Genomic DNA, 121,896 nt, shown 5'->3' with positions numbered 1-121,896 from the left:
ATTTAAAATTTGAGTACCTAAGTCATTAGAATATTACAAATTGTTATAGTACTCCTAACATTTTTTAAGCCATTTTTTTAAATTGTTTTGCATAGAATAAAATATTTTTTTGTGGTATAATTTAAATAAATTTATTAAAAAATATTCATGAGCAATCAAGAATGGACAGAAGAGTATTGTATGGAATTCGAATTGATAGCTCATAAATATTTTAATTTTTAATTTTAATTCCTAATTTTTAATTTTTAATTTTATTGTCAAATAATAAAAAATATAATTTTAATATATATATATATATATATATATATATAATATTTTTAGAAAAATAAAATTATACAGTAAATATCTTTTGTATCAACTATAAGATATATATCCAACTATCCAAGTAAGAATGTGAAAAAAAAAATTGATATATATCCAACTAACGTAGCATTATATAGGCAACTCACTAGTAATTCGAATCAACTTAATTCGAACTACCTAGTGTCACCAACATTGAATAATTCGAATCAATATGATTCGAACTCCATAGAGTCACATGAGCCTACTAATTCGAATCGAGTCAATTCGATTTACCCTTCTCTAATTCGAATCTACTTGATTCGAATTACATGCATATTCTTTCAAACGGTAATTCGAAGCAAGTTGTTTCGAATTACATATATTTGTAGTTCAAATCATATTGATTCAAATTCTATATAAATGGCCATTGATGGATTGCTGAAATAATTTTTATTTTGGCTGATTTGAGTAATAAATTTTTCAGCTTGGTTTATTTGGGTTTTTTACCCAATATATTTTTCTTTGATTTCTCATGGATGCCTCCGGTTAAATAAACCATGACTCATATCTATCATATCTAGAATAAATTAATAGTAATGATCCATATTTTTTAAATATTCTACATTTATAACAGAGCAATGCTACATGAATCTCATATTTGACATAAAAAAATTATTTTCTAAAATGTTTAAAATATTTTATTGTTATCTTCAATAGATCCAAAAATTTTAAGTAGCGAAGACAAATATGTAGCATATAAAAATAACAAAAAAATTATTAAACATATAAAAGCATATAAAAAATAAATAACATAAAAATATTAAATAAATTTTTATTTATTTATTATTAATATTGATATATTAATAAGTAATAATATGGTCATTAATTCACTTTTTCATAAATTAAATAATAATAATAATAATAATAATAATAATAATAATAATAATAATAATAATAATAAATAAGATTAATTAAGATGATAAATAAATTATCTTCTAATAAATAATAAAAGTAAAAAATATTTTTTTATGAATTATGTACAAAAAAAATATTTTAGGAAAAAAATTATACACCAAATCTCTCATTATATATTTTATATATTACTTATAATTATACAATCATTTAATAAAAAATTAATTTCAAATAATAATAATAATAATAATAATAATAATAATAATAATAATAATAATAATAATAATAATAGAGATAATTACTTAGATAGATAAAAAATATTTTTAATTTACCAACAAATATTAAGGTTGAGTTAAAAAAATTCAAAGAGATAAACTTTAACTAAATAAATTTATTAATTAAATAATACTATAAGAATATTTTATATTTTATTAAATTGATTTAATACATATTTTTATTTTATACTTTTAGATACAAATTATAGTTTAATTTTTAACAATATAAAATATTTTACATATTTATCTAATTATATATGATCTATACTAACAATCTCCGCTTCAGTAACTTTGACCGAGCATATCTAACAGCTAAAGAATCTTCGGAATATCACTAACAGCTAAGATTCTCGCCTCAACAAACCATAGCAGAACTCTCCCAAAATCCAATCAATAGCTCAACGTAACGGCAAAAAGCCAAGACTCTTTCGACTATATAAACACATCGGCTAATCCTTGTCAGGGGGATATCCAGAAAATACCACTAGCACTGAGAAAATACACACGGCTCTCTCACTTTAATATATTGCTCGTTTATTCATCTTTTCTTAAGAAGCATCACTGACTTGAGCGTCGGAGTCCCCTTTGCAGGTTCCACACCAAGCTCGTCCCTGTTCCGAGGATAACCTTCCAAGCCGGCGGAGATTCACAGAGGAAGTACGCATCCGAGCTATAATCTGAAAGAGTATCCTTTGCCAGAACATTTAGCGCCCACCGTGGGCCCACTTATTTGACCCACACTCCTCTCTCTGCCATTTTTTCTCTTTTCTTTCAGGCCCACCACACATGGCAGACAACGGAATTCAACAGTCCACACTAGCTGAACTGATGACGATGATGGTAGAACTTCAGGCCGAGGTTCGAAAAATAGCTGAACAATCAACCAAGAACCGCGGCGTTGACGACCCCAAGAACCCTGGAGGGAGTAATACCCATGCTCGAGAAATAGAGCCACAAGAGATTACTTTGTCGAGGCAGCTAATAAGGTCATCCTCAACGCACTAAGGAAAAAACTCGGCGCTGCGAAGGACGAATGGACCGAACTCATCCCTAAAATTTTGTGGAGTTACAACACCACAAAGCAAACAACAATGCAAGAAACCCCATTCAGGTTGGTCTATGGAGCAGACGCAATGATTCCAGTGGAGATTTCAATATTCTCAACACGAACCAAACAAACATCAACGAGTGAAAATGACAACATCAGAAGAGCAGAGCTTGATATAGTAGACGAAGACAGAAATAAGGCTGAAATAAGACAAAAAGCAATGCCGATAATAAAAAAGAAGTACAACAAAAGGGTACAACCAAGGTCCTTTACCGAACAAGACCTCATCCTCAGACGAACAGAAGATGCAAGAATACCTCACGCCCATGGCAAGCTAGCAGCAACATGGGAAGGGCCTTACCGAGTTATACAAGTACTCGGTAAAGGCGTATACAAACTTCAGACACTACAAGGTGTAGACATCTCCTGTATTTGGAATGTTTCATCTTTGAAAACTTACTTTACTTAAAAATGATGTGGACAAGGGGAGACACTCTTTTTCCTACTCACAAATTTTTATCTCACCATGGATTTTTATTGGAGAGGTTTTAATGAGGTACCCCACCCCATATCATTTACATGTACAAACTATATTCATTATCAAAAGTACAAAATTCCAACTTTGTGCAATTCAATTTTCCATCAAAAGCAAGTCACAAACAATCCTTATAAGGGACAAAATACAAACAACAGTTCAAGTCTATCAAATAGTTTCGTGAAACATTTCAATCATAACCCATCCCACAAACTTAAATACAAAACAAAAGTCAAACAAACAGACAATGTCAATCCACTTTCTCCATTGAAATGCTTTCGTCCTCTTTCTCAGGAAGAGTCTCATCATCCATCAGTTCACCATTGCTGACAATCTTCGTTACATCCAATTTACTAACGTTGGCACCCGGGGCAACGACACCTATCTGCGCAATGACTCGGTCAAACCCAAGTGTAAAGGCGGCCAAAACTTCCTTTTCCAATTCTGGAATCCGCGCTTTGGACTTTTCAGCTTCAACGACCATAGACTCAAGGTCAACCCTGACCTTCTGCAGCTCAGTCTCGGAGTTTTTAAGCTTTTCCTCCAAGCTCCTAACTTCACCCTTAAGCTTTTCCACTTTCAAATCCCTCTCCTCCATATACTCTTTCAGTTTCTTTATGGCAGTAACGTTGTCACCTTCCAAAATAGCATCTAGCTCAGACGTTCGAACGATAGACAGAAGCCTTCCCCCAATAACCTGGAAACACAATCAATAAATTATCAAAAAGAAAAACAAACACAATCAGAGAAAACAATAAGCAGCCTTGCCTGCAAGTAGCGGGCAACCCCAACCTTCCCAGCATCATGGATTATCTTCACGTTAGAATCCACCTGGATGACCTCATCAGCAACAGCCATAAACGGGTACCCAAAGGACCAAAGGGAGTTTCGGGGGCCTTCTTTGTAAGTTGTAACCATGGAGCACCACTTGGCTCTCATGTGTCGCACTAATCTCCTTGGCGGTGAAAACCTCAGATTTCTCCCTCAATTCAGATAAATCAATCACCTTCGACGATACCTCTCCCCTTTTCCTTTTAAAAACCATATCCTGTCTCACCTCGCCTCCCTCACCGACTTTACCAACATTCGTAGATGACCCTTCCTTCTTTTTCGTTTTAACCTTAGAAACAAATTCTTTCAGGTTCGCAGAGAGTAGGAGCTTTTTCACCTACAACATACATAAAAAACCACATAAGACCAAACACACCACATGAAATACAAGACATACAACATACAGGACCTTTATTACCTAGATACTCCTCCATAGCTTCCTTATCCCCTTCAAGCTACAGTAAACTAGATATAGACAGCAACTTAGACGAGGACATCACAGAGATAAAAAAAATTCAGAATACACTCTTCACTTTCTACCCTATTTTCACAATCTAAAATTTGCTTAGGCTCTGAAGACCAAAAGACTGGAAACCTCTCCTCAAGCAACGAATCCAATAAGAATGGATAAAACTCCTCACCAATCTGAACCTTAACAAATATTTCTTTGAAATCTTTGAAGGATTATTTGTATAAGTTAAAAATGCTACGACCCGAATGGCTGCTAAGATTAACCCATCCACCCTTCTAGACACCTTTCGCTTGAAACAACAAAAAAATAAACCGAGAGAAGGATAGCATTCAAGGTGTTCCATCAAGCATTCAAATGCTCGTACGAACACCCATGAATTCGGGTGTAACTGCGTTGGAGCACAGTTCAACTGAGCCAACACCCTACATTCAAAATCAGTAAAACAGAACCTCATGCCAAGTTCAGTCAACATGCAGGTATATATATAAAAATAACTCCAGTCAGACTTTCGCTCGCAAACCCTGTCACTATCATCACAATGTAAAATCCTAACTTCCAAATGTACACCATTCCTCACCCACCTAGCTTAATTTAACTGAGTCACCAACTCTACACTACTAAAAATTGAAATGCGGCCCTTCACATCCCCATCAACCCAACTATACACATCCTTTTCATCCACCATAGCACGCTCCTTTTTCCCCATTACAAGACAGAAAGCAAAAACTAGGTGAAAAGGTACAAGACAAAAGTAAACTAACCTTTCTTACTCATGCTTTTTTCCATGGGTACACGTACAACCTTTGGAAGATATCCAGAAAATATACGAAGGCAAAAAAATCAAAGCCCAAAAAAAAAAAACATGTTGACCTTGGGGGCTCTTACGATGCATCCCTTCTGTACAAAGAGCTCCTGAAGCCGAAAATATAGAAGCTCAATCTATTTTTACAGGCCAAGCTTGGGGGGCTGTGATCCATACTAACAACCTCAACTTCAGTAATTTTGACCGAGCATATCTAACGGCTAAAGAATCTTCGTAATATCACTAACAACCGAGATTCTCGCCTCAACAAACCACAGCAGAACTCCCCCAAAATCCGATCATTAGCTCAGCGTAACGGCAAAAAGCCAAGACTCTTTCGACTATATAAACACATCGGCTAACCTTCGTCAGGGGGATATCCAGAAAATATCACTAGCATTGAGAAAATACACACGGCTCTCTCACTTTAATATTGCTTGTTTATTCATCTTTTTTTTAAGAAGCATCACTAACTTAAGCGTCGGAGTCCCTTTTAATTTGCAGGTTCTATGCCAAGCTCGTCCCTGTTCCGAGGATAACCTTCCAAGCCGGCGGAGATTCGCAGAGAAAGTGCGCATCCGAGCTATAATCCGGAAGAGTATCCTTTACCAGAACAACATCTATTCTTTTGGATCATCATTCATGCGAATGTAATCATGTAAAAGATAGTTATTTTTTATGATAAAATATTATGTAATTATAAATATAGGTGTAAAATTACTTATACTAATAATGCATTAAAATTTAATTTTAAAAATTAAAAAATATATATAAAATAAATATTTTGGCACAAAATTTAATAGATATTTTTTAATATGAGAGCAAATATAATTTTTTAATAATATATATATATATATATATATATATATATATATATATATATAATATTTTAGTGGGACACTTACTCCACAACTTATAGCATTTGTCAGTTTTAATTTGGAAGATAAAATTAATTATTAATATAAAATATATATTAAAATTAATGTAAATAGTATTTTTTATTTTAAAAAAATTATATTCTGTTAGCTATAGTGAAAAAGTTTTCAACGAATCCACTAATTCTGATCCTCCCCACAATAGAATGAGATATTACTATATTAGTAGTTTTTTGTTTGTTTGTTTTTGTTTTGGTACATGAGATATTAGTAGTTAACCAATTGATGTAGATAAAGACGATGACATGCATCCAGCTATATACAGGAAAGCAAATAGAAGTATTCAAATTGAAAACATTATTTGTACATCAAAATCAATTACTAATATATTTGTATATAAATATATGTATAGTTTAATTTATTTTTAATATATATGTATATTTTAGCATGTATTTTATATTAGTGACTGATTTTGGTAGCTGATTTTAGTGTACACCTAGTATAATCCATTTAAATTAAAGGCGCATATATATATATATATATATATATATATAAATAAAATTAAAAGTATTTTTGATCATTAAATGTAAATTTAAAAATTTATACAAATATGAAATAGAACTTCTTAAAAAATATTTTTATTAATTATGATTTCATTTTCTTAAAAGTATGGTTTGTATATGATTTTTTTAGTTGTGTTGTATTTTCTATAATTTTGTGAAATCTAATTATTTTAATTTATTTATAAGTATATTTTAATAAAAATAAAAAACAATGACTATAAATATAATAGTTAGCATAAATTTAATGACTATAATAAATGTATTACTTGTATATTAATAATTAGCTATATTTAATCTTCACTATTTAAATTAATCTAATGACTATAAATATATTTAGGGCTGCACACGGATCGGATCGGATCGGATATAGCCTAAAATTTTATCCGATTCGCACTGCACTCATCGGATTGGATCGGATATGATATTTGCATTTTTTTCAGGCGGGATCCGATCCGCAAGTATGCGGATCGGATCATATCGGATATCGAGTATATCCGCATAATTCAAAAAAACTATTTTAAGATTTTGTTTGACTGTTTTTATAAAAAAAAAAATCTAGAAAATTCATTTTTCACCTGTTTAAGCCTATTTACTTCTAAAATATTATCAATAAAAGTTCTCTTGAATAACCAAAAAAAAAAATAACACAAAATTTAAGTTTAATTATTCTAAGTTGAAGTACAACATAAAAAATTAAAAACAAGCTATCATAAAATTCATAAAATAATACACTAAAATTCATATCACATTAGGGTTTACTTTCTTAAACTATGCTATTTATATGAGATGTGCGGTTATGCGGATTTGCAGATCGAATCCGCAAATATTACTACCAAATCTGCAATCCGATCCTACCGATGTCTCTGCGGATCGGATAATATCCACAAAATTTGAATCGGATGCGGATAATTACCGCAGATATGCGGATATTATCCGATCCATGTGCAACCCTAAATATATTCTCATATTCTCGTATAAAAATCTTATTCTCGTACAATACATTTCCATATATATATATATATATATATATATATATATATATATATATATATATATATATATATATATATATATATATGTTTTGCTCAGTGTTTATGTTCCTGTTTAGTAGTTCTAATTAAGAAAGGCAGGCTTTTCTATCGTAATTGTTGTTAACTAGCTAGTAAATTTGTTCACAATATATATAACTGTACATAGGATAAAGTGACGATAAGATATTAGAGTATAAAACAACCAGTCATATATTAGAAGTTGAGATGATCAGTTCCATAATTGATTCATGAAGAGTGCATATCTATCTATATATTTTGAAACAAAATATGGTTTGAGAAATGCGTTAGCTTGCATGGTGGAAGTATGTAGCTTAGCTGCTGGGAATCTAGAATCTATATTCTATCTTCCCACCGGAAAAGTGGGTTTTCTAGCTGTGTGATTCCTATCTATTGATTGAAACTTATCGGTCAATCCCTTCAAGTGGTGAATGGATATAAATCATATTTTTATGCTTTGATGCGATTAACAGTTGATTATTTGATATCACTTGCCCGAAAAATTGGAAAGAGAAAAAAAAAAAAAAGGAGGTGGCCGGAGGGTGGGGGGTCATATAAGAGAATTTGTCCCATCGTTGCCGTTAAAGCCAAGCCAACACAACAATGTGATTTTGTTATTTGCGTATAATTAAGAATAAAGACTACGATTCTCTCTATTTTTACAAAAATATAAGGTGATTTTTGTCTAAAAATAGTTTTATTTAGAGATAATATGATCTTTTATTAAAAGTTTTGTTAAATAATAACGATAATTATTTTTATAAAAATTTTATTTGTGTTATGTCAAAAAAAAAAAGATTAATGATCAAAATGTCCTTTTTTTTTTAAAAAAAAGAATCGTTTTATTCTTAGTAAAAAATAGACAAATATAAACTTGGGTGTTTATTCTATCATTAATATAACGATGATTTACATTATATATCGTAGAGAAGAATTTTGTTGTCTCCCAGCTGAACGACATTATTTATTTATTTATATGTATTATCTCTTGGAGCACATATTCCGCTAATTTACCTCATACTATTTTTGAAAATTAGTAAGATTAATTTTAGAAAATAAATAAATAAACAATAACTAAATAAAATCAAATGTAATAAATAATTTTAGTTTATAATCTTAGAATTTTAATGATTGAAAAAGAGAAGAATTATATACCTCTAATTGATGGATGATTTATATTGATGAGACTCACTTATAAATTGAGTTTTTTTTTTTAATTCATTTAAATCAAGTCATTCAGATAGAATAATATAATATTTCTTTGAGTAGTTTTTTCCTATATATGATAGAGAGAAGTATGTTTTCCCTCTCCTTGTGATAGAGAGAAGTTGTAATTTTCAAAGAAAGTTATTCAATTGTTTTCATATTTTATACAAATTTCTAATTTTTCATCTTTATATCTTGCTGTGTCATTTGTCTGGTACCTAACAGTGGTATCAGAGCCAAAGGTTGCTAATGAATATATTTTTTTCTTTGCAAGTTATCGTCTAAAAAAAATGGCAGCAAAGTATGAAATTTTAAAATTCAGTGGAAGTAATTTTTCCGTATGAAAATTGAAGATAAAAGACATTATAAAAAAAGATAATTGCGTGAGCAATTGAAGATAGACCTACTAGAATTACAGATTCAGTGCACGACACCAATTTTAGGGACATTTTGGATTTAACTCGGAATGATGATACGTTTGATACTCCATCGTATTATATTTTATGTTCATTCAAAATAAACAAATCCAACGGACCTATTAATAGTTACTAACTTACTATGTATTTTTATGATGCCGTAGATTATCAATTTGATCATACACAAGTACACAACAAACGTAATTTAATAAGCATAAGCTTTAGCTTCATGGGAGGAGGCGTCAAAATGAAATAAAGTTTCACTTTCAAAAGGTAAAAGACAAAAACCTTTTTATTTTTAATTGGAAACATTTTAAATTTCAATGTTGCACTTAGACTCTTGCACAGTTGCACTGCTTTGTTTCAGGAGGAATATTTTAATATTAACTTTTTTTGGTAGTATAATAAGTTAATAACTATTATTGTAATGTATGATTTCACTTGAATTTTGTTCAGTCTGATTTTTTTTATGGTTTTCACTTGTCGTTTGGGTATTGAGACCTTATTTCTGGGTCACGGGTATTGAGATTTGAGACTATATTTGAGTTTACTATAAAGCAATATGAAAGGCTGAAGGTCCAAATTGGTATGTACAGAAATGTGCAGTAAATGGTTTGGGTGAATATCCATATATTTTTGTGTTTAGTACGGATCGGTTGAACCAACCCACACCACAACAACAGATCACACTTAATTGTTAATTCCAATAAGATCACAGTAACTAACTAGTAAGCAGTAACTACTCTTGCCCCGCTCGCACGTAACGCTCACTAAAGAGGACTTGGCTGCTGCTTCAAAAACAGCTAGAAACCTGCTTGAATCATCATTCATCGCTACTCTGATTGTGCAGGAATCTAGTTGACGCTGTTGTTGATTAAATTAATCGCTACTCGGCTTGAATTGAGTTGTTGAATTTGAAAAGCGAGCCCAATCCCATTAACTACACTCTTCGATGGCCCAATTTGACTTTACGCATTAGGTGCCCTACCTACTCTCTCTCTCTCTCTCTCTCTCTCTCTCTCTCTCTCTCTCTCTCGATCAATCCATGGCTGCTGGTGCTTCTAGTTTTTACTGTATTCCGCAGGCGGGTGCCAAGTCAAGCTCAAGGATGCGATTCTCGCGTGCTTGCAGAATGCAGCAGCAGGTGTCACTCAACAACGACAATAACACCAATAACAACTTGAACTTGTCTCTTACCAAATCCCAACAAGCTTTCACTGCTGCCCTGGTACTAACTATTTACATTCAATTCATACTCAATATTATTACGATGCCACTTTTTAATTAATTTGCAAAAAATAGGATTTGATGCCAGGAGGTGTGAACTCTCCAGTACGTGCCTTCAAATCTGTTGGTGGGCAACCAATTGTGATTGAGTCGGCCAAGGGATCTCGCATGCGGGACATTGATGGCAATCAATACATTGATTATGTGGGTTCTTGGGGTCCTGCAATTATTGGTCATGCACACCCTAAGGTTACCTTTCTTCTGCTCTATTGTTTCCACCACATATTATATCTGTTGACTATGTGTCCATGGAGCAGACCAAAGTCATGTTTGACTTTCATTTGTTCATCATCAGGTACTTGCAGCATTGGCTGACACAATGCAAAAAGGAACCAGCTTTGGTGCACCTTGTCTGCTTGAAAACACTTTAGCCCAAATGGTCATCGCTGCAGTTCCAAGCATAGAAATGGTTCGCTTCGTGAACTCGGGCACGGAAGCATGCATGGGGGCGCTTCGTCTCGCTCGCGCATTCACCGGGAAGCCCAAGATCATCAAGTTCGAGGGCTGCTACCATGGCCACGCCGATTCCTTGCTCGTCAAGGCAGGAAGTGGAGTGGCCACCTTAGGACTTCCAGACTCCCCTGGAGTTCCTCAGGCAGCCACTTCCGATACCCTTACTGCGCCCTACAACCACATATCAGCCGTAGAGAAACTCTTTCACCTTCACAAGGGAGATATTGCAGCAGTTATCCTAGAACCTGTTGTGGGAAACTCTGGTTTCATTCTTCCTAAACCCGATTTTCTTGCTGCCATTCGCAAGATCACCAAGGAAAACGATAGTCTCCTCATATTTGATGAAGTTATGACCGGATTCCGCTTGGCATACGGGGGAGCTCAAGAATATTTTGGCATACTTCCTGACTTGACAACTTTAGGAAAAATAATTGGCGGGGGCTTGCCGGTAGGTGCATACGGGGGGAGGAGGAATATAATGGAAATGGTGGCACCTGCTGGACCAGTGTACCAAGCTGGGACATTGAGTGGGAACCCTTTGGCTATGGCTGCAGGCAGGGACGGATCCAGGAATGTTATCATGGGGGCCAATAATATATATATAATATAAAAAAATATATGCAAATAAATTATAATGTAAGATGCATTACAAAAATATACTGATAGAGAACATATATTTAAAGTGCAAAAAAAGTGTACTTTTTACTAACGAAGTGGTACACGTCGATTCTTCATATCATAAAATTCATCGATAATAGAATCTGTGTCAAATCTTTCAGCAATCTTCTTCTCAATGTAAATCAAAAGACAATTAGCAAGCAATTCATCTTCCATTTTGTTTCTGAGTCTATTCTTCACAATATTCATAGCAGAGAAAGATCTCTCAGTTGTAGCAGTTGAAACAGGGAGAGTTAATACCAAGCGAATCAAACGATCAATCAAAGGGTATGTTAAAGACTTTCCTGTCTTCGTTAATCCTTGACATAACTCCGAAATTGTGCACAAGTTAGTTAATTCAACATGATTAGGAACATCAAGTTCATAATGTTGAGCTTGCATTCTAATGTGAAATTTCTCTTGGTCACTGAAGTCACCTGGATAAAACCGTTCTACTAATTCACATACTTTGTTGACACTGAAGAACTTATAATTATCTCTGGGATCTAAAGTTGAGCTTAAAGTAAGCAATTCCACCATATTATCATTGAATCTTCCATTAAGCTCTTGCAATTGTGTATCAATTACAGCCAGAAATAAATTAACACGGTAATGATGCTCTACTGAAATTTGATCAACAATTTTGCGAGTTCGGCCTCTTCTAGGAATATGCAATGCATTCATATCAGGAACTTCAACTTCATGTTTCTCACAAAATAATATTACTTCTTTTATGAAAGCCTCCCAACTTGATTCTCTCATTCTTTGGATTAAAGTCTTCGTAGTAGAAACCAGAGTTAAAGCATTCAATATGTCTTGATTTTTTCGTTGCAAAGCTTGACAAAGATCATGACTAACTTCCAAAATATTTCTCATCAAATGCAAAACAAAGACAAATTCAAAGGATGTGATAGCATCATAAGCAGCACTAGCATCACCACGAGTGGAGAAATTACCTTCTTCGGTGCTTTTTTCAAGAACTTCACAAGTAGCATCAAACATGCATAACAAGCTACGTACAGAATTCAAATGAGACCCCCATCTAGTATCTCCAGCTCTTTGCAAAGTACCAATTTGATTAAGTCCACTTCCTGTCACAATTTGATCATTGGCAATTAAGTTTGCAACATTATTTGCTTGAGCAACCCTTAACTGATCATGACGTTTAGGAGAAACAGTCACAACATTCACAATTAGTGTAAGTTTTGAAAAGAATTGATGAACATAACAAACTTCTTTGGCTGCAGAAACAAGTGCTAATTGTAATCGATGAGCAAAACAATGAATGTAATAAGCAAAAGGGCAATCTTTCAAAAATAGAGCTTGCAATCCATTCCATTCACCACGCATATTACTAGCTCCATCGTACCCTTGTCCCCTAATATTTTGGACATCAAGATTATGACGAGAAAGAACTGATGAAATTTCTGTTTTCAATGTCAAAGAACATGTATCAGAAACATGTATAAGATCAAAAAATCTTTCTTGAACACAACCGTGCTTGTCTACAAATCTCAAAACCACAGACATTTGTTCTCGCTTTGACTCATCTCTTGCTTCATCAATAATTATACAAAATTTAGAATCACCAATTTCTTCTCGAATTGTTGCACGCACTTTTCTAGCAAAGATATGCAATATATCTTTTTGAACACTGGGAGATATATATTGAGCATTTCCAGGAGCATTTTCAAGGACAACATTATGAACATTCTGATTACAGGAGGCTAAAAGCTTAATTAACTCAATAAAATTCCCCCTATTCAAAGATCCAGGACTTTCATCATCGCCTCTAAATGCACATGCTTGAAATGCAAGCCATCGAATAGCATTAATAGATGTCTTCAACCTTAAACGGTTATTTGCAATAGTTTCATCACTATGCCTATCAAGAACTTTGTCTATATGCTTAGATTGAGCCATTAAATCATCACAAGATTTCACACATAAATTATGGGGAGAATTAGGAATAGAACCCTCGTGACATACAAATGCACAATTTACCCCATTATTTACTTTCTTCCAGTTACTAAATCCTAACTCTGAAAATGCATTTTTTCCATCATTGCGAGCACCATAATGTTTACCAAACAAGTAGCAAGGCAAACAATAAGCAGCATCTTTTTCTGGTGAATATTCTAACCAACTTGGAAATTTCTTAAACCAAGAAGATTGAAAATATCGACGGTGATTGTTATTACCAGAAGCTGGATAGCTAATATTTGTTGGTTGGTATGGCCCAGCTATTATGTATGCTCTACGAATTTTATCACGTTCATTGACATTATACTGCCAAATTGGACGTCGCTTTCCTGGATCCCTTTCTAGTAAAGAGATATCAACATCTCTTTCTAATCTTGGTACTTTGGTTTCATGTTGATATGTATTTTGAGTAAGATTAGAGAGCTCACTTACTTGACCTTCTTGTGAAATAGGATTAGAGGGTTGACTTGTTTGAACTCCAACATTATCAATAACCTTTCTCTTAAAAATTGCATCAATTTTACTTTGCTTTTTCATCATAAAATGTTCTAATTTCTTTTTACCTGAAAAAAAAAACTCAAATAATTATATACTTACATGAATAAACAAAGTCTAAGTATATTTTATTAATTAAATATCAATAATAATAATTTTTCATTAAATCACTATCAATTTCATTAAAAATAAAATAAAAAAATAAGAGAGAATAAATCTTAAAAATAAGTCAATAATTTGCCTATGTAATGTAAATACAAAAGAATAAAATTAAATTATTTCATAATAAAACAATGTACTTTATTAATTAATAATTTTATGTAATTATATAAAAGAATTGAAAAATAAAATAAATACCTTGAGTCCTTGACTTCACTAAAGACTGGCAATGGACAATGGCAGTGTCGCAGTGATATGACCTACTAAGAACTGAGGACGGCGCGTGTTACGGTGTTAGGAAATAAAAGGATTAGAAAAGAATAGAAAAAGTGAAGAAACAGAATTAGTTTTAGGGATTTTTTTAAATTTTAATGTTTTATTTATGTTAGGTTGGGCTTCTAACTAGTGACTACTATTTTTTTTTTTTAAAAGCTGGGGGGGCACAGGCCTCTACTTGCCCCCCCATGTATCCGTCCCTGGCTGCAGGGATAGAAACTCTGAAGCTTATTAGGCAGCCGGGAAGTTATGAGTATTTGGACAAGATAACAGGCGAACTTGTTAATGGCATTCTTGAAGCTGGGAAGAGGGCAGGGCATCCCATGTGTGGTGGTCACATAAATGGCATGTTTGGTTTTTTCTTCACAGAAGGACCTGTGAACAATTTTGCAGATGCTAACAAGAGTGATACAGACAAGTTTGCTAGGTTCTACTGGGGTATGTTGGAGGAAGGTGTGTATTTTGCACCTTCTAAGTTTGAGGCTGGCTTCTCTAGCTTGGCACATACTCTTGATGACATCCAGTTCACAATAGCAGCTGCTCATAAGGTTTTGAGCAACATATGATGAATCAATAATAGTAATTATTTTTTTGTATATGCAATACTTTATGGTTACATATGCATATACTAGTTTTCAACTCCAACTTTTGCATATCAATTTATATACAAGTATCATATAGTTTTGTATTTATTTACTGTCTGTAAAACAATTTTAAAGATTTCTTATTAACTCAACTTAGCACGTGATGTTTTGACTCCACTAGGAAATTCTTGGACGGTGGTTTACTTATTATTCATTTATGCACCAATAAATAATATCTTAGTAAGTTGTAAGAAACTAAGAATCCCATAGATGCGAAGCGTAGGTTGATGGCATTCCAAAGCGTTTATATATATACCTTTTTTATGAGCGAGGTTCAATGATAGTTAGTTTGGCATAATAGCAATACTCCAACAGCAGTAGTCCAATACCAAGAGAAGAGTAATGGAATCAGTTCTCTTGCAGAAATACAAGCATAGGAGGCTTCTTAAGACTAATCCGAGGGAAGAAGGAAAGCATCCCAAAAATTATTGGTGTATTGTGTATATATAATAGGCAAAGGTCCTAAAGATTTTGAGAAAGCTAAGATACAACTGAAACTTGGTGAAATAATAATAACAACAACAATGGGACTGGGGCTGTTCAGGATGTTCAACTGCTTCAGTAGTAAGCCCCGTGAAATTCCGATTATTCTAGGGTCGGAGACGCCGCCGCGGCCAAAGCAGAGGCAGCAGAAAGAAGAGTTGGGGGGCGGGGGGCAGTCAAAGATAGGAGGAATCCTGGGGAGGCCATACGTGGACATAAATACGATGTACGAGATGAAGAAGGAGCTGGGAAGAGGGCAGTCAGGGGTGACATACCTGTGCATAGAGAGGTCGACGGGGAGGGAATACGCATGCAAGACGATTGCAAGAGGGAAGCTGGTGAGGAAGGAAGAGATAGAAGACGTGAGGAGGGAGATAATGATATTGCAGCACCTGTCAGGGCAGCCCAACATAGTGGAGTTTCGTGGGGCATACGAGGACAGGCAGAACGTGCACGTGGTGATGGAGCTTTGCAGCGGAGGGGAGCTGTTTGACAGGATCATAGACAAGGGTACCTACTCCGAGAGGGAGGCTGCCCGCTTGATGAGGCAGATTGTCACCGTCGTCCATGTTTGCCACTTCATGGGCGTCATCCACAGAGACCTTAAGCCTGAGAACTTCTTGCTTGCCTCTAAGGACCCCCTTGCTCCCCTTAAAGCTACTGATTTTGGCGTCTCCGTTTTCATTGAGCAAGGTAACTTATAACTCATCTTAACATAAAACTATTCATACAATGAGATGAATCACAAACTATGTCTAAAAATAACATATATTGAGTGATTGACCGTCTGACCAAAAGGATAGAATATAAGTATAAAAAGCGTGTACCCTACATAATATTAGGTATATAAATAGAGAATCTCTGGTAGCACTGGAAGCACGAAATCGGTCTCTGATTCTCTCTTTGTCTTTCTCTCTCTATGTGCAAAATTAAATAAAGCGGGTTGAGCGTAAAGATAAAAAAAGTGAAGGGAATGATACGATGCTTTGTTTTGGTGTGTGAGGATGGAGTGAAGTGAAGGACCATCTCATCCGTTTTTCAAAGCCAAAGCGAGAGCCAATGCAAAAAAGCACCATACTGTTGGATTGTTTAATCAGTACACACATAACCAACATAACGTAACTAATTAATCTCTGTATCCTCTCTTAGCTAGCTTCTCTTTGTTTCGTTGCCTTTTATCTATCTACTGTGCCCAATTATATAATTAAATGGGGCAGTGCTTCACTAAATCCCAAAGTAATAACAGAATCCCAATCTCATATGAACCCGATTCGCCGCCGCCGCCGCCACAGCAGCGTCATCTTCCAAACAGAAGCAAACAACCGGGGCCTGCATACCGTCCAGCAAAATCAGAGGCGGCCTCGTCGTCATCCCATCAGGAGGGATCCATGATAGGGAAGGCTTTGACGGACATAAACGAATTGTACAGGCTGGAGAGGGAGCTGGGAAGGGGGCAGTTCGGCGTGACGTACCTGTGCACGGAGAAGGCGACGGGAAGACAATACGCGTGCAAGTCGATAGCGAGAAGAAAGGTGACGCGGAAGAACGAGATGGATGACGTGAAGAGGGAGATAATGATCCTTCAGCACCTGACGGGGCAGCCCAACATCGTGGAGTTCAAGGGAGCCTACGAGGACAGGCAGCACGTGCATTTGGTGATGGAGTTGTGCCGCGGCGGCGAACTCTTCGACAGGATCATAGCCAGGGGGAGTTACTCTGAGAGGGAGGCTGCTTCCATATGCAGGCAGATCGTCAATGTGGTTCATGTTTGCCACTTCATGGGTGTCATGCATAGGGATCTCAAGCCTGAGAATTTCTTGTTGGTTAGTAGGGATCAAAATGCTCCTTTGAAAGCCACTGATTTTGGTTTGTCTGTCTTCATTGAAGAAGGTTCGTTTCTTTTGCATTCTTCTCTCCTCTCTTCTCATACTCTACCATTACTTCTTTTTCTCTATCCTTGTTGGATATTCATCATCATTCTATCTTCACATAAATCACATCATATATTTTTCTTACCCATTTTTTATTATTAATAACATCCAAAACTCAGCTTGCAGCCAGAGCATTAAGAACACAAAAACAAACATACAAAATTGATAATTTATTGGCATTGCCAAGTTTTATTTGTTAGAAATTTTTGTATGCTGAGGAAATAAGAATTTCTTTTCGAACAAGGTATAGTGAATACTTAAGAGTGACGTAAAATGTTAGCAAAAAGGGAATTCAATATTTCATATTCCAACTTCTCAATTATATTATATATATTGTTTAATGTTTAGTTTTTTTAAGAAACTTTGGTGAAAAGACTTTAAGGATGAGCATGACCAAGTCTATTATATAAAGTCCGAGTCAACCACGTAAGTAAACGACCTCCTGCATGATAACGACAAGTCAACGGGTAAACGGTTTCCCATTGCAAAAAAGAGCAACTAAAGAAAAGCAGAGAGATAGGGAGAGTGTGTTTTGTGTGTACAGGACACTCGAGTTGAACCCTACAATTTATTAGTAGACCATCATGTCTTGCCATTCAAGTTCCACTACAAGAAGATATTAAGACTTTTGGGACGTGGTTAACAGATAGTCAGATACTATATATATACACACAACAGTAGCAGCAACAAGTCCTTAATTAAAAAGTGTGTTAGCCATGCAACCATTATTAAGTGGTGACAGTAACAATTGCATAATGGCCTAATGGGAGCCAAATTAATTTTGAGGTTGATAACATAGAGATGCAACAATGCTTAACGTGTATTAATAATTGTACAGATAAAGTGTACAAAGAAATAGTTGGAAGTGCATACTATGTGGCTCCGGAGGTGCTGAAACGCAATTATGGAAAGGAGATAGATGTGTGGAGTGCTGGAGTCATTCTATACATTCTCTTAAGCGGGGTGCCCCCATTTTGGGGTGGTAAGTAATAAGTGCATACATAACCCTCCCTCTGTCGCTCTGTTTCGGACTCACTCATCACTATCATTGTTGGACAATTTCAGAAAATGAGAAGCAGATCTTTGATGCTATCTTGGAAGGGAAATTAGATCTAGAAAGCGCACCATGGCCTTCTATTTCAGCTGCTGCAAAAGATTTGATCAGGAAAATGTTAGCCTATGAACCTAAGAAACGCATCACAGCTTCTGCTGCCCTTGGTAAATTTCATTCATTTCTTGTATGAAGCTAGCTATGTATCATAATGGTTACTAAGGTTATTCACATTATGAATATGAATCAGAACACCCTTGGATGAAGGAAGGGGGGGAAGCATCTGACAAGCCTATAGACAATGCGGTTTTAAGTAGGATGAAACAATTCAGAGCAATGAACAAGATGAAGAAACTTGCTTTAAAGGTGCCTTTACAATTCCATTCTAAATGTGAAAAATCACTTGATTATAGTATATTATTTCTTGTGTGTGATATGACGAATACTTTATCTTTGGACATGGAAGGTGATAGCACAAAACCTTTCAGAGGAAGAAATCAAGGGCCTGAAACAAATGTTCAACAATATGGATACGGATCGCAGCGGCACAATCACTTTCGAAGAACTAAAATCTGGTTTGTCCAGATTGGGATCCAAGCTTTCTGAAACTGAAATAAGGCAGCTAATGGATGCTGTGAGTTAGTTCAGTCACATAAATAATATTAATGTTATGCCCTTGATCGAATACAAAGACACATAATGCTTTCAATTTTGCATTTGTATATATGTATGTCGTGCCATGCAGGCTGATGTTGATAAGAGTGGAACCATTGACTATTATGAATTCATTACTGCCACCATGCATCGGCATAAACTTGAGAAGGAAGAAAATTTGTATAAGGCTTTTCAATACTTCGACAAGGATAGCAGCGGGTCAGTACGTAATTATATACTCATTCATTTCATCCTCACATTGATATATATGTTGGTCAACACAATTTCATGACCTTGCTCCTCAGTTACATAACAAGAGATGAGCTTAGACATGCTTTGACTGAATATCAAATGGGAGATGAAGCAACTATTGATGAAGTCATTGATGACGTTGACACTGACAAGGTACGGATATTATTATATACTTCCTATCAGTGTTTCATATTATTCATCGCTGTGATGCTTCATTTTGCAGGATGGGAGGATCAACTACGAGGAGTTCGTGGCTATGATGAGGAAGGGGACATTGGATAATGAAGGGGTTATCGGCAAAGAGAGAACACGATAATCTGCTGAGTTCACTCTACTTTTATGTAAAATTTGAGAGAACTCAACATGTATTACTTTGTAAAGTTGTTTCTCGTGAATAAATTGCAACATGTACCGAAAATAAATAAAACTATGTCAAGAGTCAAGACATATGCTTCAAAGTAATTGCACCTTTGTTATTTATTTACATTCTCTTTACTAGTAATTTGCACAAAAATGATAGAAGATTCGAAAGAAGCTTGCATGAATACACATTTAACAACTCATGCTTAAGTACATTCATATTAAAATAAAAAAAAAAGTTTCACCATCCTTTTTTATGGCACTTGCTTATGGACGCCGCTAACTTCATTATAAACTTATTATATCTAAGAAGTTATCAAATATTTCACTATATTTACTCATTAAAGAAAAATTTAAGTAATCATAGCTAAGATCATGCAAAACCATCGATTTCACTTCTTTAAAGACCACTTTCATCTGCAAGAGATCTCACATGGCTAATTCTTCGACATGATCAGTTAGACTGGTTTGCGAAGAAAGAAAGGGAATGTCAAAATTTTCACATCTAAAATATTTTACTTTTAGTAGCCGATGACAGGCAAAACATTATCAAACGACCTTCAAATCAAGTTCCAAAACAGGAATTTTCAGACCATCCTTTTCGTTTTCATAGAAAAGCATGCTATGGTAATCTTCTGTTGAGATTAACCTTTCCCTCTCCCAGTTCCCACTTTAAACTCCTTATAAAGACAAACCGAATCCAAGGAGACAAAGATGAGACATTTTGGAATGGGGATGTCAAACATTGATGGGAGACGATATGCCCATTATACTTTGTAATCAAGATAACATATGAAGAATTTCACATAGAATACATGTTTGGAACTTGAAAATCCAATATTCACTTTCAAAACAAACAAAAGACTAATGGAATAAAAATAAGTTCCATCTGGTGTCATCCTTCTGTCCAACCCCTGTGACTGAATTCTCAGAGGAGTTTAGCTTTTACATACTTGTCAGTTACATATTTTTTGACTCATAACTCTTAAGGCCAACGGAATTTGGATCAATCTGAAATAAATGGTAAAACCTGTTAGAGTTTGAAGCAGAAGCAAGCGTAACCACTGCAATGAACCAAATACTGAAATACCACCACATAGAGGAGAAATAAATAAATAATAATGCAAGACATTACATTATATTATAAAATTTCTGGAAAGGGGGAGAAATTTCCTTTCATACCGGTGCATATTCACTTTGATCATCAGTGACCTTGCATATCAAGCATTTCATCGAGTCGTTTCAATCTTTCCATTCCTTCACTAATCAGGTATCGGATCCTTTGCTTGTCTTTACAATCCCGATTATTTTCCATCTCTTGTCTAATTGTCTGTCTCAGTTCATCTGTCACATTCCATTTGATCTTAAACAGTTTCATAAAACTTTAAGTGAAACAAAGTAAGGCCAGCCAAACAATGCTGACTATCCAACCTAGACATAGGATGACTAGACCAAATTACACAAACATGTCATGTCCCGTAATTTAATCAAGTTCAAATGTAAAATTATCCAAGTATACTATGCATAAATATATCATTTTATTACTAACATTAGAACCTATTACTCTATTAGGACTATCTTTATATCACAAAATCCGATAAAGAGAATGGCCCAACTCAAGATTCAATGCTTATGCTTGAGTTCCTTTACCAGCGGTCCTAATAAATCACATTACAGTACTTATGAAAACACGAAGCAAGACTACAGAGCTCAAATTTTGAGCATAATACACTTGCACTAAGATGTCATAGAAATGCTGACCTTTAGCAGCAGTAGGGGCTCGAGCAGAAATCCTCAATGCTTGCCTGTAAAGCTTCAAGACTCGAGCGCGAAGAAGGAAGTCCTGCAGATCCATGGAGATAAAACTATCCAGCACTCACCTCTTCCTACCTAAGCGCATTTATCAGAATCAGGATGCCACAAAGAAAGCATAATGCATTCGTTTGCACATTACAGCAAACAGATGGTGTGCTCGGACGTTTTCGAGAGTGTTATGCACAATTGAACAATGCCAAAGCAGAAGAGTGATGTAGATTGCAGTACCTGTGATGGTGATTGTTGAGAATATCGAAGTTGGTGTTACTGGGCTGAGAAAGATGCAGTCGGTTACAGAGAGAAATACGGCGACCAGCCAACCACGACGGCATGGAAGCGTGAAGCTCAACCACCGCGCACATAAAGGCAAATATCTGCAAACACTGAAGCCCAATAATGGTTGGCGATATTAGAGCTCTGTCCAATAATAGGCCCATCTAGACTGAATTGGGCCTAAAAAATACTAGGTGATGATGTAGTTCAAACCACTACTCCGGTCCAAAAATAAAAAACCATCTGAATTTTGGAATTTAATAAAAAACATTGATTACCAAAACAAAATTAGAATTTGATATCATTTTCCAATTGAAAAAAATGTTATATGCACTGCCTTTTTAACTATCTCTATTGGATATCGTTTGCTTTTAATATTAAAAGTGATCGATAAAAAATTAGAAAAAACAAGAGTTTTTTTTGTACCTAAAAGAAGTTGTACAAATGAGGTGCATAAAATAAGTTGTGTCACACTTATACTTATTTCTCATTTTCTTTGTGGTATATTATATGCATTTTTTATGTGCACTTATTTTGAATACTTTTGGTATTAAAAATAATGGGTAAGAGGTGAGAGAAATAAAAAAATTTGTTTTTTATATTATAAAAAGAACAAAAAAAATGTACACAAAAAATAGTACATGTATTATAACATTAATTTTGTCTCTCTCTCTCTCTCTCTAATCTCTATATATTTATACAAAAGATAAATGAGGCCTCTATCATAAGGTAGATTTGGCTGTTTCTAAAGAAGTTTGAAAATTGAAATTTACACTATTTTTTTGTTATTATATTTACATTATTTTTTAAACAAATGAATTATATCTATATATATATATATAGTTTATGGTTATTATTTTTAATTCTTCTTATTATATTTATATTACTCTTATATTAAAAAATCGATTTGTCGAATCACTTATTGAATCTTAATATTTTAATATAAAATATTTATATAATAAAATTCAAATTATTGTTAAATCTTAATAACTAATGTATAACTAGTATATACTAAAAATTTTAATATTTTAAATTTTATTAAATAAATATAGTAATTATTTTAAATATTTTAATCTTTTATTCAACAAATAATTTCATAAATTGATTTTTAAATTATTGAATTCTATCATATAAATTAAATAATAATATAAATTATAATTTAAAAAAATTTAAATTTTAAAATAATTACTATATTATTTAGTGAGATCTAAAATATTACCCTTTGTACAAATAATAGTTTATTGTTAAAAAAAACAGAAAAGAAAAGGAAAAACCCTAGTTCTGAAGTTACCTTAACCCGTTCCTATGCGATTATCCGTCCCGAGCGGGTAGGAACGGAGTGGGAATCGACGGGTTCGAATGGTATTGCCGTTACCTACCCTCACCCCACTCTAATTCTGTCTCACTCTCACAAGCGGCACACCACCCTAGCTCTGAAGCTACCCACCCCAGCCCCATCACCACCGCACGCTCGCCGCCGGCTGCTCGCGTCTCGCCGCGCCTCCCTCCGCCAGTGAGTGCTCGAGCTGTCCGTATTTGTTGCTGCTCGTCGTCCGTGGTTGTTGCTGCCTGCACTGCAGCGCCCGTGGTTGTCTCTGCTCGATTCTGCCTCTCAGTCTCACTGGAGTCTCGTCTCAGTCACATTGCTGGCATCTCGTCGTTCGTCTGTCTCGTCGCCGGCGTCTCAACGTCTCGCGGCCTTCCCTGGGCTCCTCTTCGCCGGCGGCAGAAGCAACTCGTGGGGTTGTCGCTTGCTTCGTCGCCTTCCTTGGGGTCGTCGTTGCTCGTCGTCTTCTGTTTTCGGATCCTCGCCCTCGCCGAGTCGCCGTGGACTGTGGAACGTTGGTGAGTCCCTGCATCATCGCTTACCCTGTTCTCTCTTTTCCAGATTTTCCCGTCTCCCTGTATTTTTCCATGTCGCTGAATTGCTAATCAATTAATTTGCCTTGTTGCTGATCTAAATGTTGCTGTAAATCGTGATTGAACTAGGATTTGTTGAATTTGTTGCTGAAAGAGCTAATATTTTGTTGTTGATGAAAATCATCAGAGTTGAATTTGTTGCTGACTTGCTCAAATAATCACTTAGCCAATTTTTTTGGCTGTAAATCATCTTTGGAGTTAATTTTTTTGTTGTTGAAGATTATCAATGAGCTGAATTTGTTGCCGTAAGAATAGATTTGATTCTTACATTGGCAGTATTGATTTGGTATAATTAGTTGAATTTAGTTTTTTTGAGTTTGTTAATCATTAATTTATTGATTTATATTTCTGTTTTTTTTTTTCTCAGAATTTTTATACTTAGATTGTTATTAATGTGTTTGTGAAGACATGCTTTTGAATTTTTAATTTTAAGCTTCTTTTTTTTGTAATTTTATATTTATATTTAGTTGTGAGCGGGTCAACCAGTTCAACCAATAATTCACTGGTTGACCCAGTTGTGTGATTGGGTCAATTCCCAGTTCGGTTTTGATAACTATGCTTTTAATTATTGATGATGATTGAGTTTGCTAATCCCATCAACAACCATGCATATATAAGGTCATTTTCCGAAGCAGGCAGCATTTTTTACCTGAATGTGTTGCTTGATATTTAAGAGTTTAGGTGAAATGTAAAATGGACGAAAGGGCTACACATGCTGTTTGCTATTTATATTTAGTTTATGCATGTAAGAATGAGGGTAAAGTTGGTCTGAATGATTGAATTAGGAGTGAGTGCCCTGTTTTGTAGTTTATTTATTCTTTGTGCCCTGTATGAGTGAGCATGGGATATGGAATTCCCCCATTGTAAACCAAGCTATGATCGTTGACCAAGATTTGTTATGTTGTTTTGTTGGAAACTTTTCTTTTTCGTTTTATTTTAATTTGTATGTTGGAGATTTAATGTCTATGTTATTATGTTGAATGTTGTTTTGCCACCAATATGTTTCACTGTTTAACTGCTTGTGGTTTGAAGTTTGAACATGACTATGAGTTTTGTTAGAGCAGTTCCAACTCCACAATACTGTCACACGGTTCTTCTCCAACTGTGGCCGCAAAAGCCTTCGTGTTAAAATCTCCGTTCTCAGCAACCACTTCTACAACATACATGCTCTCACTTATACGCTTCAACTTCACAACTCTGTCGATAAACCCTTGTGCCCGCATGGTTGGAGAGTTCTTCTATCATTTCCCCTGATTCTACTCCGATACCTCGATGTGAACCCTTCAAGGTTCGTTCGAATTCATATCTCCATTTGTCTGTGCTTGTTATTATTTTATTTTATTGTTCCGGGCTGTTCTGTATTTCCTTGGTGGCGAGAGTTGGGTTCTGATGGGTGTATGTTGATGTCGTTAACATGTTTAAATGGATGTATTTTTCTCGGAAGCAAACTGCACCCCGGACAGCGATGTTTATCGAGGTTGTATAATTCTGCATCCGGGGCATTGATGTTGGAAGACCAAGTGTTTGATGAAAGTCCAAAATTTGAGCCCAATGCTGTGATGGATTTTGGGGTAACCCGGTCAGTTCCCCGTGTTCCCACAACAGGGAGCGAATTGTTTCCTTTAGTGGGTAAGGTGTTTAAGTCCTTGAATTTTAGGGTTGCAAGGGAAAAAAGGTTTGGGAGTTGGGTTGAGAGCCATGGGTTTTCTCATTCAATCAACTGTTTTAGGATTATCATTCACATATTTGCTCTGGTGGGGATGCGTTTGGAGGTGTTTACTTTGCTTAGGGATATTGTTGAGTTCTGCAATGAGTCTGAGTACGACGCATTTGAATTGTTTTCGGCTTTGCTAGATTCACCCCACCATTTGGAAAGATCAGCTATCGTGTTTGATGTGCTCATGAAAGTATTTGCATCAAATTCTATGCTTGAAAATGCTTTGAAGGTGTTTGTGAATGCTAAGCATGTTGGGCTTGAAAGTGATATAATGTCTTGCAATTTCTTGCTGAAATGCTTGGTTGAAGCAAATAGAGTGGATTTTGTGAGGCCATTTTTTGAAGAATTGAAAGACTCTGGTCCATCACCAAATATCTACACCTATACAATTATGATGAACTTTTATTGTAGAGGTGGTCCTGGGTGGGATGTAAATATTAGACGGGCTACCGAGATTTTAGGAAAAATATATAGTAGTGGGCAAAGGCCAACTGTTGTGACATATAGATCTTATATTCATGGACTTTGTAAAGTTGGTTCTCTTGATGTTGCCTTCAAGTTAATTTGCAATTTGTCATATAGAAACAAGCCTCTCAATAGCCATTGTTTTAATGCTATAATTCGTGGTTTCTGTATAAGAGGTGCAGTTCAGAAAGCTTTTGAGGTTCTAGAAAAAATGAAGATCTCTGGAGTAGTGCCTGATGCTTATAGCTATAGCATTTTAATTGATGCACTCTGCAAGGAAGGCGATGTAGAGAAAAGTCTCGACTTGATGACGGAAATGGAACGCTACCAAATAAAACCATCTGTTGTTATCTACACTTCCCTCATTCATGGTCTTTGCAAAAGTGGGCTGATGGAATGTGCAATAGATTTTTTCAATCGAATTGGTGCTTCTGGTTGTGAATATGATCAAACTGTGTATAAAACTTTAATAGATGGACTTTGTATGGATGGTGATAAGAATTCAGCCACCAAGCATTTGCAGGAGATGATTATAAATAATTTGGTTCATACTACTTTTGGTTTCCGCTTTCTAATTAGAGGATTCTACAAACTGGGACACTATGATAAGGCATTTGAAGCTTTTAATATCATGCTTCGACGTGGTATCTCGCCAGATACCATCACTTGCAATTATGTTCTTAATGGATATTGTAGGGATGGACGCTTGGAAGAAGCATTAAAACTGTTGGAGGAATTATCAGATCATGGTATTACCCTGAACTCACATTCATATAATGCAATAATGTACAGGCTTTGCAAAGAAAGTTATCCAGAAAGGGCATTGGAGCTCTTGCCAAGAATGCTCAAAAGGAATACAGTTCCCGGAGTTGTTAATTATAGTACTCTTATATCAGGTTTTTTCAAACAGTTGAATTTTAGAAAGTCTGTGATGTTATTCACAAGAATGGTAAAGGTAGGGATCGCTTTCAACAACATCACATACACGATTCTTATTAACATATTTTGCCGTAGTGGTCAAATGCATCGAGCTTGTGACATTTTTCTTAAAATGAAAGAAAGAGGTTTGTGTCTGGATGTGATTACATATACATCTTTAATAGCTGGCTTTTCTGATGCTGGAGAACTGAAGGAGGCCGGGCTAATATTTGAGGAAATGTCGAGGGAGGGCTGTCGGCCAAATGTAATTACATATACTTGTTTGATTGATGGATGTTGCAAGTCAAACCAAATAGATTTGGCCTGGCAGCTGTTTAATAAAATGAACAAAGATGCAGTTAAACCCGATGTTGTAACTTATACTGTGCTGATTGCTTGGTATCGTATGCATGGACGGACAGCTGAGGCACATAGCCTATGTTGCGAAATGAAGAGAAAGGGTATTTTTCCGGATGATAAATTCATCAGGATCTGTCGATTTGATACTGAATACTGGCACAACACTTGAAAGTTAGGAGGCTGTACAAAAATTTCTATGATATCCAGCCGGTATGTGTTTTGACATAATTCTACTTGTAGTTGACATACCGAATATTAATGCCAGTTTAATAAACTTGCCTGCTAACTGCTATTTGGTGTAACCCATTTAAAATAGTACAATGATAATTACGTCTGTGTTTCCCAATAGCTGTATCTCTCTTCTAGATCCATTTTATTTTGTGGTTACTTATCATTATTGTACTGATACATCTAATTGCCCCACTTGCTCACAAATGTAATATGTATTCTTTGACACATTTCAACTACCATATGAGATATCATAACAATATCGATGGTTGGTATTTAGTACTCTCATATTCTGTAATAAAATTAATCAAATTAAGATACATTGTTTATTATATATTTGAGTACTAATGTTTACCTTTAGATAAAAAATTATAATATACCGATGTATTCCTTAATTAAACAATACATCAAATAATATAGGAGTTATAAAATTAACAATATAAAACGTCAAAATTAAAGTTTAGCGTACAATTTTTTTAGACATTATTCATCTTTAAAAAATTTATTATATAAATTAAATTTAATGGTCAAAATAATAATAATAATAATAATTTTTTAATATTCCATTTCCATCATACAATATAATATATAATGTAATATATAATATTTATATATTTATATTTATTTAATAAACAAGATTATGAATTCAATTATAAATACTTAAAAAAAATAAAATAAAAAACATTTATAAGATCAATAATAACAAATATAATAAGGAGAAAAAATATATATCTCTTGTTTCTTGTTGTGTATTTTTAAATTTAGGTGAATAGATATATTTTATAAAGTAATAACTATGAAATAAAAATAAATTTATTATTCTAACTCATAAAAAAATTTAATGGGTACTTTTCAACTCATGTTTTTATTTATTATATATTTATTACCAAAAAATATATTTATATTTTAAATTAATGTAGAGTCTGAGTTAAAGAATTAGAAATTAAAGAATATGCATTTGTATTCTTATATTAAAAAATAAATGAAATTCATTCGTACTTTAGTTTAGTTTTTTTTTTAATTTTATTTATGTTATCATATTTTAGAGTTTTGGTAATGATATATATTTTTTAAAATCTAAAAATAAAATCAGGATATATCTCACTTCAAAAAAATATTAATTACTTTTCTAATGCTTGCTTCAAAAACACATTAAATTAAACCTATTTAACTAGTTCTTATTGGTTATCCAAAGTTAGTTTCAATGTTGGGTATAACAAAAATATAAATAACTAAAGACTATGAACCGCTTGTACAATAGCAAATCTCGAAGGTATAGTCACCAAAAAAAAAAATTAAGTCACCAAAAAAAAAAATCTCGAAGGTATAATTGCAATTCGAGCATTTTCCTTTTAGTTTTTATGTTCCGAGAATGTCACACTATCTGAATTATTGAGTAAACCTCATACCATACTTATCTTTTTTGTTACTTTTTGTTGCCAAAAAAATAAAATAAAATCAAAATACTAAAAGTATAAATGGCAATTGTCTATGACTTCTTTCTTGCCTTAACAGTTAACAATGCACAAAAGTATCAAGATTAATGAAAAATAAACACCAATTATCAATTAAACTCTCAGGAATACATCCATTTTCCTTATATACAGCAGTCAAACCAAGCACAAGAAATCTAAGCTCCAAATTTGTGAAAAGAGACTCAATACATAAGGTTACACTGAATTAAGGTATTGCTAAAATTTTAGCAATAGGTGCTGCATTTACAGGTAAAGGAAAACCCAAAAGAATTAATATTTCTTTTATTAAGGAAACAAAAAGAGAAAATAGACGAGAAGTACGTTGTGATGCATCCATAAAACCAACACAGACAACACAAACCCCAAAGACAAAATCACGTATTATGGACAGCAGAAAATAATGCATTATGCAAACTAAACCAACCATGCAACCAAAGCCCATGTATAATGACAGCTGTAAAAGCCAAGATCTTTCATCACTAAAATTATATAATATGAACTCCACGGCCATATAAATTTATTGAGGAAATCCAACATCTAAAACAACACGTGAGAGGTAAAATCTTAAAGAAAATATTACACAATGTATATTACCAAAGAAGAATTTGATCTTTGAATCTTTGAAGCTTTAGCAAGTTGCCATCTTGTTTGTGCAGTTGCTGCATGAGAATGCTCAATGTTGGACCCAATATCATCTAAAAAAATATAAATTCTTGGCACCAGATCACATGAGAAGTTCTGGACAAATAAAAAACTTGGGATTAAGATATATAGAGATGTACTCAATTAGAATAGAAGTGAAAGTTACCAATCATAGCTCCTGTTCATGTATAAGCACAGCAAGATCTTTAAAAATTTCATTTACTTTACCAATTTGTCGCTGAATTTCTTGAATGCCTTGCTCCCTTCTTCAATGATAGCCTCATTGAAAGCAATCTCTTTATCTAAAAACAAGACCTCCTGCTTGCAGCAAGATAATGCAATAGTCGAGATACTAAATATCACATCATGTCAAATCTAAAAATGTCAAAATACCATTTTGGTCCATGAAAAAATATTAGTTTCTAAGGTAGTGTTTGTTTCTAGAGATTGGAACTGAAACTGGGAGATTGAGACTCAGTATTGTATTTAGTGGTTAAAAACTGAAACTAAAATTCCAATCTCGGGTCACAAAATTCCAGTCCATTCAGTATTAGAAACTGGAGACAGAGGGTAAACGCTGTGATAAAAGATTCTCGAAATTTGCTAATCACGGCTCTTGTTAAGTCAAGTTATTTCCAGTTAGGAGAACTTTTTGCCAGGAAGGGTTCCGAGGTCTTTGCCCAACTCCAAGTCGGCGCCGAGTTCTCACAGACGTTGATGAAGGCCATCGAGTTCAACTCGAAGCACATCAACACCATGAATGTTTACCAATTCGATCGTTTGCGAACTAGCTTCACGGTTGAAGAGTTAGCGGCAGTCCCTGGGCCCAGACAACAAAACTACCAGGTTCTGCTCGACGAAGGCAAGTGTGACTGTGGGTATTTTCAGGCGCTTCATCTTCCATGTCGTTACATCATCGCAGCATGCTCCCATGCAAGAATTGATTAGAGGGGGTTTGTGCATCCGGTGTATCGCACGGAGTCCGTCTTCAACGTATATAGGTCAGAATTTCGTCCGATCGGACATGAGAATGATTAGCCATCCTATGATGGGCCCCGGATTCGGCCCAACCCTAGGATGATGAGAGTGAAGAAAGGTCGACCGGTCAGCTCTAGAATCCGCAACAATATGGATGACGTCGAGCATAATGGGGAGAAAAGGTGCGAATTGTGTCGTAAAACTGGTCACACGCGGAAGACGTGTACTGCTATTGACGGTGCAGGTGCATTGTCTAGCCGACGTTAATTTGACTTTCGTGTAATTTACATTGCTTGAAAAGTTGATGAAAATAAACTTATTTGGCTGTTAAATTCTAATGCAGTGATTCCAAAAACATAGATAACGATATATAATATATGTGTTTAACAAACATCTGTATATACATTATCGCCAAATACCCTAACTAGCCAGTGGAAAACCATACAAATATCTACTAGCCCCTCCCTCACCTATCCCCACGCTGAGGACACCGTCCGTGAGGTCTCGGGTCCAGACACCCACCTGTGTCACATGCAAGTAGTCGAATATCGCGCTGAGCTCGCCCGAGCTGAGGATCCGGGTTAGGCTGATGAGTGCTCATCTGCTCCCTCAGTGCAGCATAGTCCACAGTGGAGGACGATCCACTGGAGGGATCATCAACATGTCGTGGCTGGTATGCTGACTGGGAAGGAGACGTGTGCATCTGTGAGAATGATTGTGCCTGCTGTGAATGTGTTCCAATATCTGCCAACCCGCCATTATATACATCTTAGATAATATAATTTTTTGTATAATTTTTTAATATTATATATATTATTGACTCTTATGAGAAGTTTGCTTATAAATCTATAAAAAAATATTAAATAATTTAATATATTTAATTAAATATATTTATATTTTAATAATTATTTTTACACGACAAATTAGACTTTATGTGAATAACATTTAATATTTTGTATAAGTGTTTTTTTTTTTAAGTCTACTGGTGGTTTTGGGGGAGTGGGGATGGGCATTGGCCCCATTATTCACGAAAATATCCGCCATGGGAATCACAATTTTTTATCTGAATATTATTTCAGTCATTAATTAAAGCACAATTCATTTGATATGCAATTATTTGTTAACAAAAAAAATTACTCAAGAAATAGAAAAGCATCCTCGTGAGGAGGGAAAAAAAAGCATCTTTGACCAAAAATTAAATAAAAATAAATACATAAGGTGAGATGGCTAAAAGACAGAATGACTAACTGAGATGTGCATATCCATTATCCAATCCATCTAATTTTCATTTATTATCATTCTAAGTATTTTTTTGTTAACGCGGAGACTAATTTTTGTAAATAATATAAATAATAAATTTAAAAATTAATCTAATAAAATAAAAAAATATTTTATCTTAAATTATTTTTTAAATTTTAATATTAGAATAATTATTTACATATCTAATAAATTAAATATTTAATCATTATTAACTGTACATGAGTAAATCGAATCAATAATCATCCAATTAAAAATAATGAACATAATTATTTGTATACTTCTTAAATTGAACATTTAATATATTTATTATTTATGTTATTTAATATTTTTATTATTTACTTATATTTTTTTTCTCCTGTCCTTTTTTTTTTTTTTTTTTACCAAAGATAGGAGACTCGAACCCGCAACCTCTTAAGTAAGTATGGGGAGTCTATGCCCATTGGCCCTGTCTTTCAATTATTTTATTTTAAATAAAAAAAACTCTTGTATGCATTCACTAAAATATTAAGCAACCAACAATTGTCACAACTCACATTCTCTGAACGACAACAGCAAAATTACACATGTAAACGGTCCAATAAAGTAAAATCTGCTTTCACACTTTTTCTGTGAAAATATTCAGATTTGTGAAGTGTGCTAATCTGAAGTATGCTCTCTCTCTCTCTCTGTTTAACAAGTCATAAGGTGACACTATGGCAGAAACGGCACAACACACCATAAATTAGACCGGTATTATTATAAGTACAAATTTTTTTAACCAAATTTAACTAAATTTACACAAATCTAACAAAAGAAACGTGTATATGCATCACTTTTCTTTTTAAGTATAACAATTTTCTGTTAGAAAATAAACAAAAAAAAATTTATTGATATAATACATAATTGTTGTATTATTTGTATATAACGCAAACTTATCGATATAACGCATAAATTTTTATTAATAGTATAATTTTTTTTTTCATAACACATACTACAAATATATTTTATTGGTTAGATGGGTCAATATTCTAAATATGTAATCTTTTAAAAATATACATAAAAAAATTTTGCATTATGCACTAAAATTTTTGTGTTGTCTATATTTTATTGGTTAGGTATCAATATCATGTACCAAAATTCTGTGATGTATATATTTTGTTGAATACTAATATTCTGAATATGTAATTCTTTAAAAAATTATGTACTTCTACACTAAAATTTGTGCGTTGTATATCAAAATGCTAAATAATTTTGCTGAACATATATATATATAAAAAAAGGACAATAATGTTAAAGAAGAAAACAACGATCACGACAACAACGTCGAAGAAGATATAAAAAAAGGTAGTGCAAAAAAAAAAAAAATCGACGTCACTAAAACAACATGCGCACAATAAAATAAATGATTTGATTGAATTTGGCTAAAAAATTATTTAACCACCTAATTTTATTAAAACTCGATTACCAAATAGTTATTATATATTTATATATTTATTGTACATATTTTTAATATATTTTATATTTTAATACATATGCTATATACTATAAGTGATTGGTTTATCTTTTACGAAAATATAATATTCTTGTCTTACAAAATAGGAAAGATCTTCACTATTTAAACTAGGGAGATTCTTTGATATCTATAAATTTTTGCCTAAATTATCTAAAATAAAAAAAATAAAACCTATTCTTTTTTTAATAAAAAAAAATGACCTTCAAACTATTCTAAGGTCCCCCACAGATTAAAAAAAATTCCAATATAAAATGCTTGTGCAAGTGCAACAATTAAGAAGGAATTTTCAAGAGGAAGGAAGACTACCAAGCTACAAAATCAGCAAAATCTAATCGAGATATTTATTGCTATAAAATTATAGGGTGATTGGATGATGTATAATGTTATGACTTACTTATTGGTCTTAATATTTATATCAATAATTTCAGTCATGCTAAGTATATAGTAAACTCAATCTTTAATATATCTATATATACTAAAACATAAAATAGATATTAAAAATAAATTAAATTTATATACAAATATATAATAAATTAATAATTGATTTAGTAATCAATTTTTAATGTGTACATAGTATTTTTTAAATAATTTAAACCATCTTGTAGTATAGATTGCCATTTGCAAAAGAAAAATAAAAAATAAAAAATATAAACCACATATAATGACTTTCATATAAGTAAATATGCCATAAAAATTACTTTGTAAGTAATAGATATAAATTCAATTAATATTATTTTACATATTTATATAGAGTCAGTCACAACTCCATTTGTGATATATTTATTATTTAATTTGTAGATGTGTGAAGTTTATTGTAAAAATATATGAAAATATAATTTTATAAAATTTCTATGTAATAATTTCCTGGAAAGGAAAGGGTAAGATATTTCTAAACAGATACTTGATGGTTTTGGTAGTTTATTGCATATTGTAGGAAGCAGAGAGATTTGATTTGACCATCCCCATGGGCATCCCTAGTGTGTATGTCTCACACCTTTGTTGACAAAGTCATGATATGGAATTGAAGCAGCGGCCTCTCTCCAACAACATATATTTATTTATCATTTTATTTCCATAAATAAAATAATTTGGCCCCATATGAGAACATAAAGAGGAGAGTCTCATCATCCCGAAAAAGCTAGAAGAAGAAGAAGAAGTTGAATTCATAGATCTGATCTATCAGTAGATAGGCATGGAGAATAATAATAACAACAAACAGAACTCATCCTCTAAGCTAAGGAGCAAGATCTTGAAGATACTACCAAAAGCGGCGGCAGCAGTTCACGTGACATTCCAGAACCCTCCATTCAGCCCCGGCAGAGATCATCACAATCACAATCACAACACAGGTTCCTCATCAGGAAGCAGCAAGCTCAAACCATCACCATTCTCTGGGCCCATAATGATTCCAGATGAAGCCAGAAGAAAGCCTAAGCATGGTGGCATCGATACACAAGAACCCACCTCACCCAAAGTCTCCTGCATAGGACAGATCAAGAACAAGAAGAAACGGATCATCAACAAACATAACAGTAACAGTAACACCGACACCACGACCAAGAAGGAGGGTTCAAATAGGTTCCAGAGGATGTTCTTCCACACTGGCAAACCAAAAACAGGGCTCAAAAACTCTTCTGCTATTCCTGCTCCTTCTTCAAAGTCTTCTTACTTGCTTGCTCAAGAGAATAATAATGCACTACCGATTGGTCACATGCGCCGCTTTGCCAGTAGCCGCGAAACGTTCTCTAATTTTGATTGGAAGGCTCAGATTGCGCCTGAGGACATCAATAACAGGGATTGCTACTCTGAGGATGACAGACCCGCCGCCGGGAGTGACGTCGAAGATGAACACGATGAAGAAGAAGAGGTCGTTATCCCTTTCTCAGCACCTATTGGTGGCAGAGGTGGCTGCAATGGCGATTTTGGTGGCAGAGGTGTTGATCATGAGACTCTGGATAATTTGAATTTGCAGCCACGGAAAGAGATTAATCTGTGGAAGAGAAGAACCATGGCACCACCTAGGCCTCTTCAGCTCAAGCCAGTGCTCACGGCCAAGTGATTATTATTTTTCTTCTTCCCCCTTTCATTTCGGTTAAAGTTTGTAGATTTGTTCTTTTCTTCTTTATTTTTCCTGTTTCTTCTTATTCTTAATTTCTTATTATGATTAGTATTATTATTATTATTTACACTTTGTTGGATCATGTATTGATTCCAAACAACTGCAAGTAATAGATTTAGGTACAAACTAAATAAACGAATATTATTGTCCTTGTTCATGGCGGCTTCATGAGTCGCTAAGAGGCATGCACACGGCACTCCTACCACTCAGCCAATATAATACCTACATACTTTTCAGAACATTGAATAAACAAACAATGCAAATTTGCATGACCATACCGGAATATTGTGATTCTTGATATCTTTTCTCTCTCCTTTTTTTTTTCCCTCAATAACGTCACTAGTTTAATTAAGGATAAAACAATTTGAGTTTCTCCTCGTTCGGATTAATTAAGAATATCCTTGGGACCGCTCCTCGCTTGCTTAAAAGGAAGTGCTTAATTAGTTCATGGATCCAAGATGCCTTCAAAAGTCATCGATCAAAGGAAGATATTATATTAACTACAGTCTACAGATTACGTATGTATCACTTTCACCTCATCAATTTATCTAATAAACCGCTGATGTATATATTATACTGTAGTAGTATTTAAAATGCATAATTATTTAGCAAATTAAGTCAACATTTCAGACTATTGGAAACAAATAATATAATAGTATGCATATTTTTTTTTTCCTGTCAGGGTATATAGATTGCACTTTAATAGAAGGAATTGAATCTTGCACATGTACATGTTTAAACCATTTAAAAGACGCACACATAGAAAGATAATTTAATTTAGGGTTATGCTAGATGTACATCAAAATTAGCAATCAAAATCAGTCATCAATATAAAATATACATGTTAGAATATAAATTCACATTAAAAATAAATTAAACTACACATGTATTTATATACAAATTGATTTATTTTAATGACTGATTTTAGTGCATAAATAGCATTTCTCTTTAATTTATTTGTGAACTTTTCTACATAACCAACATCCAACCAACCAACTTGTTATCAATTAATAATTCTAATTCTTTAAATTGTTACTAATTAGTAATTATTTAAATTTTATTTTTTAAAAATATAAAATTAATAATTATTAATTACAATGTTTAAAATTGACTGATTAAAAAATATTTACCTATATTTTTTTATTATAATAAATTATATATAGATAAATTTTATGGTGCTTATAATTTAATATTTATTTTTTGTGATAAATTTTAAATAAATTAGGTATCACCTTTTAAATACCATAGCAATAATCTTTTATATATATATATATTAAAATTAGCTACTATATATTTATATATAAATACATATACAGTTTAATTTATTTTTAATATATATTTAATATTTTAATATATATTATATATTAATAATTAATTTTAGTATATACCTATTATTGTTATATATATATAGAGAGAAAAATACTAGAGAATTATTAGAATTTATTATTTTTGGCCATTATTTAGTCATTAATTCAATTTCTTTAATCTAGTAATCTAGCAACATATTTTATCCTATATTTTAAATATTAATAATTAAAATTAATCTAGTAATATATAGCGTTCGTCAAATTTGTACGCTAATGTATGGTAATCTGAAAGCAACAGGGGGTTGGTGAGGCGTAGATAGCATTTTGGGTGGTGTGTATAACTCTTAATTAATAATACAATAAGGAAGGGTTCCACTGAATTGAAGTTACATTTTGGCTGAAGAGTAAAATTGGCATAATGCATATATAAATATGAGAGTTGAATAATTGGGAGAAATGAAAGTAGGCAGGTAGGTAGCATTAGTAAGTGACACGCACACCTTGGTAGCGGAGAATCTCGCCAATGAGCTCTCCCTTGCCAGAACCAACATATCGGCCACGAATGACGCCGTCTCTGATGAACAGGAAGGTGGGGACCTCCACGACGTCCATGTCCCTGAGGAACTGCATGCAGCTGTCATTCTCGTCGCCGTTCATCCTGGCGAAGACGACGGAGTCGGCCATCTGCCTGGAGAGCTTGAGGACGGTGGGGTACACCTTGACGCAGGGGCCGCAGTGCTTGAGGCCCACGTCCAGCACCACCAGCTTGTGCCCTTCCTTGTTCTCCTCTATCAGCTTCTCCACGTCCTCCCTGCTGTGCAGCTGCACCACTGCTGAATGGCTGTCCCCGTAGTATAGCACATCCCCTACCAGCCTCTCCGGTCCAATACCTGCATCGTATGTATGCATATTCATTTCCAATTTCAAACTGAATTCACAATTCTATTGACCTTGAACTAACTCTCAAATTATTTATTCATCTAAATAGTTGACATTTGGAACTCATTCATTCATGTAAGAATATATATTCCCCTCTCTTACATCAAAGGTTATAACTACTAGCTAGCTAGGTAGGTCAATCTTAACTAAATATAGTGAGGGAGTGAGAGTTAGAAAGCCAGACCTTCCTCTTCGTGGATCTTCTCCATGCTCTTGTAGAAGCTGAAGTGAGGCACTTTGTCGATTTTCTCTCTTTTGCAGAGGTCGCGGGTCTTGTCGGACTCGTCACCCATCACGAGAAGGAACTCAACGTCGTTGCATTGCCTGCTAAGGTCCACCATGAAAGGGTATATCTGGCTGCTCTCCAAGCTGTCACTCGATGCGTATTCTACCACCACCAGCCTGTTCTTCGCCGCTCTAAGCGCGTCGTCGAACTCCTCAATGCTATGAACCTTCTGAACTCTCTCCTCGCTTGCTTTTTTCGCCCCCGATGCTGCTGATGATGTGGCTCTTGTAATCACCCGGCTCTGTTGCCAACCAGAACCACAAGAAGAAGATTGTGCTTGTGTGCTCAGAAATTGTAGAGAAGAAAGTGGAAGCAGCTTATTTGGGTGGCTTGAAAGGGAGACGGAGAGAGATGCAGGGGACTTGAATATGAAACTGTTGGTGATGGTAGCCATCTTTTTGAGGAAGAAAGAGAGAACAGAGCAGAGGAGTGAGTAATAGATAGATTAGGAAAGAGCAAGGGAATCAACTAAGAAGATCAGGGTAATGATATTCATATCCCCTCGCTTCAATTGTGGTGCATATTGTCCACACGTTCCCAGCTCCCTCCTAACTCTATTTCAATTTTATCTTTTTCCCTCTTCCAATCAATTTTCGTGTATATGGCGGGGTATTAATGATTGGCCAGGAGAGTATAAGGTTAAGTGAAGTTTAATCCTTGAAAACAACAAGTTATTATAGGTGGCAGAAATGAAACCATCCTAGAGGTGGATTTTTTATATTTGAAGTAGATATACATACACGTGTGGGAATTCCTTTTCGACAAATAAGAGTCAATCAAGCCACCCGGGATCTAAGTTAAGTGGTTGAAATTAATCATGATTATACAGATTTTTGTGACATGCTTCATTTCTGTGCACATCTATATATACTTCTTTTTCGGTCAACTTCAGTGGAGGAAGATCTTTAATTTGTATTTGCAACTTGCTAACTGACAATTTGCATGCTGATTTTTCTCCTTGTAAAATACAGAACGCACTAATCTGACTAATCTCTTTCTCACAATATCCAATGCTGCAACCTAATACGAAGACTAGACTCATATGGTCAATTGGTCATACACACTAAAAAAAAATCTATATTCCACTTTTGAGATTTGAACTCTGGTGCAGTTTAATGAGAGACCTACAAATTCTCTTTTTATACCAAATCTCAACTGCGTAATTTATTTTTCCGCGGCACATAACCATACTATGAATGTTATAAAAGATAGAATTCATAGAAAGGAATACATAAGTCTGATAATCGTCTTGGGAGAAGAATATAAAGCCCAGCAAGGCCCAATTAGAAGCTTTGAAGTCAATTATGTTTGGGCTAACATAGCGGTTCTCCAATGCACCAATGTATACTCAGGGTTATAACTCCATGTTGTCACGACCAAAAAAAATGAAACTATGTTGTCCTATTGACAATGTATAAGATCTGCATGAATATTTGATTCGTTTGCGTAATTTTATAGTGTATTGCTGAGACGCCAGATTTACCGTCATGTACTTTATAACTGAGTAATGAAACTCAACTATTTAAAAAATAAAAAAACAAAAGAAAGAAACTAAGTTGACTTGTTAGGACTCCAAAAATTAAATGAATTGTTTGTGAGAAAACAAAATTAATTTTGATAACTAAGCAACTTGATTTGAATTAAAAAAATATAAAATTTTAAGAAAGAATTATAATTACATTGATGAATTTAAAATTAATTTAAATTAAAAAATAAAAACTTTGAAAAGCTAGTTGAATGGTTAAAAACTAATAATGCATAGTCTAATATTTCAACTTACTTGTATTATATATATAGAAGTTTATTAATTGCAAAGTTTAACTAATTAAAGGTAAAAAATTAATTAATTGGTCAAATAATTCAACTTAAGATTATCAATTTATAAGTTACAACTGAAAAATATTCGAGTTGATAATACCATAAGTTTCATATTTATTATGTAATTTATTATGTATGAATTAGCATATATGGGTGATTTTGTTAGTTTAATTCGAGGTGATAGAAGCAACAATAATATAGTGAGTATTAATTTTTTTTTTTTATATTGTGTCTTGTATATTAAGTCATTAATCACTCTTTTACCTAGAAAAAATTAATGTGTTTATACAATTCAATTTGGTATTTAAATGTAACAGAAATTTGATTTCTAATAGATATCACTTTGTATCTCTTTAAAAAGAATTTGATTAAAGTAGACTTTGTGCCTTGTTAAAAATTTAATTTAGAATAGAATGGCATAAGTATTAGGCTTGTGCTTGCAGGCTTCGTTCTCTAACATTGTTAAGCGGAAGAAGTCAGAGGAAATGACAAATAGTTCTAATATTTAAGTTTTATAGAATTTAAAAATATATTTAAGTAATTAATTTTTTAAAAATTTAAAAATATCAATTTTCATATTTACTTAAATTTTTTAGAGTCAACACAAAAATCAAACATAATTTTCATTGTAGTGACTTAGTTGATATTGATGCACATATAAAATTTTTTTTAAAATTAGATAAATTAAACTAAAAAATTAATATGTAGATTTTGAAAAAAATCAGATATGGATTTCTCCTCTTCTCAAAAAGTTATTCTGCTTTGAGGCGATTGTATACTTTCAGGTTTGAGAAATCTCCAGAAGCCAGGAGCGCAATCGTAGCTAAAGTTATGAGTTACGAGTACACGTAATATAAGGTGTCTGGAATTGTGATTTGCATTAATTGGTTGGGCATGATGATATATAATAAAGTAAAAAAGAGCAAAAGCAGTTGCTGTTTAATAAGCAGTTTTGTGGAGACGAAGGACCTCGTTCCAGGAATGACGGGTGGAGATGTCGTTCCACCACCTGGAGACGTTGTCCCTTTGGGTGAATAGTGGGGCCCTGTCGGTGGCGGTGACCAAGTAGTGGGCGTTGGGAAGGTGGGAGAGGTCAGCGAAGGAGAAGTCATCGCCCGCCAAGAAACGAGTCTGAGAGAGCCTCTTGTCATAGACGTCAAGCACCTTGGCAAGCTTCTCTTCGTTCTGCCTAATCACTCCTTCGTCTTGCTTCAGCTTCATCCTTGGGGCAAATGCCAGCTGGAACACCAGCGCTGAGCTTGGGGGGTTGAAGCTCTGCCCCTCCGCCTCCACCCACTGATCTATGGATGCCTTCGCCAATGGGTCCGTTCCGTACAATCCCTTGTTCCCCCTCTCCGCGTATTTCTCACATACATACCGGCATATTGCTCTTGACTCTGTCTTTCAACAAACCAACCCCTTTATAATATGAACAAAGACTGCAGCAAAAGGAACACAAATTGCTTTTAAGGAATTACTTACCGAAGAGGGAGATGTTGCCGTCTTGAAATGCAGGGACTTGGCCAAAAGGCTGTGAAGTGAAATGAAATGCAGGTGTTGGTGTATATCGAGAAACATTAGAAGAAAAGAATGATGTTGGAAGAGGCAGAGCTCACCTGAAGGGACAGGAATTCAGGTCTCTTATGTTCTCCTTTCGACATATTCACCGGAATCACCTCAAACTGCACATCCTTCTCGATCAGACAGGCCAGCACCCTTGACACCGCCGTCGACAGGGTTGGTCCGTACACTTTCACTGCTGCCATTGCCTTTTCTGCTCTCCTCTGTTTTTTAGCTCGCTCTTTCTTTATCTCTCTCTTGTTCGTTGCTTGGTTCTGCTGCTTTCTTTATCCTCATTCCTATCACATTACTAAACACCAAAGGCTAGGTAAAGCGCTTTTTTGGGGCCCCTAGGCTACACTTGTCACAAAATATCAATCCATCAGTATAGTGTAATCGTTACAAAACTTATCTGCATCTCATTCCATTCAACATTCCATTTAACACCTCCACATTTGTTATCATATTTATTTCATTTCATTTCATTTTTTTTCGTCTTAAAAAAAATATAAAAAAATGAGCTAAAAACAGCTTTTTTTTTTTTTTTTTAATGTGATATACAGTGTTTGATTAAAACTTAGATGAACAATTACAAGTTCTACATTTTGTGTTACTTACCCTGATACAAAATAAAAAAAAAATTCAAACTGAATAAAAAAGACATATTAAAATTAAAAAGAATAAATTGAAATTAAATGTAAATTGAATTATTCAATTTTTTATTTAATTTTTTGATATTAACAAAAAAAGAATTTATCAACCTCACTTGTCTACTATATTATCTTTTTATCGTTAAATCAATAAGTGTTTTATCGTTAAATCAATAAGTGTTTTGACATTTTTTTATCTCTATATTACAATTACAATAGTTAATGAGATATTTATAACTTCTTATTAGGTTAAAATAAAAAAAAAATCATAAACTTGTAAATATAAAATTTAATTTAGTAACTAAATAAACAAAATTAAAATATATTAAATTAAATTAAATATTTAAAAAATATAAATTAATAACTTTTAAATAATTCTTAAACTCTTCATATCACAACATTTGAAGCACATATTATTCTTCTCTTATCCAAAAAGATTTGTCTTCAAATATTGTAATTAGAAAAAATGGTATATAAAAAGATAAATCCAAAGAAGATAATTCATTTATTCTTGGTTTTTTTGGTATTGTATGTTTTTTTTAATAATAAAATAAATAAGAACGATAAAAACAATAACAACACACAAATAAAAAAAAATAAGGATGATAAAAACACAAGAAAGAACGCGAAAGACACTAAAATACTTTTTTTTAGGACACAACAAAAAGAATTATAAATTAATAAGAATTAATCTAATACTCGAAACCTGATACTAAATAATATAGAAAAAAATAAACAAAATAAAAAATTTAAATTGAATAAAAAAGATATATTGAAATTAAAAAAAATATATTGAAATTTAATAAAAAGAGAATTATTTAATTTTTTTTAAAATTTTTTGATGCAACAAAAAAAGAATTCTTTAACCTCATTTATTCACACTATAGTTCGAAAATTAGATCGAAGATACTTATTTAACCTTTTATCCAATTTTTCGACACAACAAAAGAATAATTAACTCAACCTCATTTGTTTACATCGTAATTTCATCACAAAATAAAAAAGTATTTTAACACTTTTTTAATTTCTCTATATTACAACTATAATAATTAATAAAATATTTATAACCTCTTATTAAGTAAGTTAAAATAAAAAAAATTATAAATTTACAATCATAAAACTAAATTTAATAATTAAATAAATAAAATTAAAATACATCAAATTAAATTAAATATTTTAAAAATATAAATTAATAATTTTTAAATAATATTTAACCCGTTTCATATTACGAATATTGAAAGCAAGTATAATAAATAACCTACAATAATATGAAATGGCTATCATATCACTTTTAAACTAAAATAAATTTGGAGTGTTAAGCGGAAATTGGAAAGATAAAAAGCTGTAAACATTATTAACACGTATATAATTTGTGGCACTAATATCTTTTCTTGTTATTAATTTTAAACGTATATTTTTTGTTGGTGACTATTTTAAACGTATATTAATCCTAATAGAATGTATTAATGGAAATACATGTCATTAGTATGTATACACAAAAATTGATCACAACAAAGTAATTTTAAATAGTACCAAGGATTTTACATGAAAGAATAGAATTGATAACTAAAGTCTTTGGTGGTGTGAATCTCTGCTCAATATGGATTATGCCGCAAGATATTGTTTATCCAAATTGAGGGAAGGCTAATGAAGCATAGGAGACGATCAATATTCAATATAGAAGATGAAACAAAAAACAAGTAGTCCCGTTTTGGCAATTATTTCAGTACAGCAATACAATGACAATTACACATACGACAGACTGATGGAATAAAGTTTGCTGAGTTTTTTATTCGGTCAGTTTGCCAACACAAAAAAAGCAGAGTTTTTAAATTAAAATGGATGGAGATAGAAATCAGTGGAATCCAGGTAAAACATTTTCGTGGCATTTTTTTTGCTTTGCATGTAATTTGGAGAAGAAACACATTTAGAACATGTTTCTCCTATTGAACTGTGCGCTTGCTTTTTGTCATGAAATGAGAAATGGAAGAGGAGTGACACAAGTCTTCCCGCACCAGTGGCTTTGGTGTACTTAAAAAAGGTGTGCACGTCATTCTTGTATGAGTCTGGGAGTTGTTACTTAAATTATTTATGGGTTATGTTAGTTGAATGATTTTTTTTTATCAAGATGAAGAATGGGTTTTAAAATTGATCCAATTTAAACAAAAATTTAAAAACGCTTTTACAAGAAGATGTTCAAGAGATTGTACTCTCTCGTACTCTTGATGTAATTGAAGACTGTAACTAGTGTTTTTCCTTTTTTGGGCCTAGGCTCTTTTTATTACAAAAAAAAAAAAACAAATTACACTTTAAATTATTTATTTAAATCTTAATATTAAAATAATTATCTACACATTTAATGAATTGAACATTTAATATATTTATTATTTATATTATTTAATATTTTATTGTCTATCTATATTTTTTTATTATTTTTTTATTAGTTTAATACTAAAGATAATTAATTATAATAAAAATATATAAGAAACATGCAAAGTTATTTATAAAACATTTTTTTTAGTTTTTTATTTTTATTTATTTTATGTAAGTTTTAAGGATTACTTTGTTGATTTTTTTACTCAAATTTTGCTATCGAGTGTATTTTTTATTAATATTTTTAAGTTAAAATTATTAGATTTATATAATTTTAATGTATTACTTAAATTATTTTTTATTAAATTAATATTAATAATAATTAATTATAATAAGAGTATATAAGAAGTTCGTAAGACTAATAAAAAGACAAAGATTAATCGGGATGACTCAAATGTCATAGAAGGAATTCGCCTATCTTTAATTAAAAAAAAAACAAAAAAATTGGGGTAATTTTGTTTGTAATTTGTGTAGAAGAAATTCGCCTTCGCCTTTGGGAATAGGAAAGATGGAACAAGCTAAGAGCGCGTTGATTTGGATGTGGATGCGTGGTGGTGCCGGGGTGACGTAGTGTGTTGGCTTTGTCTGGAAGATGCCATGCCAATTAATCATCAACATGAATTGAATTCACTACTGTGCCCACGCGCACCCAATTCCCTTTGCCGCTCCCACCACCCTCTTTTTTTTATTCCTCAATTGATTGATATTCGGCCCTCCCTCAGATCACCTCGCGGCATTGCATTCCATTGTGTTCGTGGGCACAATTATCTGATACTGATTCGCACCGCCATTATCTTCTCCCTCTCTCGAATGCTGTGACTTTTGTGTTGCGGTGTTGTATATTACTATAAATACCTTGACCTCCAAACTAAAGCTCTACTCATTATCGGGAGATCAATTGCAGTGTGTATCTGTAAGCCTCTATCTTAACTTACTGCTCTTGCGTGATATATGATGCTCCTCAATTCATTCATTTTCTTACTCGTCTTCATCATCACATGCAGTTTTAATCTCTACCTAGCCACTCTCCTCCTCATTATCATGGGCTTATTAAACACTGTATGCTTTCCTTCCTCTCTTTCTCTCACTCTCGAGATATTATGTATTCTTTATTTATTTAATTATAATTTTTCTTCAGGGACATGATCAGACCAATCAACAAAAGGATATCGGTATGTTTTCCCAACTTCAATTCTAATCTCGCGCGCTTATGCATATTGTTTTCAGTAGTGCCTAAAATTAAACAGATCATTTCATGTGCGCTATCTACCATTAGTTGAAGTTGTAGGTCGTTTATTTGATGATATGATATGATTGAATCCTTGTATGTTAACGCACGCGGCATACACATGACCTGACCATCATGCAGGTACCGCTTTGAAGAATGGAAAGGAAATACTCTTTCAGGTACAGTTAATAGAATGAATAATCTAAACATATGTATGCTTATTAGCGTGGAGATAGAGGAGACAGAGCAAGAGGTAGCTAGCATTGAGATTGAAGAGAAGATAAAAGCTAAGAATAAAGAAATTTGTTTGCACTTTGCAGGGATTCAACTGGGAGTCGCACAAGTACAATTGGTGGGAGAATCTAGAGAGCAAAGTTGGAGAGATAGCCAAAGCTGGATTCACTTCCGTTTGGTTGCCACCACCAACTCATTCCTTCTCACCTCAAGGCTACACTCCACAGAACCTTTACTCACTCAACACTAATTATGGCTCCGAGCATCACTTGAAAGCTCTGCTTGCTAAGATGAAGCAACACAAACTCAGATCCATGGCTGACATTGTCATCAATCATCGTGTTGGCACCACCCAGGGACGTGGAGGAATCTACAACCGTTTTGATGGAATCCCACTCTCTTGGGATGAACGTGCTGTCACTTCAGATACCGGTGGACTTGTAATATTTCAATTCAATGCTTCTTTCTTAATTATTAGTTACATAATGAGATCTAATATATCGATCACAAATTAAAACAACTTTAATTTCATCTCTCTATCTGCATTCCACCCATATTTAGGGCAACAGAAAGACCGGCGCCATATTCCAGGGGTTCCCCAATATCGATCACACCCAAGACTTTGTGAGAAAGGATATCATAGGTTGGCTAAGATGGCTGCGCCATAACGTAGGCTTTGAGGATTTTCGTTTTGATTTTGCAAAAGGGTAACTTATTCAACCTTGTTTGGTTAATTCGACTATGTATTGTTAATAATTGAACTATTTGGTACGTATACACAGGTTTTCAGCAAAATATGTGAAAGAATATATCGAAGCAACAAAGCCATTGTTCTGTGTAGGGGAGTACTGGGATTCTTGCAACTACAGAGGTTCTTCTTTGGACTATAACCAGGGTGGGTGTATGCACTACTGTACTTGTTAAAATTAAAATATAAATGAGGATCGGAATTGAACTCTTAATAACAGCATGATGGATGCATTACAGACAGCCATAGGCAGCGAATAATCAATTGGATTGATGGCACTGGACAGCTTTCAGCTGCATTTGACTTCACAACAAAAGGAATTCTCCAGGTTATCACCCCTACACACATGCCCTTTATCTCATGCATGTTGATTTTGATCGGTTGATGGACTTATATCAATTATATATATGCACGCAGGAAGCTGTGAAGGGAGAATTTTGGCGTCTGCGTGATGGTCAAGGGAAGCCGCCGGGTGTGATGGGATGGTGGCCTTCAAGATCAGTCACGTTTGTGGACAATCATGATACTGGCTCCACTCAGGTACTCCTGGAGAGTGTGTTTTCGTGTTTGCCAATTTCACAATTTTTAGGTCTCTTGTTCTGTACCACGCATTTCCAATTTCTTAATCTCTACTTATTCACACACAAGAACATCTCTAATTATAAAAGATACTGGCCTTGAACAAAAAGAAGAAAAAAAAGGTGCCTCAGAGTTAGAAATGCCTTCTGTAATTAAATTCTGCTGCCTTTCCAATTATTCCGCTAAGAATTTTGGCATCAGCATGAAAAGTTGTCCTGCTTTCCTTTAACATCGTGCTGCCTTTACTTCCCGCCAGTGTTTTCTATATATTAATTACTAAATGGAGAACTTACATATATGGTTTTGTTCAACTTTCTGTATGAGCAGGCTCATTGGCCGTTCCCCTCTGATCATATTATGGAGGTAGGTACCTTTTTTTTTTTTTTGTCAATTTGTGACTCTTTACACATACAGAAGGGGTGTATAATATTAATTAAATCGTTTGTGTGTGACTTGTTTGGCAGGGATATGCATACATATTGACTCATCCTGGGATACCAACAGTTTTCTATGACCACTTGTTTGAGTGGGGCAACTCCATTCGTAACCAGATAGTGAAGCTGGTAAGCACAATCATTATTGATATTGTTGGTTGTTGTTGAGTAAGAAATTAAAGTGCATGCATGCGGTAAGTGCAGATTGATGTACGGAAGCGTGAAGGTATTGAGAGTAGATCATCGGTGAGGATATTGGAAGCGAAACAAAACCTATATTCAGCGATAATCGGAGACAAGGTGTGCATGAAGATTGGAAGTGCCTCATGGTGTCCATCTGCATCTCACACTCAGTGGGAACTAGCAACCTCTGGCCACAATTATGCTGTATGGCGCAAGCAGTAGAACATAGAGACATTATGATACATGGGAATAAAATCACAATTCAATACTTAGTTACTTACATATGTGCGCTCAACTATACCTACCTTGCTCCTTTCTAAGTTTCTATATCCCTTACTATAACAATAAGCTAGTATCTCTGCTCGCGCTTTCTTCTGTAACAAAAATAACATGCTCTTTTCATCACTAATATATATATTATGCTTTTTTCTACCCTTCTCTCCTTCAGGTAGCTTTCCTTTTCAAACCGTGTAAAAATATACTTACTAATTAAATTAAACTACATGGATTTAGTTTTATGGCACTAGTACTCACTAATACACTAAAATTAACTAATATAAATATATGAATGGTTTAATTCATATTTAATATATATTTTATATTAATAATTGATTTTGGTGTATATCTAATCAACATGGTTGTATTTAGAAATATAGAAGAAATAATAATATAGAGACAAATAATTTAGCAAATGTCTTTTGTACTTTGAAATAATTAGTAATTTACTACTCGTTAATAAAAACGAGATTTGAACCTTCAAATACTTATTTAAATTGATTAATGAATTAACCACGGGTCCAAATTGGATAACCGCTACATAATCAAAGCCTACAACTAATCAAGTACGGTGAATGAGAAAGTTTAACTTAGCCTAAGAAATAGACATGTTATTTTTACATTGATTTTTTTTAATCTTCTTCTATACATAGTCAATGATATATGGTACAATAAAGTATGCATGTGTAATACAGGGTAAAATATAAGAGTTATAGAGTAATAGATGGAGATCATTTGCCAAAAGTTATATACAAAACGTGCTTACAAATCATAATTACTAATTTACTACATTGATTTTTTTTTTTTATTTCAATTATGGACATCTGCGTTAATCTACAGGGTAAAATATAAGAGTTATAGAGTAATAGATGGAGGTCATTTTGACAAAAGTTAAATGCAAAATGTGCTTACAAATCATAATTACTACATTGATGTTTTTTTATAGTTTATCAAATTTTTAATTAATTTTTTACTGTATTTAAAAAATTGTAATTAAATGCTTAAGTTATTATTTTTCATGTTTGATATAAGATGAATTATAAAATATTTTAAAAATAAATATTTTAAATTAAACGACAATAATCAATAAAAATCTAATTAAACTTTGATAAAATAATAAAAATCAATAGAATACTTAAACCCAATCTAGATAAATTACTCCATAACTAAATGTCTTCAAATCATTAACTTTTGCCATTAATTTTGGCCATTGAAAAGGGAAAAAAATGGACTTCCATAGGAAATTACGAATATAAAAATGTATATCTTGTTTCCTTTATATTTTCCATTGAAAAGATAAATTTCTTTAATTTTTTTTTTCTGAATAAATTAGAGACATCTAAGAATGGTTCAGCATAACATGACCTGAATAATGAAGCAACTCATCGATGCATAATTGTATATTGACCTTTGAAACGTCGGACAAAATTTTCAACTGCCACTATCCCATATTAGATTGGAGGTGTAGGTTCACATTTGTCCTCTTTTGGTAGGGTATAAAATGAAAAAGTAATCCCCATAAAAAAACTAAAAAATGAATAGTTGTATATTTTAAGTTAATTTCAATATAAAATACTATTTATAATATTTTGTAAAACCTAATAAAATTATATTATTATCTTTTTAAATTATATTTTTTAAATGATATTTTTTTAAAATAATTTTATAATACTATTTAATATTGTTTTTATATAAAAGTTTTTTTTATATTTTTTTCAAAGCACCACATCCGAACTATCAACCTCTAAAAAATGGATTAAAAAATAATAATATAAAAAAGTAAAATAATAAAAAATAAACAAATGGAATGTGCTATTGGGATCTAAAGAAAATTTATTTTTTTCATTTTGTAGTCATAATTTTTTAAATTTTTTTAAACAAGTGAGCTCAACACAATAAAGTAGAACGACAAAAAAACAATTTTAAACATCAAAATTTAGCGAAATATAAATAGAAGATTATCCTTAGTATTATCTTTGATATTATCATCAATAACAAAAAGAGTTATACATTTCTATTCTTTGTAACTGTTCAAATATTTATAAAAAAAAAAATTCCTTCCACACTCGCTTCTTTATTTTTAAAGATTCGCCTGTTCCTTGTTATTAATTTCCCACTTTTACATTAGTGGTATGAAAAAGTAATAGCTTACATAGATGTGAATAATAAAATTAAGTACGCTTGTTTGGTTCACCTATATATGGTTTATCATCATAACAGAACAAATTATACTTTTTGATATACTTTGTATGTGTAGAGTAAAAACTGTGCTTGATTTTTCTATATATAAAAGATTAGCATCTATATATTAGAAGCTAATATAAACAAGCTAAAATTTCTTCCCAAATAAACATTTTTTCTTCACTTTCTTATAATGAAGAGAATAAAAACATTTTTCACCTAAATAAGAATGCATAAGAAGATATCATAAAAGTAAAAAATCATATAAATAAAAATGATAAATAATAGAGAAAAGGTATGATGATGACAAGTATACATTTATATAAACATTCATTAGCAAATCTGTCATTTTCAAAATATAGTCGCAAGATTATGATAAAAATATTATAATTATGGTTGTCAAATCTTTCATTTCAAAATAGTCGCAAGATTATGAAAAAAATATTATAATTATGGTTGTTAAATTAGTATTAAAAATGTTATGGATCATAGTAATTAGGAAGGGAGCCACTCAGATAAAGACGCCTAAAACGTCTTTTTTTAAAAACGTTTTTAGTAATTAAAATTTAATATATATAATTGATTAAATCATGTTATTTTTGTCAAAATTAGACTAGACAAATTGATTTAATCAAAAAAATGGTGAATCAAATTTTGAACTGATCTAAATTAATATTTTTTTTTATAAAAAATGACTACAATTCATTTATTATAAAAAATGATTAAAATACTCTTATTATATATATATATAAATTTTAACAATTCTAAATCTAACCCTAGAAAATAAAGGACTAAAATTTAAGATTTTTAAAATTAATATATATTATAGAAGTATTTTAGTCATTTTCTATAATAGGGTATTGTACTCATTTTTTATAAAAAATAATATTAATTTAGACTAGATCAAGATTTTATTCACCATTTTTCGGTCAAATCAATTTGTCTAATCTAATTTTGACAAAAATAACACGATTTAATTGATTATATGTGTTAAATTTTAATTATTAAAAAATATCTTTATAAAAAAACGTTTTTAGCGTTTTTATCTAAATAACTCCAATTAGGAATAATCGAAAATACTATTTTTGAATATACAAGTACCCATCTTGTTTTTATTTGGTCGGGACGAATTTCAATATGTAAAATAATTAATAATATTATATTATTATAAAATTTTTATTTTAATTTATATTTTATATAATAATAATTATATAAATTTTAAAATTTAATTTTATTTGTTAAATTTTAATAATAATAAAAACAGATAAAAACGGGACAACTTATAATTTGATTTTTTTACTACTCATAAATAAAAATAGAAAAAATTCTATTGCCACTTGTATGCTGGTATAATATATAGCAAGTTGGCTTAGTAGGTTAAGGCAAAAGGTATCAAGTATCAAGTTATCAAGTATATGAAGAACAGGGATTAAGGACTAAGGAGTGGGCATCGGAATCGAGGGATTAAGGAGCTGAGCTGAGAAGGGAAAAGATTAGATTGATGGAAGAGACGAGTGAGTGGTCTTGTTACCTTCAATTCGTCAAGAACGAGGGATGAAATCATTCATTGCAGCATTTCATCCTCTTTGATCCTTCTAAATATGCTCTCTCTCTCTCTCTCCAGGGAAGCGAAGGAATGAACCATCTAATCTCATTACTTTTCACCATTCCTTTTCCACCCTGCTACTCCAGCAACTCACGTCTCCTCTCTTTTCCGTTTTCGGGAAAAAGAAATATATTAATTTTTTTAAAGATTTTTTTATTGAACTTTTTGACATCTACTTAAACATACTTAACAGTTGAGCAAATCATTCGACTAATTTAAATTAATTAATTCACTAATAGTAAGGAAAAAATCAGTTAATTCAATATTCTAACTTTTTAATTGGAGAAGCGTCCATGACTTTACAAACGTCTGTAAATGAATTTTGTCCAATAATGACTTGATTTAGATATGAATAACGATGAAGAGTTATTTTTTTAATTAATCAATTTTTTAAAAATTATTTTATTTATCTTAATTTTTAAGTTTTAAATTACAAATCTTAATTTTAGATTTTAAAAAATTATTAATATTGACTAATTAAAAATTAATTGTATATATACTTTTTCTTTTAGATAATAAAATGTTGAACCTTAATTATATTTAATTATATGTTTAATAAAAACTAATTGAAAAAAATTGAGTTTAACAGGATTTAAATAAATATAGAAAATTTTACTAATTATTTAATAAAGTGAACAACATACATCACCTAATATTTTTAGATAAATAATTATTTTGAATTAATTAAAATATTAATGATGGTGACTTATTTTAAATTATAAAAATATTATATCAATAAATATATTCTTAAAAATAAGCAATATTCTAGTAAAGAAATTAATGTTAGACTCTCTTTAAATTTTTTTACTAATTTAATAAATATAAAAAATATATAAAGGTAAAATAAAAATAATATTTTAATAAATATATCAAAACCTTTATTTTGTGGGACTTTAAATTTTGTTCTCTTCTTTCTTTCTATATATTTTATTTTAGCGAAAGATAAACAAAAATGGATGGTTTTATAAGAATAATTAATAGAGGGAGGTGATGATGTTCCACTCTGGATTTACCATGGAGGTGGGTATCGCGTCACATCTTAAAGTATATGTACTATGTACCTTCCCTGGCAACACTCCTCCCCATCCAACCCCAATAATAATATACTAAGGAGGAAGAAGAAGAAGAAGAAATGAAGAATAGTTTCGTTGATCATCGTCATCATGTGGGTTTAGCAAAGAGTTGCTTACAGAGTTTATTGGCATTCTGTCCACCTCCTTTCATTTCTATCTTTTCCTTAGCGGAGGGAGGAGGTGGACATGCTGCCAACTGAGTTCTGTTGCCTTCTCTTTGTAAAGCCCTCCTGATATCTATCTATCTTCTTTCCCAACAAGTAAGGTAGCTATCTTCACACGCTTTGTAACTTGCTCTCTCACTGCGTTGATGAATAGTGTGTCTCTACTGTTCTCTGCTTTATGTACATTGCTTTGCAGGATCATATGCATGTTCTTGTTGTTGTTGTTATTATAGTAAAATGTAAAAGTTTCTATGGAATAAGCGTTTAATTGACCACTTTTTCTTTTGTGTTGTAGTTTAATTTCTCTGTCCTTCACTACTCCTCATTCAATCTTACTAATTAATTATTCGCAGCCGCTGGTGTTGGAAAACGGAAACCTATTTCTTGATTTCATTGCTTGATTTCTTGTGTTCCTTTATTCATGGAAAATTCTCATTTGTATTACTCCCATCTCTGCGATACATTGGCTTCTAGGGTTTCATCAGAAGCCCCTGCTAGCTCTATCATTCATCGATCTGTGAATTGTGATTGTGATGGGGGCATAATGGGAATTTGATTATTTTCCACCGCATTATTATTTTTAATAAACAGAAGAAATTCAATTACATCTTTCTTCTAAGACTAGCTTCTTTAATCGCCGGATATTTTATTAAAATTAAAATGATGAATTTGTGGGTCGATATTTTGTTATACATGGTACGGGTGCGGTAGTTCCCTCTTTATGACCAAAGCTAACTTATTGCGGTCCAGATTTTCAAATAAAGGCGAGCTTTTAGTTTATTATTTTGTATTTTTGTAATTGTAGGTGATTTGATATTGTATCTGCCGCGATGATCTATGATGTTGATAATTACTAGATTGGATTGGATTACCAACTGATAAAAGGAGGAGATTTGATTTGAGTAGGGTTCGAGTTCGTGCATTGCATGCCTCATCTGACATGCCTTTTGAATGGTACAAGATAGTTACGCTCTACTGTATTCGTATGTGTGTATGTATTATTGGGGAAACTAGAGAATACGTTAATTTCTACGGTCCAACTCTCTTGAACTAACGTCAAGACCTAGCTAGGCTCATCATTGAAGATTGCACACTCAACTAAGTCCACTTATTGCTGTTTTGTTATTCACCCAACGCAAGCTTCCTCTTCCGTGGCGCGTGCGGTGACTTAGCTAGCTATAAATAATAGTACTTCATAGAATTGAAACTCCTATTTTATTACAATAAGGCGGGCCTTACAAGTTACAATAATGCTAGCTTATCTATATGTACCGCCATTAAGTTGCTTAATTTTATGTTTGGTTTAATTGTTTGGGATGAAATTATGCCGCCATAAGTATCACATACATGCATGTTCAAAGAGTTAGACACTACGTGCTAATTTTTACTGCTATATATATATACAGTTGAATGATGTCGCACAGAGACACATTGATTAGTCATGTAATTAACTTTTTTTTTTTTTGTATAATTCGTGGGTGGCCCGCCGTATGTGTTTGTGTGTTCGTTCTAATCTAAGTACGAAGCTCACACCAAACGGTTTATGTTTGGTTTCGAGTTTGTGAACACTTTTTCGTATTTTCTTCAATTGAAGCCCCTTTTCCTATAAAGATCACAAAAAATCTAACCTGTGGACAAAGTCTTTTCAGCTCAGGATTCAGGAAGTTGGTGAAAAAGTAACTACAATTATATATATTATATTATATAAAAGGATAATTATATGATGTCTACATATTTTGTATTATTGTCTAAATATGAGTGACAAAAAGTGGGATTCGCCTTTTTATAAAATTAAAACATGTATAATTTTTTTTTTTTTGGTGACTAAAACATGTATAATGTATAATTTGTAGACACTAGAATATATTTATTGTTCTTGAGTAAGTAATCGGGACATAACTTGGCTTCGGGACATAACTTGGCTTCCGAGAGTCGTGCTAGCTTTAGGGGTGTGTATGGTTCGATCTGGTTGAACAGGAGTTATTTTGATGTGATTTTACTGGGTTTAAGATCGGGTAAGGGTCTTAAAAATAGGGGTCGGAATCGGGTTATGACTCAGGTCACCCGAAATCGATCCGGTGGCTCGGTTATAATACACAATTAATATTTTGTGTTATTAGTGATGGATGATGGCTATTTTTATGTGAAATTTAAGTATTGTAAACCTTAATATTTTGTGTTATTAGTTATTATAAGACTATAGGTTAATTTTTTATGTTTAAAATGCATAATATTGTGTTATTTGTATTGATTTAAATATTTGGAGTTATTAGACAATATTAGTATTGATTATGGTTATGCTTTAATTTTAGAGAAGAGTTAGTTCTTGTTATATTTTTCTAAGTGAATTTTACCATGTCAAATAATGATTGGAGTCTTGAAAATTTGGATATTTTCACATACTAGCTTATAAAAAGGTATCAAGGTAATGTAATGTTAACGGCCCGATTTTCACCTGATTTTTACCCGGTATAATTGTGGCCCGAAAGTGTATAGGTTTCATCGGGTCTAGGATCGGATTCGAGTCTAATAAATAGACCCGATATATATTTTCGGGTCGGGTCTGGGTCACATCAAACCCGGTTTCACCCGACCCATGCACACCCCTAGCTAGCTGTAATCTCCAACGCTAAGCTATAGACTTAAGAAATTTGAGCTTTTCGTCCAGAGAAATGTCACGTCGTGGAGAGTGAGAAGAAAAGAGAAAGTGAACCTGCAAAAAGCATTAGGGCTGCACACGAATCGAATCGGATCGGATACGATATCCGCAATTTTTCAGGCCGGATTGAAAAATGCGGATCGGATCGGATCGGATATCGGGTATATCCGCATAATTCAAAAAAAATGTTTTCAAATTCCATTTGGCTGTTTAGAAAAAAAAATTATTTTTCACCTGTTTAAGCATATTTAATTCTAAAATATTATCAATAAAAGTTCTTTTGAATAACAAAAAAAAAATCACACAAGATTTAAGTTTAATTATTCTAAGTCGAAGTACAACATAAAAAATAAAAAACAAGATATCATAAAATTAATAAAACAACACACTAAAATTCATATCACATTAAGGTTTATTTTCTTAAGCTATGCTATTTATATGTGATGTGCGGATATGCGGATTTGTGGATCGGATCTGATGGCTTTGTGGATCGGATAATATCTGCAAAATTCGGATCGAATGCAGATAATTACCACGGATATGCGGATATTATCCGATCCATGTGCAGCCCTAAAAAGCACTCCGATATTTAAGTTAGTATTGTGAAATTTTAATAAGTTTGAGAGGTGAAAGATCATACTTTTATAGGTGAAAGACGTAAATCGACTATATTTCTAGCCGTTGTTGATATTGAAGAATCATTATGATTAGATCGGGAGATTACGATGTATAGTCGGGTGTTTTATTCTAGATTCATACCGCTATACCGAATTATAGCTTATTAAGTCGAGTTGTAACAAGTGATGCCGAGTTATGATGCTTGGATTGTAACAGCCATATCACTTATATAAAAATGTATATATAATTATATATCAAAATTCATACAAAGAATAAGGATGTCAGATAGAGAAAATCGTATATAAAATTATATTTAAAAAATTATTTTTATATCAAAAATGTGTATAGACACAATATTAATATAGTTGTGATTTAGACTTTCTTGCGTAAAGAATATTATCCTTTATATTAGTTAAATAAATTTTATTTTTTATTTATTATATTTTATATTAATAATTTATATTAAAATTTAAAGTGTTTTATTTATTTTTTATTTTTAATAATAGATTAATTTTCAGGATTTTATTTTGTTTAACTCTTATCGCATTAACGAAGGTAGGGAGTTAGCATTTTCAAAACAAAGTCTAAGCATACTTTTTTCATGTAGTTCAGTAGTTGTGATGTTGAGGATTTTGTCTGAAGTATAACTCCTCTTTTAGCTAAATACATGATCTTTCTAGTATAGAGGTTATTTTGGGGTCTAAAAACCTAAGAAGTGGGTATATGTAAAAAGTATTTTGACACCTCAATGTGTGAATTTCTGAAGATGTTTCTAATAATAATAATAAAAAAACCCATAGCTTTTCTTTCTTCTCAGAGTCCCTTTATAAATGAGCTTGAATGATTTTGTTATTGTTCTACATGGTGGGTTACTAGCGAGTATTCGTTTGTATTAATAAAGTGGTGGTTGTACTTGTAACCAATGTATAAGGTTATGCAGGATTTACTCATAATCAGTACAAATAACAAGTTCTAAAGTTATGCGGTATAAATTGCTAATGAAACTCTAAGATACATGGTATTTATTTTTCATGTTGCATGTTAGTACTAGTGTTATTGGTTTTGTCTTGAGGATGGGAGGGTTTGAACTGGAAGATGATTATGGATCGGCAAGAGTTAAAGACTATAACACCTCAAAAAAGACATATGACACATGACAACCAAAAATGCATCGATAATTTCTTCTTTACTCAAGCATTTTGGGCACAAGTTGAAATTCTTACGTGCACGTCTCTCAAGATTTGCAAATGTGGGCAATATGTTTTGCTTAAGCGCCATATGAAATTCTGCATTTTGGAGTTTGGAGGTGATCTGTTATCCAAAGTATGGCTCACACCAACAACTTCGGAATTGGAGCGCTAAGGATAACTCTCCCGAAAATTTCTCCAATCAAACCACCACAACCCCAACAACCGGAATAATAGCAAATAGACTTCGTCAAACTAATAACTGCCTAAAGGTAACTCCATATATACTTGTGACCAACTAAGTCATAGGTATGCAATTCACTCCATTTTCATTCTAAATATTCTTACACTCTTACTTACTTGAGCGTTGGAATTCCTTTGCAGGTGCGCCGCCGCCCTCACAAGAAGACGGCGTTCCTCACCTTCATTCTTAGAAAAGCAAGTTCAAGCGATAGTAGAACAAGCTATACCTCGGAATCTCTATATTCACACAGGTCACGACACATCTTTTTATATATTTTCTGTGCTTTCTTCTTTTCTTTCCCTTGCAGGTCACGACATATGGCGGATGCTCACAGCAATGCCCCAGTATCTGTCTAGGCCTCGGAATCCAGTATAAAGGAAACCTCTCCAGTAAGCACTCATCCATATACCACGGAAACTCATTATCATTAACCCCAATTTTCAAAAACATCGACTTGAACCCTTTATACGAAGACTTGTACAAGCTGAAAATAGCTCGGCCAGGAACATTAGCCAGGTTCAACCAACAACCCTTCTTAACACCTTTACACTGAAATAAAGCAAAAAATACCTCTAATGATAGTACAACCCCAAGACAACTCATCAATACCTCAAACCCCCTCACAAACGCCCAGGAATTTGGATGTAACTGCGAGGGGACACATTTCAATTGCATCAGCACCCCTCACTCAAACTCAGAAAACGAAAACTTGACACCAAACTCAACAAATACACAACTGTACATAAAGAAAAATTCAAAACCCTTGCCCCGGTGATACACACGGTCAGCAATATTGCATGGCAAAAATTTTATTTTTATATCTGAACCATCCCTAACCCAAGATGACACTGGACCTAGCTGAGAGATACTATTCTCATCAACAAAAATCAAAACCCACTTCGTCACAGACTCAGCAACCCAAGGAAAGGGACCTAGCTGAGAGATACTATTCTCATCAACAAAAATCAAAACCCACTTCGTCACAGACTCAGCAACCCAAGGAAAGGGATCACGGGGATTCTAAACAAAAACTTCCTCAACAAGCCTATCTTTATCCTCAACAACAGCCTTTCTCCCTCGACCCTTGGCATTCTTTTTTGAAACAGTTTTCTCCTTTTCCATCACGAAAGAAAAAGAAACAAACTCAGAGAAAATGAAATACAAAGCAAAAGAACACTAACCTCTTCTGTCCATTCTTCAGCAAATAACCCCAACACAAAAAGCTTAGTCAAAATCGAAAAAAACGAAAAGAACAAAATTTTACCCACTAACCCACTAAAAATTCAAACAATGAAGACCCAAGTCAAAACAAAACCGTCCAACTCCGCACGGTGCACTATACTGACGGTTTAGAAACTACTCCAGTTCCCCAAGCGCATTAACTCAACGTGACCCTTTATTTATTTTCTCTCACCAACGAAACAAAACTCACATTTACAAAAATTCACACTTTACAATAAAAATTCAATTTACCGCCAAACCATCAAGGTGCTTCTATTTTCGAATAACCTCTAAAACGAGGTTGAGCTTGGGGGCTCTTACCAGCTCCAATTCCGAACTATATTTCGTCAAAGCTCAACCTGTTTATAGTTCGGTATCCCAAACAGATCAACTTTGGGGGCTATGATCCGTTACCCAAAGTATGGCCCACACCAACAACCTCGGAATTGGAGCACTAAGGATAACTCCCCCGAAAATCTCTCTAATCAAACCACCACAACCCCAACAACTGGAATAATAGTAAATAGACTTCATCAAACCAAAGAACAAGATACAAATAACTACCTAAAGGTAACTCCATATATACTAGTGATCAACTTTGTCACAGGTACGCAATTTACTCTATTTCCATTTTGAATATTCTCACACTCTTACTTACTTGAGCATTGGAGTCTCTTTACATGTGCCCAACGCTGCCGCCCTCACAAGAAGATGATGTTCGTCACTTTCATTCCCAGGAAAGCAAATTCAAGCGATAGTAGAACGAGCTATACCTCGAAATATCTATATTCACACAGGAACATGAGAGATATTCAGATGCCAAATATATGTGACCAAACCTTGTCATATGAATTAGCAAGAGAGTTGATTCCTTCATGCATGTGATATCTTTTATATTTGGAATTTAGGTTATGTGTAAATGAATTTAATTAATGTTAATTAGAATAAAAAAATATAAATGAATTGTGTAATTTTTTTTTTCTTCTAAATTTTGTTGGGTACATATTATATAGAGAAGAGACTAGAAGACATTAGAAGTTGTGGCCCAACTGTACTTATCACCTCTTTGATGGTTGACCTAATGAAGATTAGAAGTTGTGGCCCAAAGCAAGTTTCCAGAAGACACGTGAGACAAAAAAAAAAAAAAAAGAGAGGGCATGGGGGGCATACTGGCAAAGAAAGTGCAGGTGAATGTAAAGAGGTTGGGTCAGTTGAGGAATGAGGACACATTGGAGTAAAAATGTGTAAGGATGTTGTCATCGTCTCTTTATTTTCCCGCCACGAATGGAAGGAATCAATTATTTATTTAAGGTGCAGCTGCTCCATCAACTCGTTCCTCAAACCATGATATCCATCGATATGGGATCGCTCCCGCTCCCACTCAACCAATATCCATATCCCAATGCTCGCAGGGACAACTCAGTCGTTGACCATTTTCACGGCATTACCATTCCTGACCCTTACAGATGGTACTCCGCACTCCATCTCTATGTAGGTATGTGTGTATGTACGGGATGTTGATCATTTCATTTCTTCTTCTTCTTCTACAGGCTTGAGGATCCTGATGCCCAAGAAGTCAAAGACTTCGTGCACAGCCAGCTTCAGCTAACGGATTCTGTACTGGAGAGCTGCGCTGCACGTCCCAACCTCCGCCACAAACTCACCAACCTCTTCGACCATCCTCACTACACTGTACCTTTCAGGCGATCGCACAACACCTATTTCTACTTCCACAACTCTGGCCTTCAGCCACACAGTGTTCTCTACATGCAGAATGGCTTCCACGCCGGGGCTCAACCGCACCTTCTGCTTGACCCCAATGCACTCAGCCCAGATGGATCCGTCTCCCTCACTGCTGTATCCGTAAGCCAACATGCTGACTTCTTGGCTTATGGCCTTAGTTCTAGCGGCACCGATTGGGTCACTATCAACATAATGCGTATCCAAGACAAGCATCTCCTCCCACATACTTTATCCTGGGTGAGTCTCCATCTCTATCCAAATTCAATAATCTACTACTTTTCATTTAGCCTCCTTCAATATATTCACTTCAACAGGTGAAATTTTCTTCTATTAGTTGGACGCATGACACCAAAGGTTTCTTCTATAGCCGCTATCCAGCTCCCAAGTAAGTCACCCTTCTCCATCTTTCCAGATTTTACCTTCATTCGTGATGAATTTTTTTTGCCAACTCTATCTACATAACATTCTAGGGAGGGACAACTGGTAGATGCTGGCACTGAGACAAACACTAACCTTTATCATGAACTCTATTATCATTTTCTGGGTACTGATCAGTCCCAAGATATTTTGTGCTGGAGAGATCCCCAGAACCCTGAATATCGGTTTAGAGCAAGTGTTAGTGATGATGGCAGGTATATTATCATGTATATTGAACAAGGTTGCGATCCAGTGAATAAACTTTACTACTGTGACATGTCCGAACTTACGAATGGGCTGCAAGGTTTTGGGAATAAACAGGAAGAAGAAGATGCTCATGCTCATGCTACTATGCTCCCATTTGTAAAGCTTGTTGACACGTTTGATGCACAGTTTCACTACATTGCAAATGATGACACTTTATTCACATTCTTAACAAACAAAAATGCTCCCAAATATAAACTAGTCCGAGTGGATTTGAAAGAACCTATTAATTCTTGGTTCGATGTTATCCACGAGTCAGAGAGGGATGTTCTTGAATCAGCATGCGCTGTGAACGGCAACCAAGTAATCGTAAGCTACTTGAGTGATGTCAAGTACGTTGTGCAAGTAAGAGACTTGGAAACAGGTTGCTTGCAGCATCATTTACCAATTGACATTGGCACCGTTAATGGAATCTCTACACGCCGTCAAGACAGTGTCTTTTTCTTTGGCTTCTCCAGCTTTCTGAGTCCTGGTATCGTATATCAGTGCGACCTGGGAACACAAGCTCCTGTTATCAAGGTATTCCGCGAGATTGTAGTTCCTGGTTTTGATCGCTCTCAGTTTCATGCCAATCAGGTGTTTGTTGCTAGTAAAGATGGTACCAAGATTCCAATGTTCATTGTTGCAAGAAAGGACATTAGTTTGGATGGTTCACACCCCTGTTTGCTATACGGGTATGGTGGTTTTAACGTGAGTGTCACACCGTGTTTCAGTGTGAGCCGCATTGTGCTTGCAAGACACTTGGGTTGTGTTTTGTGCATAGCGAACATTCGAGGTGGTGGGGAGTATGGGGAGGAATGGCACAAAGCAGGATCCCTTGCAAAGAAGCAGAATTGTTTCGATGACTTCATCTCTGCAGCCGAATACCTTGTATCCGTAGGGTATACCCAGCCCGCAAAGTTGTGTATTGAAGGCGGAAGCAACGGCGGACTTCTTGTTGCTGCTTGCATAAATCAGGTTTGGTTCCATTCATTATTTCTCTAATTGGCTAATTGCTTAGTGTTGTGCTGAGTTTTCGTTAAATATTTTGGCATTTTGTTGGTACATGCAGAGACCTGATCTTTTTGGTTGTGCACTGGCTCATGTTGGTGTTATGGACATGCTACGATTCCACAAGTTCACCATAGGTTTGTTTCGTGTCTTGCTTTTGTACATATGTATCACAATCTCATTCATTTCGGGTCGTGGTTATTATTCAGGTCATGCTTGGACTTCAGAGTTTGGTTGTTCAGAAAAGGAGGAGGAGTTTCATTGGCTAATCAAGTAAGAGACCCAATTTGTATATATATGTAATATGTTGATTAGAGATTAGACATGTAGCAATTGTTGGCTAGTGTCTAGTGCCTATGCCTAGTATTAACTTAAGTTGTATAATATAGATACTCACCGTTGCACAATGTACGAAGACCCTGGGAAGAGTTTGGTGGTGGGTCAATCCAGTACCCATCAACGATGTTATTGACGGCTGATCATGATGATCGCGTTGTGCCACTCCACTCATTGAAGTTATTGGCGGTTAGTCTGCTTACTAGCTTTGCATATTGGGGTATTATTGCACTGAATCTTGTTTATTATGTGTAGACGATGCAGTATGTTCTGAGTACTAGTATGAAGCAAAGTCCTCAAACAAACCCTGTGATTGCTCGCATCGAATGCAAGGCCGGACATGGAGCTGGGCGTTCCATGCAGAAAATAGTAAGAATATTTCCATTTCTTCTTTCCGTTTTTCCATTGTCTAAGTTTATATAATTGTTGTATTTGTTGTTGGCGTTCAGATTGAGGAAGCTGTTGACAGGTACGGATTTATGGCTAAAGTGTTAGAAGCCCACTGGATTGAATAGGACAGCAGCGAGCGAGCCTACTTAGGCTATTTCATCATCATGTATATCCCAATACTCGGGGTTTCACATCTTGTTGTATCTTAAATATATGTATGCAGTGAAATATGCTGAGAATAGTTCTGCTTTCTAAATAACATGTATGTCAATAATTTTAAGAGATACATCTTGTAATCTGAATCATTTAAAAATAAAGTATTAGATCCTTTTCAATTCTTTGTTGTTATTATGAATGTATGTTCTCTGTTTAGCCATTTGAAACAAGAAATAGATATTTGATTGAATAAAAGTTGTGAATTCCTAGGGGTAAAATGTAGTGAGCATTGGAGAGAAAGAATGGCACTGTGGCAATACATATAATGGATTGATGAAAAAGAATGAGACCTCGAGGTGGGGTCAAGTGATAATATAGGGTGGAATTAGAGGGGTCGGGTGTGTCGGCCAGAGGCCTTTCCACAGAGAAGAGCATTCTTGGGAATAGGGTATTCATCTCTGAGGGAAGTGGATGTTGTGTACACTCTCATATAGAATTGTTGGCCCAGGTATTGCCTTGCCCAGAATTCAGATCTCAAGTTCCACATTCCCACGTTGTCCAACGCCACATATATTGCTGTCCATGACTTTGGATATACCTGCGTCGTGCATCGCGAAACTGCGTCTCGAAGATTGTACTCGTTCCTGCTACCAGCTGTCCATGTTCCTCCATCCATACTAGGTACGTACATATGAACAGAAAATAAGTTAATTAATAAACCACTACTGATTCTTAATTACGCTTAAATTGATAAATGCTAATGTGCTTACCCAACAACGAAGAAAGAGTAGCCATCAAGATGATAGGACTGGATGATGTCCTCGTCGTTCTGGAAGACAATCTCCACAAAAGTTCTGTAGTCAGTCTGCATGACAGACGTGTCAAGGTAGATGGCAGAGCCGCTGGGCCTGTCGGATATGCTCCCCACGCGGAAGACGCCGGGGATCTTGAAGAAGTCGGCCACCTTGAGAGGAGTGTCGGGTGCAACGTAAGACACGCTGTTAATGGCGTATCTCTGCTTCCCATTCACCTGCCCGGCTGAGCTCGACACCACGATTGTTCTCGTCAGGTTTATGAGACCGTAGTGGTACGACCCTTGCGGGTTGGGCCTTGGCCCACTTGCTGTAAGGTTCGTCCTGATGGACCGGGCCTGGTTCAACGACCAGTCAATCTGGATGGTGGGTCCCCCAGGTGGCGGGCCCTGCACTGGCCCTGCTGAGTTGCTGTAGCGAAGAATTCCGGTGGTGGTGAGGACTGTGGTGGTGAAGCGAGTGGAAACCACGATGTAGTAGTCCCGGGGAGGTTGATCGGCGGTGACTAGGACGGAGTAGGATTGACCAACGTGGACATCGAGAGAGGAGTATGTGGTCTGAAGGGTATGGGTTCCTTCCACTTCCACCAGGGTCATCTTGTGGTTTTGTATGCGGAAATTCAGGGAATTCTCCAGCCCCACATTTGATATTCTCAGCCTGTAAGTCTTTCCTTGTTCCACGTTGAATGAGGCCCCGTTGTCCCCGCGACCATTGATCAGGATTCCATCGGGGAGTGCTAGCTTTCTTCCGCTATCAAGTTGCCTTTGCAAATCCTGTAACACCAAATCAGATAAGTACATGCATGCATCATTTACAACCTCTCTAATACTACCTAACTCCACTTAAATATTCAAATATAAACATCTAAAATGTTTAATGATTCTGCGTGCTATTTTTTCTCTTTAATGATTCATACATCTTTTTGGGGCATGTGCATGTGGCTTGGATGGGACTAGGAAAAATAAATTGGGATTGGAGCGTTTGGCCTACCCAGACCCAGCTGTCCCGACCGAATTGAAATTGTAGCACGTAACGTAAGATGTCAAACTCAAATGTTAGATGCCCATCTTAATTACTAGAAAAGCAAGGCTGGAGAATATTAGTAAACTAAATAGTGCTAGCTAGCTGGGAATATACTAATACAAGAAAGGTGGGTACTCCCATGAAGATATTATAATTGTCTTCATGTGATGATTTTTCTTTTTGACCCTTAGATGATGGAGTGTAGGGTTAGATTTTGATATGTTATAAAAGTGTTGTTTTTATTTGAAGTGTGGCCAAATCAATAAATCACACTTTTATACAAAGCATCTTCATAAAAAGATGTTTTTTGCATCTTCATTTGAGTAGTTCCCTACGAGAAATACTTATTATGTAAATGATTGCAAAAGGAAAGAAGCTGAGTTTTGTTTTGGGATTATAAGACCAGTAAATTAAAGTTAAATAAAAGAAGAGATTACCGTGTGGTTGGCCTTGTACCAGTCTCCAATGAAAACAGTGTAATCGCCGGCGGGATCAGGGAAGGGGACCGGGATCCTTGGCCTGCTGAGGATCCTGATGCCTCCGAAGCCGCCCGCAGCTTTGTGGAATGCAAGAGAAGGGAAGTAGTAAAAGCTTCCAATCTGATCCTTCACTTGAAGTATGTAAGTGAAGTTCTTCCCCGGTGGGATGGGACATGTTGTTCCAAACACCCCATCCTCGTATGAGTTCCTTCTCTGTTGGACCCCATTCCTGCATCATTTTAACCAATTTACATGCTGCCATGCCATGACATGCATATATGCTTCTTTTTTTCTATACAAATTTAAGTGACAATTAATAATATAAATATATTTTTTTAAAAGTGTTGTACCTAATATTTTCCGTAATAAAATGAAAAGCTGAGAGATATTCTCCTCTACAAGTAGTCAAAATCCGTGGCTCTACTAGTATACTATGATTGCGCATTGATTTACTCTTACCGTGGGATCGTAATCAGAAAAGTATGTAAAGCATCCAGCAAATGAAAGCTAAGATGATAATCCATCTAGCGGAGAACAGCCTAGATAGCATAAATAAAATGGGCCCCAATGGCACATTCTTTGTATCATATTTTAATTTCTACAAGCAATCCCATTCTATCGTTGTATACAAAGCTCAAATTAAAATTCAATTATGCACATGCAGTCAATGATTTTTTATGCTTGCTGATATGCCCCTTCAAACCTTATAATCCAACTTAAATCTAAACACTTGATAACTAATTAATAATAAACACACGAGATTGCTCATTATCATGACCTCTCTGATGGGGTGATCCGATTCTTTATTTTGGGGGAAATTTTAAATGAGATTGAAACAATATAGTATAGAATTTTAATTTATTTATTTTATTAATGATTTTCTAATAAGAGCGGTGAGGCAGATCAGATCCATAATGATGCTGGAAAAATAGTCCGGATAGAAAATAATAATTATTTGGAGGAGCACATGGAATATGGACATTGAAATTTTTTGTTTACTAGCAGAATACAAGAAGTCATGTGACTTAACAAACATCCAAAAATGCACCAGTGTTGTGTGCTACCAATGGCAACACTCACTGATCTTCACGGGAAGACAAGTATAATCAATTAAAATTATTATTATATTAATCAAATAAGATATATCGTAATAATGAGAGAGAGTGAGAGTGAAGATAGAGTTACCAGGAGAGGAGAAAGGGCTGGTCCAAGCTGTTGAAGACATTGATGATGAGGTTGTCGTTGGTAACTGAATGAATGTCTGGTCCTGGGAATTGGCCGTTTATAAGTATTCCCTGTAGATATCATAGATGAGATAAATAATGAAAGTGAGAGAGACAGAGATAGAGACAGAGACAGACAGATGATCTAATAAGGTAACATAATAGAATAAGCGAACCTGTTGACGAACACCGAGCGGGTAAATGTCGCCGTAGGTAACATTCCAGTCGAAGAACCTGTAGGGATCTTCACCAAGACTCACGCTCACAAAAGCCAACACACACAACACCACGGCGGTAGCAACCCCTCTCTTCACCCCCATTTTAATTTGCTGCTCTCTCTGTCTCTATATCTATTATACTCACTAGTCAGTACGGAGTCACTGCTCTATTCTGTCTGTCTTTCTAATAATAATGCTTGAGAGAGAGAGAGAGAGAAGTATGAAATGGTGAGGGGTGGACACACACATACATGATACATATATGTGCGGTACAGATGAGGAGGAGTAGGAAGGAGTGAATATAGCCGTGACTGAATGGTAAATCAAATAAGAGAGGGAAAACTCTCAACTCAATTCGTCTTTTTCTCTCTTTCAAATCAACATAAAATGCTTACTACTAACTATAAAAACTTGTATTTTTTTTTTTTTACTAAAGATAAGAGATTCGAACGCGCAATCTCTTAATTGAGTATGGGAAGACTAGCCATTTGAGCTATTACTCATTGGCCTATAAAAACTTGTATTACATGTCTAATAAAAACAGAAAAAATAAAAACTAAATATTAATAAAACAACTATTTATATACATTTTAAATTTTCATTTCACAGTCAATTCTAATTTATACAAAAAAAGTATATCATTTATATAAATAATTTACAATATATAAATTTCTAATACAGTTTTGTTAAAATAATTTTAATAAAAATTATTTGATGGTATTAAATTTTTGAGGATATTATTATATCCCTTTCTATTAGTTTTTCTTCTTCAACATTAATAGATAGGACGTAAATGAATGATTAATGCTATATAAACTCTACCTTAGACACTTAAATTTGATATTAAATAAAGCTGCTTATATTTTATTTCAGTTCCTAAACATTTTTGGTGAATTTTTCACTTTATATATTCTTTAAAAAATAAAAAAGAAACGTATACTGTGAAATGATGAGCTGCAAATGAAAATGGTAATTGGAAATGGGAAATAGGTGTCGGTGGTGGGGTCCAAATATGAGCTGCTATTGAGAATTTAGAATTAGAAATAAAAATGTGTGTGATTGCCTGCACATGGGTTCATCTTTGTGTGTTCTCAGCTTCTCATAATTAAGAAGTGGAGAGAGAGGGGTGCTCGATCTTGTTTTGACGCCAAAGGGAATATAATGCATATGCCGCCATATGCATGGTCTCACTCTCACTCTCACATGTGAATGTGACGAATTTAAGTGCCCATGTCCCTCTTCATCCATGAAATCCATGACCATACCTTTTAGACTAGATTAATGCATGTGTCTTACCCTCTTAGAAGGAGTAATTTAACGGTCAAAATTTATTTGTAGTAGTTGTCTTTAAGTAAATTTAATAATTAAAAATTATTAATTTTATTTAAAAATAATGTATTTAAATATCTATTATAGGTAGTATTCAATCATTAAATTTAAAAAAAAAATTATATATGTATTTTATAGTACTTTGCATCTTTGTTGGTCTATTATACATCGACCACTTTTTATTTAAATAAGAGTAAATTTTTATCATGGTTTCTGAAATTTACGCGTTTTGATCCTTAAGATATTAATTTTCTTATAGTGGTTTTTAGATATAATTTTAGACTTCATAGTGGTCTTAATATTCATTTTTGGTGATGAGTCCGTTTTCGATATACCAATGTGATCATCTGTTGTCACGCTGAACGCTTTCCAACAGTTTAGTGACATAGTTTAATTCTAATTTATACCCAATTTAGACCCTTACTCAATATATAAGCCTAATTCCTAATTAACACTTATTGTTGTGCATTTCATCTTCTTTTTCAATGATTAATGTTAATGTTCAGAAACTATGATATTTAATTAAGTAAATGAGATTTTCGTTTTAGTGATTAAACAGGTAGAAAAATTAGTTGATGGAGATGTTAATAGCACCATAAGAATGACCAAAAACAATAGAAAACAATGTTTTTATGCTACTTATTTAAGTGATCCTACTATCACATTCTTTTTCTAAAAACAACTTAACTTATCATTTAAATCTCTATAACTCTATGTACCACTTGTTTTTATGCTCATTTTTCTATGCTTGGAATTAAAAATCAGAAAATCTTCTTATAAATTATTAGAAATTAATATTTTGTCTCATCTAAATGTAAACTAATCAAATAGAGCATCTTCAAAAAATTTCAATCTAATTAAATTCTAGAACCATATTGACAAAAAAAAAGCAAACAACATCAACCATACTCACAATACAAACATAATAAAGAACCATTATGCATTGCAAAAAATAAAAAATAAAAAAATTATATTCACTAACAACGACAGTAGCAAAACTTCTTATGATGGAAGAGAAGGTGAACGACAAAATGAGAAATTATTCAAATGTCTTTCGGACGCAAAAATTTTAACTCCACCAATAAAATTCTATGACAATGGCATTGATAAAGAGAGGAGAAGGAGAAAGAAGAAGAAAAACAAAAAAGATAGAAGTGGAGAAGACAAGTGAAGTGAAGGTGTTTAATCAAAATCGTTTTATATGTTTAATTTGAGTTGAATGGTGTGTCGTTTTTGCCAAAAATGAGTGCCAAACTAAAACGGCAACGATTTGGTTCACTCCAGCGTGACAAGTCATCACAAGTCAATACCACGACAGATAGCTCATCATTAAAAATATAAATAGGGACTACTATAGTGTCTAAAATTGTATCTAAAAAACCACTATAAAAATAATAAGATCTAGAAAATCAAAATGAATAATTGCGTAAATTTTCGTGACCATTATAAAAATTTTCGCTACCATTTTCCCAAGCTCCCACTCATGATTGGTGCATTTTTACATGGTTCAACATCAACAACACATTGACATTGGGGAGATTTTCCAGACACTATTGAATGCACTGTGCACATGTCTAGTTTGTCCGAGCCAAGTGGCACATATTATGAGCAATAACTCTATTTGCTAATGCTAAATCTGTCTTCTTGAGAGTTCGTAAATGGCAGTGTACTTTGGAATATAACCATAGGCCCACAGGGCATAGGGCAAGGTTCACGTGCCAATTCAAAATGTTGTTCACGGTCTCTCATCTGCTTCCCCATTCCTTTGAACGCTGGGCAGATCTGTAATATATCATTTAAAAGATTGGGACTACCAACTACTAAGAATGTACACCAACCGGATCGGAGTTCTATAGTTTTCATATATGTCACCAACGCTGAGAAAACAATGTTGTAAGCTCATTACTTCAATAACTTACGCGTTATCTCAACTCTCATCAATATATCTTTTTTTCTTTTTTTTGGTATTAATACAACTATATATAACAGATAACATACACAATATTAGGATTTTTCTTATGTAGACATGAATAAATTTGTGATGATGTAAGTATCATGCATATAGCACCCGACAAAAAGTTAAAATTTATTACGATTTAAAATAAATAAATAAATTCTGATAATTTTGATCAGATTAAATAATTTTTATGTTTTAAATATAATTTGATATTTGATATTTTTAATTTACTCTTTTGATTTTATATAAAATTTTGATTTCAACTGCCTTGGCTATTGTAGTATATCTTAATGGGAGATTTTATGGTGCTTACCCAAAAAATTAACATATGTTTTTATGTATCAATTGTTGAGGATTATTGGAGGCTATTTTTTTTAAATGAAAAAGGAAAAAGAAAGATTAAATTAAAATAATATAATAAAAATTTTGAGAAATTTTTTAAATAAATAAATTAAATATTTTATTTATCAAAATATATTATTATAAAAATATTTATTAATTAATATAATATTATTTATTCTATTTATATTAAAAACAAGATGTATATATGTATGTTTTGTTTACACTATAAATAAAATAAATAAAATAACATAAACAAAATATTAAAAAAATCTATTAATGTCTGAAATAATAATAATAAGTATAAAATTAATTAAAATAATAAATATTTAATATTTTTTATTATAAAATTGTTAAAACATAAATATTTTTTTTTGTATATTTTTAAATATTACACATCTTAGTTTAATATACGTGATACTTATCTGTTTGTTTAGATGTAGATGTATATTTTTTTTTTGCCAAAATATATAAATATCGTTTAACAATTTTTATGAATAACAATTTGCTCTTGTATAAAATAAAAAAAAAAAATCACTCCTCCCACAAATTCGATCGGCCAAACAAAACAAAACCCCCCTTTTCTCCCTCTCCCCCTCCCCCTTTTTCTCTTCCCTACGCTACCTTAGAAAGAAAATCTCCATGTCCATCCTTCGCACTTGAGTGTTGATGAGCGAATATTTTATACGCTTTTTGACATCTTTTTCATATAGTTTTTAGTAGTTTTTGTTTAGTTTTTATTGAGTTTTTATAGGTTTTAGTGTTAAATTCACATTTTTGGACTCTATTATGAGTTTTTGTGATTTTGGGCAATTTCAGGTATTTTTTGGCTGAAATTGAGGAGTTGGAGCAAAAGTCTGATTCAGAGACAGAGAAAACACTGCAAATGCTGTCCAGATTTGAACTACCTACATTTGGAAGAGCTTTTCTGGAGTTACAGAAGTTCAAATGGAGAAATCTCAACGGCTATGGAAAGCTGACTTCTAGAGCTTTCCAGAAATATATAATAGTCCATACTTTGCTTCGGATTAGAAGACCCAAAACTGGCATCCAACGCCAGCTACCTGCCCCCTTCTAGGCGTCCAGCGCCCAAAGAGCAGAGCCCAATGTCCAAAGGCCCAAAGAAGACGTCCCAGTTGGCATTCCATGCCCAAGGAAGCCTAATTACGTGGATCTCATCAAAGCTCATCCCAAACACTTACCAAGTGGGCCCAAGAAGTGGATTTTAGCACTAAATAGACTGTTTTATCCTTACTAGTCATCTGTTTAGTATTTAAAGTGTACTTTACATAATCATTCGACCATATCATACACCATACACATTTTACACTTTGTTTTATTTTTAGTCATAGTTTCTAAACCTCCTAGGTTGAGGGGAGGAGCCCTGCTGAGTCCTATAAATTAATAAAAGTATTACTTTTCTCTTCGATCCGTGTTTGATTGATTCAAAGATGTATATTCGTTCTTCATCAATATGAATGCGTTGAACTGGCATAAGGTTATCATATTCTACATGGGTTCAGAGTGCGTCTTTCATCGGACAATGATGAACCACCAGCTTGAATATACGTCTCTCAGACGGCTAATCCACGATTTCGTTGGGGACTTCTCGAGACATCAGTTCAGCCGATTTACAGGGAGATTAGGGTCTCTGTGGTAGAGGCTAGAATCCTAAGAAGCTTCACCCTCAATCAGAATGGATCCGCACTAAACCTGGGTTTCAGATCTGGAGGAGTATTGGCAGCTGCTCAAACCAGTGTCAATCACATATAGCCTGCCATTGAAGAAATCACTCACAAGCAAGGAGAGCAGTAGTATCAGAGTTAATTCAGAAAGACAAAGCAACTCCAACTCTTAACTCTAATCCTATTACTTAATCCAATTGGTTTTACCCTTTACGAACATTTTTCCTACAACTCTATTCCTATTCTTATAATTAAACATTGTAATTCCATCTTTCAAAAATCAACAACCTTCTGATCTTGCTTGACTAAGACTGGCAAGATAACCATAACTTGCTTCAAACCACAATTCTCGTAAGATCGGCCCTGACTCACTCAGGTATTACGACCCAGTGCACTTGCTGTACGAAGGTGTGGGAATTCGTGCACTAGGTGTCCACTACACAGCATAGCCCAATTAATATCAACCTAGTCTTGTCTCACATCCGATCCAATGCAATTTTCTTTTCTCATTTTGGTTTCTTATTTTTTTAACTTAAATTTATCTTACTAATAAAAAATTACTCACTACGTTAACAAAATAACTCACCAACAAGTTAACAGTAACTCTCAGACAAAACCTACTGCAGTTGCTCCTAGCAAAAGAGACCGACAAATTAGAATTAGTTGAGTACCTTCACGAATCAACATCAGAGGCACACTTTCCGTATTTCTCAATGGACATACTCCTCCATCTCATGAAGATGAAGTTGGTGTCATCATCGTAGCAACCCCCGTAATACAATGCCAATTAATCATTATATAATTTAACTAGATTGATAACAAAAAGACCAACTTAATTTATAGTTATAAAACTCGAGGAATAAACTCAACATATTCAAAGTTTAATAACCTAATTATCGAATAAGAATTCAGATACCAAATTAAAACTTATTTAAGAAAAATCAAGGAAGCCTTTGGCATTGACATCAAAGGCAACGCAAAAAGAGAAAATATTGTCATTCTTGCAATCAGATAGATCTAAGGTTTAACCCCTAGTACCGCTTCTTTCTCTCCCCTACCCCCAATCCCACCCCTCTGGTTCTCATCTCAAAGGGAACCATGGGCTATCTCCTCTAAAACTTGGTTCACTATTTTGTTATTCATTGTTGTCAACACACAAAGCTACAAAAGAATGCGTTAATAAATCAGAATCCATGCTCATTACTAAACTTATTGAAGAGACAATAGAACCAAGAGAGATCATAAGAAGAATTAGGCTAAGAAAATAAGACTTCCACTGTAAGAAAACAAATGAAAGCCTTCATAACAATTCTCATAGAATCGAGAATAAACTGCTCAATAATGGATGAATTAGATCTACTTGGAGACTTAAAAATCCTAAAGTGTACAAGAGAAATATCGAGATAGAAGAAAAACTTGACGTGAATCGACAACCAAAAGTCATCCATCAAAATGCTCATTTGCAATAATGCATCTAAATCCAATGTCAGCTTCTTTGCTGTCTAATAGAAATACGCAAGTTAAAAGTCCTACATAGTTGTTTAGTGTAAAACGCTTAAATAATGCCTTGATGTTTTGTTTTTGGTATAATATTTGCTTCAATGTTGCCTTTTCCTATCAATCAATGAAATGAATCGTCTAAATCAAATCTTTTGGCTTTAAATTGAATTTCACGACAATTACAATACTATTTAGAACCAAAATTACAACAAAATTGTGGAGCCTGCTACAAGACTCTAGAATAAATCAGTCAGTCTTTTTGTGCTTATGTCTACCACCGGTATTGTTGTGGCTTCCACCTTTGTGCGATCTTTTTGATACCTAAAAGGACAGATATTTAAATAAAATATCATATTGGACAAAGAAATCACAACTAAAAAAAAACTCCACACAATTGAAATTTATCCTGAGATCTACCAAGTATTATATTGACTGGTTGTGTTCATTTTCTAATTAACCTGCAAGCCCCAATGATTTGACCAAATTTTCAACTAAGTACATATAGTTTTAAATTTTTTTAAATAAGTCTTAACATTTGCCAAGATCCGGTAATCAAGTCCTTAGAATATTCTAAGGTAGCGTTTGATGAAGAGACAGAGACGGAAAGACTACGGAAAGACTGAGACTGAAAGACAGAGACTAAGAGACAAAGATTGAAATAAATCTCAGTATTCTGTTTGGTACAAAATGGGAGACAGGAATTGAAACAAGAATGAAACTCTAATTTAATTTGCACAAAGGGTAAAATTGAAATTAATTAATTGAAATGAGAGTATTTTAGGTATAAAATGTTATTAAAGTTTCAGCCTTCATTTCTAAAAATTTTAGTCCTCCGTGTCCCTACTTTTTTGAGGTACTGAAATATTAAAATTTTGGAGATAGAGACAGAAATTTTAGTACCAGTCTCTAAACCAACAAACACGATACTGAATCTCAGTCTCTCAATCTTTGTCTCAGTACCTCAAAACAAACGCTACCTAACATTACAAAATCTTTCCAAATTTTATATAATTACTAATACGTCCCCATCCAATAGTGTCGGCTCAAGGCTCAAGCATATTAAAATTTATTCACCCCAAACAAAACTGTCGTTGCACCAAACACTACAAAAATTTATCTTTAAAGCGTCTTCCTCTGTTTTTTATTTTTTCTTTTTTTCCCCTGTTGTTTCTCCCTCCTCTCCCCATTGCACTCTCTCCCACTGTCCGAGATAGAAATGAACACAAATTAGGAAAGAGGTAAGATCCATGGGAGGTAAAGTTATCATACCGCAGCAGAGATAGCCTTCAGAGGGTCTCCACCTGTTTTTGGTTTTTTCTTGAATCCCTTGCGACGATTATTATTTCCCATTGCATCACTTGCAAGCTTGACCATTTTCCTTGCCTCCTGGGTGGTCTTGTCTAATAGGTAGTTGGGCACATCACGCAGGTGCGAAGGAGGTGCATTCTTGCTTAAAACTTTGTCATGTTTCAACAGATCTGCTCAACCCCAAATACAATTTGAAACCTTAATATTTAACTTCTTCAGATATAAATGTAAAACTGCCCATCACAAGCACAAGAAAACCAATTAGTTTCATTACCTAAGTCTCTTGGATTACTTTCAAAGTGGGCCTTCAACCTAAATCAGAAAAGCAAACAAACGTATTAGAAAGATAACACAGCTAGAATCACAAGCATGCCACATCCAATATCAGGTACTCACTTTTCAGAGTTTAGAATTTCATTCCGCAAATCCTGAGCACGTGATTCTCGCACAGCAATTTTAGTTACGCTCTTCCCAATGTCCTGCAGCATTATGATAAACATATTATCTAAAAAAGCAACTATGATTTCCAAATATAATTAGGAATGCCATGCATATACACTTAAAATCAGAGAAAAGAACAGGAAGATTTTTTTTCTAAATCTTTCTAATGCCATGAATATACCATGACATGCATATACACTAAATCTTCAAGTAAAAGAAAAATAGAAATGGCGGAAAGACACACCGGGCTTGTCAATCAATATTCTCAAGCACACAACGATTTTTCTAAATTTAGTCACAAACTCTACCAGGAAGGGGAACCTTGGAACAACAATTATTGGGAGCAGTCCCTGATGTCTTTAGGTGCAGCCATTCTCTGGAACGTGGACTGGGCTGCCCTTTTTCTTAAAGTCACAAACTATGTAACAAATTAAATAAGTAATTCCATCTTTAAACTATATTTTAAATCAAAATGTAGTAGAAAATATATCATGTCACTCAAAGACTAACTACTTGAAGCATTAATGAATTGCTATGGTTGTTTACAAGTTTTTTCTTCAAGAGTAAAGGAAAATAGGAAATGATAAATCACCTCAGCCCTATACCGCAAAGATTCAACTGCATTCTTGGTGAGGAAAGGAAACTCCACAATTGTGTTTGAGCCCTTGTTTTCATCATCACCAACAAAAGCTTTTACTTCTTCCAATGTTTCCATCTCATCTGTTGAAACCTATGAAGAAACAAAGGCATACAGATAAATTAGCCAGGAATGCATAGCTGGTGCACCTTTAATCTTTCTAGTATACCCAGTGGACCAGGACACGAGACGAACAAACAAATCTAATCTGATAAGGATATACGCCTTCGAATTCACTCACTGGAAAAAAGCAGGCTTTATTTGTCGGATAAGCTCACCAGAGAAATAGAAGCACCAGAACTATATGCTCTTCCTGTACGTCCAATTCGATGTACATATCCTGCAACACTTCGAGGCATATCAAAGTTTATAACCTGTCCATCAAGAAGGAGGGAAAAAATTAACTAATTGTTCAGTATACAGAGCATTTTCCCCATGGAATGCAGACATAATCACAAGATTAAATTTACAATTGTGTAACTCTTTCTAAAATGGCATAGCAGAGCAACAATGTCAAACATGTAATAGATAGCTGCATGACAAATACACAGAAGGGAGGAGTTGATTACCGTGAATACATTTTTGAAATCAATTCCCCTTACTACTCCAAATTCAGAATCGAGTTTAAGTTTATGTTTCCTAGACTTTCGTGATCCTTTGCCTTCTTTAGGTGCTTCATCCTTCTCCTTCGACTGACTGACATCAGTTGCAATAAGATAATCAAACAGACCAGCATTGAACTCCTGATAAATTCAGATATATCAAAATCATGAGAAACAATATAAACCCACAAATAATAATAAAATCCACATCTTAAGAAAACATATATTTATTAAGTTCTAATTCTTCACTTGGAAGAAAAAGCCATAGTGCTATGTTAAGTGCCAAAAGCCATATGCACATATCAGCAATCATTTAAAAATATAAAATAAAATAAACAGAAAAAGGAGGAAGTAAACTGGATAATATTGCATACCTCAATAATATGGAGTCGGGAATTCTGTGGCAACTCAGCATTTAAAACAGCAGACTTAATCCCAAACTAGAAAAAACATGGGAAAAATTAGATAGAGGAAGCAATGATGACAACAAAATAATCCCAACTCAAGTCTAAATGTTTAGGGTTTAGACCATGAGCATTGGTGCAGAGGAATTTTTTAATGAGGTCGAGAAGCGAGATAGAACCCTAACAGTTACAAACTCCATCAAGATACTACAGGTTGATTTAAAATTTAATCCAAAACATTTTGATAAAAAATGAAAGAAGGAATAAGTGAGATAAAAATTTTATTCATTATCAATCATACTGACACTGTACAAAAGTCAATGCAAGTCTAATACAATATTATGTATATGTACTAACATTCGTGTATGACATGCATGATGTAACTAACATAAAATTAGTTGGATTCAATTCATTGAATGCATAAGAACAACTGTGTATACCTTTTCTAGGAACAATTTCAATCTGAAACTCATGTCTATGTCATTAGTGAATATCAGAACTTTTTTTTGCACTAACTCCAACTTCAAAACAGCAAGGGTGTAGAGCAATTTATCATTGGCAGGGCACGAGATCTGAGAAAAAGATATTTGATGAAAAATGTTAAAGGATTATTAACTCCAAAGTAATAATATTGAATCAGGAATCACCTCCAGAAAGGAAAACATAATGTAAAAATATATTTAAGCACCTCCACGGAGGTGACATGTAAGATAATTAAAAAAAATGATAACAAGCTGTTACATACCTTGGAGAGAGAGAGAATGCTGAGTCAGCAGCAAAGGCAGCCAAAAAGGAAAGAAAATAATTCCTTTACCTTATCATTATTCTAGAAGAAGCAATAAAGAAAAAGGAGGAATAATAGGGTAGGAGAAATGTGTAATCATAAGTGACAATAATTGATGATTGGATTAGTCAGATGAGAGAATCAGGGAGGCGTAATCGTAGGAGTTGAATGCTAATTATGATACTTAATTTGAGGGAAGGCAATAAAAGGTGGAGCTGATTAGGTGAGAGGTAGGAAAAGATTTGGAAAGGCCTAGGCTAGGAGAGAAGAGGACTCTCGAAATTCCTCTGTTATCTTTTACGTTTCTATTATATTTCTGTATTTCCATTAAAATAAATACCAGTGTAACACAAGCCTAACATTTTTCCCAAGTGCGAATGGATCAAATTACGATTTTATTTTCAAGGACTAAAACTCTTCTCACCCCAAATCAAATAAATATATAAACATAAAAGATCATCCCCATTTCTAGAGTGTACACAGATGTGAGTGAATATGTGATGCAATATTGTTGCAGATGCACAAAAGAATTAACATAATCCCAACTACTTCATAATACCAAAGATATGAGAAGAAAGTAATGTCTCACCCAGAACTGCTGAACATTTTTTGGGATGACGTCATCCTTATTATTTCCCACTTCAGGCAAAGTCAAAATGAATGGATTGTGTAGAATCAACTTCTTTAGTTTGTCAACATCAGTACTGCATGAGTCAATAGTACGTCTCAAACAAATCAATATAATTGAATAGAACTTAAACCATAGACATATGCAATGTAAGATCAGTCCTAGAATAAAGTCATGGAATGATCAATGATCTTAAACAACAAAACACTTGCCAACAAAATTTTATTGAGCCAATTTTTCTATAGTAATCAAGGTGTTTACAAAAGTGCAAGAATTTAACTACCTGTTTTCAGTCACCTATTATCTAATATAATGAAACAAGATTCAAGCACAACAAAAACAGAATTGAAGAATGAGAGATGTACATGCTCATGATAATTAAATAATTGAGCAAAACATACATGACAAGTGGCAGAAACACTGATGATGCAAAATAACACACCTTGATGTTGCGGACATAAGAAGACACTGGCAACTTCTGGGTAAATGAGGCGTAAAAGATTTTATATCATTTTCATATCCATATGATAACAGAAGATCTGCCTGGAAGCACAAGAATTGAGAATATCATTCAATAGATGCAAAAATGAGTAGCACAATCAAGGGTTATTCATCTTTAACTTGGATTAGAATGATATTTCCAGTATTTGGAAATTGAAAGTTGATAAGAACCATGGAAACCAAAAAAAAAATGTATAGTCATCTAATCAAGTTATTCTTGTCAACACATAGCAGGTCAGATTTTGCAAAATGCAATCGAAGTCCAGTGTGAACATAAAGTACTCAATATAAAGAAAGAAACCGACAGCTGTCCTAGAAAATGTTCAACTAAGAATAAAATGTAGACAACTAGATACTATACAAACAATATGCTACATCTGATTTCACCTCATCAAGAATTAGAGTTTCAAGCGTAGCATTAATGGAAGCTGGTTGAAGTACACCATCAAACAAGCACTTTGCTAGGCAAGCAGGTGTGGATATCAAAATATCAGGAGGTCCAGTCAGAGCTGCACGCTGCAAACCCAATGCAGAACAAAGATAGCAATAAGATTTACGCAGCATGCACTACGAACTAACAATTACAAACAAAATAATAAAATTTCCACACATCATGGCATCACATACAAATATAAATTGGCTCCGAAAACTAGTGATAATGAAGAAACAATAACAAAAAAGAAGGCATGGTAACTAACCAGATCAGAAGCTTGCATATTGCTATTCAATTGGGCGACTTTCAGTTGAACTCGGCATAACTCAATGAGTGACACAACCTCTGCGTAGACCTGAAATCACAATCCAATTGAAACATATTAGCAAAGTAGAACGAAAGAGGAAAACACACACATAAAGAGAACATCTTTAACAAAGCTAAAGAAAACCAACCTGTTGACACAGCTCGCGAGTCGGAACAAGAACAAAAGCATTGGGTGCCTGCTTCTTGCGATCAACATTAGCGAATAGTTTCTGTAGCATGGGGAGAAGGTAAGCAAACGTCTTCCCAGAACCTGTCTTCGCACGAGCAACCACATCCTTACCTTCCTAAAAAAACAAATGAACTAGTGAGCTTCCCTAATTGGAGACCCTACATTGCAGAATGCACAGAATCTCGTAAAACCTAACCAACTTCTAACTAACTTAACCAACCAACCAACCAGCTATATCGGAACTCGGCAAAACAGAAAGTCGTTGCCACTGACAATAATATCTAATCTTGTAACTAATAACTCACTAACTAACTAACTGGCTAACTAACAATTAGAAGTAAGGGGGGCTAGAGAGTGACCAGAATGAGTGGAATAGCGACTCTCTGAATTGGTGTGGGCTTGTCGATTCCTTTCTTGAGCAAGGCACGAATGAGACGAGCGTCCACACCGAGCTCCTCGAAGCTCTTATCGTCGCTTGCGTCTTCTTCATATCGCTGCACCGTTTCTTTCAATACGTTTTCGGTTGTTGTCGCCGCCATCACAAACACCACAATTCGGGAATGCAGGTTGCACTAATGGCAGTACCCTAGCCTTATAGTCGACGGCGAACCTTTATACTAATAAGTAACAATAAGGCATAGTTATTACTAATGAGAAAGAAAGTCAACTACAAATAAAAATAGAAAATCATAATACCCGCCAGCAGAACAAATGCCAAGAGCAAGAAGATCTTCCAATGTTGTTGGTAGCACAGATGTTAGGAGTGAAGCAGATAAACCAGCCACACCCTCCCGCGACCTCCACCCCTTCTTTCCCCTTCGCAGCGCGACGCGACGGCAGAGGAGAGTGGAGCATATGCGACGCGACGGCAGAAACGAGCTGCGACGACGCTGAAACAGCAGGGACGACGGTTGAACCAGATTCGACGGCGGCGGTGACACAGCTTGAAGAGGAGAGTGATGGAGGCTAGGGTTTGAGAAAGACCAGCGAGGCAGCGAATGACGGCGAGCTCAAGGAAGACGCACCGATTTTCGAATGAGGGAGAAGCACGGACGGTCGGACGAAAATACGGTGGTGCTTGAGAGCAACGAACGGCGGCGCTGAGCCCTGTGGCGGTGGGGGACTTGTAATCTAGGGTTGTGTTTTGGGAGAAAGATTGAAGAATGGCTCGAGGGGTTGTGCTAAGGAGACATGGCCATTCCATTGATGCTAACAGAACGGAAAACGACGCCGTTTTTCAAAATCGGTCGGGTTCTGATTCGGTCCGATCGATCGATTCTCGGCCGATTCAACGGTTTAAAAACGATTTTGTTTTTAACGGTTTTTTATGTTAAACCAAACCGTAAAAATTACCGATTCGCAGTTAAACTGATCGGACCAGCCGATCGGTACAATTTTCAAAACCTTGGTTATTTTAACAAATGTAATATGAGTGCTCGTTTTATTTTTTATTATAAAAAATAATTGAACTTAAATAATTTGATTAATCATTATAAATTTTAATATAAAAGATTTAAGCATTGATATTTTAATTCATAAAATATATAAATTAATTTTATATTCATTAAAATTAAATTTGATAAAATTATTGAAACGATATAGTAAAAAATTTTGTTGAATAATTTTTAATTTTATTAAATTAATATAATTTTAATAAATAATAATTTATTCTTTTTTTATTCATGATGCTGCTGTGGATAGACTATTGAATAACTAAAAAGACAATATTTATAATTTATTTTGGATTATTTTAAAAAATAAAATCAATTTACATAAGTTTTATGTTTTAACAATTTTATAATAAAAAATAACAAATATTTATTATTTTAATTAATTTTATACTTATTATTATTATTTCGGACATTAATAGACTTTTTTAAAATTTTGTTTATATTATTTTATTTATTTTATTTATAGTATAAACAAAATATATGTATATACATCTTGTTTTTAATATAAATAGAATAAATAATATTACATTAATTAATAAATATTTTTATAATAATATATTTTGATAAATAAATTATTTAATTTATTTATTTAAAATTTTTTTATTATATTACTTTAATTTAATCTTTCTTTTCCCTTTTTCATTTAAAAAAAACCTCTAATAATGCTTAACAATTGACGCATAAAGATAACATGTTATATTGATTTTTTTGATAAGTACCATAGAATTTTCTATTATTAATAGAATAGTGTATATATATATATATATATATATATATATATGTATATTTTAATTTTTTAATAAATTTTACGTACACACTAATATCAAATTTTGTTTATTATTTTTATCATTCCGTCACTTAAATAATTTTTTCGATAGTATTGACCGTTAGGTGGCATCATATTGACTATGGATTATAATAGCTCTGTATATTGTATTGTGTGACCTGAATTTAACAAACAATAACAAAAAATTATGATATTAAAGTAAAATTCTCTCTCTAAATCTTCTTTGTGTTTCTAATATTTGAAATTTGTAAACTTTAACATACTAAAATGTCACAATCTCAACAAAGGAATAACATATTTTATGTTTGTGCAAGTGGTTGTGGTGGCTCTTCTTCTGCGTCGAAAAATAAGAAGAAGAAATTCAGCTACAACAACGACAAGTATCTGACTATCTGCATATACTTGACGCAGTAGTACTTGAGTCTGTTATAGAGTGAAACACAATAAGATTGTTTGACGCAGTAATACTTGAGTCTGCTATAAAATGAAACACAATAAGATTGTTTTTTTGTTGTTTGTTATGGGACGTATGTGATTTCTCATTCTATTTATGATAATAAATACTATACAACTTATGTGAAATGGTTGAAATTACCCTCGAATTTATGAATGTAAAAAGTTAAATTGAGGTGTAATTATTTCGTTTAGGCTGATAAAGTTATTGATGTTAAAAAAATTGGAAAATTTAGGAACAGAGTAAAAAAAGTAAATAAAAATCGGTAAAAAAAAACAAATAGAAGATCGATGAAAAGATGAAGAAGATGTTGTAAACAATTAATGAAAATAAACAAGAATTGCATAGAGCTACCATGGCAAATAAAATACTACCTAATAGCCACTATTACCAAAAAAATTATTTAGATGACGAAAGGGTAAAAATTACCAACAAAATTTGATATTAGTGTATACACATCATTCATTAAAAAAATTAAAATATACATCTAACAACCGTGTAAAAATTCATATGTTCTTTTGTCAATTTTTAGAATTTGTTTTTTAAAAAGCTATTAACATTATATTAATTAATGGCTATATAAAGCTTTAAAACAACGGTGGTAGTACTATAATCTTTGCTCTTTCCTTTTCCAACAACGGATTCGGTGTCTCATTGAATACTATGCCTTCTTGCTATCCTTTATGTTTCAACAAACTTAATGTAATTACGTTGGACAATAAATGTTGCAAAGGGTAGGGGGAAGAAAAGAAGACAAAGCTCTTCACAAAGTAATAAAAAAAACAGAGCCATCAGTTGCTTAAAGTTTGAGAAAATTAAATTAGAACGGTGTATCCGTTTCAAAAATGTGCAAAATATATATTAAATCTGAATCCCTTTAACTGCAGCTAAGCAGTAAAGTGTAATGAGATTAAATAATTGTCTTTTCGTCTCCATCGGTCCATCCCTTGAGATAAATCTACAATAATTCGCGTAGCTTGCAAGTTGTACAAGAGAATTTCCTTTCCAAAATCAAACGATTTGGTCTCATTTGCATGTGGCATTAGTTTATATGATTGAAGGCTTGAATACCCATTACACATTTTATAATGGGATGGACCAGCATATGATTTAGGTAGATTTACAGGATATATATCGTAGGAACCTTCCTGGTGTCAATCCAGTGCAGTCAGTGACCATATAATATACGTGTCCAATTTTAACTGACCCATGCAAAAAGTCAACAACATCATCAATCTAAAATTAATAATCATCGCAAGCATTCACTAGTACGCGTGGCACACCAGACAAGATCCAGGTTGATTAAAAGAAAAGCAAAACTATATATAGAACAGAGACGACGACGAATAAAACTACAACACGTCAACTGGGAACCATATATTATAGAATCACACTCTTAAAATCCAGATGGAAGGGATGACCTTAAGAAGAGGATAAGCCAAAGAATATAATTGTTTAATTGTTTCACTACACTAGACATTAACCGTTGTAATTATCATAACCGCATTCGTTTTTGATTCATAAGAACTAAACAAGATCGGAAATCCCTGCGAAAATTAAACTCACAGTGAAGAGAGGGCAGTATTCAATGTTGTTGTTGTGGTCGGAAAAAGAGAGTGGAGAGAAGCTTCGCGAAGGAGGGCACGCTTGATGCTTTTGATGCGGCGCGTGAGGGATACTTGCGTGTGTCTGAGGGCAGTGGTTTCCTTTTGAAGCTGCCGGATTCGGTACTTGTGATCCAAACACCTCACGCTCAGACCAAGGATTGCGGTCATCGCCAACATCTGGACCAAGCTCTCCTTTTCCTTCATCGCGTTCCCCATCAGCCCCATTCGATCCTTTGCTCTTTTTTCTTTCCACCTCACTAGATCACCTAATATTCTTCTCTACCTGAATTTTTTTTTTTGTCTAAACATTTAAAGAAACAAAGCAAATTATTTTCTATATCCGATTACAACACAAGATTCGGACCAAATAATATTATTAGAGTTACTATATTAGAGTTACTTTTGGCACCATATTTATTCATTTAATTCGCAACTCTATTTGCTTCCCAAAACACCCACTCAACATAAACAAGGCAAAGACGAGATAAAAGCTCCTCAATCTTATGAACTAAATCTGTTTGGGTAGAATGTCAAGGCAATTCGTTTTGCATATAAACTGCAATTCCAAACTAAAACCAACTTCCTTCAAACAACAAATAATTTATATCTAATGATAGACTAAGAGAGAATGCTTCCAAAGCAGTCCGAGATTCAATCTCCTTAAGAATCTCTAATAATACACACAAAGTCTGCTAAATTTGAATTTAAATATAAATTTGCATCACAATTAACTTTAAAATTGTTGTCTGCCGATGGTTTTTAACACAGCAATTTTAAAGAGATCTAAGGCATTATTTCGATTCCTATACACCTATAAATTCCGACTAAGACAACAACTTATAGTCTGTCCAAGGATTGTCATTATTAAATATGTCCAAGGGTTGGTGGTGCTACTTCTCTACTTGATTTAACAATATCTTATTCCTCTTGCTATCCTCCTCCTTACATTTGAATTTTCAATTTTGGTCTTTTAATTTTACTTCCCTGTACCTATTTATACTTATAACGGTCAGCTGTCAAGTAGTCAAAGATAAAAAAGAAATGAAACTTGATTACTACATTAAAGAAGAAGAATGCCAGATGAAAATTAAAATAAAAAAGTTTAGGTGACTAGCACTCTTATTAAAATTTGACTATCATTTAACCAGTAAAAGAAAAATGAATAATTCCACACCATTAGATGTAATCTTCTATCATTAAAAATATTATTAATGACTAATTGATGACTATAAATTACAAAACTTACTGGCTCTTTAGCATTCTTCAATTAAAATTTATTATTTTTTGTCATAAGTCATTCATAGTTAAAAATATAGACAAAAATATATTGTTAGATTACTAAAATAAAAAATATTAGATTGATTACTAAAAAAGATAACCACAAACAATAAATTCTGATAATTCTCTAACAATTCTCTTTAAAGAATCATAGGAAGTGATTTCTTTACATTAGTGATTTCTTTTCATGTAATGTTACGATGTCATTTTGACATGCCTTCAACGCAAGTGTTAGGCAACTAATATGATGCTTGTTTTGAATATTCTTGGAAGCCTTGTTTATTACCAACTAATTACGTTTTACATCTCAAGTCGAGGGTATAGACTATGGAGTTGCAAAATCATTCTAGGTGATTCTCGAGAGTTAACACGCCAGTTACGTGCTATGTATATGCTACTTACGGTGGCGGTGTTATTACTTAGTACTTCAGCTCCTCTGAAGTCAACCAAACGTGTACCCAGCCCAATTCAGGGGCAAGATCAGTAATCCCACATTACAATTTACAGAAATGGTGACGATTGATTGCACCTGCACCATCAGATCACCTATCATATCGTCCACATCAATGGTCAAATACTAAAGACCCTCAATAGTTGTAACGAAATCAGATCACTAAAATCCGCAAGGACGCAACATGTACAGATACTATTTTTGATGAATTCTTCTTGTGTCTGAATTTAGCCCAAAAGTTGATAAAAGTATTAAACCATTTCAAGTGGGGCTATCTCCATCCAAGGGGGAAAAAAAATAAGTGGGGCTATCCAACGCCTCATTGTTATAAGTTATAACCAAGGCGTGTGGGGAAAATTAAAATTTCACACATCCATCTGGATGTCTGTCAGAATGATCCAGACCAATTAGTCACAATTACCCAAACTTTCTAGAAACTAGAAAGACACCTAGGATGGCCACACGAAATAGAGGCAATGAAGCAGAAAATACATATCCACAAAAGCTGCAATTACGACTTGTCCTGCTCAGAATGTCCATTTAGCCGCTGTCTCACATCATATCGCAACGTCTCCAAATATTCCTGCGCAATCAAGTGTGTCCAACTTTTAAGAGTTCATATGCACAAGACCTGTATGCAAAAGCTTAAAAGCAGAAGCACAACACCAAAGAATACTTACGCTGGCAAGACTCTCATTACTGCATAACTCATCCAGAATATCATCGGTAACATTTACACCCCCAGATACCAGGACGGCATTTTCAGCTACAGCACGGAAAACATCTGTTGGTGGGCTCAAGTGATCAATCCTATCCACCACTTCTTGAAGGTTGAGCTGGAATACATAGGAGATAAATATACATTTGTAACTACTACTATTGCACCTCAGCTTAGAAAATAGGTTAATGATAATAGATTCACTGAGAATTTTTTTTGAGAGAAAAAAAAAGAGGGGGGGGGGGGGGGGACAGAAACAAAGAGAGAAGAAGAAACAAGCTATATATTATGGTTGAGAGCAAACCAAAAGAAGCTGAAGATACGATTATCTAAACCAAAGCAAGTAACTAGAAGCTAATCTTATTTTCTCAATAGCCCAGATAAATTACAAAACATGGATGTGCAGTAATACAGGAATATGCGTACAGACCTGTAAAGTTGTATTATCGGAGTTTTCAGGTTCTACAGCAGAGAATAGTGGAGGAGGAGTATCCCCACCAGGCGCTCGGGATACAATAGGCATCAGCTGTTGAAGAATCGTTGAAAAATCAATGCCACCCCCTTGCCCCCTTTCCATCCCGGCAAACATATTTCCCATATCCTGACTGCCAACCTGTTGGACAATTTGATTGACTGTGTTCATCATCTGTGGGCTCTGCGTGAACTGCTGCAACATATTCCTCAAGCCATTAGGTGAGTCAACCCCAGTTTGCTGTGAAACCCCTTCAAGCAAACCATTCAAAGCAGGGCTATGCAAAACCTGAGACATCAAACCAGCCATATCAATCTGCCTATTACTAGAGGGTAGCGGCTGCTGGGATGGTCTATTAGGATTTCTTGCATTCACAGAAGAGCCATGACTTGGAAGAGCTTGTAATGTGTGTTGACCCTCTGTTCCAGTTTGGTGACTTTGGTTGACAGAAGAACCGGATGATACATCAGCGCCTTTACTTACAGGAGGTTGAAGTCGCGTCCGCCTCTGTTTTCACAAATAAATTTGTCTATAAATAATTTTAAACAAAATGTTGAAGAATACCTCCTGATGTATTACTGGGATTCACTGCTCAAATTCAGACTCATCTCTCAAATTACATTTTCTAAAATATATGAATAAAATTTTCGAAGGGACAGCAGAGAAGAAACTACAGCAGCCTTTTAAATGATATGGAAATACCATTCCAACATCAAGGCGAACAAATACATTTCACAGAGCATGCCACATCAATGGGGAAATTTAAGGCATCTTAGTCAGAAAAAAATCACAAATAAGCTTACCTTACGCTCCAAGCCACCCATGCCCAATCCAAGAGGAGCAGCTCTGGCAGGTTCAGCTACACCCTGTTTCGCACTTGCAGATGGAGCATCCTTTACTTGTTCTGATTTCACTGTTGTTTCTCCACCAGAAGAGCTTTGTAAACCTTGACCGGAAGAACTTGAAGGGTAATTGTCAACTGAAACAACTCTCTCATCATTATCACAGGTTTGCACTGCCTCAGTTTGGAGCTGGTTGTGATTGAGGTTAAATATTAGTCAATTAAAATTTTTATGGGGAATAGATATATAATTAGGTATGGGTAGAAGTACTACAGCTCCACTTACAGAGCCACAGCCAACTGAGGATGCAGTTGCAGTTCTGAAGCCATTCATCCCGGTGGTATCTGCCTGCTCATCTCTCTGGGAAGACCTTGATTCAGAACCAGAAGACAAGTCTCGGCCAGTTGATGCCATCTGACCTGTTTAGATGCAAAAACAGTTTAAAAACTTGAATGCTAGCGGAAGTTACATATTTTGCACAAGAAATTGACAAGCACCTGATGGAGCTGTGTTATCTCCTTGTATATTACGAACTAAGTTCCTAAAGAAATTCGCTTCATTTGCAGCAGATGACCATGGAGTTGAATTAGGTGGTGGCTGTGAAGTAGAAACACCTAACCCAGTCTGTGTGCCACTGGCAACTCCAACACCAGGAGGGTGAGATGGGAAGGCTGCCGACATGAAATTTCTAACGGGCAACGCACGTGCAGAACCTGAATCCCCAGGGCCAGGCTCATTACGGTTTTCATTTCTTGTCCCTTCTCCATTATTTGTCCTAGAACTAATTGCTGAAACAATGGGAGCAAGAGCAGTACCTGGTACAAAGAAGAGTTATTAAAGGTTTGAACGATTCAAAGAAAACCCAGAACTAGTTATATGTACCAGCATGTATATGAATGTTCACATTCCGCGGAGCACTTCCAATACCAATGGCACCAAATGCTGGAGGAGTTGAAGAAGGAATAGGACCACCAAATAGTGAGTTTGTCTGAAGAGGAAAGGGCTGAAAATAGCACATCAGTAACATCAGAAACTACAATGTAAACACTATCCAACCTGTCCAAAAGACTGGAGAAAATGTTAAACAAGGACATAAGCAAAATTCCAGTTTCCCGTTTGAATTAATTAATTGCATTTTGAAGAAGCATCACCTAATGCTGAAATAATTGGTCTGGAAGCACCATTAAAAAACATTATAGATTTAAAAAATGTCAAACCTGAACCATTACAGGATTTGGCCCTGATGGAGAAATATAAACTGCAGGTCCAGCATTTACAGCAGATTCTGCCTGAAAATTGAATATTAACCTGAAGGATCTGTTGACACAATAAACTAAACCAAATCCCTTAAGCAAAGGATGAAAACATACAGGAGACTGTCCCATGCGCAGGGTTAAGATTGTTCGGCCAAGCTCAAGTAAAAGTGTGCCCAAATGCTGCATAGCAAGTCCTAATTGTGCTGACTCTGACTGTATTTGATCCCTTATACTTAAATCAGACGAAGTTCCCTCTCGCTCCAACCGTCCAGCAATATGCTAGAGTCCCAAATTATAGATAAAACATTCAGATAGGATACATGATAAGGATGGAAAGGTTAATAAACATAATGATCCTACATTTAAATATGAACTTCATCGCGATAACAATATCTCTGTGTTTCTCAGAAGTAACTTAAGACTCGTATTATGTTTAGTATCTATGCTTCATTGCGCGAACATATGTGATCACTGATCAGAGATGGACAATAAGGAAAGAGGAAATTGGAAGTTTTATATAACAAGAGACTAAGTAATAAATGCATCCCCCGAATAAATCATTAAAAGGGTAAGTATGAATATTTGTAAAAGGGAAGCCTTAATTACAGATATCGCAGCAACAGCTTGATGACTAAGCAACTGTTCTGTACGATGCAAGATGGTGCTTAATGCTTCAACTGTCGGCAACCCTTGTGCATTGGTAGGCAATTCAACCCGTTGATCTCCAGCATTAGTTGAAGATAAATTTGACTGATAACCTGCATAAATAAATCTATATAACTCCATTTCCTTTTCATTTACATTAAAAAAATCAAGTGTCAGTGTCATCACCATTTAGCAATAGTGTCTGTTCCATGCGATTTATAAATTCAGAGAGTGTGTTCAATGAATCAGGAATTGGCTGAAATGTAAAAGAAAATGAATGAGGAAAATTGTTAATTGTAGTCAACAATGCATTAAATTTCAAGATTTGGAGAGTAATGCATAAATGTTACTATGTTCATACAGCATTGAGAGAAGGGATTGGTATGGCCCCAGAAGCCACAGGAATTTGAACAACATGAGGCAGAGATTGGAATGCCTGACCAGGAAATGTCTGGCCAGACTGTGCTTGATTTCCAGATGCATTTTGATTCCCAGAATTCACGCCCGCAGCTTCATTCCCTAGCGGAGCCTGTACAGATAGATTGAGCTCTAGTTTAAATACATACCTACTTGGCTACTTGGTTCAATGGACATATATTGCACAATGCATGCAGCAAAACAACATACACAAACATCAAAGCACAAGCCTGTGATCCGCATCAAATCTCTTTGACAATTCGTAGCAAACAAGTAGTATCATGAGGAAAAGTACACATTTTAGCCCTCCAAAAAATTGGGGAAAATAAAGTCTCCAAAATTAGATAAAAACTCAAGATACTTGATATTTAAAAATATTGGGAAGGATATATATATATATATATATGAAGGTTTTATGCACTAAGGAATACAAGCCACCTGAAGCAGGTAATAAGCAAGTAAATGTCTCACGTTTTACTTATTAGAAATGGTAATGGATGTCAAAAGGATGGGACTAAACAACAATATTTAGGAATGTTGCAAGAAAAATCACAAGAAACTTACTTAAAAACCTATTAACCTAGGCAACAGATAGGCTATGGACTTGATCAAAGTCAATTTTGGATTAAAAAAAGTTGGAAATGTGTAGTACAAAAAAAATATATATCAAAATGATGCAAATACAAGGGATAAAGAGCTTTTCAAACAAAACGCGATACTAACTGTAGCAGGTTGGGTAGCATTGGGAGGACTACTTGTGTTCTGACCACCAATTCCAATAGAATTCAAAACTGCCCCAATAACCTGAAAACATGGCACAGCTATATTTCTTTGGTAATAGCAAAAGTACTTTTTGGAAAACTTAACAGAATAAACAATGAATATGAGCTACTAAGATATAGATGCTAATTACAAAAGACACACCCGTGTAAGGTCAGGAACAATGCCTTCCCCTTGGTCCCCCACATTAAAAGTTCCAAGAACAACACTGTGTGAAATTTGTCCAACACGGTTACGAGGAGGCACGGAGGCTGCATCATTTCCTTCCAAATAAGAAGATTTATCACTAGTACAGTACAATACAACAAAGCATTGATGTAATTAAATCTGACAGAAACCTAGTGGAGGGGAGAAAAAACTTCAACATGAATGCATCCTTAAGTTATACCTGCATTACCATTAGCACCAGCTGGCTCAGCAGTACTATTACCAGAAGCCTGTGACTGATTTGGTTGCCTTTCAACTAGATGCAAGGTATGCCCATTCTCGATATCTTCAATGGTTAAGGATTATGGTATAAAACAAATAGATAAGCACCACAATTTTCAAACACAAACTCATTTCCTCATTTGATTCAAGCTATATCATTTCCATCTGCCTTAAAATCAAATCCATTCTTTTTCAAAAGCCAGACTGATAGCAATGTTGAATAATGAGAAGACACTAGCCATACCTATTGTGCTTTGCTTACAAAAAGATAAACAAATTATTCAACAACTACGAAAACATCCAGTCGACCATAAATTATTCTAACTAAAAACAACGAGTCACAATTGGAAGGATACGATACTCAGATAGCACATGCTCGTCCTTTAAGACTTTTCCTCTAAAAATCAGCCGTTGCTGACCAACTGGAAGACCAATTTCATTTGCAATTTTCTCCTTTAACAACGAAACAGGCATCTGAAACCATTTTTAAGACCAATCTAGTATTATAATCTGATGGTCTAATATACGAGCAGAAAATTTTTTTTTGGGTGGGTGGGTGGGGGGGGTTACAAAAATCCAGTAATTGACATAAATGGAGATGGTTCTTACATTTTTGTCCAGTTGAAAATTATAGACCCGTGAATCTAGAGTCTTGATGTTGAGTTGAACAGTTGAATCCGAACACTCAGCCGATGTAATGCCGGAACTAGAGCCTTCATTAGAGCCCTGACTTGCCATGCTATTTTCTCAGCAACAATTTCACGGACCAAAAAATTCTATAGAAAAAATCCCCCGGGGCCAAGAAAAAACAATTAAATAGGAGGTAAACATTCATTTTCAGGCATTTAATTACAAAATTCATTAAAAAGGAAGCCATATCACGAATGCGGATATTAAAGAAAATTATGTAATGTGTACTATTTACTTGTCTCAAGAACTCGTTATTCATAAAGACGCTCAAGTGCATTATTGCCGTGGCACCTCATCTTCATCGAATATATCAACTAGGTGAATGGACATCCAATCCATACATTTTGCAAGTAAAAATTGCTTATTTCTATGGACACATAACGACATATAGAGGCCACAAAGTATAACATAACAGGTCTCCTACAGCACAAGCAATCTAGACCCGGCACCAAAGCATGGCAATGAACAGGTTTATATCCGCGACATAAACAAAGAGAACTGAAGAATACAGAGATATATTTGAAATTCTTGAAATGATTTATAGGACTAGTAAAAAGTAAAATGCCTGAAAGTTAGGACAGATTTTGATAACAGCATAAAGAGAGTAAAAATAATGAGACATGAGAGAAATTTGATAGATAAATCAGGGCAAAAGGAAAGCAGCAGAGGATGTATAATTACATTAGAAAGGAAAAAATAATAAAAAGTGGTGACAGAACCCGATCGAAGAGTGAGCAGAAGAAGTTGGCGTTGGGGAAAGAGGTAGGAAGCAGGGAGAGAGAAAGAAGCGGTAAGATCTGAGGGTATAGAAGATTCTAGAGAGTTAACAACGAAAAAATGAATGAAGTATAGGATAAGATAGGAACAACCGAAACGGCGGAAATAGTGCTCACCGTAACCGGAGATGAAGGCGATGATCTTTGTGCGTTTGTTTGTTTTGGAGCAGTAGCAGAAACCCAAGAAAATGAGGGCTATTGCTATTGCAAATTTGCAATTGTATGCTAAATTGCTAATACCTTCTTTTATTTATTTATTTATTTATATTATTATCGTGTCGTAGAAAAAGAAAGGAAATGGAAATATGGAATGCGTGATGTTTGGGAGGAGTATCGGGTATGAAAGTTTTCTCCTAGTCCCTGTGGGCTACTCTTCGGCCCATTCAGCTAAGTGATTGGGATAGTTGGGCCTTTTTGTTAAGACATAAATCACTTTGAAGAAGCCCAAGTAAGAGAGGCGCGCCAGGTCGTTGTGGATATTTTTCTCCAGTTATTTAAAGGGATGGGAGAAAGGAAAACAAAAATAAAGGGATGGAGTATCAGCCACGTGTGCTAAAGAAGATCACAAGCCAAAGTTATGGCACAGGTTGAAGTTGAAGTTGAAGCAGCTTGGTTGTTCATCTTAAAAACGCAACAACGTAGGATTACTGCAAAATAAGGAAGGAAGCAACTAGCAAGTGATATAAATATAATTGAGGAGCTGATTAGATTAGAGATATCAGAGGTAGCAGTAGCTTGTTGTCCTGAACCAGATAGAAGAAGCAATAAAGAAAGAAAGAAGATAAGGATGGCGTTTCTGTCGTCCTCAGCTTCAAACTTGCTGGGAACCAAAGTCCTAATATCGCCCCCAACTCCGAAAACAACGAAATTGAGCTCCGCAAGAACAAGCAAGCTCATCAACGCACAAAACCTGCCACAGCAACCACAACCACAATGGAAGAAATCACTGCCTGCTCTCACCGCCCTCTTCATCTCCTCCCTATCCCCACAACCACAAGCCATCGCCGTAGACAACGCAGGGCCCCCAACCGTCATCGAGGCCCAGCAGCCCAGCACCCAGAATCCCTCTCCATTCTCTCAGAACCTTCTCCTCAACGCCCCCAAACCCCAGGCCCAGGCCTCGTCGGACCTCCCCGAGGGCTCCCAGTGGCGTTACAGCGAGTTCCTCAACGTCGTCAAGAAGGGCAAGGTCGAGAGGGTCAGGTTCAGCAAGGACGGCTCCGCCCTCCAGCTCACCGCCGTCGACGGCCGCCGCGCCACCGTCATCGTCCCCAACGATCCCGATCTCATCGACATCCTCGCTATGAACGGCGTCGACATCTCCGTCTCCGAGGGCGACTCCGGCAACGGCCTCTTCAACTTCATTGGCAACCTCCTCTTCCCCTTCCTAGCCTTCGCAGGCCTCTTCCTCCTCTTCCGTAGGGCCCAGGGTGGCCCCGGGGGCCCAGGCGGCCTCGGAGGCCCCATGGACTTCGGCCGCTCAAAGTCCAAGTTCCAGGAGGTCCCCGAAACCGGCGTCACCTTCGCTGACGTCGCAGGCGCTGACCAAGCCAAGCTGGAATTGCAGGAAGTTGTTGATTTTCTCAAGAACCCTGACAAGTACACCGCTTTGGGTGCTAAGATCCCAAAAGGGTGTCTTCTGGTGGGGCCACCTGGAACCGGGAAGACCCTTCTGGCTCGGGCGGTTGCCGGTGAGGCCGGAGTACCGTTCTTCTCTTGCGCGGCTTCGGAGTTCGTGGAGCTGTTTGTTGGGGTTGGTGCTTCCCGCGTGAGGGATTTGTTTGAGAAAGCCAAGTCAAAGGCGCCGTGCATTGTTTTCATTGATGAGATTGATGCCGTGGGGAGGCAGAGAGGGGCTGGTCTCGGAGGCGGGAACGATGAGAGGGAGCAGACCATTAACCAGCTCTTGACGGAGATGGATGGCTTCTCTGGTAATTCCGGTGTCATTGTTTTGGCTGCTACCAACAGGCCCGATGTCCTCGACTCTGCCCTGCTGCGGCCCGGCAGGTTCGATAGGCAGGTTACTGTTGACAGGCCTGATGTTGCTGGCAGAGTTAAGATCCTTCAGGTAAGCATCCTCTCTTGATGGACTCACTGGGAACTTAATGCTAATCTTGATAAACTTAAGCACTTGTGATATGAACCCTTAGTTTTTTTCATATATGGAATTGGTTGTTTTGGAATGATATATAGTGCATGCTTGGATGATTGGTATTAGCCTATTAGGTCTCTCACCACTTTCAGTATATCCAAATGTTTGTTGGTGTCTAAGATAAGCATGTAGGTGCACACATGTCTGTATCTTGACATGTAAACTTTTCATGCCTTTCAGGTACATTCTAGAGGAAAGGCACTTGCAAAGGATGTTGACTTTGAAAAGATTGCAAGAAGAACCCCAGGATTCACCGGGGCCGACTTGCAGAATCTGATGAATGAAGCAGCTATTCTTGCAGCAAGGCGTGACCTTAAGGAAATAAGTAAAGATGAGATATCTGATGCCCTTGAGAGGATCATTGCTGGACCAGAAAAGAAAAATGCAGTTGTTTCAGATGAGAAGAAGAAATTAGTAGCCTACCATGGTTTGTATTATTTATTGTGTGTTACGTAGCTAAGCTTTGCTGCTTTTAATTTATTCTTGGGTCATAAACAATTTTTTCATTATTAATTTCAGAGGCTGGCCATGCTCTAGTGGGTGCTTTGATGCCCGAATATGATCCCGTGGCGAAGATTTCAATCATTCCTCGCGGCCAAGCTGGTGGTCTCACATTTTTTGCTCCCAGTGAAGAGAGGCTTGAGTCTGGACTGTACAGTAGAAGCTACTTGGAAAATCAGATGGCAGTTGCTCTAGGAGGAAGGTTAGTAGACCATTGCTCCATTGCATATGTGATTTTGGGGTTTGATAATTACTATCACACCACCTCGTAGTTTGAACCCATGGATGGGTTTTGATAATTTTTTAGCATGATTTTTAACCATGGTTTTAAACTAGTTAGCTTTATTCAGAAAACAAAAGGAGCAAGTACACAAACTCATGATTAATAATTATAGAAAGAAGAAAAAATAGATAAAAAGTTTTGGCAGCGCCACCAAAGGTTTCTAGAAGTAGCGCCCAATTCCATGTAAGAAAACCCCAAATTACAGAACTAATGAAAATAAAAATAATAAAATAAGTCCTAAATTGGAAGATAACTATAATATTATACATTGGTTGGTCAACCGTTCTCCCCAAGTTAGCACCTAATTGTCTGCTTTATGTCACTATCAAACATCACCAAGGAAAACTGCTATCCGTGTTCCTATTGAAACATAGACTAGGATAGGATGTGGTTTCTCTACAGGAACTTACTCATCAAGAAGAACTACTTGGGAAGAATCGTCCTCCATGTTCATGATCCATCAAAACCTCATGATCATGGTCAGAGGGTCTTGTCGGGTTGCTTAGTCTCTGGAAAAACGTGTTGTCACCTCCACCTTGTGTGCTACCACTATACATGAACTGTTGGTTTTGTGGCTGAAAGAGATTTTGATGGTGTTGTTGCTGCTGTAGAAGGTAACCAGCTGGGGGTGAAACCATGAGCGTTGAAGAGTTTACAGCTGGGACAGGGCGTGACCCGAACCCAAGACCCAGCAGATTTGGCAGCCCTGATGGTGCAGCTGGGGATGCTGTTGGTGCAAAGGGAGCGTTTGGGCCTCCGGTGAATTGCTGCACCATGGCACGGAAGTTTGTGGTGTCTGTGGTCAGCAAAGTGGTGGGAGTTCGCCGTGAGGCCCGTGATCGGCGCCGTGCAGGCTTTGAGACCCGGCCCTCTGGGCTTAGATTTGGGGATGATGTTGGTGGTGAACCCGAATTCACCATCATCCCCATCCCTGGTAGAGGGCTGGTGGTGGCAGTGGCAGTGGTGGGGGTTGCTGCGGTGACGGGAATTGAAGGATTACCTTGGGAAGGGAAATTTTGGTTGTAGAATTGTAACCAGTCATTTGGGGCAGACATGGTTTAGTTCATGACCAATGGCCATATAGGAGGACAAGAAATTGGACAGTTGAGGGGAAGGAAACGAACGTGTTGTTACTTGGTATTTATGGTGGTTGTATTTGTTTTTTTTTTTTTTTCCTTCTTTTTTTTTTAAGTGCATTTTATTATTTTTTAGTGGTTTATAGTTTATACCTAGTATTGAGTCAAAAGTGTGAACGTAGGGCATGATCCCTGACTCTGAATTTTGGGGAAAGCAGTATATTCTAAAGGCGGCAGCCACTGACATGTTTTGGGAGATTAACTAATTAACTTCTTAATTTTTTATTAATTATTGTTACAATTAAAATACAGTTTTTTTAATTTTTATTTTCCTCTCAGAATTCCAATGCAATTGTAAACTTGGATTTAACAAAAGTAGAAAACAAATAAATATTTCGTGTAACATGTGCCATTATCTTAAAGAAAAAGGGTTTGGTGTGGAAAATATTTGAGTTTGACTGAGTGACGTGTTGAGCATGAGCTTCTGGAAGTGGGTTGATTGGGAGATTATCTATCTAATCTGTGGCAGTGTCTTCCTTCCTTATGCCCTGCGTGTTCCGGGAAGCATCATCATCCTCTCTATCTCTCCTCGTGTAGTTTGGCAGTAGGTGAATCTGTTGACTGAGTCAAAATAGAATAAGCAAATATTAATATTTTATGAAAAAGCACATTAAAACTTTATGAAACATGGTGGTGGTATTTTATGGTCACTCACTCACTCAGACCGAAACAATGAATGCATGCAGGGTTGCAGAAGAGGTAATATTCGGGGAGGAAAATGTGACGACGGGAGCTTCAAATGACTTCATGCAAGTTTCAAGGGTGGCAAGGCAGATGGTTGAGAGATTCGGGTTCAGCAAGAAGATTGGACAAGTTGCTATTGGCGGCCCTGGTGGTAATCCATTCTTGGGCCAACAGGTATGGTACCTAGATCACATTTTCATCGGTGTCGTCATTCTTGGACATGCTTTCATTTCTCACTATTACCTATGTTATTCTTAACTAACCGCAGATGTCAACGCAAAAGGATTACTCCATGGCAACTGCCGATGTTGTGGATGCAGAGGTGAGGGAGCTAGTGGAAACAGCCTATTCGAGGGCTAAGCAAATCATAACCACCCACATCGACATCCTTCACAAGCTTGCCCAGCTTCTCATTGAAAAGGAAACCGTCGATGGCGAAGAGTTCATGAGCCTCTTCATTGATGGCCAAGCTGAGCTTTATGTTGCCTAAGGCCCAACCTTGTTTCCCTACCAATCAGCACAAATCTTGTTCTTGTTTGTATCATAAGAGCAGTACACATGTTTAACAATTCGGTCAATACACTTCATCATCAAAGCAAGAAGTCGAAAGTTATATAAAATGGTTTAGAAGCAGAGACATTTATTTGTGGGATGAATGCGTCTGGAAAAGTTGTGCATTGTCCTCCATTCACACCCAGTTCAATACAAAGATTGCACTATACATTTTAGGTTTCACTTTATAGTTTTGTTTGCCTTTACTTAAGTGATACTATCTCTCTTAATCTTTGCTTCTGAGTTCTGTCTTTTTTACATGTCGGACCTTATTTTATTCATTTCAAATAAACATTAAGAAGTTTAATTTTAATGCATCGAACATACAATCACATCTGTTTTTTTCGATAACCATTCACACTATTAATGTGAAAGGTAGTTATTTTTAGGTACATATTAATGTGAAAGGTAGTTATTTTTAGGTACATTACGTAATTGAATGCACGTATAAAATTATTTTATATTTTTATCAAAATTAAATTTTATTTTAAATGCTTAACATTTAAATTTCAATTAACCAACCCTTTCTTCGAAGGTGACATATAAAACCTTGGATGCAATGCGACAAGAATCAACGAATGGTGCAATATGAATAAAGCGAAAGAAAACTAATGAATGTTGTTGAGATCTCCCGAAAGATGGTTGTCTAGCTCAATTTGCTGGCACAATTGTTCATATGCACGAGTGGCGGAGGCAGTGAACCTCTCCATTGCAGCAAAAATATGTTGGAGACCTGACTGCAAGCTCATAGCAGCAAGAAGTTCACCACGATGCACAGCATCCCCTCTACCCATCTCTATCTCCCGAGACTGAATCACTTTGTGCATCTTTTGCTCCTGCCTCTCCAAGATTTTCACTTGTCTCTCCAGTTCCTTGTCCAATGTTGCTTTTTGACGAGGGTCTGAGATATGCTTATCCAAGATCTCATTCACTCTGAGGATGAATCCGTTGACGGCTTCCACCATTTCCTTCTCCGATAGATCATCCATTGCCCGTGACCATTTGCTGCAGATGACAAACAGAGGCGGTGCACCAATCCCACCAGAGGAAAAGGGTGGTACTGCTGTTGTTTCTTCAAGATCATGCATTAGGCATCTTACTAGCCAGCCATTCAACGCTTTGACATGCGACTTTTGGGCGTATATCCAATCTGAGAAGCTTAGAGTCCAGTTCTTAATCTCAGATTTGAGTTTTATTGCTGCATAGAGATGAGAATTACTGAGCTTTTCGTTGAAGGAGGTATCTAAACTCCTCGCTTCAGCAATCTGCCTACACTGTCGTTTGTAACATTCTAGCATGTCTTTCCACATTCGAAGAAACCTTTTTCTCACAAATATGAACCAGTGTTAGCTAAGGGGTATCAATATAGCTAGCAAACAGCATCTAGAGAAAAGAGGGTTCAGAGTATATACCTAAAGAGGAAAGTGCTGATGTGCGGCCATAACTGGTTCTCCCTCAAGTCGCATATGGTGTTAGATATGTTGTCAACTACTTGGATAGATATTTTCATTTTGGTAGCTAGAAGAGCAATCATGGTCTCCAGGGAATCAATCTTGTGAGCATCAGCACCTTTTTTACTGATGCGCCTCAACTGCCTACACTTGTTCTGATGGATTATGCGCAATTTCTCCTCGCCCTGAAATGAAATAGCCGCGTTAGTTCATTGCAGTATTAACAAATCAACTCATCACACATGGTTGGTTGGTGCATATATACCTTGACTTCATCGTAGAGCTTCTTCTCCCACATACATAGCTTGTTTAGAGTAGAGCAAACATTCTCGGATCCCATTGATCTCCGACCAACCAAGAGGGATGATTGCATGCTGCAATGGACCGTGACAGGCGTTGAAGGACTAGTAAATACCTGCATCAACTTGCAACCAACTGAACACCCCCCCCCCCCCCCAAAAAAAAAAAAGAAAACTCACTTTTTTAATTCAAAACTTGTTCATCTGATTTATTATAATCTGTGAAATTGATAAACAAAATACACAACACAGGAGTGGGTAGCCGCAGCCATAGGTGATAATGAGTACCTGGATTAACGGCTATATTGCGATGGTACCGAAGTTTGCCAACGTCCAACATTTCCAAGATTGGGTTTCCCGAATCAGATGCTTTCTCAAAAAGAAGCTGAATCTCTTTCATTGCCTCAGAGAAACTACTACCTTTGGCGAAAGGATCCTCCGATTCTTTCTTGTTCCAAGTTGAAGTCTTTTCCTTGGAAGAAGCAGCAGCAGCGTCAGCACCATCCTCCTTCTGCTTTAGCTTCTGCTGCTTGGCTTCTCCTTTATGAGTGTGATGATGATGAGTAGGAGTAGGAGTGTGCGGGTTGGGAGTAGTGTAGGGGAGATGGTATTTGTCGAAAGAAGTGTCAAAGAAGTTGAGGAAATCCCATTCTGAGGTGCTCGGCGGTGACGGAGGAGGAGGAGGAGGTGAGGAATCATAACGGGTAGTGCTTTGGTTGAACAAGTGGGATATTTTATTCGTATCCATATCCATATCCGTATCCGTATCTGTATCTGTATCCTCATCCACTGAGCCTGAGGAGGCAGAGGAGGAAGAGTGCACATGTTGATGGCAATTAGAATAAGGAGGTAATGGTAATGTTTCAGAGTGACGGAAGAAGGTGTGGAGAGCGAGGCCAAGATTTTTGAGGGACTGCATGTGTGCCACGTGTGCTTCAGCCACAGCGTAGCTCTGGCGGAGGGCCTCGTCCAGCAAGTTGCAGCGCTCGCGGCACAGAGCCACCGCCGGAAGTCCATCCACTCTTGAGGCGTTGCAACCCATCACCCCTGTCTTGCTTTCCTTGGAATTATAAAATGTCGAATTTGAATTGGAATGAATGTTACTATTACTTCTATTACATTACATTCACTTACATGGATTGGGAATGGGAATGGGAATGGAAGCGGAAGGGGAGCCTTGTTGCTGTATTCGATACTAACTGGTAGTACTAGTAGTGAATAACGGTGATTATTAATATGATTAATAGCATTCAAGTGTATGTTAGGATAGCATATTGACTTATTATGACTAGCTTGAGGGGTGGGCCTCTCTTTCTAATTTCTATGTTTACCCATTAACTTCCAAAAGTGGCGGGTACTGCCAATGCAACGTCTCTCTTCCTCCTAACTCCTAATTCAATTATTGTTCATTGCTATTCGTGGTCCTTTCCTTCTATCCTTATGCCTATGTACTCTTTATTCTCTCTACTGCTGCTACTACTAACCTTTTACGTTCTCTCACACACACACTCAACTTTTTCATATCTTTTATTCTTGAGTAAAAAGATAATTACATTCTTGAAGATTGACTTTGAATTAAGAGAGTCGCTTATATAAATAAGTCTAAAACGTTTTTTTAAATATGTTTTTTAATTATTAAAATTATATATATATATATATATATATATATATATATATAATCAATTAAAGTATGTTATTTTTGTTAAAATTAGACTAGACAAATTAATTTGACCGAAAAATAGTCAGTTTAAGTTAATATTATTTTTTATAAAAAATAACTATAATACTCTTATTATAAAAAATAACTAAAATATTCTTATTATATATATATATATTATTAATTTTGAAAATTTTAAATCCTAATCCTATAACGGCAGAGAAGTAAAATATTATTTTTTATAAAAAATAACTATAATACTCTTATTATAAAAAATGACTAAAATATTCTTATTATATATATATATATATTATTAATTTTGAAAATTCTAAATCCTAATTCTATAACGGCAGAGAAGTAAAGGGCTAGAATTTAGAATTCTCAATATATATATATATATAAAATAGGAGTATTTTAGTCATTTTCTATAATAAAGATATTGTAGTAATTTTTTATAAAAAATAATATTTAGACCACTTCAAGATTTAATTCACTATTTTTTCGGTCAAATTAATTTATCTGACCTAATTTTAACAAAAATAACACAGTTTAATCGATTATATATGTTAAATTTTAATTACTAAAAAATATCTTTAAAAAAAAGACGTTTTAAGCGTCTTTATTTGAGTGGCTCCCTTGAATTAATTAGTCATTAAAAAAATAAAAAGTATTAATTAGATTTCTATGATAATAAATAATAGACACGTTATATTTTTATGTTAATTTATTATGTAAAACTTGTATCAATTTATAAAAGATCGTGACATAAATAACAAATGTAGGAATGAAATTTTACCTACTTTGTTAGGGTTCTTGATAAATAAACACCAATCGATAAAAATTATATAAAAACTAAAAAGATAATAAATGTTTCTGTTCCGGGGAAAAGATAACATAACCGATGAAGCAATCGAGGTCGTAGCCGACTTCACGGGATAACAGCAACGGCCGGATCACCCGATCTTGTAACCGCTGAACCCCAACTATAATGAGCACTAAATGCTGGAAAACGACAACCTCCAAAGACAGGAGTTAAAAGGAAGAGTCCAGCAACAGGTAAACACACGAAAAAATTCTTTGCTACCTCATACACTACTGACTTTAGTATCGAAGTGTCTTGCAGGTTGTCCTCCCGACCTGATTTTATAACCTTCGAAGTTGAGATCTCCAGTTCTTTCACTTCACCGGCTCGTGACCTTGCTTGGAGCAGAAACAGTTTCACTCTCCAAAATTATATTATTTCCATAGTCATATCACAATAACAAAACACATCTATTATGAGTCTGACATGCTAGTCTCTAAAACTGCCAAACGATGACCAGATTCTCAAATCCAAATCTTTTTTACAGTCCAAATTGGTAAAAAATCAATAATCACCAACTAACTTTTAAATTTAAATACCTCTATTATCTTAAAAAATAAGATAAGATAACAAGACAAAAATTATATAAAATATTGTTCTAAAAACCAAACCGGACCGATCAGTTCAACTGGATTAACCAGAAATCGGTCTTCTAGCCAGTTCGGTTGAAATAAAAAATCGTCTGACAAAAAACCAATAAAAAATCGGTCAAACTGGCGGTTAACCGGTGAACCGGACAGTTTTTTCCGATTTTCAATTTTGAAAAAAAAAACATAAACAACGGATAAAGATAAACGCTCTTCTCTCTCACACACACACCCCACCCAGCTCCTCTCTCTCTCTCTGAGCTCCACAGAAGACGAAACCCTAGCAGCCTCTCTCTTTCCCAGCCAACCAGCAGCAGCAGCCAACGGCCAACGCCGCCGTCGCCAACGAACTCTTCTCCTCATCCAGCGTCGAGTCCCGCCGTCGCGATCCTCTTCTCCTGGATCGCTTCACCTCGCATCGCCAGGTCTGCTCGGAGCTGCTGTTGGTGTCGCCGCCTCTGTCTTCGTCGTCGTCGGCCACCCTGAAATCGTGTCTCTGTCTTCATCGTCGATCCCTCTCTCTCTTGTGCGTCAAGTCTCTGTCTTCGATTTCCTCTGTGCCTGAGTTCACTTCCCCTCTTCTGTTGCCTCTTCAGCCTCTCCTCTCTTCTTTGTGGTGCTTCCACCTCTCGCTTCACCTATTAGGTATCCTCTTTTTCTATTCTTTTTAAAATACCTTTTTCCTTTTTTCTCAATTCAAAAATTCGAATTTTTTCCCATCTTGGATCCATCCCCTTTCAGATTGCCACCGCAGCGACGGGTTTGACCACCGCAGCTCCCACCGCGTCGTTGTCATCGCCGAGCTCGCCTTCTCTTTTAAAATAATTCTATTAATTTTTTGTGGTACTTATTAATTTTGTTGATTGTTAATTGTTAATTTAATTGTCTAATTGTATGGATTCTGACTTCTAAATTTGTTTTCTGAACTTTGATGCCTTATGTAATTGATAATTTTCTATTTTAAACTTTTTGGTGCGGCATGTATTGTTGGCTTCTTGATGTGATTAGAAATTTTCTGTAAATCTGTTCAACAATCAATATTTAGTCATTGACTGTAACTGTATTTAATTTGTATAAATTTGTGTTTGTCAATTGTAATTGTTACTAATTAGAAATTTTTATTTTTAAATATAGAACAACTAGATAATGATCAAGCATTACATATATTAATTTTTAATAATTTTATTTAATATTTATTAAACCGATTGAATCTCGGTTGGATTATTGAACCAATAAATTAATTGTCTTACCGATTTATTGATCGATCCGGTTCTCACAACATTGATATAAAAAAAATAAGAGACTCTCTTATATATATTATACACTCATAACTCTCACTTATATTTTTTAGACTCATTCTAACTTAACAGACTCATTCTAACTTAAAGTCATATGTTTATAGATATTACTTCCTACCACTCTAAAAATCCAATCTCATCATCACTAACACCGATAAATCTATGATCCTTTCTTCGATTCGTACCAGCAAAATCTCGTACAACATCCTATACCCATTGCTTGCTATCATAAAAATGCTAATTGAATAATTGATACTTAGGGTCAAAGTACTTTACTTTTTAGTTTTTAAAATTCGTCTACATCCTACATTCTAACATCTACATGTAAATGGTGAAATAGGGCCGCTAAAATATACGCACATTTATTCAGTCACACACCGACATTTGTGTATAAAAGTTTGTGTCACATTCTTTAAATTTATACCCTTAATTAATCCAATATGCCAATAATTAATTTCCACTTAAGAATCTATTCGGCCAATAAATTATTATATATACAAAACAAAATTTAAATATCAACACTTATTTAAACGAATAAGTTTATTATCAATCTAAATTTGTTAAATTTATACATTATATATCAATCATATTAAATATACACTAAATATCAATCATACATATAAAATATATATAAAAAATAAATATATATTTTAAAAATACTGGAAAACAATTAAAAATTAATATTTTTTATCATCACTTTTAATCATCAATCGAATTTGTTTTAGTTTAGTAATTCAATAATATATTTTAATTCACACTTTTAAACATTGATAATTAATTTATGGTCTAAAATAATAAATTTTAATAATTTTTTAATATTTTTCATATATTTATATTAAAATACATAATATTAATTTTTTGTATACATATAATATTTTTTTATTGAATATAATATATATATTCAATCAGTAATGCAAGGGAAACCACGACCACAGTAGATATTTTGTGTGGCTATATTGAAACTGGAGTATAATTCCGTTAATTTTCTCTAGTTTTCAAATTAGCCATAAATACTAATCATTATTGTGCAAAGCATGAGGCAAAGAGCCTTAACTTTATGATTTATCATGCAAAGCTGAATGAATGAATCCAAAGATCATAATTTGATTTCAGTAAGTGCAAAAGTAATTAATTTAAAATGACAAAAAAGATAATCCTAAAGTTATTACGAATGCATTGTGATACTTTTTTTGGTGAACGAAGGCATCATGATTTAGGATGATGGCAATGGAAACGATGCATAGATTTGGCCAGATGGGAAATCAGATATGCGTCTCTTCCTCAAAAGAATATTTTCGATGGAATTCCAACTCACTTAATTTTGTTTGCATGTTACTCTATAAGATAGAGATTGAAAAACAAAAATTAAAAAATTGAAATAAATTAAATTTTTATATTATATTTAGTGTAAAATATATATGATTAAATTATATTTTAGTATTTGTTTTATTCAAAATAAATATAAAAATAAAATAAATATTCTTAGTTAAATTTATTATAAAAAATATTACTAAAATTGTAATTTCGATTTTTAAAAATTTTAATTCTCTGTATCTTTATTTTTTAAAAATATTAAAAAAATTAAAAATTTATGTCCCAAACTACAATACTAAATCATAATTTTCCAATCTTAGTATGTGAAAACAAACACCAATTATATATATATAGGACTGAGACGTATCCGAACTAGATATAGAACCATATATATAATATTTTCTCGAAAATCAACGTCTACTTTGGGATAGAGAATAAAACAATATATAGAGAGTCGTTCATTAATTTAGGGGTAAAACGTTGAAATAAGCCAATGACACACTAAAATTGTACAAATCAGCCAAATTGAGAATTGATACAAGAATCAACCAGAAGCACATCTATACGTATTCGAATTAGTTAAATACGAATTAAACATTTAATGTAATTTGAATCACACTGATTTGAATTACACACAAACACTAATTCGAATCAACCTGATTTGAATTACACACACTAATTTGAATTAAGGTGATTCAAATTACACACACGCTACTCTTAGTAATTCGAATTATGCTATTTCGAATTATACAGGGCCAGACGTGTATATATATGGTGTGAACGTGAATTGATCTCATTAGAGTGACAAAATGGCTAGTGAGGAGAGTTTTGTAGTGTTGGTACATCACAGAGGATCAATTAAGAGAAAAACACGCTCTGGTGTGAAGTTCACTGATAAGAATCCTCTGTTTTACATCCTAGGTATAAAACTTTGTGTGGTAAGGTGTTACACACTGCTTTGTTTTTAGTGATTGAATATTTTATTTTATTTTTTTATTCATGTATGTAATAATATTGCCAAGTTAAGAATTATTAAATATAATTTATCATTTTACCTTCATTAAATTAGTGAAACATATTGTAATGATTGGATGAAAATGTGTCGTAGGGATTGAATTAGATGATAGAGTTTACAACATAGAGAGCATTTAAGGTGCTATAAAATAAAAGAGGCACGGAACAAGTTTTACTCCAAGAATGAGTGCAATAGGAACTCGGCATTTACATGTGTGTGAATAATACTTCTAATTCAAATCTCATTGAATGCCCTATACTTTTGAAGATCAAATATGGTTCACATATTCAATTCTCAAAGTTTGATAGAGAATTTAGTTATTGAGCAGCTAGCTAGAACCTGCTTTAATTTAATTTGGTTGTTGTATTTGCAAATTGAAACTTTATTTATATTTGGTTTCTTTTCTTATGTGCTTGCTTAGTGTATAGTCATAGATATTTTAAACCAACAATTTTGTACAGGCAGCAAAACTCAGAAGACAAGCAGCTGCTAAAGATAGAAATTTTGGACTTATTTTCTGGTCTTGAAGAATCAAAAACTAATCTGGTTAGTTTATGAGTTCACTATTTTTTGAGATTTGCACTATAAGTTTTGATAATTCTACTAACTGATGTATTTTATTTTATTTTGTGTGTGTTTATTTATAGGTAACTGCATTTGATAATGGAATGAGCTCAAAATATTTGTTAGAGTCAGAACCAACATGAAGTAATATTGAAGTATTATCTTCTATTCATGTATATTACCCTTCCATTGATCAACAATCAAGAATATAATGTTAAAATGGCCTTCTCACAATTTCTACAACAACTTAATGCACGGTTCTCTATCACCTTTATTCAAGTCTCTGTCAATATCAGATAATGTGAGTTCTAAAATAATTTTTTTGCTGTCTCTTATATTTATAGTCTCTGATTATATAAGAGAATTAGTTGTGCACTCAATGTAATATGTTGTTCTTTTTTCTATTCTTATAAAATATGAATTCTTTGATCATATGTAAATTATTCCAGATTTTCTACTATTCTAAAAAGAGACATTTATATTAACTATGCTTTTGATGGATGCACTCATGAGTCATGAGTTTATCAAAATAGATTTTTACACCTTGGTGTATTAATTATGATGCAATTAGTAAGCAAGTAAAAAGTTGACAAATCACTCTAAGTAGATGCTTTAGCAAATGAACATCCAAAATTACAAGTATAATGCAAAAGCTTAGTTTACATGTTTTTTTCTTTTTTTTTTTTGTCTTAAAAAATAAAATCCTGCATCAATTTTAAGAATTAGAATCATGTTAATTTATTAAAAAAATATTTATATGACCAAACACTTCTCTTTTGTTTAGGTCCAGTTTGGGTAACTAACTTAATTAAGCTCCTTTTGATAAACAATAAATGACTCTGTTAAAAGTAACTTATAAATAAGTTATTTTGTGTTTGGATTTTTAACTCTAAAAATGCTTATTTTAAAGAAATGTAATGAAAAGTAGAAGTATTATGAGAGAAGTCATTTTTTTTAACTTCTCTATAAACTCCAAAATAGCTTCTTAGAAAGTTGTAATTTGATTTTGAAAATTGCACCCGACATTAATACTACTACTTTTTATAAGTCAAAAGTTAAAAAAAGCTACTTCTAGAGTTTTCTAAACAGGCCCTTAATGATAAGTGAATGACTATGGCACACTTCTACTTTACAAAAGCACGTGATAAGACAAATTTGATAATTATTTTTAGGTACTCTGTTTTTGTGGTAAACATTTGATTTATTCTTTGTTTTTGTTTTTCTATAAAATAGCAAATTGATACTTCTCATAGAAAATTATTAGTTTATTTTATTTTATTTTATTTGTATGGTAACATTCCTTCTTAATTTAGAATTTCATCATTGATTTATATTCAAAAAAAGTAAAAGGGGATCGATTCCATAAAAGATGAGAGCAGTAAGTAGAAATTTACTGAGAATCATCCTTGTTAGATCGTCAATATTGTACCCAAGGTGTCTTTCGAGTATACCGAATCATATCCATTGAAAACAATAAAACTAATTTCATGTAGGTTTGTTTTAATTTTTAAATAGTCATTTTTTTATTTTTTGTGCTTCTTATTACTTGATTCAGTGTGTTGTTTAGAAGCCAATAGTTAGTTATTGAATGATATTTTATTTCATATACCATGTATCATGCCTTCTTATTACTTGGTTGGAAATTTGATCATGCAACTGATTATGTATTGGGAGTACTATGTTTTGATTGATTATGTCTATTAATGTATTATACAGTTTATGTTGTGTCAGCTTTAGAAATTTTTTATTTTTGTTCAAATTATATGGCATAAGCTTCAATAATCAATGGAATTAGATTTTTAGAGCATTTGATGAGTATAAAGGGATAGAAAATACACGTTAACTAACTCTTCAGATTTTGACTTTTCATTTTTAAAGTAATTTATACATTATTACACCAGCAAGGGCCTTATTTGATTATTGGTTTTGAATTTCATGTTTTGACAGTATAACGAAGTTCTTGACAAAGGAGTTTCCAAGACAATGTATACACCATATCTTTTAGAATAAAATCCAAATCAGCCCCTCACAATTACCTCGAAAGACAACGAGGTCTCTGACAAAAAAAAATCCCAACCCGACTCCTGACAAAAAAAAACCCAACCCGGCCCCTGACAATTACTTCGAAAAGACAACGAGGCCCTTGTACCAAAAAAAGTTTAATGTTATTTTTTTTGGCATAGGGGCTAATCAGTCCCAAAAAAAATTATCAGGGGCCGGATTGGATGTTTTTTTTTTTTTGGGCCTCGTTGTCCTTTCGAGATAATTGTCAGGGGTCGAATGGAGTATTCACTCTATCTTTTATTATTTTTAGCATAGCCACCTCATAAAGTTTTTAAAGAAAAATCTTCAATCACTTTTAGATTTTTTTTTTTTTGCAAATTAAAAATTGTGGGATGTCACCAAAATATGATTTTTGTTTTTAACGAGGTCATATTTATTTTTTGCATAATATTCTCAATAAACATTACCAACTTTTTCATTTTAATTATTTATTTATTGCTGAAAACTAATGGCTACAAAATCTTCTATTTCTATAACTCTCATAAGTTGTGAAACTTTATGAAAGATAGCTGATTATGTGTGCCAACTACTCTAAATACTAGATGCTTTATGCGGAGTTCATGAAAACGAACGGGGAAGAGAAATTGCAAATTATTCTGTAGACCAAGTAATAGAAATTTATTTGTTTACTAAAATACATTTATTTGATTGAATTTCGTGTTAATGCTTGGCTTATTACGTGCTTCTGCTCTTTTTTTATATGAGCTTTTCTAAGGTGATTTGACAAATAATTATAAATGATAAGGCTTTTTAATGAATGAAAATATGAAGTATAAGAATCAATATCAAATAGCAGTATTACACGTTCAAGATGCAGAGACTGTATTTTTAATAGAAATTTTTAAGTTAAATTATAGAAGTGAAATCTATGACTTCAGAAGTCGAGGTCAACATGTATTGTAAGTCATCTTTAATGAATTAAGAGGGGGAAGATGATCAATAAACTGAAAAAATTTGGTTTTTAGTTGTCTTTTAACTATTCTAAAGATCTATTTTTTGTCTCCATTATTGTGGTTCCTAAACTATAATAAAATAAAGTTAAAATTCTATTAAGTAGATGCATAATTTGTATTTGCACTAATATTTTCTCCTGATTTTAGTATTTTTTCTAATTCGGTATTACTCAGGCAAAATCAAGGATAGCTTAGGGAGTAATAATGTACCAAATTTCTGGTGATAATATATTGCAAAACTTATAAAATATGTTTTTGTTTCTTTTATTTTCTCTTCATCATTTTTTTACTCAATTTATTCATTATTACTATTATTTGTTTATTTACTTTTCATTTTTAGCTGTTGAATGACTTAATTATCTCTCTATTTTTTCTTTCTGTACAATATATTTTATTCTATATTTTGATTTTTATTCTAACCTTATCATGTTATAAAGACAACATTAAAATGTTCATGTGAATCTTGGATCAAATCACATATATCAATTCTTATTGTATTTATATGGCTTTTAGGTGATTCAGAGTGTATGATTGAATTTTAATTTTGTGTAAATGTGTTAGAAAAATTTGATAGCATCGGTGTATTATAGGTACAAAAAAGCTCAAAAAAAATGTGTAGTACAATATTAATTTTGGTGATGTTAGCATATTTATAAGATTCTGCAATTTTTCTTTTTTAAATATTCTTATTGTGCATTATTTTCTTTTTTCAGGTTCAGCCCATTACGTACAAACACAAATATAATAGGTCATGGATGACGATTATAATTGGATATAAGTGAGAGGAATACAGATCAAGTTAATTGAGCCTTAGAGAAGAGATTAAATTTAATTTTCTTTTATACGTGGTTGCTTTCACTTTTAGTATTTATCTGAAATTATCCGTAAATATGACTATTAAACATGCTTAGTCAGAGTTAGTATCTGCATTATTTTTGTGACTTGATTATTTGTTCATTACTAACATACTTCATTATTTAAAACCATTTGTAAGAATTTAAAGAGGTCAATTAAAGTTCTAAATTTTGTGATATGTCATGAATTTTTTTAATTGATTTGGTTTGCATGGCATGGGAATAAATGAGGTTGGGATTGAGTTTTTTTTAATTGTTCATTTTTAGAACAACTTCTTTCGCTTATCCGTTTTACTTTTTTTTTTTAATTTAAAAACAAATCATACAAGGTAGTCACGTTTTTTTGGTCAAATTTATAGATTTTTATTATGGATTATTTTGTCGGGATTATATTTATAACTGATTAATTACATCCTTATTTAAAATTTTATCATCGTATTCAAGACAGTGTTAAAAATTATTTATATCATGCATTTAAAGAATTTTTAAAATTTTTTTTAAATGTTTGTTCCTAAAATATTAAAATAGTTCTTTCTTTTACTACTTCATTCATTAGAACATATTATTCTACACGTTGAGTTAATCTTTAAAAGCAAGAAGAGAGAGATATGTTGTTGGTTGGATTAAGCGAGATCTAATTTATGGTGGAGGAGGCGGATTTACAGAAACAGGAGTTGAAACTATTTTTGGATAACAAAATTACGGTGAATTGGATTAATGGTGTAAGTGTAACAAGTTGGGAACAACGGTTTTTAAGAAATAAGACCATAATCACAGCATAAGAGTTTCAAAATGCTGTGTGTTGAATTCAAATGTAAAAGGAAGTATAAACTAAGAAAAAAGTGAGAATAAAAGACACTAAACAATAAGAATGAATAGGTATAGTGGATGGCTTTAACAAATTGTGGCACAAAGAATAAAGCAAACATAAGTATTGAAGTGAAGCGAGGACTGTAGATTGATGTTTTATAATATAATAGGGTGCCGTATTTTTTGAGTTGATAAATTACTTATACTAATAAGAATTCATATAATTATATAAATTAACATTAAATTTAACATCATATAGCTATATAATATTTAATAACATTTTGAGGAGAATGAGATGTAAAAATTTATAATTTATCAATTTTGGTATTTTTTTTATATTTGTAATTTATATTACATGTTTCTATTATTATTTATAAGAATTTTTCATATATAATTTTTAGATTAAGTTATTTAAAATATAAATAAATTATATAATATCTTTATTTTTATTTGGTGTGTGAAGGTATAATGTACAATTATGCGTGACACATATCTAATAAAAAAATTAAGAATGATAATACATGTGTAATTAAGAATGATAATACATGTGTTATTGTAATTTTAGTATGACTTCTATTATATTAACTGATAAAGGTGATTTAGTTTAGCATTCCCATGCGTCGCTGCACGGGGCATGCACTAGTCAGAATCAAGACCAAATTATCACCCATGAAGACAACACAATGATAGAAAGACTAAAAAGAACACTTAGCATCCCGTTCCAGGCGGAAAATTTTGACAAAATCTACCCCAACAATAGGGGGTTAAAAAAAATTGAAAGATTTACAAAGTCTATCACCTATAACAAATTTTCTGAATAAAGATATACACCGCCTATCAACTGTAGTGATTTCCCTATTTCTATAAAGACAACCAAACTCATTTTCTTTCTGCAGCTATATGCTGGCTAGATTTCCTCCTATTCCTCTATTGGTTATATTTGATCTCGGACCCCTTCAGATTTAAATTGACATCCAGACACTCCATTCAGCATGAAAATAGGCAATTATGTCCCTACGAAGCCAGTATTGAGCAAGACATATGGGAGTTCTTTTCCTTTTCATTTTTTTTTAATTATATCATTCTGTTTCTTGTGTTTATATATGATGCAACTCTCAAGCAGCAGCAGCAGCTGAAGGCAGCATGAGGCGGCAACAAATCACAATGGAAGCGTCAAGAAGACAGCTGTCCTTAAAAAGGACCTTTCACTAATCTGACAGAATTTCTTCCAACTCAGGATCCTCAGAGTTCAGAGCTTCATAGTCCGAAATTGTTTCATTGAACATCCCCTTCTCATCACCCTGATCTTCATCATCATCCATGTCAGGCCATTCAGACTCATCATCCACATCCTGATCATTATTTGTTACATTTTTCCTATTCGTGTTATCCTTCCCATATTTTCTAGGTCCAGATATTTTCTCCACTTTGGTTACAGAATCCTCGCATATGCAGGTAGATGGATTCTCATGAAACCCACCTCTACCTGGTCTAACTTCCTTTGGCTCCCCCATGAAGCCTTTCTGGAAAGTACGGACACTAGAAGCAAAAACTTCCCAAGTCAAATTGTTTCTGTTCAAGAACAAACGGTAGAGCTTTTTTGCATTTGGACGAATGGTAGGCTTGTGCCCAAAGTATCTCCTACAAAGAAGTGCTCAAAAAGTTGATCAGGCAGCACGTTAGTAACGATAAACAGGAGAAGAAAAAACCTGACATACCTTCTTCCAGCTAATATTTTAGCCATATTACCATTGTTGTTTGTCACAAATACATCACTTTCATCACAAACAATGAAGTCAAGTGCAGCCATGCGAGAAGAAAATGGAGAAAATGGCTCTAATTCTTCTTTCGTAGCAATGGTGTCCTTTGAGTGGAAATTGGGAAACAATGCTTTGAGAGGTGCCAATGTTTCCTCCCCTCCATATACTTCCCCTGATGCAACATATATATGAACATCAGAGCCATACCCCAATGCTCTTAGCATGAGTCCAACTTCTTCTGGGGTTAACGGGCATTTCCCCTGTCTCCTTTGCCTATCAGGATTGCTTCTCTGCATTTCAATATTTCTCAATTGTTTTTACTAGTCTATAGTCTATATCCATAATTCTGAATAAACTTTCAAATGCAAACATAGAAAGATTTTCTATTCACAACATTATGCCTTTTGCTACAAACAAATAATCAGTCATTAACACCGCTACACCAGTGCCCAAACTCATTTTCTGAAAAAACATCCAGTTGGGTTTTATCTCCGGTATAATTCTAACAAAATTAATATTGACTACCACTATCATGTGCTTGCATGTGCTGTCAAGCATACAAAGTAGAAGACTAAATAATACAATAATACATTATGGAATTTTCAAGATCTCCTAATAATTGAGGTTTGTAATGAGTAACAACATTAAACATGCAAGCCTTACATGCAGTGTTTTCCATCTCCTCCTTATAGTGCCCAGTTCCTTTTGCTCCTTCTCTCCACCACCATAATCACATCCAGAAAATGCAAGCATATCAGGTTCAAACCTGTAGAAAAAATTCAGCGAGATTAATGAACTCTGGCAATAGTTATTTCACCTAGTTAACTGCAGCAACACAAAAAAGTCATTGCTACTTGTCCACGTTTCAATAAACAAAATCTTTGTTAATGCAATCATGTCAATCAAACTCTTTCACAGCAATTGTCCCATTGGTGGTCAGATATTCCAATAGCATGGTTAGAGAGGATGGCTGGCCACTGGCCCAATTTGACTTTGTAATACTTGACTACTTGCAAATACCGCATTCTAGTAAGAACAACAATCCTACATGATATTGGTTACTCTTTTGTTTCAAAATAGGACAAATAGATGGAATTGGATATCATAAGATTATGTTTAGATAGCACATTTGGTTAAAAAAAAATCGGCAGGAATATTCACAAGAAAAAAATGCTTGCTAAAAGCAGAGAGACTCGCATTTGTGCTACAATATACCTGAGATTTTTAGTAGGGATTAACACCAAAAATACCAGCAAATTATTCGGTCGCCAACAAAAATGCCTTGATTTATATTATCAACAAAAATACTCTCAAAATATTTAAACACATGACAAAAGTACATAAATGTGACAAAAAGTCATCTTTATTAACGGAAATGCTGATCTGGCAAACAACATGTCCGCCGAACGGAAGCCACATAAGCATTGTCGGTTGCCACCTCAATCGTTTACGTTATCGGAGATGGTCTTTCTTCACATCTAGGTCCTACTATCACATTTTTAAACATTTTGACGGTACTTTTGTTATTAACATAAACCGAAGATATTTTCATCAGCGCCTGAGGGCATCTGTGGGTTAACTCTTTTTGTGATCACGTACAGGCTATATAGGATCAAATTCAAATGTGAATACTACCTTAGGTGCAATGCAATATAGTGCTTGCTTCTCATCCTCATTCGATGAACCAATTTTTCACCCATTGAAAATATTGGATTGGTAAACCTTAAAGCATGGTAATTAACTCTACATCTCAGTTTCTGATATTCTGTATCCAACCTGTTTGCAAGCCTGTAGTCAAACTTGCTGAGTTGAACAGCCTGCAACAAAAAGAAGCAAACTAAATACTTTGCAGGGGGTAACAAAATACCCTAAACAATCCGTAAATTGATTAAAACTTAATAGTATTACTTAGATCTGAATGTGAAGAGGTTTGACTTGGCTTCCATAAAATATAAATCGATTCAAAGTTCAAACTCAAACAATTCAACTAATTATTATATGGCAATGAAATGCAAATGATACCCCAGAGGAACAGGGGTTTTCATTAAGCAATAAAAGCAGCAGCCGAGGCTAAATAGTGTTCTCATGCATCCACAGACTTCCTCAAATTTCTTGAGGTTTCAAGTGGCAAAACTGCTTTTAAAAATTAAAGAATGGAACCACAGCAATTACAATTTTAAGAAGGCTACAGGTTATGAACCTTCAGGATTTGGTCTAACTAGCTATGAACCAATAACCTAGATTGATGAAACAAGGGAGTAACACGAGTTATCTAATCATGGTGAGGATCTAGATTTGAGCATATGACATCTTCCAGACAGCAAATAATAATAATAATCAAGCCAAAGGGTAAAGATGACTTGTTCCAGTTAAGGAAAGAATTTTAAACAAGTAGGCAATATTTCTGCATTTAAGAAATTTCAGACAGGGCATAAAAGACTTACATGCTTTTTCAGGAGTACAGGTAATATACGATTTACGTAACATCTTTCATTACACTTCCTTGGAACACGCATGTTGTACGAAGATAATGTTTTCCCACCTCTTCTTGGGAGTTGCTTGATGATTTTTACATCCTTTGACAAGTATGAGATAAACCAATCAACATCAAAAATTTCTGAGAAGTTACTGCAAAAGAAAAAGCATGACATCATTTCACAATTAAAAAGTTGCTAGCTACACTGACATTTGGATACTCAGATGGCGCATTTGAATTACAAAAGCATAGCTACACACACGGACGGACCAGATAACAAAAAGTCCTTCCATAACTGACCTAGAGTCTTTCCAGAACGATTTTTGATCCAATTTGGGAATAACAAGTGTAGCATTCAAGATACGCGCAGCAACAACACCATCTGTAATCTGGCAGTTGCAGATATAAAATAGTTGTCATTAACAGCTGAGTATGTTGATAACTTGCAAGCAATAAGCAATCGAAACAGCTATCCTGTTGCATTAAACTCTCTGATTTTGATTTTGTTTCTACTTTTAATTCATTTCACTTCTTTTATTTCAAAAATATTATACATATAACTATAATCACATAAATAGAAGGTAAAAGGTTTAAAACATGATGGAGTGTAAACAAAAGCCAAGCATCAAATACTCGGTTTGCCATAAAAGGGATAGATAGAAAAATACCCCAGTTCTCTGTTGATTCAAGCCTCCACTTGTTGCAATCATCAAATATCTGTTAGGTTGTGTAATAACTTGAGCCTCTGCCATGAGAAAAACAAAGTTATCTGTAACAGGTACATTTATACAATTATACATGTATTGAGAGAGATAAAGAGAGAGAGAGAACACTTATTAGTGAAGTGATGTGTAATCAATGCGAATATAAACATTGCAGTGAAATACGCACTTGGAAACTTGTTGCCCGCATCGCTGCAGCCGTGGAAGTGTTCGGAGTTTCTAGAACTCCAGACATGGCGATCCATCTTTCCTCCACCTCTCTGCTCATCATATCAAAACAAAGAAAACACAACTAAGGAATTAAGATCCAATAGAAACAAGCAGAAGCTGATTAGGCAAAGGAGAGATAAGAAGAACCCTAACCGGAACGCGGAAAACGGGAGTTGTAATTGCATCATCCGGCGGAGCGTTAAGCTATTATTAAATAGATAGAAGAGAAGAGAAAGCGGGTGAGCAAGTCGCATCGAAAGAGTATCCAATTTTATGAAATGTGAATTTAATTAGCTAGTACTGACCGAGGAGGTGTAGAAGTGGCGCAGATGATCGGTGTCGTTGGGGGAAGGAGCCAGAATGGAAAGGAGAGAGAAGAGAACCAGAAGAGCAGCGGCGACGCCTGAAATCAGAGGAATCAAGAGGCGGATGCGAATGCGTTGGTAATTGTTGTGGCGCCGCCGCTGAAGCGCCATAGGCTCCTCTCTCTCTCTCTCTCGCCGCTTGGCTTCCTCAGTTGCTCTTTGTTTTCTGGTCTTACTAGCTTGCGAGAAAAGAATAGCGAGCAATTTGGTATGATAAAAAAATTAACTAATAAGTTGTTTTATCAGTTGTAATTCAATATTTAATTAAATTAAGTAATTGATAACAGCGCAAGTGCCATCCAGGAAAAGGGAGGGAAACATGAAGGCAGCATTAAGCTCACTCTCTCCCCCAATAATGGATGGTGGTGATAGTGAATTAATGATCCAATACAATATACAGAGATAATTTACAAAGTAAAATATAGAATAAGTAATAAATAAGAAGGAATAAAAGGAGGAATAAGGCCAGGTGTAGTGAAGGTGTGGTTACTGAAGCCTAGTGAGTGTAGTCGTAGATCTATGATTTATCTACCGACTTTCTACTTATGTGTCGTGGTGTTGTGGTGGTTTCTGTTTAAGGTAAACTGGTAAAGGAAATCAAGATAGAAATGACGCTGCACCACCACGCCACGCGACAGGGCGAAAAATGAAAAAAAAAAATAAAATAAAATGGAAAAGGTATGAGGGTTGAGTGTTGTGGGCTGCCTTCCTTTCTTGCAGTTTTCTTGATTTTCACTCTAACCATTAACCATACCGAAGTATTATGCCTTCCTTCCCCCTTTCGGCCCCTTCCTCAGTTCCTCTTCACCTCAGCAGGGTATCTTTCCTTGCACGTGTCACGTGGACTCTCTCTCTCTGAACGACAGAGCATATTTGTTTGGCTACATAAACTTATTTATGGAGGGGCTTTTAAATATTAATCGGTAACTCGTATAATTTTCCCACTCAATTTCCTTCGGATTTGGCACTTTTTTTTATTTTGATATGGAGTAAGTAAATGGGACGGTATGATGGGAGTAGGGGTGGATAAAGGCCAGCGGTCTGTCAGGAATCTGCAGTCTGATCTGTGTTTGGCCTGGCCTGACCTGACCTATTATAAAATAGATATAGGCTCAGGCTCTTATAATTGAGGAGGATTCGATTTGTGTACTTGAAGGGTCCGATTTGTGTATTCTGAATTTTTTCAATTTTTAAACACAAATCGGATGGTCCGATTTGTGTACTCCCACAATTTTAAAAAATACTAAAAATTATAATATTAAAGTATATCACTCATTTTACTTTCATATCAAATTTTTTTAGCTCGGATTTAGAACAACCTATATTCTAGCATACGACGCTCTACGCTCCTCAATTTAGTCCCTAAAATTATATTCGAACATTAATTTAATTTTTAAAATTTTAATGGTCTCAATTTATTTTCTAAATTTTTTAATTAATTTTGTAATAGAAATTACTATAGAGACTAATATGATTAAAATTTGAAATATTTAGGAATTAAATTGAAATAAGGTGAAAACTTAGGTGCAATCGACTTCACGTGAAGTTCTCAGATATCAACTTCACCTGAGTTTTCACCTTGAAACAATTAAAATTTCAAGGACTAAATTGAGATTCAAGTATAACTTTAGAGACCAAACTGAGTATTTCTCCCTCTACTGACTAATTGTATTTATTACTTTATTAATTAAGCTATGCTGTACTTTAAAAAAGAAAGGGTTCAAATACTACCTTCATTTGAGGGAGGTCTATCGCTATCACCATGAAATAAAATATATGAGGTCTATCAATATTATTAGGTGTTTTGATCTTCACCAAATAAATAAATAAATTGTTTAGATTGTTCATGGCAAGTCTATCGTGATCACCATGAAATATATAGAGTATAGACCATGTGTATCTAGACAAGTCCCATTCAATTTTTAATGAACTAAAAGGGTGGAAGCGAAACTTATTTTGAAATGAAATGAAGGGAGGATTAGCTAACACCATACCATATATGAGTGTTTATTATTGTATTTCAACATGTTTATTAGTACATTTCAATTTCAATTTCAATTTCTTCTCATTTTTTTTTCTCCATTTTTCCTTTCTTCTCAGCAACATTAGACCAATCCAGTAATAAGGATGGAGATCTGAAAAGATTTGTTTTAAGTTTGTGAAATTTGTACAATATGCTAATATTACATCTATTTCCTTTTCCTAGTAGTGATATTACATCTAATTAAATTTTATATTTTATAAAATGGAATGCAAAATATATATGTACAATCAACATAGGATTAATAAATCAAGAATTGTGAATGATAAGATCTAACTTAGGAAAAAAATGGTTAAACAATTTAATTTGTTGTCAATGATTTTACTCAGTTCCTCCCGAGTTTTACTTGTCTAACCAGTTAAAAATTTCACTTATTATTGCCCTTTTAAAACAGATACACGAGCACAAAATGTAATTACCGAAATCAATTAATCCATTTAAGGAAAAGATCAGGAACCTTTTTTTTTTAAATAACAATCAGACAATATTTTTCTTCTCTTAGAATTTTCTTTTCTTTCTCTACAACCCAGATCCTTAATCTTTATTAGTTCTCTATTTTGTTGGCTGATTAACCGGGGGGGAATGATTCCCTAGGAAAACCAGTGAATTTGTTAAAGTTAAGCTCTCTTACAGAATGTATTAAAGATACTGAGGCCAATGAAGTTGATCGAATTATTTATAGTGGACCTACAAAATACATCTATTTGACTATTTCATTTAACATAAAAATCTGCCGAAGCTCAAGATTGTGAGATCAAACCAGCAGTAGTTAACACGGGAAACACAGGCAGGCAGCTCCAAGTCCTGTGCTGTTTGATTGTATTCAATAATCCAGCCGGTGTTCTGATATTGCTAATGACTGCTAATGTACATTATGTCTTGCTCTGAGATATGCATCAGTCCCCGCTTTCTTTGGCCACTAACTTGGGTTCTTTCTGGTTGGTCTCGCTGTGACCATTTTTACAATAAGTTGACAATGGCGTCATTATCAATAATAACAAACACAATAACTTAGTCACTGACCTTTCTCAACACAAACGACATGTATAAATAAGCAGCTTCCCATTCATCGGCTGATAGTGTACCTGACATGGAAACAAAACATATTCTCTATTGTCAGCAGCACACTGAAAATTTATGTCCAATGATTATCATTGGAACTAATAAAACAAACAGCACTGGCACAAAGCCTTACTCTTGTCTTGGTTGCCATCACCCAATGCACCAAGTCTTTGCATGAGCTCCACAAATTCAGGTTTTTTCAGATACTCATGCACAAATTCATGAGAGTTCTTTGCAAAAATGAGCTCAAAATCATACTGTGAACAATAAATTTAAATTAGCATCCTTAGTAGCATGAACTCTTATAATCCAATGCTTACTCCTAAGAAACTAGAAATATTCATTTTCATTGGTCAGGACTGCAATGGGGTGCATGGTTCTCCTTTACATTTAAGCTTTTTTGGCAGTGGTACCTCTTCAGCTAATGACTTGAATACATGAAAGGGGACAATCCATTCAGGACAATCAACAGCATCCTGCAAGACTTAGAATCAGTCTTGGGTTATCAGAAAACATCTATTTGATACAAAAGTAAAGGAGCAGACTTAAGAGAAATGATACCTCTAAATGGAAGGTATATTTTATTCCAAAGGGGCTGGAAGATTTGAATTTCTGTATCACACAGGAGCAGTCCAGGTTTGAAGTAAAATTCACAAAACCATTTTTAGGAAATAATGAAGTTGTAGAATAAAGAAGCTAAATTACCTTGTCAGAAAATACTTCATCAAAACGCACCCAATATACACTATTACCAAAAGCCAGACCTTCAGCTATATATAAACAGTTAAATGTTGAACAGAACAACAATTTTATTAAAAAGTTAATGCTAATGCAAAAGAGATAACAACACTTCAAATCAAAGTTATTGTGATGCCCATATTAATTCAAACTATTT

The 121,896-nt window shown here is 34.3% G+C and overlaps 17 protein-coding genes across 37 annotated transcripts in view; 8 read left to right on the top strand and 9 right to left on the bottom strand.

Moving 5' to 3' along the window:
* The first annotated feature begins 2,560 nt into the window (after window positions 1–2,560).
* Window positions 2,561–2,986, top strand: LOC140179795 (uncharacterized). Its single transcript, XM_072219563.1, has one exon. The coding sequence runs from the start codon at window positions 2,561–2,563 to the stop codon at window positions 2,984–2,986; it is 426 nt and encodes a 141-aa protein (XP_072075664.1).
* Window positions 2,987–9,817: 6,831 nt separating this feature from the next.
* LOC112755320 (glutamate-1-semialdehyde 2,1-aminomutase, chloroplastic) lies at window positions 9,818–15,324 on the top strand. Of its 2 annotated transcripts, XM_025803321.3 has the most exons (5): window positions 9,818–10,245; window positions 10,351–10,494; window positions 10,569–10,742; window positions 10,849–11,560; window positions 14,787–15,324. In XM_025803321.3, exons 2-5 carry the CDS (start codon window positions 10,375–10,377, stop codon window positions 15,140–15,142), a joined length of 1,362 nt encoding a protein of 453 aa, XP_025659106.1. In that variant the 5' UTR covers window positions 9,818–10,245; window positions 10,351–10,374; the 3' UTR covers window positions 15,143–15,324. The 2 variants fall into 2 exon arrangements, with proteins under 2 accessions (XP_025659106.1, XP_025659105.1); XM_025803320.3 differs by having other exon boundaries at window positions 9,820–10,494.
* Window positions 15,325–15,501: 177 nt separating this feature from the next.
* LOC112755319 (calcium-dependent protein kinase 29) lies at window positions 15,502–20,053 on the top strand. Of its 3 annotated transcripts, XM_025803319.3 has the most exons (9): window positions 15,588–16,213; window positions 17,405–17,593; window positions 18,473–18,616; window positions 18,700–18,852; window positions 18,936–19,051; window positions 19,152–19,319; window positions 19,431–19,558; window positions 19,645–19,744; window positions 19,815–20,053. In XM_025803319.3, exons 1-9 carry the CDS (start codon window positions 15,745–15,747, stop codon window positions 19,905–19,907), a joined length of 1,560 nt encoding a protein of 519 aa, XP_025659104.2. In that variant the 5' UTR covers window positions 15,588–15,744; the 3' UTR covers window positions 19,908–20,053. The 3 variants fall into 3 exon arrangements, with proteins under 3 accessions (XP_025659103.1, XP_025659104.2, XP_025659102.1); XM_025803318.3 differs by lacking the exon at window positions 17,405–17,593 and having other exon boundaries at window positions 15,502–16,396; XM_025803317.3 differs by lacking the exon at window positions 15,588–16,213 and having other exon boundaries at window positions 16,463–17,593.
* A 628-nt stretch (window positions 20,054–20,681) lies between these two features.
* LOC112755321 (uncharacterized) lies at window positions 20,682–22,220 on the bottom strand. 3 transcript variants are annotated; one of them, XM_025803323.3, is made up of 4 exons: window positions 21,995–22,220; window positions 21,713–21,841; window positions 21,134–21,295; window positions 20,682–20,962 (listed from the first exon to the last, which is right to left on the bottom strand). In XM_025803323.3, the coding sequence occupies exons 2-3, from the start codon at window positions 21,804–21,806 to the stop codon at window positions 21,156–21,158; spliced, it is 234 nt and encodes a 77-aa protein (XP_025659108.1). In that variant the 5' UTR covers window positions 21,807–21,841; window positions 21,995–22,220; the 3' UTR covers window positions 20,682–20,962; window positions 21,134–21,155. The 3 variants fall into 3 exon arrangements, with proteins under 3 accessions (XP_025659108.1, XP_025659110.1, XP_025659111.1); XM_025803325.3 differs by having other exon boundaries at window positions 21,713–21,837; window positions 21,995–22,156; XM_025803326.2 differs by having other exon boundaries at window positions 21,713–21,833; window positions 21,995–22,137.
* A 1,043-nt stretch (window positions 22,221–23,263) lies between these two features.
* LOC112756484 (uncharacterized) lies at window positions 23,264–27,979 on the top strand. Its single transcript, XM_072219619.1, has 2 exons — window positions 23,264–23,884; window positions 25,024–27,979. The coding sequence occupies exon 2, from the start codon at window positions 25,357–25,359 to the stop codon at window positions 27,586–27,588; it is 2,232 nt and encodes a 743-aa protein (XP_072075720.1). The 5' UTR covers window positions 23,264–23,884; window positions 25,024–25,356; the 3' UTR covers window positions 27,589–27,979.
* Window positions 27,980–34,686: 6,707 nt separating this feature from the next.
* Window positions 34,687–37,812, top strand: LOC112756505 (uncharacterized protein At1g76070). The gene has a single exon (XM_025805110.3). The coding sequence runs from the start codon at window positions 34,687–34,689 to the stop codon at window positions 35,551–35,553; it is 867 nt and encodes a 288-aa protein (XP_025660895.1). The 3' UTR covers window positions 35,554–37,812.
* On the bottom strand, window positions 37,243–39,127 carry LOC112757014 (thioredoxin-like protein CDSP32, chloroplastic). Its single transcript, XM_025805612.3, has 2 exons — window positions 38,044–39,127; window positions 37,243–37,810 (listed from the first exon to the last, which is right to left on the bottom strand). The coding sequence occupies exons 1-2, from the start codon at window positions 38,537–38,539 to the stop codon at window positions 37,401–37,403; spliced, it is 906 nt and encodes a 301-aa protein (XP_025661397.1). The 5' UTR covers window positions 38,540–39,127; the 3' UTR covers window positions 37,243–37,400.
* Window positions 39,128–40,817: 1,690 nt separating this feature from the next.
* Window positions 40,818–41,965, bottom strand: LOC112758613 (glutathione S-transferase). The gene is made up of 3 exons (XM_025807322.3): window positions 41,580–41,965; window positions 41,446–41,494; window positions 40,818–41,360 (listed from the first exon to the last, which is right to left on the bottom strand). Exons 1-3 carry the CDS (start codon window positions 41,727–41,729, stop codon window positions 40,903–40,905), a joined length of 657 nt encoding a protein of 218 aa, XP_025663107.1. The 5' UTR covers window positions 41,730–41,965; the 3' UTR covers window positions 40,818–40,902.
* A 2,973-nt stretch (window positions 41,966–44,938) lies between these two features.
* On the top strand, window positions 44,939–48,384 carry LOC112755939 (probable alpha-amylase 2). Of its 2 annotated transcripts, XM_025804288.3 has the most exons (12): window positions 44,939–45,459; window positions 45,551–45,605; window positions 45,685–45,718; window positions 45,916–45,953; window positions 46,095–46,448; window positions 46,570–46,715; window positions 46,791–46,903; window positions 46,996–47,084; window positions 47,174–47,296; window positions 47,663–47,698; window positions 47,800–47,898; window positions 47,974–48,384. In XM_025804288.3, the coding sequence occupies exons 2-12, from the start codon at window positions 45,588–45,590 to the stop codon at window positions 48,172–48,174; spliced, it is 1,251 nt and encodes a 416-aa protein (XP_025660073.1). In that variant the 5' UTR covers window positions 44,939–45,459; window positions 45,551–45,587; the 3' UTR covers window positions 48,175–48,384. The 2 variants fall into 2 exon arrangements, with proteins under 2 accessions (XP_025660073.1, XP_025660074.1); XM_025804289.3 differs by lacking the exon at window positions 45,916–45,953 and having other exon boundaries at window positions 45,030–45,459.
* Window positions 48,385–60,493: 12,109 nt separating this feature from the next.
* On the top strand, window positions 60,494–63,656 carry LOC112754283 (uncharacterized). 2 transcript variants are annotated; one of them, XM_025801864.3, is made up of 9 exons: window positions 60,494–60,650; window positions 60,732–61,161; window positions 61,239–61,309; window positions 61,395–62,562; window positions 62,657–62,732; window positions 62,805–62,868; window positions 62,985–63,120; window positions 63,187–63,300; window positions 63,381–63,656. In XM_025801864.3, the coding sequence occupies exons 1-9, from the start codon at window positions 60,526–60,528 to the stop codon at window positions 63,444–63,446; spliced, it is 2,250 nt and encodes a 749-aa protein (XP_025657649.3). In that variant the 5' UTR covers window positions 60,494–60,525; the 3' UTR covers window positions 63,447–63,656. The 2 variants fall into 2 exon arrangements, with proteins under 2 accessions (XP_025657649.3, XP_072075719.1); XM_072219618.1 differs by having other exon boundaries at window positions 62,657–62,868.
* Window positions 63,657–63,697: 41 nt separating this feature from the next.
* Window positions 63,698–67,611, bottom strand: LOC112754285 (L-ascorbate oxidase homolog). The gene is made up of 5 exons (XM_025801867.2): window positions 67,191–67,611; window positions 66,977–67,086; window positions 65,750–66,020; window positions 64,248–65,062; window positions 63,698–64,154 (listed from the first exon to the last, which is right to left on the bottom strand). Exons 1-5 carry the CDS (start codon window positions 67,332–67,334, stop codon window positions 63,863–63,865), a joined length of 1,632 nt encoding a protein of 543 aa, XP_025657652.1. The 5' UTR covers window positions 67,335–67,611; the 3' UTR covers window positions 63,698–63,862.
* A 6,471-nt stretch (window positions 67,612–74,082) lies between these two features.
* On the bottom strand, window positions 74,083–81,546 carry LOC112754284 (DEAD-box ATP-dependent RNA helicase 16). Of its 2 annotated transcripts, none has more exons than XM_025801865.3 (16): window positions 80,973–81,546; window positions 80,636–80,893; window positions 80,236–80,391; window positions 80,046–80,135; window positions 79,735–79,863; window positions 79,289–79,389; window positions 78,808–78,922; window positions 77,875–78,006; window positions 77,405–77,470; window positions 76,998–77,171; window positions 76,707–76,802; window positions 76,384–76,521; window positions 75,747–75,829; window positions 75,625–75,662; window positions 75,312–75,520; window positions 74,083–74,363 (listed from the first exon to the last, which is right to left on the bottom strand). In XM_025801865.3, exons 2-16 carry the CDS (start codon window positions 80,813–80,815, stop codon window positions 74,289–74,291), a joined length of 1,782 nt encoding a protein of 593 aa, XP_025657650.1. In that variant the 5' UTR covers window positions 80,816–80,893; window positions 80,973–81,546; the 3' UTR covers window positions 74,083–74,288. The 2 variants fall into 2 exon arrangements, with proteins under 2 accessions (XP_025657650.1, XP_025657651.1); XM_025801866.3 differs by having other exon boundaries at window positions 80,636–80,886; window positions 80,973–81,545.
* A 4,901-nt stretch (window positions 81,547–86,447) lies between these two features.
* On the bottom strand, window positions 86,448–93,663 carry LOC112754279 (uncharacterized). Of its 9 annotated transcripts, none has more exons than XM_025801854.3 (19): window positions 93,447–93,556; window positions 93,235–93,350; window positions 92,473–92,639; window positions 92,220–92,337; window positions 91,823–91,927; window positions 91,579–91,697; window positions 91,378–91,458; window positions 90,599–90,766; window positions 90,424–90,493; window positions 90,199–90,350; window positions 89,707–89,871; window positions 89,554–89,625; window positions 89,219–89,339; window positions 88,834–89,151; window positions 88,622–88,755; window positions 88,298–88,525; window positions 87,453–88,001; window positions 86,985–87,140; window positions 86,448–86,887 (listed from the first exon to the last, which is right to left on the bottom strand). In XM_025801854.3, exons 3-19 carry the CDS (start codon window positions 92,599–92,601, stop codon window positions 86,816–86,818), a joined length of 2,757 nt encoding a protein of 918 aa, XP_025657639.1. In that variant the 5' UTR covers window positions 92,602–92,639; window positions 93,235–93,350; window positions 93,447–93,556; the 3' UTR covers window positions 86,448–86,815. The 9 variants fall into 9 exon arrangements, with proteins under 9 accessions (XP_025657639.1, XP_072075280.1, XP_025657638.1 ...); XM_072219179.1 differs by having other exon boundaries at window positions 91,579–91,685; window positions 93,447–93,551; XM_025801853.3 differs by lacking the exon at window positions 93,235–93,350 and having other exon boundaries at window positions 93,447–93,663.
* Window positions 93,664–93,750: 87 nt separating this feature from the next.
* On the top strand, window positions 93,751–98,950 carry LOC112754280 (ATP-dependent zinc metalloprotease FTSH, chloroplastic-like). The gene is made up of 5 exons (XM_025801861.3): window positions 93,751–95,397; window positions 95,662–95,908; window positions 96,001–96,184; window positions 98,088–98,259; window positions 98,354–98,950. Exons 1-5 carry the CDS (start codon window positions 94,117–94,119, stop codon window positions 98,573–98,575), a joined length of 2,106 nt encoding a protein of 701 aa, XP_025657646.1. The 5' UTR covers window positions 93,751–94,116; the 3' UTR covers window positions 98,576–98,950.
* A 127-nt stretch (window positions 98,951–99,077) lies between these two features.
* Window positions 99,078–101,816, bottom strand: LOC112754281 (protein ALTERED PHOSPHATE STARVATION RESPONSE 1-like). The gene is made up of 4 exons (XM_025801862.3): window positions 100,676–101,816; window positions 100,354–100,523; window positions 100,050–100,273; window positions 99,078–99,957 (listed from the first exon to the last, which is right to left on the bottom strand). Exons 1-4 carry the CDS (start codon window positions 101,427–101,429, stop codon window positions 99,246–99,248), a joined length of 1,860 nt encoding a protein of 619 aa, XP_025657647.1. The 5' UTR covers window positions 101,430–101,816; the 3' UTR covers window positions 99,078–99,245.
* An 11,238-nt stretch (window positions 101,817–113,054) lies between these two features.
* Window positions 113,055–118,785, bottom strand: LOC112754278 (O-fucosyltransferase 16-like). The gene is made up of 10 exons (XM_025801852.3): window positions 117,839–118,785; window positions 117,687–117,737; window positions 117,493–117,583; window positions 117,270–117,346; window positions 116,902–116,990; window positions 116,570–116,753; window positions 115,761–115,942; window positions 114,789–114,891; window positions 114,084–114,415; window positions 113,055–114,006 (listed from the first exon to the last, which is right to left on the bottom strand). Exons 1-10 carry the CDS (start codon window positions 118,007–118,009, stop codon window positions 113,574–113,576), a joined length of 1,713 nt encoding a protein of 570 aa, XP_025657637.1. The 5' UTR covers window positions 118,010–118,785; the 3' UTR covers window positions 113,055–113,573.
* A 1,582-nt stretch (window positions 118,786–120,367) lies between these two features.
* LOC112754425 (mRNA cap guanine-N(7) methyltransferase 1) overlaps window positions 120,368–121,896 on the bottom strand; it is a 6,562-nt gene continuing 5,033 nt past the window's right edge. For 3 of the 5 annotated variants that reach the window (XM_072219173.1, XM_072219175.1, XM_072219174.1), the window contains exons 8-13: window positions 121,707–121,771; window positions 121,563–121,613; window positions 121,415–121,477; window positions 121,135–121,258; window positions 120,963–121,024; window positions 120,368–120,887 (exon numbers count right to left, since the gene is read on the bottom strand). In XM_072219173.1, the coding sequence (XP_072075274.1) occupies window positions 120,792–120,887; window positions 120,963–121,024; window positions 121,135–121,258; window positions 121,415–121,477; window positions 121,563–121,613; window positions 121,707–121,771 (461 nt within the window). In that variant the 3' untranslated portion in view covers window positions 120,368–120,791. Of the gene's footprint in view, window positions 120,888–120,962; window positions 121,050–121,134; window positions 121,259–121,414; window positions 121,478–121,562; window positions 121,614–121,706; window positions 121,772–121,896 lie in introns of all 5 variants that reach the window. The other 2 variants (XM_072219177.1, XM_072219176.1) reach the window with 2 other exon arrangements.

This window comes from Arachis hypogaea, chromosome 16 (assembly GCF_003086295.3).
Source record: "Arachis hypogaea cultivar Tifrunner chromosome 16, arahy.Tifrunner.gnm2.J5K5, whole genome shotgun sequence".
NCBI lineage: Eukaryota > Viridiplantae > Streptophyta > Magnoliopsida > Fabales > Fabaceae > Arachis > Arachis hypogaea.
This window is presented reverse-complemented; position numbering and strand designations above follow the sequence as displayed.

Excerpts from the sequence above, each read along its gene's own strand:
- LOC112756484 (XM_072219619.1), top strand. The coding sequence starts at position 25,357 with ATGTTGATGTCGTTAACATGTTTAAATGGATGTATTTTTCTCGGAAGC.
- LOC112754285 (XM_025801867.2), bottom strand. The coding sequence starts at position 67,334 with ATGGGGGTGAAGAGAGGGGTTGCTACCGCCGTGGTGTTGTGTGTGTTG. Across the intron at positions 67,087-67,190 it reads CGCTCGGTGTTCGTCAACAG|GGAATACTTATAAACGGCCA; the intron begins GTTCGCTTATTC and ends TGATATCTACAG. Across the intron at positions 65,063-65,749 it reads GGTACAAGGCCAACCACACG|GATTTGCAAAGGCAACTTGA; the intron begins GTAATCTCTTCT and ends TTGGTGTTACAG.
- LOC112754278 (XM_025801852.3), bottom strand. The coding sequence starts at position 118,009 with ATGGCGCTTCAGCGGCGGCGCCACAACAATTACCAACGCATTCGCATC. Across the intron at positions 117,738-117,838 it reads GCCACTTCTACACCTCCTCG|CTTAACGCTCCGCCGGATGA; the intron begins GTCAGTACTAGC and ends ATTTAATAATAG. Across the intron at positions 114,892-115,760 it reads TATATTGCATTGCACCTAAG|GTTTGAACCTGATATGCTTG; the intron begins GTAGTATTCACA and ends TTTTTTCTACAG.
- LOC140179795 (XM_072219563.1), top strand. The coding sequence starts at position 2,561 with ATGCAAGAAACCCCATTCAGGTTGGTCTATGGAGCAGACGCAATGATT.
- LOC112754280 (XM_025801861.3), top strand. The coding sequence starts at position 94,117 with ATGGCGTTTCTGTCGTCCTCAGCTTCAAACTTGCTGGGAACCAAAGTC. Across the intron at positions 95,398-95,661 it reads GCAGAGTTAAGATCCTTCAG|GTACATTCTAGAGGAAAGGC; the intron begins GTAAGCATCCTC and ends CATGCCTTTCAG. Across the intron at positions 98,260-98,353 it reads ATCCATTCTTGGGCCAACAG|ATGTCAACGCAAAAGGATTA; the intron begins GTATGGTACCTA and ends AACTAACCGCAG.
- LOC112755939 (XM_025804288.3), top strand. Across the intron at positions 45,719-45,915 it reads CAATCAACAAAAGGATATCG|GTACCGCTTTGAAGAATGGA; the intron begins GTATGTTTTCCC and ends ACCATCATGCAG. Across the intron at positions 46,904-46,995 it reads TTCTTTGGACTATAACCAGG|ACAGCCATAGGCAGCGAATA; the intron begins GTGGGTGTATGC and ends GATGCATTACAG.
- LOC112755319 (XM_025803317.3), top strand. The coding sequence starts at position 16,912 with ATGGGGCAGTGCTTCACTAAATCCCAAAGTAATAACAGAATCCCAATC. Across the intron at positions 18,617-18,699 it reads GGTGCCCCCATTTTGGGGTG|AAAATGAGAAGCAGATCTTT; the intron begins GTAAGTAATAAG and ends GGACAATTTCAG. Across the intron at positions 18,853-18,935 it reads CACAGCTTCTGCTGCCCTTG|AACACCCTTGGATGAAGGAA; the intron begins GTAAATTTCATT and ends AATATGAATCAG.
- LOC112754279 (XM_025801853.3), bottom strand. The coding sequence starts at position 92,601 with ATGGCAAGTCAGGGCTCTAATGAAGGCTCTAGTTCCGGCATTACATCG. Across the intron at positions 91,928-92,219 it reads GCATGTGCTATCTGAGTATC|ATATCGAGAATGGGCATACC; the intron begins GTATCCTTCCAA and ends TAACCATTGAAG. Across the intron at positions 90,494-90,598 it reads CAATCCCTTCTCTCAATGCT|CCAATTCCTGATTCATTGAA; the intron begins GTATGAACATAG and ends TTTACATTTCAG.
- LOC112756505 (XM_025805110.3), top strand. The coding sequence starts at position 34,687 with ATGGAGAATAATAATAACAACAAACAGAACTCATCCTCTAAGCTAAGG.
- LOC112758613 (XM_025807322.3), bottom strand. The coding sequence starts at position 41,729 with ATGGCAGCAGTGAAAGTGTACGGACCAACCCTGTCGACGGCGGTGTCA. Across the intron at positions 41,495-41,579 it reads CTGAATTCCTGTCCCTTCAG|CCTTTTGGCCAAGTCCCTGC; the intron begins GTGAGCTCTGCC and ends TTCACTTCACAG. Across the intron at positions 41,361-41,445 it reads CGGCAACATCTCCCTCTTCG|AGTCAAGAGCAATATGCCGG; the intron begins GTAAGTAATTCC and ends GTTGAAAGACAG.
- LOC112757014 (XM_025805612.3), bottom strand. The coding sequence starts at position 38,539 with ATGGCTACCATCACCAACAGTTTCATATTCAAGTCCCCTGCATCTCTC. Across the intron at positions 37,811-38,043 it reads GAAGATCCACGAAGAGGAAG|GTATTGGACCGGAGAGGCTG; the intron begins GTCTGGCTTTCT and ends CATACGATGCAG.
- LOC112754283 (XM_072219618.1), top strand. The coding sequence starts at position 60,526 with ATGATATCCATCGATATGGGATCGCTCCCGCTCCCACTCAACCAATAT. Across the intron at positions 62,563-62,656 it reads TTGCTGCTTGCATAAATCAG|AGACCTGATCTTTTTGGTTG; the intron begins GTTTGGTTCCAT and ends TGGTACATGCAG. Across the intron at positions 62,869-62,984 it reads GAGTTTCATTGGCTAATCAA|ATACTCACCGTTGCACAATG; the intron begins GTAAGAGACCCA and ends TGTATAATATAG.
- LOC112754281 (XM_025801862.3), bottom strand. The coding sequence starts at position 101,429 with ATGGGTTGCAACGCCTCAAGAGTGGATGGACTTCCGGCGGTGGCTCTG. Across the intron at positions 100,524-100,675 it reads CAATATAGCCGTTAATCCAG|TTGGTTGCAAGTTGATGCAG; the intron begins GTACTCATTATC and ends GGGGGTGTTCAG. Across the intron at positions 100,274-100,353 it reads AGCTCTACGATGAAGTCAAG|GGCGAGGAGAAATTGCGCAT; the intron begins GTATATATGCAC and ends ATTTCATTTCAG.
- LOC112755321 (XM_025803323.3), bottom strand. The coding sequence starts at position 21,806 with ATGGATCTGCAGGACTTCCTTCTTCGCGCTCGAGTCTTGAAGCTTTAC. Across the intron at positions 21,296-21,712 it reads AGCCCCTACTGCTGCTAAAG|ATGAACTGAGACAGACAATT; the intron begins GTCAGCATTTCT and ends GGAATGTGACAG.
- LOC112755320 (XM_025803320.3), top strand. The coding sequence starts at position 10,312 with ATGGCTGCTGGTGCTTCTAGTTTTTACTGTATTCCGCAGGCGGGTGCC. Across the intron at positions 10,495-10,568 it reads AAGCTTTCACTGCTGCCCTG|GATTTGATGCCAGGAGGTGT; the intron begins GTACTAACTATT and ends TGCAAAAAATAG. Across the intron at positions 11,561-14,786 it reads CCCTTTGGCTATGGCTGCAG|GGATAGAAACTCTGAAGCTT; the intron begins GCAGGGACGGAT and ends CCCTGGCTGCAG.
- LOC112754284 (XM_025801865.3), bottom strand. The coding sequence starts at position 80,815 with ATGGCGGCGACAACAACCGAAAACGTATTGAAAGAAACGGTGCAGCGA. Across the intron at positions 76,803-76,997 it reads ATTTCAAAAATGTATTCACG|GTTATAAACTTTGATATGCC; the intron begins GTAATCAACTCC and ends CTTGATGGACAG. Across the intron at positions 75,830-76,383 it reads CTTTGCGGTATAGGGCTGAG|GACATTGGGAAGAGCGTAAC; the intron begins GTGATTTATCAT and ends ATAATGCTGCAG.